The sequence below is a fragment of the Odocoileus virginianus genome, chromosome 3 (assembly GCF_023699985.2).
Source record: "Odocoileus virginianus isolate 20LAN1187 ecotype Illinois chromosome 3, Ovbor_1.2, whole genome shotgun sequence".
NCBI lineage: Eukaryota > Metazoa > Chordata > Mammalia > Artiodactyla > Cervidae > Odocoileus > Odocoileus virginianus.
In genome coordinates, this window is record NC_069676.1 from 26,318,374 (window position 1) to 26,462,552 (window position 144,179).

At 41.5% G+C, this 144,179-nt stretch overlaps 1 protein-coding gene and 1 long non-coding RNA gene across 7 annotated transcripts; one reads left to right on the top strand and one right to left on the bottom strand.

The window, feature by feature from the left end:
- Window positions 1-10,852: 10,852 nt before the first annotated feature.
- LOC139034352 (uncharacterized) lies at window positions 10,853-17,848 on the bottom strand. Its single transcript, XR_011486796.1, has 2 exons — window positions 17,761-17,848; window positions 10,853-12,736 (listed from the first exon to the last, which is right to left on the bottom strand). It is a non-coding gene; the product is annotated as an uncharacterized lncRNA (long non-coding RNA).
- ZNF608 (zinc finger protein 608) lies at window positions 15,522-120,297 on the top strand. Of its 6 annotated transcripts, none has more exons than XM_070465094.1 (10): window positions 15,522-15,797; window positions 19,180-20,288; window positions 62,171-62,426; window positions 109,774-109,861; window positions 110,366-112,808; window positions 114,450-114,867; window positions 115,438-115,610; window positions 116,975-117,128; window positions 118,938-119,019; window positions 119,595-120,297. In XM_070465094.1, the coding sequence occupies exons 2-10, from the start codon at window positions 19,371-19,373 to the stop codon at window positions 119,599-119,601; spliced, it is 4,539 nt and encodes a 1,512-aa protein (XP_070321195.1). In that variant the 5' UTR covers window positions 15,522-15,797; window positions 19,180-19,370; the 3' UTR covers window positions 119,602-120,297. The 6 variants fall into 6 exon arrangements, with proteins under 6 accessions (XP_070321195.1, XP_070321198.1, XP_070321194.1 ...); XM_070465093.1 differs by lacking the exon at window positions 15,522-15,797 and adding an exon at window positions 18,072-18,159; XM_070465097.1 differs by lacking the exon at window positions 19,180-20,288 and having other exon boundaries at window positions 15,525-15,797.
- Window positions 120,298-144,179: the final 23,882 nt, after the last annotated feature.

The window sequence follows — 144,179 nt, forward strand, 5'->3', positions numbered from 1 at the left end:
GTTGACAGAACTTCAAATGACCCATGTAAAGCAAATATTTGATGAGCTGCTTGCTTTCATGTTCAGCCATGGCCACTGTTACTTAGTTTTTTCTGTCTCATAATTTAAAAATCCTAAGCATAAAAGAGACAACTAAATGACTCTTTCTGGTTTAGCCTCCATTTTCCATATTTAATAGTGGTTTAAGAATATTTTCTGTAGGGATATAAAATGTTACTTGATACTCCTAACTTGTATAATAATAACTTTTTGAGGTGTTGATATCAAACCATAAGCTTTTTGATAACAACCTAAATATCCATTTAGTCTGCTCTGGCTGCTATAGCAAAATACCATAGGCTGGGCAGCTTTTAAACAAGAGAAATTTATATTCTATACTTCTGGAGACTAGTAGTACAAGATCAAGTGGTCGCCAGTGGTGAGAGTCCACTTCCTCAATGAAAGACTTCCTCGATGATGGCCATCTTCTTAATGTAATCTCACACAGTTGAAGGGGAGAGTTGACTCTTTGGGGTCTCTTTTATAAGGACACCAATCCCGTTCATGAGGGCTTCCTCCTCCTGACCTAAGCACCTCCAAAGGGTCCATCTCCAAATACCATCAACTAACAGCAGGATTTCAACATGTAAATTTGGGTTGGAGAGGACATAAATATTCAGTCCATGCAATTCATCAGTTGGAGAACCGACATAATAAATGGTAGTATTTCCGTCCTAAAGATACTATGCAGCCATAAAAAGAATGAGATCATTTATACGTACTGACCATAAAATTTGTTTATCATTCATTCTTTAAAAAAAAAAAAACAGCAAAACTTCTTATTTTGTATTGGGGTATAGCCAACCAACAGTGTTGTGATAGTTTCAGATGAACAGTGAAGGGACTCAGCCATACATTTACATGTATCCATTCTCATCCAAATTCCTCTCCTATCCAGGGTGCCACATAACATTGAGCAGAGTTTCATGTGCTATACAGTCAGTCCTTGTTTGTTAGTCATTGTAAATAAATATAACAGTGTGTACTTGTCCATCCCAAACTCTCTAACTAATCCTTCCCCCCCATTTTCCCTGCTGGCAACCATAAGTTGCAACCATAACCATTCTCTAAGTGTATGAGTCTCTTTCTGTTTTATAAGTAAATTCATTTTGTAACTTTGTTTCTTTTAGATTCCACACATAAGGGATGTCATACAGTATTTCCCCTTCTCTGTCAGGAGTAATATCATTAAGACATCCCTTATATGTAGAATCCATCATTTATTCTTAAGTGAAAAAGTAATTGCAGGAAAATTGTAATAGTGTAATTCCAGATTTAGTAAGAAAAAAACTGTGCATATCAGTAAAAAAGCTTCTGCCTTTTTCCTTTATATACATTTATAATTTATTCTTCTTTGTTTTTTGGGGTTTTTTTTTTTTTTTAGGTTTTTAAGATGTGCATGATTACTTTTATTTCTTTAGTTGAAAACTCAACAGAGATTATATCAAGATAATGGCTTAAACAAAGTATGTAACTCCCCTTACACCTTAAACTTCACTGAAATGATAGAAAATCAGGTCAGGCAGCTATCACCTCATTCACTCAGGCACATTCTTAGAGTCCTGAGGAGTCATGCAAGGAGTCTGACTACCAGGTAGGAATGGTCCTGTGTAGATGTATCGATTGACAGTTACTGCTGAACTCAGCCCTTCACCCAAGGTGCCAGAAACGTGAGGAAGCTGTCTTGGACCCTCTAGAACAGCCCATGCTCATCCAAGTATCACCAAGTGGCCTCTTTGTCACCATACAGAACAGAAAGATTCATCATCAAGGCCTGGCCTTAGTCAGTTCAGTTCAGTCACTCAGTCATGTCCAACTCTTTGCGACCCCATGAATCGCAGCATGCCAGCCCTCCCTGTCCATCATCAGCTCCCGGAGTTTACCCAAACTCACGTCCATCGAGTCGGAGATGCCATCCAGCCATCTCATCCTCTGTGGTCCCATTCTCCTCCTGCCCCCAATCCCTCCCAGCATCAGGGTCTTTTCCAATGAGTCAACTCTTCGCATGAGGTGGCCAAAGTATTGGAGTTTCAGCTTCAGCATCAGTCCTTCCAATGAACACCCAGGACTTATCTCCTTCAGAATGGACTGCTTGGATCTCCTTGCAGTCCAAGGGACTCTCAAGAGTCTTCTCCAACACCACAGTTCAAAAGCATCAATTCTTCGGCGCTCAGCTTTCTTCACAGTCCAACTCTCACATCCACACATGACCACTGGAAAAACTATAGCCTTGACTAGGTGGACCTTTGTTGGCAAAGTAATGTCTCTGCTTTTTAATATGCCATCTAGGTTGATCCTACCTTTCCCTCCAAAGAGTAAGCAATCACCATCTGCAGTGATTTTAGAGCCCCCCAAAATAAAGTCTGACACTGTTTCCACTGTCTCCCCATCTATTTCCCATGAAGTGATGGGACCAGATGCCATGATCTTAGGTTTTCTGAATGTTGAGCTTTAAGTCAACTTTTCCACTCTCCTCTTTCACTTTCATCAAGGGGCTTTTTAGTTCCTCTTCACTTTCTGCCATAAGGGTGGTGTCATCTGCATATCTGACATTGTTGATATTTCCCCAGCAATCTTGATTCCAGCTTGTGCTTCTTCCAGCCCAGTGTTTCTCATGATGTATTCTACTAACCCTCAAAATCATGAAGTATATAAAATTGGTTTTTATTTTAAGCCACTAAGTTTGGGGGTTGCTTGCTACATAGCTGTAGATAATTAGAACTGTGGCTGAAATTATCTGTAGATTCTCATGTCGCTTTAGTTCTGGCCTGGTGTTTGGTCTACCACAATTCAGCATTGCGATTTTTTTCTTTTTCCTTTCAAACTTATTATAGATTCTCTTCCTAAATCCAGTCATAGCTTTCTAGATATTAAATACAGTTATTGGTCTGTAGTAAGTGGATGTGAAAATAAACTCTCTTTTGATAAAGGAATGGTTATAAAGATTTTTTAGAAAGCAGATATTTGTGGCTCACAGTATATCTTTATATCACTCTGCATCTATTAAGGAGAGAAATCAAATAATAATTTGAGCAAGGGAAGTTTATTATAAATAATTATTAAGTATAACAGGGGACTGTAGTAATGAGGGACTAGCTAGCGAGAAATTCAGAGAACATAAAAAAATGTAAGAATAAAAGATATATAATATCAGAAATAATACTACAGAGTATAACCACTATCCCTAGTGCTGAGATAAAACACCTGAGGAAGAATTCTCTGCTCCGTCACACCTAGAACTGAAATCCAGACCTTTTGAAGACAACATGGCCGTGGCTCACTGGATGATGAAGTCTGTGTGGGGCCACGCTAGCAAAACTTGCAGGAAATCTGGGCCCTAGAGTACTGGAGAAAGCTGGACGCAGGGAGGTGACTCACAAGAGGCATTTAGCGATGGTAGCAGTCACTGGGCTGCCAAGGGAGGCTGCAGGGAACCATGTTCCGCAGGAGGAGCCGTCATGCTGCAGGAGTCTGGTAAGTGAATGTGCCTGAACTGGCATGCAGAACCCTCCCCTTCTGCGATGTCTCTCCAGCACCTTCTGCTCACAAAGTTTAACATTGTGCCTGCCGTCTAGGAAAACTATTTAAAAGGCTCAGATTCATTTTTACCAAGTGGACAAAATGGATGAATTCAGAGCTGAATGGCTCTAAAAAGATAACTGTGATAATTATTATGAAATATGTTGATACATTAAGATTTTACTTCATCATGTCTTGAACTTATTATCAAGTTCTAGAAAGGATTATCTAGATGTTTTTAAAATGTGCATATTTTAAATGGTGATGAAATATCACCATCTAAAATTAGATGAAATATCAAGTTCATTTTCCAATCACAACTTTTATGTGAATACCATTTTGTGGAGTACCAAAGCATTAAATGTTGTTTCCAAAATTATTATTAAAAACTTCATTAGTGATAGGCAGATGTTTCTTTTTAGGCTAATGGGGATATTCTAAAATTAGATGTGACGGATGGTTGCAGTTTTATAAATATACTAAAGTTCACTGACTTCTACACTTAAAATGGGTGAATCTCATAGTATATAAATTATATATCCATAAAATTATTTTTTAGAAGTCAGGCACTAATTATATGCTAAAGTTTTCAAATGGAAAAATAGACAATGTATATTTAAAGGTCTGAGAAGTGCTAGGTAACTGGTTTTTCTACTCTATTTCATTTAATAGTTTTAAGATTTATCAGATATCATATGCATATCTGATGCCTACATGTTTGCATTTTTATAATATTTTTTCAGAGCTCCACTATTTCATGACTTCCATAAATCTTTTCTGATTCCATTTTCAATTATTTTTTCCATTAGAACATCTGTGAATGTTTTAGGAAATATTTTTAGAATATTTTGCATAATCATTTTTAGTATACAGTTTGATTCTGTTGGCAGTAAAGTATTTATCATCCCAAGGACTTTCCTCTTTCTTAGTATTTATTCTATTGACGCAAATAAATTTTCTGAGATGTCTGCTGAGGTTGCAGATGTGAAATAGTCTTGTCTTGGAAGTTTTGTTTATGTTCTGGTGTTACCTGTGGTTTTGACAACCTTGCTACTAGAACTGGCCATCCTAGTACTGGTACTAACCTGTGCCTCGGCTAAGGGATGCAGGGAGTTCATTCATCAGTTTGTTTCTAGAGTGCAAAGGTTAATGACTCTGTAGAATTAGGTTCCTCCCTAAGTGACCAACCAACTTTTTGTGAAAAAATGAATATAAAAAATAGGTCCTTTTCAAGAATGAACCAATAAAGTTCTTTTTTGTGTCAAGTCTAGCACAGTGTCTGGAATACCGTTGGTGTTTGATAAGTGATATTTAAATAAATGAGTAAAATAATGATGCAAAATAAACCAGTGAGATTTTATTGAGGTCAGCTACATTTTATATTAAGGAAAGTACTTCAAATGTGGATTAATGACAAACCTTCACTTTGGTTTTACAAGTAGCTGTAAGTACAGAAACCTTTTGCCATAGACACGTGTGACCCAAAGGTACACAAAGCTGGAATGTAAAGAAGGTCTTAAAGTTCCTTCTTATTTTTTTCATCTAAACACTGTTAAGAAAGTGAGACACTAACTTAGAAAAAAATACTCATTAAATTTTTTATACTTTGACAAGATCAATCTGTTTATATCCCAAATTTATTTTCCCTTAACTCATAGGTGTCCCAGGAAATTACTGGATAAGAGTTCTAGGTGTCTAAATAAAAAATTCTAATTTGGGGATCTCTGTTCGTATGAGCTACTTCACTTCACGCCTGCTAAGACTGTTCTGGGTTCCACTGAGGTCCTTATGCTCCTGCTACATGAGGGCACTCTCCTCATTCAAGCAGCTCCCCGAGTCTCTACTACTCCCTCCACTTTGGGTTTTCTGTGCTAGAAATTTTTGTTCATGATGGAAAGTTCTTGCTGCAGATGCAGCTGAGTGGTCTCCTTCCCTGTCCCTCCTTTTTCAGCTCAGATCTGTGTTCACCAATTAACGTCTAACATTTTAACTTCTTTCTGTACCACTTCCTTTCTCTCAAAAGGGATGTTGAAGGCTGTTTCATATTAACAACAATAAAAGTCTCCAACCAGACTCTCTTCAAACTACTCTCCCTTATTCTCTTTTCACAGCAAGCTTCCCAAAAGTAGGCTTCATTTGATCTCTTGGTTTGCTGTCCTCTATTTCACTCCTGAACCAATTGGTTTTGCTACTATTTTACTTATATTGCTCTTTCTGCAATCACTAAGTCTTTCTCCCAAGTAATAGCCAATGGAGGCTTTTCAGTCTTACATTGACTAGATTTTCCTGATGTATTTTGAATTGTTGATCACTCTGTCCTTCTCAGAGGTATCTCTTCCCTGATGGTTTTTGTTTTTATTTTTAATTCTCTCTGCTCACTCATTCATGACTCAAGCAGTTATATTTCCTGCCCCAAATTTAAATGTTGACGTTCCCCAGGGGGACTATTTTTGACCCTATGTTCTATTTGTTGACATTAACTTTTGATTCAGTTGACATATTTTCACTCATAAAGACCTATTTTTCAACAGGTTTTCATTCATAAAGACCTCTCTTTGTTTTGGTTAGTTTATTTAATTTGGCTGTAGAATATTCTTGTAGGAATTATACTTTCTAAGTTGAGAGTTTCTAAGTTCAGAGTTGGTTTACTACATGTTTATTGTTATCATTTGTCCACTGAGTATACTTGTTGGCTTGAATATTATCTCAATACACCTTGAGCTGCTTATTAATCATTATGATTCCCTGCATTTGGGGGGAATCCTTTCTACTCTTCTCACTTTTAGAAGTTGGTATAGGTTCAATACTTTAACAAACAATTTTTTGAACGTTGTGATTTCTAAGATCTCTGCCAGAATGATTTAATTCATTTATTACCTTCTGAACCTAACTACCTTCTCTTTATAAATATATATATATATATATTTATAAAGGTCTGGCATGACCTTCCTTCCAGCTCCATCCTATTGGGACAACAATTTTACCTTCTTCTTTCCTAGAGTCTATACTGATTCTTTAGTTATATATATATATATACACATATATATATGTGTATATATATATATATATATACACATACACACATATACATATACATACACACACACACACACATATATAGTATGGTGACTTTTACAGAGTAAGTGCTATACAGGTGTTTGTTAAATAGAATGAAAGGTTGACAGGACATGAGTTTGGATCTGAGATGACTATTATTATTATAATTAATGATAATTTGTCCATCATTTATTAATAGATTCAGAAATACTCCTCTTTTATCACTAGACTTTTAGTAATATGGAACCACAGATAGAAGCATTGCTTTCTTTTTATATTCTATTCCTTTTTCTAATTACATATCATTTCTCTCACAGTGATAGTTAAATTTCATTATATTTAATGATTTATCCATTTTCTGCTGTAACAGTTTTATCAGTGACTCCTTGTGTTATAATCTCATTGTTTCACAAAATTATATCGTATTTGTTAAGAATAGTACCTGTTACCATGATTTCATCTTCTTCAATGCTCTTTTTAATCTCAATGTCATAGCTTTCTTTGTGCAAAGATTAAACACTTTTCTCTTCATTTAGTCTAATTCTGTTCAATGTTTCTTATATAGTGGCTTTCACTGTATGTTATTATTTTGTTTAAAGAATTTAATTCTGTGTCTGAACTGTTGATTTCATTTCTACAACTCTATTTCTTTGAATAAGACAGAAAACATGCACTGAAGAAATCTAAACACCAAATAATGTTTTTCATTCTCCCAGTATACCTGTATACTATCTCCTAGTATACCTGTAATGAAGTATTGAATCTTCATTTCTTAATTTCTATTGACTATATTTCTATGTGGGATTAATTTTTTTTCTTTCTTGATTGAAACATAGTTTATACAGAAAGTCAGTAAGTATTCACATAGCACATGTTGAAAATATAAATAGAACATTACAGATTTTTAGTATATATAGCCCAGCACATGAGTTTGACCTAAAACAAACAAAAACTCGAGTAAACAAATGGTAGGAAGCAAGTATAATCTATTGCTGCTTGTTTGTATACACAGCGTTGTCATTTGAGATAATTTTACCCTATTTAGGTTAATGCCAAAAATGTTCCATAGCCATGGAATAAATTGTGTTTCTGATAGCTCTTCCTTCTTGCAGATGTAGTAGCTTTTTTCTTTCACTTATTTGGAAACATAAAAATTTCCAAATATATAAATGTGTATTACATTGAGAATAATATTATGATCCCAATGTTGACATCTCCAGTCTCAAAAATGACCAGTCTTATGTCATTTTTAACCTCACTCTGCTACCCACTGTAATTTTTCTTTTTAATGTTTAGAACATTTCAACTGTGTAATAACAAGAAACTGATTTTCTTTCTTTAATCCTGAGTTTTAGGTGCCATGACTTCTGCTTGGCACAGTCTTGGAAAAATGACACAATGACTTTTCTTTGATACAAAAGCAGTTGAATCCATTATTCTTTCAGGAGGAGAAGTTGCCAGTCACCCGCTAATGTTTCTGTATTCAACAAGATGGGTGAACTGTTGTCTGGAACCATGTTTTGGTGGCAGCCAAGTGCAGTGGTTAAGCACTCAGATCCAGGCTAGGCTTCCTACATTAAATCTTGTTTCCACCAAGATTTAGCTTCAGTATTTGAAAAAGTTCCTTATCTTTTCTCTGTCTCAGTTTCCTCATCTGATGATTATGTCTCATGAGGCTGCTATGCAGATTAGATGAATCAATACATATAAAGATTTTAAGAAGAATTTCTGGAACATGGTAGGTCACATGTATATTTCCCCTTATTCAGTATCATGAATTACAAACCTGTTTTAAATTTGAAAAAGTTGTGCATCCTTAAGACATTGTGGGGCTTCCCTGGTGTCCAATGGCTAAGGCTCCGAGCTCCCAATGCAGGGGGCCTGGGTTCAACCCCTGGTCAGGGAACTAGATCCCATATGCCATAATTGAAGATCCTGCATGCCTCACCTAAGACTTGACACAGCCAAATGGATAAATAAATATTAAAAAAAAAAAGACATTGTGGGTTTGGAGGGATAATGAGGCAAAACTTTAAACCATTAAAAAATTATAGATAAGATGCCTTAATTATGAAGAAAAATACATTGTCTTTCTGCTCCTAAAAATATTTTTTGAAATAATGTGTTATTTATTTTATTTTATTTATTTACTTTTGTTTGTGCTGGGGCTTCATTGCTGCTCGGGCATTCCTCTAGCTGCAGGAAGCAAGGGCTACTCTTGAGTTGCGGTGCAGGCTTCTCATTGCCGAGTGAGGACTCCAAGCACCTGGCTTCAGTAGTTGCCACACATGGACTCAGTAGTCGTGGAGCAGGGGTTTAGTTGTTCCACGGCATGTGAGATCTTCCCAGATCAGGGATTGAACCTGGGTCTCCTGCATTGGCAGGCAGATTCTCTACCAATGAGCCACCAGGGAAGCCCCCTAAAAATGGTTTGATATGATTACTTTTCAGTATTTTAAAAGGTCTTAATTTCATGTTTTAAATTTTAAAAACCTTAGAGAAAAAAACTTTTAGTTGGGACAGATAATGTTTATGGTAAAAAAATTAAGGCATACATTAGAATGATTTGTTCATTTAACTTGTGTGGGAATTCCTCTAAAACCCAAGGAAACACCATGAGAATCCAAGTAAACAGAAAACATTAAAGTATGGTTGGAAGAAATGTCGCTGGCCATTAAATTCTATTCTTAGCAGATCCCCAGTATGATCATTATGTTTTAAAAGTGTTTAAAAAAATAAAAAGTTCTTCCCTGGATAATTGTAAGAATCTTGAAAAAGGACAGAAGGAAAGAAAAGAAAGGCGATTAAAATATTTTTGGAAGAACAGGGTCCACAGAGCAGGCTGGCATGCAGTGCACGTTGAGCTGAGGAAACCTTAACATACTGGCCCAGGAATCAGCCAATCAGGAGGCTGAGAACCATATTTCCATAATGATGATTGGCTGGTGGACTGGAGGCTCAGCTGAGCTGAGGATGGGACAGAAATGCTCTGCTGAGAAAATAGCAAAACAACTTTCTGGCTTTCTGTTGTTTATTGCATATTCTCCAAATGATTGTAGTGATTCATCCTTTAGGAAAGCTTGTTTTGAAAACAAAAGAGGCACAGTTGTTCACAACAAAAGTGATACTCGGCAGCCAAGGAGCTGAGTATAATCATACTCTTATTTTTCTTTAAAATAAACCCAAGGCTCCAGGTTTTTTTCTAAGCAAGTATTAAGACTTCCTAGGTGATTTATACGGGTTCAATTTAAATTATAAATTAGACAGGGGCTATAATTTCTGATAGGCATCATCCTTGCTTTATTAATCTGTCAGCTTTGTGAAATATGCACAAATACAATATAGTTTGTAAAGGGTGGAAAAATCCTTAAGTTCTAGCACCAAAAGGATATGAAACACTCTCACAATTAAGGGTATTCTGCTACTCTTCAAAAAGAAGCTATATTAGGCAATCTTTTTTTTGTAGTCATGTATATATGAAAGCAAGAGATATTATACCTTTATCAATGTATTTGGTATTACTCTCACAAATGTTTACACATATGTAAAAATCCACTGTCATTAAATTATAAAGATTTTTGAAACAACCAAAGTGGGGGTGGAGTGGGCGACAGAGAAAGGGAAGCTAGGAGGAAAGATGGAGTAGAACATGGCTGTATCCTGCTGCCTTTTGGCCCCCTCCTGCTCGGTGGGTTTGTATTTTGTTGTAGTTGTTTTAGATTCAAATAGAGCAGTGACATTTCACCTCCATGTTTTTAAACTTGATTTTACAATCATTTTTCCCACAAACCATCTTTCTGGAAATGAGAATAATTCTATAATGCAGATTAAGCAGAAGCATTTTTCAGTCTCTCCCAGTGACCATTCCTTGGCTAGCTAACAGACCAGCCATTCAGAAGCAATTTTCTTCAGGCTGAAATTATGTGCTGACCGGAGCAGATCACTTCCCATAATAACCCTTCCCCCACCCAACGCTAAATACAATCTGTCTCCTACTCACTGTAATAACGTGCAAATGACTGTAATTTTGCAGACAAGAAACAGCCCAAAGTGAAACGTGTCTAAACAGAGGTCGATTTGAAAAATCAGGGTTATTACCTAAATCTGTAAAATACATATTGTAATAAAACCAGCAACAGCAATCTCCAATAAGTAGTTTAAAGAATGTAGCTTGTGTTTTGATCTTCTTTATGCACCCAGTCTCCACTGGCATAAAAGAAAAATCCTTTTCCAGAAATGGTTTCATTACATGAGATGTAAATTGCCTTCCTTTGCTAACCGATCTGTAGACCTTACTTGGGCACCCGTTCAGATATAGTAGCACACACCACACCAGAAAGGCCAGCCAAACAGAGGTAAGATTTCAGATACTTAACACTGACCTACATCGCAGTTCTCTGAATGTGAGCAGTATACAAATGTTTTCCTTTAGAAGAATGTGCTGCTTTGCAATATTTTGCTGGTTCCCCAGGACTCTATGGCATTAAAGGGACACGATTTGCTGCTTAATTCTTTTCAGGTTGAGGATTGGGAGAAGGAATGGGGAAATACCTACCCATATAGAGAGAAATTCCTCCTTTAACTTGACATTTCTTTACTGTTAAAATTCACTGTAGTTGTGAATCAGAGCACGGAAATTTTCCTTTATATCATTTCAGTTTGTTTAAACAGAATCATGTTATAAAGATTTTAGAAGGTAGACATTATTCTCCTTCCCTTGGATGTAGAGTCCCTTTGTTTTATTCTAAAGAGTTTAAATTGAAGGTGAACTAATAGGACATGGAAATGACCTGAAAAGTTAACACAGCTGTGTTATACAGTGTGTGTAGATGTCTATATTCACCAAATGTCTATCAGTACATCCACGAGTCTCTCATAAGGAGTCTCCCATGGCAGTGTGAACATCATCCATGTCTTTCTTCCTTTCATACTCCCTCCCCCACCCCCCCATAGGGAAGGATGGGAAATGCTTCTGTGCCAGACCCTTTCTCTCCACTAGACATTTGCTACTTGGCACTTTCTCCTGGTCCTGTGGTGTTTCAAGATATTGCAAATACATTAAATGTTTGATCAAGAACAGTGCTCATCTCTTTTGGGGGACAGTTGTCTAGAGCTGGTTATTGTTGAAAATACAGAAACTTGAATTAGATTTAGGAAGCATGTGTGAAAAGACAGAGTTTTCTCTAAAAGATCTTTCCTAGGCCCCTGATAACTCAGTTGGTAAAGAATCCACATGCAATGCAGGACACCTGGGTTTGATCCCTGGGTTGGGAAGATCCCCTGGAGAAGGGAAAGGCTACTCACTCCAGTATTCTGGACTAGAGAATTCCATGGACTGGATAGGCCATGGGGTCGCAAAGAGTCGGACACGACTGAATGACTTTCACTTTCCCTTTCAGGTAGGAAATTAGGATGTCACCCATAGGTATAGTGAAGAATGCCTAGTGTCTGTGTGGGTGTCTCAATGAATCACATACTCCCTAGAAACCAGGTCGCCTCCCCACAGCCTTGAGGCAGGTCTGTTCATATCTAAGCCCAGACAGATAAGACTCTATCCCCATAATCTTCCTGGGCAGCCAGAGAGTTTCTCATTATGTCTAAATCAAGTTTCTTTTGTCATAATACAAGTCCATTTCCAGGTAATGTTTTTTTCTTTTTTCTTTTGAGTAGCTTTGCTTTCTATCTTCCCAGCTTGGTCTTGAGTACCTTTGTAGTGTCAAGGTTAGCATAGATTGAGAAAAGCTAGACTCATATTTAGATTCCCTTCTAAATAAATAAAATCTAAGGAATTATTTCTGATCCTTAGCGATATAGCATCAACCTGAGGAAACAGGCACCAAAGAAAGATCTCTGTGTTTTCTTGTGTTCTTGCTTGAAGCCCCTGGCCTCCTCAGCATTGAGCTCTCTGTTCTTAAAAAGGAGGAAGAGTCTTGTGCCAGGATCTTCTGATCACCGAGTAATGAAAGCAGTAACTTTGCAGGGGCAGAGTTGGTGATGGTGATTGCTGGAGATGGGATAGCACTCTTTAACTGCCCCTTTTACACCATCCTTCTGCTCTTCCCACGTCGTCATTTCTCCTGGACTCCTTTCCAGACAGCTCCTCCCCTCTACCAGGCAGACACTAAAATGTAAAATTACACAGTGTACATGTTACACAACAGTGTACTGGTATTATTCAGTGTGTGGCTATCAATATACAAACTAGTGTGTTCCCTGTTATCTTGATAAGAGATGAAGATAAAATTTTCTTTTCCAAAATATGGTAGAACTTCCCAATTTGTGAGAGGAGCAGCTCTTATTTTCTAAGTGGTAGTTAATTATCTTAGTTTCATTCATCAATTAGCTGATAGCCCTCTGATGTCTCTTGATTGGCCCCTTTGTCAAACAAAACAAAACAAACACACACAAAGCCAGCAGAACAACTCTGGTTGATTCAAGCCTCTTGGCAGAACTTAGAGGGCAGGAGGTGGGGGTGGGGTGTGAATGGAGTGTGGAAGTGTTGGAATGGAAGGAAAATGCGTGAGTTTATCAAAAATGGTTTGGGTTAAATATGTGATTGAATTTGGCATAAGCCTTTATCTTTAACCAAGTGGGGTTTATTAGAGAGCATTTAAGAATTAGAGTTAGGTATTGTTTGAAGTTAGGGTTAGATCAGATCATTTGAGTATTAGGAAGCCTAAACTTTGGTTTTAGTTACACTAAATCTACACTGCAGACCCTGTGATTTGCTTTTACCAACCGAGTGTGTTGGAGGAGTTCTTCTACCCTTTTTGAACTTTATCAGGTCTTATTTCTGTGCCTTTTTGAATCTTGTTGTTTTAAAAGTTAATTATTAATTTTTTCCAAGCTGATAAAATATACAGGGTAGCCATGGGCTTTTAAAGCTGAAATGTAGATGGTCCTTCAGAGACACAGGAAGTGCCTGAGTGATCTGGTCCTTTGAGGAACCACTCTCCTAAAAGAAGAAAAGTTCAAAATCAGTGTGTATGCTCTATTAGCACTGGGACACACACAAATTGTAAACCTGTTCATTCAAAAATATACAACAAATATCGAAGTTAAAATAGGGGGTAAGTGGGTATCACATTATCTCCTTTGCCTTATTTGTTAACGTAAAGCTTTGCTTTGAAAGTACATCTTTTTAGGCAGATCTAAGGACTATTATAGATTCATTCCTCTGGTTTATGTACCTCAGCAAAGGATGTAAACTGCTATTTATTACTATTTGCAGCTTTGAATTAAGTTCATCTTGGGTAGTGAAACAACTAATTGGCATTTAAAAAAAATGAACTAAAGATATTGAAAGTTCAAACACGAGTCATAGACATTACCTAAAACATGTGACATATTTTTATTGATCCACAAGGTCATCACTGAATATTTACATCATAAGCAATCTTCTGCTAGCTCTAATTCACTTTATATGTCCAGTTGAACTCAGTTAAGACACATTCTTAAACTGCAACTGTCAGGCAGAAATTACAAACCCAGTAAGTGCTGGATCTCTAAACTTAGGATCCTGATGCTTTTGATTAAATTTGAAAAGTCACCCTTGACTTTAAAGTTTCTGTATTACAGCTCCTAAAAGTGATAGAAAATAACAATGAAAAATTAAAACTAAAAGTGCTTTAAAAGCTTAATATATATAAATACATTCGCTTAAGTATATTCATTGTTACAGTACAATACTGAACTTGTTATTTCATATTAACCTCTTTTGTCCTGTGACCTCAGAGTTCCATTAACTTGGTTGTTGGCATTTGTCCTACAATACATTCTAAAATATTTTCGAATTCTCAGTGAATCGAAGGGTGTTGCCTTCTGAGAACTTTGACACTGGCTCTCCCCAAGAGGGGGTTAAATATTTGGAGTAAGGGGAACTCTGACAATCCCTCGGCTTAAAAATGGCACAGGGACTGCTTAAAGGGGTTAATCTTCCTAGTGTATTTATCTCCCACAAATCGATTTTTTTAAAAAAATGAGGCTGACCCGAGGTGTTAATATGGTTGGCTGGGACCTTATTTATTTTTAATTTTTTTGGAGCTGCCTAGGACCAGGTGGAAAAGCTTTGTTACTAATTCCAGGGAAGAACCATTCACGTAGTGGTGGTTAAATGGTTGCTAGCGTTCACACTTCATTGCTTGTGGACCAGAAGCCTGGGAACAAAAGGGTTACTTGTTTCCCCACCACCGCCTTCACCCCCAGATCGATTTTTCTTATTTAATCAGCGAGTAAAATGAGAGACACAGGGAAAGAAAAAAAAAAAAAATTGGAAGAAGGGCAAAGTGGTGGGGGAGGGTTGAAAGCCAGAAGCTGCAATACAGAAAATCAGTCTTGGGAGTTCGCGCTGCCGCGTCCTCGCAACACGGAAGGGAAGCCAGCAAAACGCTCGCAGTCATTTCCACACAGCCAGCCTCCTTTTTCTCCTCGCTAGGCGCTAGTGGCTCATTTGGCTTCCCTGTGCCACCGAGCGATCACATACATTATTTCCCCCAAGATAACACAATCAAACTTGTATTTACCGACATCCTTTCCTCGCAGCCTGTTTGAGATTTGTTTTAATAAATAAGTGTTTTATGTGAATGATGTAGTAATTGAAACGGGCGCACCATTTCTTTTTTTTTTTTTTTTTCATCTTACTGCAGGAGGTTCCTCAACCCCAATCTGGTTGGAAAATAAAACGCTTTGTCTCCACAACCACCCCCCACCGCACCCCCACCCGTTCCCTGTGTGTGTTTTATACGTGTGTATATCTCAACCCCCTACTGTAGCCAAGAGAAAGCAGCTAACCAATGAGAGAGCCCAGTTTCATAAAAGCTGCTCTCTGATTGGCCCGATGAGAAAGGGCAATGGGAACAAAGAAAAGTCCCTTTCAGGTATAGAGGCTGCGAGCTCCTCTCGCTCCACTCCCCCTGTGTGTGTGTTGTGTTTCAGTCCTGATTTCAGTGTTGCAGAACAAGCTTGTGTGTGTGCACCAGGGGGATTTTTCTTTTCCTTTTTTTTTTTCTTTTAATTTTTGCTTTTATATAAAAAAATACACAGGACAGTCTGTGACATTTGATGGTCCATCTTCTTTCATAATAAATTTGTTGAAGAGATTATAATTTCCAAAATAAAGCGGCTGCAACCAAACACATTCAATGCAGTTAGAAGGAAAAGGTCAACTCGATCCAATACAGACCGTAAGTACGGTTGCGTGGTGTGTCTCTCTATAGCACTTAGCGGGGACTTCATGCAGGGGAATGTGCGAGTTTTATGCATTGAAATGAGGAACTAGTTACAGGGTTTGGCTTTTGCATTGAGAACAACAACCCAAGAAGGGTGAATTTTTATTCAGTGGAGGGTGAAGCATTTGTAACTTCTTCACACAAATTAAGCTTGACTGGGCACTCGGGGTAACTTAAGAGTAAATTACCTTTGGGGCTCTCACCCAAGGAGAATAAAAGTGACACAGTTACAAATCCTGATGTGCAGTGTCCGTTCTCTAGCACACCTCACCTCTCCCTCTCCTGTCCTAGCTGGGCAGGACCCCCTTCAAAACCGAGCCAGGAAAATGGGGGCAAGGGCAGAACAAGCCGATTTCTGTCTCTTGTCACATCCAGTGCCCAATAATTTAATATTAAACAAGGGAATAGTCACCCACTACATGTAATGGTTATAATTACCATTTTCCACCTCCTTAAAAAAGCAAGCTGCAAAAACACCATTAAGGGGGAAAAAATGCCCCACCCAACCCAAACAAACCCACAAATAGTAACAATGGTGTGTTTATTACAGGACCTGGCTTGGAGCTAGTAAAATGTTTTTCTTTGTTTAAGACATGAGGAGGGGGGGTTCCTAAAATCCAAGTAGCGTGGAGGTGCCCTCCCCCCTCGACTAGTCTTCTCCATCCCTGGCCCCTTGGCAAAGCCGACAAATTGGAGATAAGTTGAGGAAAGGTTTATAAGGTGTTTCTTTAAAACATCTGCTTTGCTCTTGTGCTCATTACATTTCACTCCTTCCGAACTTCCGAGAGCCTAGATCTGCGAGAAATGTTTCACATTCATAACTTGTAGCTGCTCCCACTGCAAGGGCGGGGGTGGGGGGGAGGTGGCGGGGGGGGGGGGGTAGAGTGTGTGCAGGGGGAGGGGAGAGACCTTCAGGTTTTTTTTAAAGACCAGATCAGTATTTTCTTGATACGCTTGTCACCATTTTTGTTCTCACGACAACCAATTGAGCCCTTGATCCTCACGTGATGTGAAAGGCTTGCACTGTAACAAAATCGCTCCTTTTAGATGGTTGGTTGTTGCTAACTCGCCCATCCCCCTCTCCCAGCCCCGACATTTCCAGCAAAGCGACTCTCCACTTCCAATCCATCAACAATTCATTACTGCTTTTAGCTTCCAAACGCCAGCTAATTAAAAATACTAAGCCAAGCTCCGGGGCCATCTGACTAAACACAGGAGGTGGTGGGTGAGGGAGGAGGAGGAGAGAAAAATAAAAAGGAGACGCACCGTTTGCTGCGACTATAAATGGGAAAAACTGTCCTGAAAAAGGTCGCCTTAAAAAAAAATTTTTTTTTAAACTCTAATTATCGAATTACCACATGACTGATTGGCTTGAGCGACAGCGGATTTTTCCCCCCCGCTCGGGGACTATACTAGGAACTCGGTTCCTTTTTCTTAAAACAACATAAAACAGGAAAACATCACATCCTTTCAGGTTTCGAAGACTGAACCAATTTTAAATGCCGTTATTTTCCCCACCCCGCCGCCCGCCGCCCCCCGCCCCCCGCCCCGAGCGAATGCTGTTCTAACTGGTTTATCAGCTCACTGAATCATCTGCTCCCCTCCCCCTCCACACCTTTCTTTTTCTCCTCTCGTTCAGCTTCTCATCCCACCCTTTCCTCCTCTTCCTCCTTCCCCTCTGTCCCTCTCTCCCCCACCCCTTCCCCCCCTCCTTTCCTCTTAAGTTAGTTCAAGAAATCAAATCTGTCAGGACGGGCGGAAAAATGCCACTTCCCGACTAACAGGCGGAATCCAGCCCAGATTTTCAGTCCTTTCTTCTTATTCTTTCTTCCCTTTCACTAATTTATCCCGATGTTAGCACATTCTGTCTTGTTACTAGCGGACGCCTGTAGGTTTGGTACATGGGATCATTACTTACTGATCACGGTGACTCTGAAGTCTGGAACTGAAGGCGGAATGAGAAGTTGGGAAAACTTTTTTCTCTAAGCGCTCTCTTTTTTAAAACTATTATTCTCGATGCTTGTTAAGAGGAAAAAAAACCCTTTGGTGCTTCTGTTGTGAATGTGAAACATTATCTTCCAGCTGTACAGTGACACATTTTTTTAAGGAGAAAAGGACTGATCCGTTTGCCAAAAGGGGGGGTGGGGAAGTGGAATAATGTTATCGAGTGATTATTCTGGCTGAGATGTGTTATTTGGTTCGTTCCTTCTTGATCATTTGGTGTTTAAGTAAAATGAGGCACAGGCTTGTTTGCCGAGTGGAGTGGGAAAGGCATTTTGATTTGCTGGCCTAATTAAAAAATGATAAAGGATTAAAGGTAAGCAATGTCTGTGTGTGTGTGTATGTATATTTATTTTTTTTTTCCTTGACAATCAACTGTTAAAAAGGGGCTGATCCCTTTAAAAACCGTTTTAACTGATCTTTGTCAAACACACACTCATTTGCGGTCATTGAGGCCACCTTGGCGCAGATCACTTAAAGTGTATGTCTTAATCAGTTTCCCGTACAGTCAGTAGCACCATATTTAACAGATTGAGCCAGTCTGTGACCTAGGAATATGGTAGAATTGTTTAGATGTAATTTTTTTTCCCTCAAAAGGCAGATATTTAGCCTTTTATTTAGCACTGTCTTTTTTAAAATAGAGAAATGATCTTAAAGATGTGTGTGTATAAAATTGTATAAACTGTTGGGGAAGAGAGGATAGGAGATGGGGGCATGTGTATGGGGTGTGTGTTGGGGGGTTTATTGGTTGTTTTTTTCTGTTCCTTACTGGGAACAAAAAACAGATTGCCCAGACAATTTGTAAAAAGAAGTAATAAAATTAGAAATGAGGAAAATTTAGCAACATCATTCTGAAACTAGCCTCAGAGAACTTCCAGGGTCTGGTCTTTTAAATTGCGAGATCTAGGACATGTTTAAGGGTGTTTAAAACGTGTTTCTTCCTCTTGTCTGAGTGTTCAGCCTGTGTTTCTGGGATTGTTATCATGTGTATGTGCTAGGGAAAAAAAAAAAAGCTAAACTCTTTTTTTTTTTTCCCTTAAACCTTTCTGGACTTCACTCAGATCCTTAAGATATTTTAATGCCTTTTAAAAGTGATTATCTTTGTGTCGTTGATAAAGGGCTTTTCTTTTTTAGCTACTGTAAGATGCTTACTGTCATGGGTATGTTTTTTGGGTTTGGTTATTTTTCTTTAAACCTGATATTGGACTGTGGAGACCATACATGAGCCACCTTCCTCACCATCCTTCCCTGTACCCCTTCCTGACTCCCCAATATTAATCGTTTTTTATTCTGGTAACACCCAGACAAGAAATATTCGACTTTTCCCCCTTCACAGGAAAAGGTGGACCTGGACTGAAGGGTGTAAAATCCCTGGACCCATTCCTGGGGCAGGAAAAAGAAGAGGAAGATTAGAAGACATTTTTTTTTTTTTTTTTTAAAGAGAAAGCCCAGCGGAGCTAAACGAATGTCCCCTCATCTCCAAAGGAAAGTTCATCGGATTTTTATTCTAGAGATCTCATCTTCAGGATGTCAGTGAACATTTCTACGGCAGGAAAAGGTGTGGATCCAAATACGGTTGATACTTATGACAGTGGCGATGATTGGGAAATCGGGGTTGGAAATTTAATAATTGATTTGGACGCTGATTTGGAGAAGGACAGACAGAAATTTGAAATGAATAATTCCACCAACACTTCTAGCAGCAGCAACTCTAAGGATTGTGCAGGTCTGGCCTCCAGTGGGGCCGGTGCTACCGCAGCCTTAGCTGATGGCCTAAAATTTGCTTCTGTTCAGCCCTCTGCTCCCCAGGGGAATTCACACAAAGAGACCAGCAAATCAAAAGTGAAAAGGAGTAAAACTTCTAAGGATGCTAATAAATCTCTGCCTTCTGCTGCCTTGTATGGGATTCCCGAGATCAGCGGCACTGGCAAGAGGCAGGAAGTCCAAGGGCGCCCTGGAGAGGCAACTGGCATGAATTCAGCGCTGGGTCAAAGTGTGAGCGGCGGCGGCGGCGGCGGCGGCGGCGGCAACCCGAACAGCAATAGTGCCAGCACCGGCACCTCCGCTGCTACCGCGGGGCCGGCCTCCTGCGGGAAAAGCAAAGAGGAGAAGCCAGGTAAAAGCCAGAGCAGCCGAGGCGCCAAGCGGGATAAGGATGCGGGGAAATCCAGGAAGGACAAGCACGATCTGCTTCAGGGCCACCAGAATGGCAGTGGCAGCCAGGCCCCTTCCGGGGGGCACCTCTATGGCTTTGGGGCCAAGAGCAATGGAGGTGGCGCGAGCCCCTTCCACTGCGGGGGCACTGGGAGTGGCAGCGTCACGGCTGCCGGGGAAGTTAGCAAAAGTGCCCCGGATTCAGGGCTCATGGGAAACTCTATGTTGGTAAAGAAGGAAGAGGAGGAGGAGGAGAGCCACAGGCGAATCAAGAAACTGAAAACTGAGAAGGTAGGATAAAGTCGCCTTCTTAGATCTCCTACTTTTCTCTCTGTGTGCATTTGTGTGGGAATCGGGGGCGGGGGCGGGGGTGTGCCTCTCTGTGCCTTGCACCTCTTCGTGCTTTCTGGTTCGTTGTGAGATTTCTCTTCTGTGCATCTCTTCTGTGAACGTTTGGTCTGGGGTAGCTTACTTGGGCGCAGTGTTAGCTCTTGCTTTTGCTGCTACTGCTGCTTCTGCTGCTAGTGTTTGGGTCCCCAGGTGGGAGGGTCTTAGTGCTCTAAGCAAAAGCTTTACCCAAGGGCTGTTGGCCAGGCAGCCAGTTGCGATGTGCTTTTAATAGAAAACCGGCTCCTGGACCCATGTACCTCTTGACCTGGTTTCTGCCCTAAGGAGAACTAAGTGTCTTCTAAGTGTCTTCTGTTTTAATGTGCACGTTCTGGTATTTTTGGTAATGTGTCCTTAGGTGCAGGGTTCATGTTCCCTCCCTACAGAAGTATGTCTAGGATTCTAATTTACACTCCACCCTCCACACATTTATTTTCTCATGATGTTCTCCAGAATAATCCTGTTAAAGGATATCGTCCTGTTGTTCTTGAGTGAAACCTTGGTATCCTAGGGTCACTGGTTTCATAACTGTGCAGCAAGAGTGGAATGGTTTTCTTAGTGGCTGCCAGGGCGCTTTCCTTGTTCCCTTGCCCAGTTCTTAGCTAGAGATTTGAAGAGTGTTATCGCTTGGATTTCTGGCTTGACCAGAGAGCTGGAAGGTTGGTAAGAAAAGTGAAATAGACTTGGTGGATTGGCATTCTGAGATGTGAAAACAGAGCCAAAAGGTGCTCTAAATATGTGTTGCATCTGAGCAGTGGGGAGGGTTGATTTAGGTAATTTGGACCCTTCTGCCCATCTTTTGTCATTGAAAGTCTGGTGAGATGCTGCCTTTGCAAAATTGCCCCCAGTGTTGTGTGGCTTAGTGCTGGAGGCCTAGGACTTAAAGCTCTGTCAATGACTGCATTAAGTAATGTCCCAGAGCTGAAGGCACTCAGTCCACTGAGCAGGCTGAGAGTGAGCTGGGGAAGAAGTGCTGACTCTATAAAGTTAACTGTTAATACTGTAGATTGGGCCTTGCAGAAGCAGAATGCATATCATGTGGTTTGTGGCATGATTGTTTGGATATATATGCGTATTCAATTATTTAATTTTTGCTATTTCTCACATGATCAGAATTGTGAAATGTTTTATGGTGACAGTTTCTGTGTCCAATTACTCACCGTTGTCTAAATCTTTTTGTTTTCCTTTGTTCAAGATTTAAATGCTAGTACAGGAATGAAGTTTTGGTTTTATAATTTTAGAAGTTGATGAAGGTACATTAAGGTGTAGATGATGCCAAAATTAAAAAAACCTTCTGCATGCCTGCTTCTTTAATCCACAAGCCCTTGGTCAGACAGCATTTTGAACTGATGAACTTTAAATACATTTTTTAAAAAATCCAGGTTTTGATTCTTATGCTGAAATGTAGGGTTTCACACGATTTCTGCTAAAGGGCATTCTGAAGTCTTATTAGTACAGTAGTGCATTTACTTTTGTTGCCAATAGTCTTCAAATTGCAGTTCTAATCTGCTCTAACTATCTAGATGAATTGCCCTAATCCAGTGCTCACAATGGCTGTGGTTAAGGAGTCAGCCATTTGATTGGATTCACTGCGGCCTGGAATGTGGGAGGTGCTGCCCTTTTGCATTCCCCTTAGCCTTTTAATCTTCCAGCCAAATGTTCACATTCAACAATTTTGTTTAGCTGGCAATCGGGACATTTCAGTATCTCAAAGGCTGCTGTCATGGCAACTGAGATTGGAGCATGGTGTTGGTTCTCCAGTTTTTTGTGTTCTTTTCACTTTCCAGTCACAGAGGAGACTGGATGAAAAATGAAAGAATTAAATTATTCATATGCATGCAACTCATCTTCAGTCAGAGCAGTGTAAATGTGATAATATGAATGACCTAAATGAAGAGCATACAAGTCCTGACGGGTCTGGGGTGGAGGAGGGGGGCAAGCAGAGTGTGTTTCAGTTCGTACCGCCGCCAACCATAGCTGCTGGTGGGCACAGCGACCCTTCAGGGATGGTGTTCAGGGCCTCGAAGCCTGTAGTGTGGGCCCAGGATCTGGGAGCTTGCTCCTTCAGGCTTTCCTGTCTACGTGCACCCCACCCCAGGAGGACTCTCTTAAGAATGTTTCCTCCTTGGCACACAGGAATAGCACTGCCTTCTACAGATGCCTCCCAGGGAAGTAACTCCAGTTACTAACTCTTACTAACTCTTGGTTGTGTAAAATTCGACTTCAATTTAGAAAATAATTTCTAATGATGGGAGGAGACCTCTTGAGGAGGGAAAGATTTAGCAGGACAAGCTTTATCTGACAAGATAATTCAGACACCGAGGCATCCTTTGAGAAAGGTTTTTTTGATGTTTTTATACAATGTTTTAATTTCAAAGCCTTGTTTGATTATCTGGGCTGTGAAGAGTAAGTGTCTCAAAAGTGAAGATGATTAATTTTCAGCAGTCGGATGTGGCTCATGAAGGGGCCAAATGTGAAAACCAGAGTGGGGGGGAGGGGGGGTGTAATGTGGTGTATGTGCTTTTTTTTTTCCCCTCCCTGGTTGGATGGTTCACAGGAGATTCATAAGACTTGCTGTCACCGGTTAATTTTCACAGCGTGCTTAAATGTCTATTTTTGGTCTGTTTATTCTGTTTCTTCACTACAGAGAGTCATGTAAAACATGATAAATTGGACCTTATGAAACCTAATTAAATCAATGAGCGTTCTACTCCTTTATGTGGAAACCACAAGTATGTTGTAAAAGTCGCCACTCCCTTAATACGTGAACAAAATCAAAACATGCCATAATTCTAAGATGTTTGAGCTGTATTTCTATAGCCCATTTTGTGGTTAAGCCACCAGTGACGTGTCTGAATAAGTAGATTTGACAGGTTGGCTTTTGGTTGTTAAAACCTGCTTCTCCACCTGCCCCCTCCTTTTCTTTTGAGGCATAATAGCCTGCATTGAGGCTCTTCTGCGTGTGTTCTCCTTAACTGTCTTATAGTTTTGACTTATCAGACACAGGCAATCAGCCAGGCTAAAGTTCAGTACGGTATATGGGTTTATTTGATCACTGAGAAATTAAAAAATACATAGATGAATTCTTAAAAACAGTTGAGATTTCAGATACACATAAAAAGCACAGGGAATCTTATGTTTGGATCTGGAGTTCTAACTATTCAGTGCACATTTAGCAAAGAGAATGATTTCAATAATATTGTGCTGCTTTCATTAAACTGGTCTTTAACAACCTACATGTGGTATCTACAAATGGACCTGTCTATAAAGGATATCATTCATTTTATTCTCTTGTAGAAGGCTTTTTACACTTCACTAGGGAATTCTGGCATGTTGTCTAAGTGAGTGTGAGTAGTTGAAGAACATATTTTGATTAATGAGTTTTGTGAATGATAGGCTTCCCCCCAAATACAGTGCCCCCTACAAATTCTAGTTAGAGAGCACAGTTTATCTACTGTGAAATAAAAGGGCAGAAGGGTCACTTGCTATAATTAAAGAACAAAGTCCATTGTTGTTGGACAGCAAACTGTTTGGAAAGCTACATAAGGGACTTAGCTGTTAAAAAGGTTGGTAACTAAGGGCAGCTCCCAATCAGCATTGATTCAGCTCCTTTCTTTTCTATTGGCTTCCTTATAGGGTGACAGGCCTTTTGAGATGGGCTGCCCTTTCCCCAAGGAAGTTTTCTGTGAGAACCATGGCATATTTGCATGGCCAGGCACATCACTGGGTTCTGAGCATAGGATCTGAAATCTGCGGGGATTGCTGGAGAGATGTAAAAAAAAGAAAACTCAACAACTGATTGTGCTAAAAGAGATAAATAATGTTTACCAACTTTTAATAACTTTGCAAATAGTCTGTAAAAAGAAGGGGAGGGTGGGCGAGAGGGATTGATTGTCAAAATGTCATGAGGTTAAGAATGCTCTTCAAGTAAAATTGCTTGGCTGCAAGATGGTTTTAATTAGAGTGTTATAAAGACTTATTTTTCCTAAGCAGCATTTTATAGTTAGTAAATGAAATGTATGCCGAAAGTGCTAAGCAGAAATCTCCCTAACCACAGAGGTGTTCAATAACCAGATTCAAACAACATGGAAAGAACCATCTGTTCTTCATTTTCAGCATGAAAAACATGGGTTGAATGGCTGAGATTTGCTCCAATTTTGACTGTGTCTGTATGTGCCTGTTTTTTTTTTTTTTAATTTAAAAAAAGTTCACCTGGTACTTCATAGAAACTCAGAATTGCAGTAATATGAGCAACACTGTGAAAACACATGTTCCTACATTTATTTTAACCAGTTCCACTTTTATTTAAAAGATTTCCAGAAGCCCAACCATTGAACACTTTATAATGGTTATTCAGTTCCTGCAGGCAATCACAATGAGGGGTCAGTTCTTCAAAGATCTAACTATTTAGTCAGTATCTGAATTATTCTGTCAATTTTCCCCCTGGAGGTAAGAGGGGCAAAGGCTCTCCCCGGCTAGCTCTGGTCAGCGTTTATCGGTTAATCTAATTGTATGTGGTAGTGTCCTGAACTGGTATTTGCTCTCCATAGACCTTGCTCTGGTTCAGAGCTATTAGTCTAGGATTGTTGATCATGAGGAAAATATTCTTTTAACGATGATAACTTTGGAGTCCTTGACTTTTAGACCGCCAAGCTTCTGGGTTCTGGTTTTAGTAAGAGCCGTGGGTAAAGCATTATCCGGCCTTTGTTTGAGGTCTTTTATAGAAGCTAATGACTGGGCTTGTGCCTCCCTGAGATAAATGACATTATCTCTGAGTGGGCTGACAGGAAACAGACATGTTAATGGTGAAGCTGCAGGGAGGATGTGCCTGGGTTCTGACAAAAAAGTGGAGAAGGAACCCCTGGTTGTGGTCATTAACACATGCATTCCTGCTCTTCCTAAGAGGCTCTTGATAATTGGAAAGCTATTTGAGCCTCGAACACTTAAATCATAAATCTACCACTCCTAGTTCCCTTGCATTCTTCAAAGTAGCAAAGTAATGTGTTTTTTGATAACAAGTGTGTGATCTTGTTTTTAAGAATGGTGGCAGTGCTAGGTGGTGTGGAAGTGACATTTGGGAGAGCTGCACGTCCCATGCTTTCATCAGATGGGATCTCTCTTTGTCTTTTATCATGGCTCAGTCATCCCCCTACTTAAATGAAGGAAGAAGTGGGTCCAGAAACTAAAAAGAAATCATTTTTATTCTTGAAGAGGTCTTGTGGGAGAGGGATAAAATCTCGTTTTTTCTAAGCTGGGGAGATTTTGCTCAATGATTTGAATGTGATGAAACCTGCCTTTTGAAGTGTATGTTTAAAAAGTCATGGCTATAATTGAGTTTCAGTGCAGTTTAAACTCTCTGCTTCTTGAACAGAGATAATTGCCATGTTGAACACACTCTAGACGTGCAGAAGAGGTGGAATGATCATGTTATTCTATTCTTTAATATTAAGCACTGGAAGTTTTTCATAGTAATTACTGTAGCACAACATAGTTTTGATTGCCAGCACTCTGAACTTGCCGGTGATCTGAACATCAAGGGTTTTGCTTGAATACTAAACAGTTGATTCCTAAGTTCCTTGTATTGCATTCTTGTAGAACATAGAATCAAGAACTAAGGAAATACTGAGAGATCCTTAGCAACAGCAGAGTAGAAATAACCCCTCTTCACTAGTACTATTGTCAATAAATAATAATACCCTCTTAATCTGTACATTTAAGGTTACAGGGAAAGAGAACAGGTGAAATCTCTGTCTCAGGAATGACTTCGGTCATCATTACAGACTCTCAGAGGGATCAGATTGGTACCCTGTGACTGGTATTTATTCATAGACATATGTATAGAAATGTTATAATTTCATACACAGCTGTTGGATTGGGAGTGGATTGGGAGTTTCTAGTTACTGTGGGCTTTATTCTTTTTAAAAAAGTCACAGTTGATTTTTCTGTTCCACTCTGCTACAAAGTAATTGGCCCCTCTATATCCATCCATGTCTCTCTTTCAGATGATGTTTCTTTAGTGACTTCTTGCTCTCTGTTGCATGTTCTTTTTAATTCAACCTTAAAGGTTTTGCAGTGGGAACAAAGCCTTTGCTACTGAATGAAGGGTTGTTAAATAATTCATAGTAGATTAATCATCAGTTGGGCTGTTTGTAATGTTGTTTTGGGGTGGTATAAAGGATACTCAAGACAGGGAGATTGGCACCTTGTTCCTAGAATTGAGTTCTGCATACCTGCTAAATTTTGGTTAGACATAACCTTTGAAAAGGTATTGAAATAGATTATGGCTTTTGCCTGAAGAACCGAAGAGATTACAAAGCAAATACTTCTTATATTTTGATAGGTTAGTGACCCCTAAACCATGTGGATCTCATCTGGTACTCAGAAAGACCTCTCTCCCTCCACCCCCCACCCCATTCCATCCTGTGAAGCTAAATGAAAATTTAATAATACATATTTTGGTTGTAATAGAGAACTCAAAGGGAAGGGTGCTCAAACAAATGGGTTGGAAGTGATAAGTAGACACTGCTGTTGATTTTTCAAAGCTACTGTTTCTTCTTTCTCATCCCTACCTCCCAACCCAGTTTTTTTTTTATTATTCACTGTGACTGTTCTAGCTCAACCACTGGCTTTTTGCAACTCCTGGGAATCCTGATTCTCACTAGCACCTTAAGAAAAAAGTGCCTATGGGGACATCTAGGCATATTTCAATAATGCCGTAAAAGGCAGCTTTTACAGTTTAAAAATATATTGATTATATTTTGTGTTGTACATAATGATTTTAGAAAGCAGATATTTAGGTCGTGGAATTGGCTTATTATGTTAACCAGAGAACAGATGGCATGGTGCCCCAGACGTATAATTTTACTTAAAGGGACTTTTAAGGTTTTGATGTGTTTTCTTTTCCTCTTATTTCCCTGATGGCTTCTTTTTATTGAAGGGTAACTTAAGGAGACCTGGTAGCAATTTTACTGCCTTCCCCTGACAGTTTGAAATAATAGCTTGGTCTTTGGTTGCACTGATCTTCTACCAGTCAACTTGATTCTGGTTTTTGTCATGTGGCAGTGAATTTTTTTTTTAAAAAGTGTGTTTTAAGAAATGGACTCTTTTATATGCTTCAATTAGCAACAGACGACCAAATTCCAATTGGTCACACTTTCAGGAACTCCTAGAAGTCACTGTGTGTCCTTTTGATTAAGGAAAACTCCTGGTTTGGTTTCTCAGGAAAGCACATATGGTCCTCTGGCTGCTTTAGATCCACCCTTTTTGTCTTTTGCGTTAGTCACTGCAGGTTCAAAGGTCCTTAAGTCCTTCCCTGGTAGGTTACATGCTTTCCTCTTACTGAAAGGCTGTACTATTTTGGTTGCTATACCTACCATGTGTTTGAATTCAGTTGGCATAAAAGTACTATTTGTTTCCATGCCTGGATTTTATAGCTTTACCCATTCGCTGAGAACATCATCAGGATGAACTGGAAATAATCTCTTGTTGTTATTATTATTTTTTTTAACAAAGTGTGCCTAGCCAGACCAGATTACTTTTGGATTTCCTGTCACCTCCTCGGCTGATTTATGGATGGCTCATGTTAAAAGCAACAATAATGTTTGAATTGGAAGGGCTGAAGCCTCGGGTTTTCATTCTTCATGGAGAACTGTTTATTTGTGTGTGGTTCACCACAGTACATGGATAATGCTATCAAATCTGTGCTTTATTATAAGCTTATGACTAGCACAGCCGCACTTCAGTTATGTGTTTCTTCATTTTCCTTCTTTGCAAATTCTTTTGTGATGGAAATGAAATTAGAACCAAATCTTTGCAGCGAAGGGGAAAATAAGGCACCACAAGTAGAAATTGTCTCTTGAGCCAGTTCAGAAGTAAGTAAGCAAGCAGCGGTGATTTAAGAAACATTTTTCTCAAAGTGGAATCCATAGGGGAGAAAGGACTCCGATTTAACTTTTCCATGAAGATCAGTAGAAGACGAGCCGCCGCGCACTTTGACAAATGGAGGCTGTTCCAACAACGGGGCTTTATGCCTTTATATTGTTTCACATCTGAAGTAACTGGTTGAAGAGCGGTTCACATTCCCAAACCTTTCAACTGCTTTGAAAGTGGAATGTGAGTCCAGTCATATTGTTGGCTTCTGCTCCCCGAAGGGAACAACAAGATTTGAAGACAGAGCAATTGAGCTTTTCCGCATCAAACTCCATTTGGCCAATTGTCTCCATTTACATTCCTTGCCCAAATCCTTCACCAGCCTTTCCCATGATGCCGCAGCAGATGCCAGACACTGAAGTAGAAAGCGAGCAGCTGTTTCCATTACTCCATGGCTGTATTATCCTCCACAATCTGCTTGCTTTTTCGCTCCCCTCCCCCACTGGTTTAAAAAAAAAAAAAAACCACCACCTTCTCTCCCTCTGACGTTTGCTCTTCTTTCCTGAGTTTATCAGCCTGCAGGTTTTCTGTCTTATCAGGACCACGGATTTCTCAGGAAGGCCTGGTTTATTGTTTCTCTGGGGGAGCAGATGGAGGTCCCAGGGCCCTTGGGGGCGTGTCCGCGCTGCGCGCTCCCGATGGTGGGAGCGGTGGGGGCCGTGTCGGGGGCGCGCCGCCGGGCCGCGCCCTCCTTCCCAGCGTGGACCCGTTTATAGCCCTGAGCGCTGTAAATCTGTCAGCTCTTCACGACGCCTTCACCTCTTTCTTCATTTGCTTCTAGTTTGACAACGTTCCCCTGAGGCGGAATTCTAATCTGCTTCCAATTAGTTGCAAAATGTGACTGAAATTTCCACATTATGACTGCTGTTTTACTTGCACGCACACATCTAGAAACAAATTAATGCTCTTGAATATTTATTTTTTGAGCCCTTGGATTTACTTGAAGAGGCAGAGTTTCCAACTGTTGGGAATGACTTCCAGGATTTGCATTTTTTTCCCCTCGAAACCTTCTATACACAAGATTGGTTTTTTCTTTTTTTTTAAAGAAGCAGCACAATAACTACGGTGGGGTCCCTCCACCATCTCATAATAAGCTTTTCCCACCTTTTTGAAGATTTCTCCAAATGTACTGTGTATGTTTAAGTTAACACAAATCAATTTTGTATTTCTAAAATATAACAAGGATGTTTGCCCAGGTTTTAATGAAGGGTACCTCCTGATGCAATGTTTTAACAGAACACAAATACACACAAATTTGATTATAAGTATATCATGTCTATAATGTAATATGTGGTAAAAACACAAAAGATTTGTTACACACTTTAAAATTCTTTAATTTGATACTCAAAAAATCACATGAACTCGGCGATTAATTGGGCTTAACACATACAAGGGCAGGGTTAAAGACATCACTATGGACACTAACATTCTCCCCCCAGTTTGTGCCCAGATCCTGAGCACACCTTCTGGAAGCTGTTGGACCTGGTGGGCTGCGGTGGGTGTGGTAGTACCCCTTATCCTACATAATCCACTGCAAGGAAGTGTTTCGAACTCTGGGTTTGGGTGTGGTTCTACGCTGAGGGAAGTCACTCCAAACTCTTTCCTCCGTTTTAGTGTGTTTTTTTTAAAAACAAAGATACTGATCCATCCATTATATTACATATAATATGTAAATATTAGAATTGTTTACATCTTGGTTGCTGAGAAGTTCAAATTTAGCTTTATTACTTGCCTAAAAGACTACTTTCTCTTGTACTGTGAATCTTAGTAGCACGGCAGTGGGATCTCAGGTTTAGTATTTGCAGAAAGGTGGTAGTCTTAAAGAGTGTAAACAGCCACATTTACTGGTGTATTTTATAGTAGTGTTCAGTCTTCAGCATCTTGGCAGATTGATATCAGCAGTAATAATGATTTTAAAGAGGTGTGAAGAATTTTATTGATGGTAAAGTGGTTATGTTGATCACATTACTCTATTAGTTTCTAAATAACACCTTCACATGTAAATAGATCAATTTTTTTCCACTACATTGTCACATGTAATTATAAAAGCCCTATATTGATTGATTTATAATGTCCTTTTTTAAAATGTGTTATTTTCAATCTCTCTAACCAGGAGGTAGAGCATTTATTTCACTGTTTAAAAGTAAACTTAAATTATTTATTGTATGTAGAATATGAATTATTCAAGTTATTTTATTGAAAAACTTCGAGCTATGCTGGAATTCCACAAAAGAAGTAGGAACGCTATTTTGCTTCCTTTCTTTTTACTCTAAGATTGGTAGTAGAAAAAAGAGCCAGATTAAATCCGTAAAAATTTAAAATGTGGTTCTTTCAGATTGTAGAGACCTCCTGGGTTAAAAAAAAAGAAAAAGAGAAAAGAGTGGCCCCGTGGTGAAATGCTTACAATGGGCACGATTGTGCTAGCCCCTCAAGTCCCGGGGTTCACTAATTACCCTTTAATGAGGTTGGTCTGCCCCAGCCTTTTCCCTACCTTGGGAGGAAACGCATACAAGACCATTGGAGTTCAAGTGGATCTTGCTGTATTTGCAACTTAGCATAACTGCTTTGAAGGCCCCCAGGGCGCTTAATTGAGGCTGGGCATTTTTGTTTTGGGGGAGACTACACACAGTTCCCCATTGTGTGTGTAGAAGCCACTGTGCGTCTTGGAAACATTACGTGTTTTTGTTGACGGTGCATAGTTTTATAAACTCCAAATGAGCTTATTGCCTTTTAACCATTGGGATCACTAAATAATGGAAGAACCTAGAAGTCTCTGGGTTGGGTAGCAGCCAAGCAGTTTAAAAAAAAAAAAAAAAGAAAGAAAGAATGAATGGTTTAATTGTAGAGCAAAGCATTTGTTTACAGATTAAGATTTATTCAGTCACCGAATCCTATGGACCAGGAGGTAAAAGAAGGAGGCTGTAAGATATAGGAATTGAGTGCCCAGTGTTCTGCTTTGTGATCATGCTTAGCTGTTTTTACCCTTGTTTTTCACAAAAGAATGAATCAGTGAATGGTGAGAACTGCTCAGCCAAGTGTACTTTTTAAGATATAAAGAGAGAGAGGAGGAAGGCCAAGGCAGGCTGTCACTTTTTTGCTGCCTGATCAGGAAACTAAAAGCTTAAAGTTCTTTCAACTGGGAGGGGTACACTGGCTGTTGCTGAATTTCCTGTTCAGATGAGGTGGACTGGTGATAGCGGTGGTAGAGGTAGGGAGTAAAAAGTGGGAAGAAGGTGGGTGGGGAAGGTGGTGGTTGGTGGAGAGCCTTTGTTAAAATGGCCATCAGCAATGCATCCTCTTGAATAATGGGGACTCTCCAGAAATTTCCTGTCTCATTAGTTAGTGACCAGGGTACTGAACGCTTCCTTGCTGGCTCAGATGGTAAAGAATCCGCCTGCAATGCGGGAGACCTGGTTTCTGTCCCTGGGTTGGGAAGATCCCCTGGAAGAGGGCATGGCAACCCACTCCAGTATTCTTGCCTGGAAAATCCTCATGCACAGAGGAGCCTGGCGGCCTACAGTCTGTGGGGTCCCAAAGAGTCGGGTATGACTGAGCGACTAGGCACAGCACAGCACATGGTACTGAACAGAGAGAAACTTTCCAGCCAGGGCAGTGAAGTGGTGTAGCAGAGGGGTTGCCTGGCAACCAGAATTGGAGGTTGTCGTTTCCATTTTTTCTGTATTTTTAAATTTTTTTCAGGGCTAGATATTTTTGTCTGGGAAATCCTATGGACTGAGGAGTCTGGCAGGCTACAGTCCTTGGGGTTGCAAAAACTTAGCACTGAACAGCGAACACCAACAACAGATTATATTGAACAGTAAAGACCAGAAATCATGGCATTTATCCCATTGTAGTTGTATTCCTTCGAATCCATTTGTGGACAATGGGCTTAAGGAAATCACTGGTAAAGTGCTATTTTCTAGAAGTATCATTTTGAACACTCCCCAGTTCACTGTTTCTCATTTTAACATTAATCTTGGAAGTGAAACTCTTTATCTCAAAGTGTTCTTTTGTGTATAAACTGTCACCCTAATGATAACTCTGGTTACTTACAAGTATTGTTTCTACATGATATCTTTGTATGCTGTCTGGCCATGAAAAAGCTCATTCCTTCTGTAACATTAAAATTACTTGTTATTTGATGCACATTTGATAAAGTCTCAAGTATGTTAAATTGGCTTACCATGATCTTGTTTTGTTTTTATCCTTTCTAAATTATAGTACCTTTATTTTGGTATGATCCTTTTGAAATGGCTTGATTTTTGAGTCTAAATCATAGATGATAGCTTCATTTTACAAATTTTCCTTTGAGGGGGTTGGTGAGCAGCAGGAGGGTTATAGGAATGGGGAAGCAGGGAGGGTATAAAGATTTAGGTGTAAATATTTTCATCCTTGTCAAGCTAGTGACTTTTAATATGCTGTTGTTCATTCCTGATGTTTTTCTAGTAACATTTTCTATGTTAGTGACGAAGGAGACTGGATTTTATTTCTCTGAGCATCCAACATAATTTTTCAAACTTTTAAAATAATTTATTTTATTCAAATATAGTTTATTTATAGTGTTAATTTCTGCTGTATAGCCAAGTGGCTCAGTTATGCAAACACACACACACACACACACACACACACTTTTCCATAACCTTTTTCATTATGGTTTATCTTGGGGGTGTTGAATATAGTTCCCTGTGCTGTAAGACTTCAAATTTTTAAATCTTATAAAATTTAACACTGTCATAGTCACGAAGTAGACTAAGCTTGTGTAAATTTTAAAAAAAATCATGCCCCAGAAAGTCATGTTTTACTGAAGAGGTGGTAAATCCCTGCACATGCCCACCTAAATTTGATTTCTTTGGGTGTCATTTGATTGATATTTGTGCTCAACCTAGGTTTACTTAGGAAAACAAAACAAAAGCGCAAAGATAAAAAAGCATAGCTCGTGTTAATATTTATCACCACTTAGAGGCTTTGCAAGATTGAAATCTCTTTGCTGGTTTAATCCCCTCTGGAAGGAAAGCCTCCCCCACCCTTCCCCTACCCTGGATTGTTGGTGCCTCCACAATGTGAATGTTCCTGAGGATTTTAGAAAGCACTTAATCTGAACATACCATGTATTTCGATGAGTTTAGTTTGTGTTCACATGTACATACAGAACAGGGAAGTGGTGCTGAGCTTCCTGCCATATTAACAAGGGTTCCGCTTGTGTCTGGTTCCTTCTCTCTAACTTGTTCTGCATACTGTTTTAATTGGATGCTTTTTGTTGCCCATATAAAATGTGAAAGGAAACACGCTAACCTTTTTAAGATGCTCTGGAAATGATTTTTATAAACCTGCTTACACAAAAGTCTAGTACTTTCTATTATAGCTCACATTAAAGGCTTAATGTTGCCTTTGAAAGGCTAGCATATGAATCCATAAGCCGCCTATAAATTCATGTACCTTATTTCCTTGTAAAAACCAGTGTTTTCTACTTACCTGGCCTCAGCACAGCTGTAGATATTCCTGTTTAGCTTTAGGCGGATGAAGTTCTGTACCATCTACCCGTCCTTTACCCGTGACAGGCTGATGACATGAAAATCACTTGCCATTGTTGCATTTCAGCTGAAAACTTAAACACACATTTTCCTTTCTGACACAGATAGTGAAATCTGAAGAGATTGTAGACTTTCATACTTGAAAAAATCTAGAAAATGTCCAGTGTTTTCAAATCACATTTTCACTGGTGTTCGACACATAGATACAGGTCTCCTCAAATCGCCTCTGAGTTTGGTGAAAAGCTTGTCAACACATACTAGTCGTAGCAGGAAGTTAAATGGTGGAGTAAAAATACACCTATTTATCTTTTGTCTGTAAAATAAATTCTGCAGGATTTTTGAAGAATTTCATTTTGGCTTGTTTGTAAAACTCAGGAATCTGAAGCGTAACACTCACTGTACAAATATTCTCTGCAACAAGCCCTAGTTGTCTCCGTGTTATCTGAGCCTGGATGTGCGTGCATAATTGGAGAGATTATTGGAGAGAGAGTGTTTTGCTGTGGTAGATGTGGTTTAAATCCTAGCACTGAGCATAGCATTTACTTTCTCAGCTTACCCACAAAATCTGTGACTAATTTAGTGAATGTGAAGATTTTAGTCCAGATGGTTAGGTTTAATTGTAAAAACTGGAAAGATTTCAAAGTACCCTTTGGGGGAGTGCGGGAAACAACAACTAAGCGACAAAAGAGAAGGAGAAGTAAGCCACTATATATAGCGTATTTGTATATTACACATTTATAAACACACACGCACGTATATACACGTATATGTCTGTATATACAGTCAAGGGGAAATTTGAAGAAGTTTTTGTACCAGTCAGCAAGAACAGTTGGGATCAAGAAGAGAAGTAATTTTTAATGTTTAGTGATTTAGTATGTTATCTCTCAAGTGTTTCCTACTGTGTGTGTGTTTGGCCTTTCCTGGGCTCAAAATAGGTTTCTTCTCAAGTGTGTTAAGAAGATACCACTTTCCTGTCATCCTCTGTTGGTTAAAGAGTGTTGCCAATGACCTCATCAAGCATTCGGGAAATAACAATCTGGCTCAGACCTTGGCGGGGGCTCCCTCACTTACTGTGGTGCTCTCTGAGGCCTGGGCCAGCCTGTTCTTCTATCCCTGAAGCTGTGAAGCTCAAAAGAGGGAGTAAGCTTGCAGAAACGGATGGTTAGGTAATGATTAGTGCTATCGAAGGACCGCCTCTTTTTCAGCATCATTTATTCTAAAGGGCTCTTGCTCCGACATGAGCACAGTCATCTCAGCAGATGCTTTCAGAGCTGCTCAGGATCATCTTCTGGCTGCTTCCTCTGTAGATCAGAGCTTAAAGGATAGAAGGATAGAGAGGTCCCCTTCTTTTGTTGTAGTTGGGACACCACTGAGCTGAAGTCTTGGTCCAGTAAATTAGCTTTGAAATTTGTAGGCTAGTAGGGCTTTAGAGTGGACTTGATCTGTATTACCCAGAATTGTAAGAAGAGATAGAGCGAAGAAGAGAAAAGTATCATGGGACAGGGGAAGGTTAGACCATGGGGCTGTTGCTAAGATCTGCTTGGTTCAAGTAGAATGGCTGGGGTTTGCGAAAAAGTGATCTACTAGGCAAGGAAGGGCAAACATGCCCAAATATACATGCATGTGTGTGTGTGTGTGTGTGTGTGTGTGTGTGTGTATAAACAGATTTCATAATATTCAGAAAATGTAGAGAGATGAGTTAAATATGTATGTGTCACATTCACCATGTGTCTGGTGCTTTAGTATTTGATTATTGAGCCCTCAGCATTTAAGAATGGTACGAAGAACAAGCTTGAGCTTGTCTTTTATGGTCAGGAAGATAAGCAGAAAGCCAGCTGTGTGGGCTAGTGCTTTTCAGATCATGGAAAAACCTGTGTAATACAGGCCAAAAGAAGGCACTTCCTGAGGAGATGTTAAGCGTAGATCTTTGAGACTACTATCAGTAGCATGGGAGAGCAAGATAAACAGAAGGCCAGCTACCCCAAAGCAGAGATGGTCTTTGCTTTGATTCCTTTGCCTATGTTCATTTTAAATATATCTTTCTTTTACCTTCTGATATCTCCCCATCTGCTTAGAGCCTAATTTTCCTCCTTTTATCAAGAGCTTTGCCCTACAGCAACCTACTGAAAAAAGAGATGAAGGTGATTTTAAGATGGTCACCACTGTGAGTAGACTTTTAAAGGCCCAAAAATGGAGCTCAGGTGTGGGGACTTTCTGGTAGGAGGAGAGGCTGGGGGCTTTCAAAGCTGACTTTTTTGTGAAGTTGGTTTTGGAGGGAACCTCTCCTGTAGGTGTTTCTTAACATCTGAGGCTGACAACAAGGTGTGTAAGTGATGAGTCTGAAGTAGAATCGGACATGGCTTTTTCCCCCCTTGTCTTGATTTCATAGTGGATATTGTAAGGGACTTTTCTAACGAATGTAAGGAGTGAGCTTCCAGTTGGAACCTGATAAGGATTGACACTGCCATTAGGTTATGGGGTGAGTCAGACTTGATAGTAGTATAAATGTCATACTTTTCTATTTCTCATTTGTGTTAATATATTTTTATATATGTGTTCATTTATATAGGTTGTGTTTTCTTGGCACATTTCTACTCTACCTGATGAATTTGATTTGAAAAATAAAAATAATAGAAATAATCTGTGTTACTGAAAAAGATCAATGAAGGCAGCTGCACAAGGTCAAGACTACTAGAATTCTAAGGACACAAGTCAGAAAGATGATGGGTAATAAACTCACCAGTTGTACCTGTCAACTCACAACTGGCCAGAGTTCCCAGAGTTTCTGCAAGCAGTGTTAGTCGCTCAGTCATGTCCGACTCTTTGTGACCCCTTGGACTGTAGCCCACCGGGCTCCTCTGTCCTTGGAATTCTCAGGCAAGAATACTGGAGTGAGTTGCCACTTCTTCTCCAGGGAATCTTCTCTGACCCAGGGATCAAACCTGGGTCTCCTGAATTGCAGGCAGATTCTTTACTGTCTGGGCCACCAGAGAAGCCCTGTGCAAGCAGGTTTGTCTTTAATTTCCTCTAAAGGCGTGACTTAGGAAAAGCAGATGGTTTTAGGACTGACAAAGCCCACGGTTATGTATTTTTTCTGTTGGAACCCTGGCATATCTTAGGACACAGTGGAGAAGAGATTCACTGAAAAAAAAGTAGATTTGCCTACGTGTTGAAGGACCTCTTCTCTTGACATTTCCTTAAGACTTTGACACGAGGAACTGGGTGTAAGAGATGAATGTGAAGTGCAGTGTCTGATGTAGGTATGATTTTGAAGCCCAGTTACAGGGTAGGGAGCTGTGTCAAGTATGAACCTGAGACGGGAGAGAGAGAATTGGGCTAACTGGAGGGATATCAAAGCCTGTTTCCTGATTGATTGGGTATTTGCACTTTTTTTTCTGGATGTGTTTCCTAGTCTCTTGGTTGACTATACGTGCTGAAGTCCACCCAGATAGTACACGTGAACTATATTCTGGGCAGACCGTGTCATACTGGGTTGGGAGTTAGGCACAGGTCAGATCATGGAAGGCCTTGTAGGACATTGTGAGAGGATGAGAATTAAGGGTAACAACTAGTATTTTGGGGTGGGAGCAGTCAGGATTTGGGACCTTTGATATACCCCATAGCTGCCAAGGGATGATGCTCAAATTGGATGGCAAGTGGTAGAGGCCTTGATTGGAACCAGTGGAAGTAAGTGCAGGTGGACTTTAGAGTCATGGGACTGAAGTAGGTCACCTAGGAAGTATAGTTGGAGAATTTGGGGGCCCAGGCTGAGCCACGGAACACTGAAGGGAGCCAGCACTGCCGTCCATTGAGGAGGAAGACGACCAAGCCAGTCTCATGTTTCTGAAAAGCAAGTGAAGAAATTTTAGCAAGAAGAGTGTATAGTCGTGATGCAACAAGATATGTTAAATGAGGCCAAGAAGTCAGATTAAGATGAGACTCAGAATTGACTCCTGTCCCTGGAAGGATGGTGGCTATTGGTGATCAATCTTGAGACAAGTAGTCCTGGGTGAGGGATGGGAATGAGAAGAGTAACAGTCTGGAGTCCTTGGATTTCGTGAGAGAAAAACAGAAGCTGATGAGTTTAGCTTTTATATAAGGGGCATCTGAGATCAGGGAATGTGTGTCTGTCAGTTTTTGAAGTTGGACACTTGTTTGTATGCTGATGGGACTGATACAGGAGAAAGAGAAAAGCTGATCATTTCCGAGAGAGGGGTTAAGGTGTCTTGGAGTAGGCACGGGGTTGAGGTGGGGAAGATCTGTTGCATGTGTGCATCTGTGGGCCTCTGGAGTGGGACAAGTCCTCCATAGTAAAAGAAGGAAAGTCAGAAAATGAGAACAGGTGTTGGAGGGAGGGTGGTTGGTATGTTTTGTGATGGAAAAATGAAAGCAAGTTTTCATTTTTTGTCATGTGTGCAGGGTATTATTGCTCTGTCAAGGGATTCTTTTTGATACAGATGCTGTGGATAGCCATTCTCTGCCTCCTCCTACAGTTTAGAGAGTTTTGACTGTTTTGTGTTCTGACAGTAGAAATGTGTCCCCATAGGTCTCAGTTTATTCCTTCATTCATCCCTTTATTCATTCCTTCATGCAGCACAATAGTTTCTGAACACAGATTACATGCCAGACACAGTCTGAGTCCCGGAGATACAATCGGCTGCAAAGTCTCTGCTCTCATGATGCTGGTATTCTAAGTTTCTTTGGGACAAATAAAGGTATTTTGCTTGGTGTTAGGTGCTGTAAGTGAACATCAAGCAAGAGGTGGTAGAGGGATGTGGGGAAAGGAGAGTTAGCATTTGTTTACATTTGAGTAGGGACCTGCCAGCCAGTGGGGAGGAGCCATTTGACTCCCTGGGGAGAGAACTTAGGAGGCCACAGCGGGACAGCCGGCCTACAAGCCCCGGAGGAGAGGCTGTGTTTTGTGTGTTGTTGGAGCTGAGTGAGGGAAAGGGGAGAGGGCAAGGAGGTGACATTCAAGTGGAAGGGTCAGGCCAGGCTCCAGGGAGCCATGAAGAATTCAAGTAAGATTCAGAGATGGGGAGGGGATTAGAAGCTTGAACAGGGGCGGGCCAGGCTCTGACTTAGGCTGCAGAAGGGTCTCCGTGTCTGGGACCTACCCTAAGCTTAGCTTCCTTCTCTAGTCCTCAAGTAGTTTTTGTTTTTTTTTTTTTTTTTAGTTCATTGTAGTTTCTGAGTGGTTAAGGGAGATGGAGGGGGTTATTTTGTGTGATTTTTATCAGTTGATTTCAGGTGCAAGAGCATAAAAACTTTTTTGCCAGAGAGTGAACAAAATGGTACTTTCCTCAAACCATATTAAAAAGGGTAGATATTTAATGGATGTCTCTAGTTGTGTGTGTGTATGCACGCGCACACACACGCATGCATGCATGTACCCTATTGTATTAAGTAGTTTGTTCTGCAGTCACCAAGTCATGTCCGACTCTCCTCCACCCCATGGACTGCAGCACGCCAGGTTTCCCTGTCCCTCACCATCTCCAAGAGTTTGCCTAAGCTCATGTCTACTGAACTGGTGATTAAGTAGTTTATCATTACTCAAATTACAACAGAAATTTTAAGTGGTCATAGTATAAATAGAAATTCTAATTTTTCCCCCTTGCATCCCATTGGCCTTCTTGTATGCTGCCTGGGTGCTTAACTGTCCTGCTACTCTGGAGACTGATCTAGGACCCTGGCAAACTAGTTGAATTCATTAAAATACTTTTAAAATGTGACTTAAAATTTGAAAAGCAGTATATAAATTGTTAAGCTGTATGCAAATATTATATAATGGAAAGTAAGTTTTACTTCCCCCTTAGACCTACTCCCCAGAGTCAACTACTTGGAACAGTTTTGTATGTCTTTCTTGAAATAGTCTCCGTATGTTCAAGCATGTATATTTATATATCTCATCTCCTTATAAGATCAGAGCATAGTAAAGAAACAGATCTGTACCTTGCTCTTTTCACATCACTGTATGTGTTAGGAATCATATGTTCCCTTGCTCCCTTAGATTCCATAATTTATTTAACTGATCCTCTGCTAATAGCATTGGTGTTTTCTAATCTTTTTTCTGTTACAAAAGGCTCTTGTGAATCTTACTTTGAATGTGTTTCAAAATTGTCCCCCAAATTGATTTCATCAGATACATTCCCACCAACAGTGGAACATGAAATACATATATTTCTACAGTTTAATGTTCTGAATTTTAATTCTTTGGCTCTGATCTATGATAATCAGAGAGAAGGCCTTTTTAAGGGTAGATTGTATCTCCTACATGTTAGCAGTTTATAACCTCCGACTAACTTTCAAGTATTTCAGTGTTTATTAGTTAAATACACTTCGTGTTTTACAAATATTTTTTCATGTGCTTATAATTTTTCCCTCATTTCTTCATTTGTCTTTTGATCCTGTTTATCCTTTTTTTTTTAACTTCCTGTGTAAATGTCTTAAATTGTGTAGTTAGGTTTATATTTAAATTCATTTCCTTTTGTGGACTCTGGGTTTTGTACTGGTGTAGAAAAATATTTCTCCAAGATTATTAAAAATTTTTTTCTTATACCATTTTGATGGTAGTTGGCAGTGTTTATAGTTTCCGACTCAAAGGTGAACATGATTTTCATCTTACTGGCTTTTGGGTTTACATTTGAATATAAATAATATTTGATCCACTATCCAAAATTCCTAAATCCTGTAACCAAAAGCATTGTTTCTTAATCAGAGCTTTACATCTGAATCACCTGAAGAGTACTTAATTTTATTCCTTTCCAGGATACCCTGTCCCAGATCCCCTACCCACAGAGGGAGACTGCTTGGTGTGCATTTAGGAAAAGCTTCAGATAGCTTATTTGAAAGTGTCTTTCTTTATCTCTCTCTTTCTCTCAAAGGCAAACATTAGGAATGGTTATTAAAATTTTCTGTTTAAAAAAAAAAATTCTGTTTTTGCTTACTGTTTTGAGGTTTTTTATAGAAAAATCACCACAATATTGCCTTAAATAAGGCTTCATGAAGTGTTTTACATTATAGGTGGTTAAATACTATACTTGGTCACATGGCAGGTGGAACAGGAAGGACTCATGGTTTGCAGCTCCAGCCCTCGTAATATTTAGAGCCTGGTAAACACCCCTACTGTGTTTCTTAGAATCCCGGAGCAAAGGCATACCCGCACAGTCTCTGCCTAAGTAGTGAAGATGGCCACGGCTTTCCTTAGATAACCATTTGGTTTAGCAACATGTAGGAGGAGACTGCCTCATAGGTTTTGAGGAGTGTCTGAAGCGTGCAGTCTGAGTCTTACTGCCATGGGACTGATCTGTGGAGGTCGTCTCTCCTGGTCAGCTGGTCTTCAGAAAATTGCCAGTTTGCTATCGTGCCCTCTTCACGATAGCAGAACATAGCCACTGAGTCCTGCTGATGTTGGCCCCATGCCTTCAGGTAGACTGTTCCCTGTGGCAGGCCCTCGATCCTGATTCCTGCCTGGGTTGTGATCCGGGGAGAAGCTTAGGAACGGGGATTGAGAGACTGGGTCCCACTCGATGCTTTGACACTAACTTCTTTTATGACCCTGGGTATAGTTTCTTCTGGGACCGCTGTGTCTTATTAATGGTTTCTTCTTGGACTGTATTTTCTGAGTGTCCTTTTAGATTCAAAAGAGGTGTAATTCCCCCCACTCCTAGCTGCTGCATTGAGACACGTGTATTTGACTTGCACCTCTTCTGTTTCTCCTGAGCACGAGGCCTTGAAGAGCATGGATGCCACCCAGCACCTGGCACTGTGCCTGATTCTAGGAAATGCTCAGTAACTACATGCTGAGCTAGCTTCTCTCTTAGTAGAGTTGCAGAGAGAGGAGGGCCTTGAGCCAGCTCCATGGAGACTCCACATCTTCTGTCTTTCTTCCATGCAGAGATCACAGGCAAAAGTGTTGCTCGGAATTATCTGAATTTTGATGTATCTTGTATTTATGCAGCATTTTTAATTTTCTAAAGCACCATCAACTGTATGTAATCGGCTCTATTGCACCTGCTTGCCTGGGTCTGCTAGAGCGTGTCTGTTGAATTTTAAAGAACAAAGATAAAGATGCTTTACCCAGAAGGGTTATGCTGTGTCAGAATAACAGATTGCAATGGCATCCTGTTTGCTGGCAGATTTTTGTCTGATGATTTCTTTGTCACCCACAAAACCCTCAGGGGTAAAATAGAAGACTACTCCTAAAAAAAAAAGTCATTATTCAAGTGAGAGAGTGTCTATTATAACTTACAGCTTAGGTGTGACCTTGGGAAAATTATTTAAACCAAGTTAATCTAATTTTGGGGGGAAAAAAGCCAGTTCAGGAGTTTGAAGTGTAATAAGACCTTAGAATTTCAGGGCTAAATTTGACCCCTTTATCTTTGATGAAGTTTGTCTAAGAACTTGGAGCACAGCCCATTCTGACAGCTTTGCTGGATAATCATTGACTATAATCATATGTCATTCATAGTCATAACTTGTTAAATAGAACAGTGGTTTGGTTTTTTACCTTGAAGTTGCCCATTAAACTCAACGTATTATTAAAATATGTTTTTTAAAAAAAAGAGATACTTACAAATATACATTTAATAGATTGAAACTCTCTTGTGTTTCTTGTGAAAGACCTTTTCTTCTCTTCTTGCTGTGTTGAGTGGCCAGGGCACAGTTGTGGTTCTTCTAGAGTTTCTGCTAAGTTACTACTAATTCTAGTTTCTGATGAGAGCTTTGACTGGAAAAGTGGTAGAGAAAAGAAATCTCATAATTACATGTTAAAGGAAAGATGATGATGATGATGCCCATAACTGAAACTGAAACATCTTTTATAGTAAGTTTCTAATATAGCATCAGCAAAGCCAGGGAACAGTTGTGTTTTTTTTTTTTTTTTCTTTCTTCTGAGGCCCCCTGCCTGCCTCTACCCTTCCCGGGCCCCAGTAAGTTTCCTAGGGCCCCAGAAGTTCCTACTGTTTACTCAGAAGGCTATTTCCTTTCTAATATCAAAAATGCAATCAATAATTATTAGTTTTTGTACGAAGCCTAGCAACCGGCTGCCCAAGGAATGTTTCATTCATTAACACTTTCAGTTGTGTTTAAGTACTTCTGAAGTACTGTAGGTTTTTGTGATAGCCTTCAAAGGTCATCAGAGAATGTGTTGCTGTTACTGTTTTGGTTTTATAGGTGAAGACATCAAGGTTTAGAACTCATGCCATGCCTTTACTCGCGCAAACGTGTATTGAGGATGCATTGTAATGAAAAAGAAGCATGGCCCTTGCCCTGGACTTTACCACTTGGTTCTTGCTTCTTAAGTCTATTCTGGGTCATGATTGTATTGAACATCTATGGACTCTCTCCCCAGGAAAAAGAGAAGAAGGAGAAAGTGCACCTATGTGCTAACATGAACCTTTGCTTCTGTAATTACAGGGTTTCCCAGACTCCATCAAGTCTTTGAACCCAAGGTAGAGAATCTTTGCTGTAACAATTGCTTGTCAGCAAGCCTTTGAGTTCAGTAACTTACTTGGGGGCCAGACAGCTTGACTGCTGACAAGTGATAGGAACCCCATGCTGCTTTTTTCTCCCTTGATGATTTTTCCTACCACCCTATGCTGAGTTTGAAATGATGAGCAGCAAAAGAAATATTAGGAACACTCTCTGTAAATATAGAGTGTTTTATAAATAAAAATGCAAACAGATCGCTCAGTAGCAGGGGAAACCCAGGCCATGTATTCTGTAGTGTGGCTTGTGTTGCAAAACCCCACTAAACCCTTAGTTAACAGCTGTTTGGTTTAACCTGATCATTTGCAAGAAAATAGCAGTCCTCACTGGTGCGTATGTTAACAACAATATAAGTGAAAAATATGCTGTGCCTGTGGCATATATTTTGGCAAATGCTTTCTATGTGTGGGTTGTGAGAGCTGGCTTAATTCTAACTGTGGAAATATCAGTGGGGTTTGTATCTGTCTTCCTGAGATAGTTGGAAAGAAGGAATTTAAGTACTTAAGAGACCACACATTTTTAAATTTTTGACCTACTTTGGAAAGAACCATGTTGATTTGAAGAAACTTATTAATGTGCAGAGTAGTTACTAGTCGTTACTCAATTAAATTCTGTTGACTGGTGGAAGTCAAAGAATGATGCGAGGTTTTACAAAATTTCTGATAGTTTGGGTAGAGTCAAAGTCGATGGTTACTTCTCCATGCATATTAATTTAAAAGTAATTCACTAATTCCATAATGACCCTGTTTGTTTTATACCAGTATTTAAAAAAGGAACATGAAGTCTTGCCTGTCTTTCTTCACCAAATAGCAGTTTTGCAGACCCTTACAAGTTCCCATATGTTAGTGAAAAACATTTCCCAAGAAATTGGCAGCATTGCACCTTGTAGCTGATGCCAGCTACTTCTTGGGCCAATTCAACAGAGAGGAGAAGGGAAAAAAAATCCCTTGTTTTAGTGGCTGAATTACTCTGACAAGCTTTCACATTGCCCCTCCTCTTATTAATATTCTTTTTGATGTGAGCTTGTAAAACAGAGGATTGGCTGTTAATCTCCAAGATCTCAAGGGCTTTTGGCCGTGGCCCATAATTGATGTGTTCACATGGCTGTTGTCTGACTACTAATGATTAGACAGCAGTGTTATCTACCAGCTACATCAGTGTTGCTTATAAATCACACTTGATAAACTGCAGTTTCATTTCTTCAAAGAGTCCCATCGTGTCTCCATACTTTGATAGAACTGCCAGAGGCATCTCACAATTCTGTGACAGCTTAGATTAGGTTTATTTTTCATTTCTGTTTGACAAAATATTAGACTTCCTAACGCACTTGAAAGAGCACGTGTTTGTTCCTCTAACCAGGCACTTGGAGAACGATAGGCAGAGAAGGATTACCTGCTCTCGGCGGGAAGAGGTACAGGTTGGGGGTCCCAGGTTGTGTTTTTGCCTTGGATACTCAACGCATAGGTGCATGGATTGGGGCCACGCCACTCGGAGCACTCTGAAAGACGGGAAGGGGTGCTGGGGAGGAAGTCTTCAGCATATGGGCCTGTCTCAAACTGTGACATGGCTGGGGTTGGCTCTCTAGAACTGCAAGGCTTCAGTGTCACTATGTGTGTTAACCCCATGCCTTGCAGTATGACTCCGCTCTGCACAAGGGCACAAGAAAGCAAGAAGGTTTACGAGAGGAAGAGGCAACAGCCACAGGAGTCCCATCTGTTGTCCTTCACTGCCTGTATGGAGACATTCACTGGCCACATACACTCCCAAAGCCCCCTTTCTGGACTCTGCTGAGATGAAACCGGGTTGCACGTTGCACATACATGGTGCTTAGATTGGGAACCTCTGCTGAGACTTGGACCCTTATTTTGCTATAAACTCCTATGTCCTTGAGCTAACTTTGCTCACCTGTGAAACTAAAAAAAAAGAGAGAGAGAGAGAGAAAGACTAATTTCTACCGTTGTTTTGCATATCCTTGGGGGGCTGAGTTATTCCAGAGCCCCTTAAAGTCTTTTTGCTAAAACATTAGTTAATTAATCTTCACTTAAGTTTTGAGAGCAATTATTAGATTTGAAAGGAGTATTTATAATTGTGATTTTAAGAACTGGATTTTTAAAAACTGGTTTTAAAAACCACATTGCTTTTGAGAGACATTTATATCGGTTATGGTGTGTCAGGAGGCTAGATATTTTTTCAAATTATCCCATTTGTATTCAGAATAAAATTATGTGGCAAAAACTGGGAGTAGAGGTTTTGTTAATAAATTGCTAGAGTTTAAAGAGTTACCAGAATTCTAGCATATAAGAAGGCTGAAGAACACACAGTACCAGGCCTACCCAAAACAGATTCCCCCAACGCCATCCCATTAGAACAAAACAGAACAGAAGTCACATAAGATATCAGAGTGCTTCAGAGTTATTATTCAAAAGATACTTAAAGTTGTTGGTTAAAGCAACTGCTTGATAGATGTGTCTTTTACATACTATTTGATATTTTTATATACATAAAACTTTTCTCTAGTTTCTCACTTGAGTCCTCACTTTTGTCAGCAGTCAAGAATCTGCCTTCCTCACAGGAGACTCGGGTTCCATCCCTGGGTTGGGAAGGTCCCCTGGAGAAGAGTGTGGCAACCCACTCCAGTATTCTTGCCTGGAGAATCCCATGGACAGAGGAGCCTGGCAGGCTACAGTCCATGGGGTCGCAGAGAGTCAGACATGACTGAAGTGACTTAGCACATTGGCTGGCACAGCATTGAGGAACAAAGGTACTTAAAAAGAGCTGAGGCTGCTTATCTTAAAACGATTTGTGGTTGAAGGAAATATCCTTTTTCTTTTTTAAATTTTGTATTGAAATATAGTTGATTTACTATGTTGTGTTTCAGGTATACAGCAAAGTGATTCTGTTATACATTTATCTATTCTTTTTCAGATTCTTTTCATGTATAGGTTATTACAGAGTATTGAATAGAATTTCCTGTGCCCTACAGCAGGTTTTTGTTGACTGTTTTACGGAAAGTGCCCTTTTAAAAAAGTTAAACAAAGCAATTTAAGTTGTTTTAGTTATGATTAAGAGATTTTCTAATTCTTTTTTTTGGAGGGGGGGGTGCATTTTGCATGGCATACAGGATCTTAGTTCCCTCATCAGGGAGCAAACCTGTGCCCCCTGCAGTGGAAGTGGAGAGTCCTAACAACTGGGCTGCTAGAGAATTCCCTATGATTATTAAATCTTAATGCACTATGGGAAAAAATTCATGATTAACTTAGAAAAGATAGTTGTTCAGTGATGTAAACGGATGCTTCCATTTAGTTTTGATGTGTAAAGGAATAGTATTAGAGTTTCTAATGTAGCTGTAAAATGTGAAAAAGCTATTAAGAGGTACTGAGCATATAAAATATGTATGCATATGTAGGAGCTGGATAGTAATATTAAAAATTAAAATAATTAGAATATTTTAAAAGATTTTTAAATATATTTAAATAACTTAAAAAAAGTAGCATATGTATGTTATCTCTGAGTTTTATGATGCTTGTTGTTTACCATTATGGCAAAAATAAGTATGCATTTTTTAATTTTAAAAAGATACCAGTTCTTCTTGACTGATGATTTAAATCATAATTCAAATCAACTAGATTTAAATTTAGCTTAGTCTGATGCTAACTCTCTTTGCAGGTGTTTAGCAACTGACTGAAATTTACTGTACTATGAAGGGATAGCATACTAGAAATATACATTTTAATATAAATATGGAAAGCTCCATCGCCCACAGAGTGCTTATAGTTTGATACTTGTGTTATAGTACATGTTCTCCATCATTTGTTTGGGGATACATCATACAAGAATTTCTTATTCACTGGCTTCATATCCACTAAAAATGTGCCTTTTTTTTTTTTTTGAAACTGATTCCTTACAGTTCTGTGTGAACAAGATTTAAAGCAGGTATTATTTGATAGGTATGAGATTGAGTGAATTGCCTCTGAAAATTAGTCTTAGTAGTTTCCTGTAGTCATCTGAAATCTATCCTGAAGTAAAACACATGTGCCCAGTTGCTTCAGTCGTGTCTGACTCTTTGTGACCTATGGACTATAGCCCTCCAGGCTCCTCTGTCCATGGGATTCTCCAGGCAAGAAGACTGGAGTTGGTTTCCATGCCCTCCTCCAGGGGATCTTCCCAACCCAGGAATTGAACCCGTATCTCTGGGGTCTCCTGCGTTGTAGGCAGTTACTTTACCCACTGAGCCGCCTGGGAAGCCCATTAGCACAACAAGATCCCCTAAACCTTATTCTCATTAGCTCATGGTGTCAGAATGTGGAAAAGCAAACCTACAGATCTGTCTCCCGACTGCCTTCATGAGGCATGTAACTGGTCTCTTACCAACCGCACTCAGGCTTCCTGAACGCCTGGTTTCTCCAGTCCCGCAGAGCCCCTTAAACTGCTGCTGTATGTGACAGGTGCAGTAAGCAAGGGCACCGTTGTAAAGGCAGATGCTAGTTGAATGGTGTCGGAGCAGCATTTCACACACTCCCATCAAGCACGGGATACGCAGTAAGTGAAGAACAGAACCGGGAGAAATCGTGTCCTGGAGCGGGGCTGGTGGCGCCTGCAAGTGGGCTGTGCGTGAGTGTCCTGGGGACTCGCAGGAGGCGGAGATGCACTACGTGCCGTGTTTCTCCAAGAAGTGGGAAGAACGGGGTCTGACAGGAAAAAACAAAACACATAGTAAAATTAAATATTCTGAAAATGCGGATGGTGGATGCTCAGATGATGTGACCCTATCTCTCATGACCCACTAGCCTTCATTCCCTTTTTGATGCTAGAGAGTAACTAAACTAGATTAGTGAGTATACATAGATGACCATACTTATTTAAATGTGTGCTTTCTTTTGAGATCATTTTCAGTTTATTTTGATTCTTGAAGTCCCTCTGTGAAATAGCTAAAGCAAGCATTCTTAATGCCATTTTGTGAATACTGATCCTGATTTCATTATTAGACTTAAGATTCCTCCCAGGACACCAGTTTCTGGAAGAGGAAAAATCGTTGTTCCTCCCCAATAAAATCAAATCATATACCTGATTCTAAGTAACGATAAATGTTCAACTATAGATTTATCTCCAGATGTTTTGAAGTTTTTCATTTTATTTGAAAGACCATCCTTTGGTTTCCAGAAACCATAGGAGCAGGTTTTTAATGTGTTGGTTGAGGCATGTGACACATTGAACAAGTCCTGAAAACATTGCTTTTGAGGTTTTGATGGAAACTGTGTGTGAGGATGACAGGGACCACTCACTCTGTGTGTGGGCTTACTACAAGATGGGGATGATAAGGGCTTGATTTGGGTGACCTCATTTCATGTGTCCGTTATATTAAATACAAGTTGATAACATTATATACTATGACTCCTACTTTACAGGTAAGGAAACTGAGGCTTAGCAGAGTTCAGTGAAATTGTAAGACGATGCTACTAGTTTGTAAATGATCTGAGAGTTAAACACAGAGACGTATCTGTAATATGCAAATTCTTACCGAGTTCAAGAGTGTTAGTGGGATGCTTGGCATGAGATATTGACCTGTCTGTTGTGATACTCTGTGAGAAGTAGCTTCTGGAGCCGACAGTCTTAGTTGAACCATTCATTACTTAGGCTTCTGCATAGAGAACTCAGATTTCTGGGATTGCTGGATTCATTTCTAGCTCCCAACCACGTGTATTTGATAATGATAATTTCATTTATTCATTCATTTAAGAGGAAGTTAAGCTTTAAGATTAAAAATGTGACCAAAAACATGTTACAGTTATGTGGGATTTTTAACATTCCTCCACTCTTATAGGAATAGAGAGGTGTAATTTATCAACAATGTTGTTATTTCAAAAAAACTTGACTTGTGTGTAAGCTCTGTCTAGGTAGGAATCTTAGCTGTCTTGGTTATCCTTATAGTGCCAAGCTGTCATAATAGAGAGATACTCAATAAATATTTATTGAATTTTTAAAGTCATGACTGCTTAAGTTAGAATTGAAGTATACCTCCTGTCTCTTTTGTGGGGCTGTGATTCCTGATTTTTGGTGGGAGAACTAAGTGTAGTAGTGCATTAAAATTTTTTTTTTCCTTTTTGCCTCATTCATAAATGAATCTGTGTGCTTACTTCATCGTATTCCTATACTTTTCCCAGCTTCTTTTTTTCTCTTCCTTCCTGCTCTTTTTCAACACCCCCCACCCCCCATCCCATCCTCTCTTCCTCTCCCTGGTAACATTCATTAGAGTCCACTGGTGAACCTAAATGAGCTACTTAAAGGATCAGCATTTCCCATTAAACTGGAGCAGGGACCAGCAAACTTTTTCTGTAGAGAGTCCGTAGTACATATTTTAACTTTGTGGAACCAGATGCAGTATCATGGGTAGGATCTAGGTCCTGATATGACCAGGGAGAGTAAACAGTCTCTACAGATTTTTTTCAGTTGATAAAAATTAAAATCTAATGATAGTAACTGAGTGTACTTTGTTTTAATACAGGTCTACTAATTAGAAGAATGGAATTCTCTTTTTATGGGGGGTGGTGATAACATTTCACTTACTGTGGGTTCAGAGTTGGTGGGTGCTATCATTAAACTGATTGTAAAATATCATTTGTAAAAAAATGTGCTTAGCTTGTGGGGGTGTACAAGATAGTGGCAGTTGGGCCAGATTTGGCCCTCTGGTCTTTGTTTGCTGACCCTTGAACTAGACTGGACCAAAGCCATCCTAAGCAGGGTAAACTGCTGATGTTCTTCCCTTTGTAGAGGCTAATTCCCTGGAGACTGAAAAGGCAAGGCATTCACATGGGAGGATGGGGGTGGGGGGGGCGGGGGGGAATTGGGATTGCAGGCAGGGAACAGGAACGTAGACAATGAGGGGGACATGATTTTAGGGTACTAGTGTAGGAAGATAGAAAGGAATATGAGTGAGTTTATCTCTATTTAGGGTCCAGCACTGATTCTTAAGGGAATGAACCTTGGACCATGTAGGACATCACTCTGGGTAGGGTAGCATCGGGTGGAGGCAGTCTGAAAAAGCATATTCAAGATGACTACTGGTTTTGTGATCGTCTCCTGAAGTGCAGGCCTCATTACCTTGGCTGCTGGTGACACATAAGGGCTGCAGGAACTGGCATTTGGAGGGGGGATTCTGGGTTCTCACGGATCAAGTCATCTGATGGAGGGAAAGTGGCTGCAGCCATGGTGTTGAGTCATTATTTCTTCACTTGGATTGAAACAGAAGGTTCTGGAGGGTGTAGGGGCCACTCTCTGGGGCTGCCAGTAGCTGTCAGGGTGAAATTCAGGGCTTGCCTTTAAAAAGCTAGCAGTCTTGCTCTTGTGTTGGGAAGCGGGAAGGGAGGGACCCTCTCAACCAGCTCCCCAAAGATCCGCAGTCCATCTTCCCTTGACTGCCCTGTGGCGGTCAGCCACCAGACCTCCCAGACCACGGCGACCTCGGAGCCTCTCTCCCTTTGGCTGTGGTCACTCGGCTCTCTCCTGGTTTGCTGCAGCCTCAGCAGCCACGCCGCCTCCTCTCTTACTCCACATTGATGTCAGGGAGAAATGTTGTTGCCCCTTCTCTTCGCACTTCTCACAGATTCCCTGAGCCGTTTTGTCCACTCTGCTGGCTTCACCGCTTTCTCTCTGCTGGTGACCCCTCTCTAGTCTAGATAATTCTCTTGAGCTCTACACCATTCTGTCCCTCCGCATGATCGACATCACCCCACCACCCTCCACCCATCCTCTCCATCCCAGGGAACGATGCCTCGCCCGCTCACACAGAAACCTGGGGCTGGCATTTGAGTCTCCTCTCTTCCCCCACCCCCACCACATCTGCCGCCCCTTCCGTGAAGGACTCCAGTGGCTTCAGCCGCCCTCCTTCCTTCCTCCAGTTTCAACCCGCTCACATCTGTTCTCCCACAGCTTCGGTTTTGCCAGAGAAACTATCCATCCTCGATGCCCCCACTTCAATATCCTCAGCACGCTCTTCTACCTTTGCAGTCATCCCCCAACGTTCTTAGTCTGTCCTGCGCTCTTCATGAGCCCTCTGTTTCTCCAGCCTTGATGTCTGTCTTCCTCCTGACCCACCCCCTAAGCTCCTTAACTCACGGTACTGTCCAGCGTGGCTCATCTCTGCCCATGTCTCCACCCTTGCCCAACCTTACGCCGCAGTCCCTTCAGATCCACCTTGCACCCTCCCTACGCACCCCTTGGTGGCCGCCACGATGTCCTGAGCCTGGCTGACTCCAGGCTGCTCTGTGGCCACTGCTGGTCTCTCCCCCGCAGCCTCAGGGGCCCTCCAGGATCATGCAAATGGTAGCACCTGGCAAAAACTTTTTGGATGAGGAAACAGCTTCCCCAATGGTGAGGGGGCTTCAGTCAGCAGCCCTTGTAAAGCGGAGGGCACAGGGTCAATACACCACCTCCCTGCACACGGAGTTGGTCCCAGCACCACCTTGGCTTGTTAATTTCAGGACCTCTGCACAAGGAGTTGAAATCATAGTCTCAACCATGGGCCCTCTCTCTCCTGCGTTAGCATTTGTTTCCTTCCATTCTGAATGGAATGGCTTAGCATCTTTTTATTAAAATTTTTTTTTAATTGTGAAAATAGTACATGTTCATGCTAAGATTCATGCAAACACAGAGGCTATAAAATGAAAACTGATTCTTGCCCATCACCCTGCATTTTTTTATATGGATTAAATTTCTAGAAGGATGCATACGTAGGAAACTGTTAGAAGAGAGGCTATCCCTGGAGAATGACCTGTTGGGCTTTTAAAGTCTGCTCTGTTCTCAGGAGGGAAAACAGAGTTCTGGGCCTGTGGGAAACTCCTTTGTGAGGGTGGGGAAGGTTCTGTGAGAAGAGAACTTTGAAAGTTTGAGTTACGGTACAGAGCTTGTCCCCTCACTGGGACAGCCTGTGGCCTCGTTTGGCTCCTGACCTTGCTGGGTGCTGTTGCGTTCCGTTGGGTCTGAATCTTTGTGGCCCCCATGGACTGTGGCCCGCCAGACTTCTCTGCCCATGGAATTTTCCTGGCAAGAATACTGGAGCAGGTTGCCATTTCCTCCTTCAGGGCATCTTCCCGACCCAGGGATCAAACCCATATCTCCTGCACTGATGGGCAAATTCTTTACCGCTGAGCCACTTACCTCTTAAGAATTTGGTTTCTTTAGTCTACAGAATCAGATGAGAAAGGCCACTCTTGCCTTTCCATAGAGCCAAGATAAGAATGGATGTTAAAAAAAAAATGTCTGCAAGGTGTCCTTAAAGATGGGTATGAAGATGGCTGGGGAGCGGCATGATTTCTTTTTGTCTGTAACTGTCCATCTCTGTGATGAGCTATGGAGAGCTTTACTGAGTTTGATCTGATACGAAATTAAAATTTTAAAGCTTGCGTTAAGAGAGTGATCGCTCCTTTGAATCAGTGTTTGGGAGTTATGAAAGGAAGGATGGGAGATAAGAGGTTGATGCTGAGTGTCCTAGACCTGAATTTATGTGAGTAGTCTTTAGTTTTTTCAGGGAGGGAATGGAACCAAAACAGTATGTGGGGCAAGAAGTGACAACTGGCCCACCCTGCTGTGGAAAGGGGGTTTGACTCTTTCCATGAAGCATCTTAGTTCTCATAAGGTTTGACTGCTTGCCGTTGAACTTGTTATGACCAGCATGTATTGTGTTTATAGTTTAAATGTCCAAAATATTCCTTGAAAAGACTATGTTTCGGTGGTTGCAGGTGAGATTTTCTACTATAAAGGAGTGCTGTTGGTTAGAGGATTAGGAATAAGGTGATTATCGCCACCCCCCTACCCCCAACAGGCTTTTCTTTCTTTCAATTCCCCTCCTTTCTCCCTTCATTGAATCATGTCTGTGTCCTGAGATAGTTGAGGATTAGAGACCTTGAACCTTTTACTAATTTCAAGGAGAAATTGGGGTCATGTGAAGACAGGCAATGCTTTAATGGCCAGTTATCTGTGGAGATACTCAATAATCAGGGGTTTTGAAATTGATTTGCTCGCTGATGCAGGTGCACCCACGTGAAGCAAAATCCAGAGTTTTACCTCTGGGCTTCTTTTTTAAAAATTCCACTCTTCAGGACCAAGGGCCTGATCTAATTGCAAGAAATGGGATTGATGTGGAACTTTACAGGGGTTTCAGTTCAGTTCAGTTGCTGAGTCATGTCCGACTCTTTGTGACCCCATGGACTGCAGCATGCCAGGCTTCCTTGTCCATCACCAACCCCCGAAGCTTACACAAACTTGTGTCCATTGAGTCGGTGATGCCATCCAACCATCTCATCCTCTGTCATCCCCTTCTCCTGCCTTCAGTCTTTCCCAGCATCAGGGTCTTTTCAAATGAGTCAGTTCTTCTCGTCAGGTGGCCAGAGTGTTGGAGTTTCAGCTTCAGCATCAGTCCTTCCAATGAATATTCAGGACCGATTTCCTTTAGGATTGACTGGTTGGGTCTCCTTGCAGTGCAAGGGACTCTCAAGAGTCTTCTCCAACACCACAGTTCAAAAGCATCAATTCTTTGGCGCTCAGCTTTCTTTATAGTCCAGTACTCACATCCATACATGACTACTGGCAAAACTATACCTTTAACTAGATGAACTCTTGTTGGCAAAGTAATGTCTCTGCTTTTTAATATGCTGTCTAGGTTGCTCATAACTTTTCTTCCAAGGAGCAAGCATCTTTTAATTTCATATCTGCAGTGATTTCTGGAGCCCCCCCAAAATAAAGTCAGCCACTATTTCCACTGTTTCCCCATTTATTTGCCATGAAGTGATGGGACCGGATGCTATGATCTTCGGTTTCTGAATGTTGAGTTTTAAGCCAACTTTTTCACTCTCCTCTTTCACTTTCTTCAGGAGGCTCTTTAGTTCTTCGCTTTCTGCCATAAGGGTGGTGTCATCTGCATATCTGAGGTATACACAGGGGTTTAGTTTTGTACAAAATAAAGGGAAAAGGATTAATCCAAGAAGACTTTTTTTTTTTTTAAAGTACTTTTATCACTACCTCCTTTCTTTGTGTGGCTTAATTTTGTTTTTTAAGGTGCCCTTGGAAGTAGGCAGGATGAGAGGAAATCAGAGAAGCCTTATGCACAAGATAGAAAAACACTGGTCATTTACTGCTATTTAAAACGTGCTTAGGTTGCTGAGTAGTGTCACCGACACTTTTAAAACAGATGAAGAATCTGTGGCTCAGGAATAAGACAGGATTGGTTCTCTCCCCTCCCCCGACAAAGAACACAGATGAGGCTGAGTGTGTAACAACTGTTGTGGTTGGTGGCACGTCCCCACGGCTGAGTCCCTATGTCTCTTTTTCTACCTCCACCGGCTTCATTTTCGCAGGGAAACTGGCACAGCTGGGGGAGGGCCTTCTAGGGGAGATTTTGGTTTGGCTTCAAAACAACCAGAAAGCTTAAGACACCAGGTCCAGGGTAGTTTAATTCTACGCTGTCTTTCCATACTCAGTGCCTTGTCTTTTGCTTTGAAAAATTGTCACGGCTAGAGCATGAAGTTAAAAGTCATCACTGTTGTTTAAAGTATAGTTTACGCCTGTGGCTGGCCTGTCTGTGCCCCTGCTTTGTGACCCACACATGGAGTTGCTCCTTGAATAATACACTTAACAGTCAGTGACCTTCCCTTGACCTCCATCCCCACGCAGCGTCACAGAGACCCTGGGCTGGCATTCTGTGACTTCAGCAGGGCTGGAGTCCTGGTTGGAGACGGAAGCATCCATCTTGACCCCACTGGCCTTGGAACTGGAGCCCTGGTCCATCCTGAGGCTGAGCCCTACCTACCTGTTCAGCTAGAACTTTGGCTTTCGATTTGGTCTCTGGTCTTTATGCCTAGGAATGAGAAAGTGAAAATAATAGGGCGATTCCCAGTCATTGAACATAGCTCTTGCTTTTGGAGTCAGATGATTTAAAACAATAACAACGCAAAACAAAACCTGAGCTATGGTCTCTGCAAGGTTTTGTGGTTGAGGCTTCTGAAGGAATTGCGCTATTTGCTCAGGCACACCAAGATGCGCCATCCTGAACTAGGAGTTGAGAAAATAATCAGATGCATGGCTTCTAACATGCAGAAAAGGGTCAGAAATTACCCGGGGAGGTAGGTCTCTTTCTACCTCTTGCTCTCTTTTACGTTGAGAAGAGTTTCTTTTGCTGTTTGATCAATGTGAGTTCAGATTCTGGCTCAGCCACTGACCTTAAGTGACCTTTTCAGTTTAAAGTTCCTTATTCCTCATCTGTTAAGCACTCTCAGTCACAACCTTGTGAAGACTGAATGAGGGAATACACAGTATTAGCCCTCCTGTGTAATAAGTGTTAAACAGGGGTGACTGATATTGTTCCTAGTTTTACAAGAAAGCCCACAGACTTTGAAGTCAGAGAGGTTTGGCTTTGAATTTCAGCTCTCTGGGTAAGAAGCTCATTCGCTGAGATCTTCAGTTTCTGTTTCTATAAAATGGGGATGTTATGAGTGTCAGAGGAGATAGAAAACATCTGGGGCCTGGTGTACAGTAGGCCCTTAGATGGAGTTTGCCCCTGTTGTTTGGCGGCAAGCTGTAGAGCTTACTTTGCCCTGATCACGGTTTCTGGAAGGAAAAGCCTGCACTACATGTAGGAAAGACAGAATTAGGAATACTGAAATGCAGTTGTTCCAATTTTGTCCTACAAGGATGAAAATTCACCCTTGACGAATCGTTTTGGGGAAAAGATCGGTGCTTAAGGAAACCATTTTTTAAGCTTCCCTTGCTTTACTAATGAAGCAACGATGTCTGGCAGAAAGGGTAGTTAAAATGCAAAGTGATGGACTGCGCCAGTGGTCACCTTTAAAGAGCTGTGATTTCCCTTACATGGAGTGCCGTCTCTGTCTAATGCTTTTTAAATTAAAGAGGTGACTGTGGGCAATCTCATAAAACAGCCAAATACCAGGATATGGAGAAAACGTGAGCATTAAGTAAGTGTGCCCCGGTGTGCTCACAGAATGTAAAAATATTGACTCTGAACAAAATAAAACACCATTCCCACTCTGGTTGTTGGCGACCCGAGAATCCCAGGATCGAGGGGTTAAGAGCAAGATGAGCATGGAGATTTGTGGCAACAGATGGAAGAAACCCAGGCAAGTTCCCCAGTGAAGGTTCAGACCTGCCCCGGGGCGAGGGAAGGAATCTTTCCTTGAGGCTTGCCTGTTTCCTGGTGGTGAACTTCCCATCTGCCTGGCGGTGCTCACCATCCCCGCAGTAGAGCCAACCTGACCGTCCCTTTGTCGGCTCAGCCCTGCCCAGGCGGCCTCTGCTCACTTGTCAGTTTCCAGCTGCTGGAAACCATCAGCAGTGGCCACAGTTCGTGCCCGAGTGGTGAAGAGCTGCTGCCCGCCACGCCCCAGCATTGGAGCCTTCCTTGCTCGTCAGCACTCACGAAGCTCTTGAAATAAGGTGAACAGAGAAAATATTGCCAGGATCTCTCTGCAGACTCTTTCCCCCCCCTGGTCCTCTGATTACTCACCCTAAGTGCCGCTATCTGTGTAAATAACCTTTTCTTCCCCGCCTCTCTCTCCCCTCTCTACTCCCCCACTCCCATGCACTGAGGCTCTCTCGAGTAATAAATAGCCAGGCTACTGCTCAATGTGCACCAACACCTGGGAATAATCATGCAAAAATAACAGTGAGAGACTGCCGCGCGTCTGTTCTTGACATTAACTTTCCTCAGTTTGACAGGCTGCCACCACCAGCTGTTAGACTTATGGGTCTTTTTTTTTCTTCCAGTGGAGATGGCTGCTTTCCTCTTTCAGGCTCTAGTAGATTACATCAGTGTCCCGTCAGTATTCCGTCAGGATAACAGAAAAGAGCTTTGACAAAGGAACCATTGCTAAAACCGGCCAGTTCTCCCTCCTCCTCTTTTATTCCATTGGTATCGTTTGACTAATAATTCCCTATCAATTTTTAAATGGAAGATGGTAGGAATACTCTTTTAGGGTATGTCCCTCCCGAAAGGTATATATAACTGCTACTCTGAGTAGCAAATCCTAGCATTTGACTTTTAAAGGGCTGAACCACCTAGCATTTTCTTTTCAGTTCAGGTCTCAGGTATGTTTGTGATAATAATAATAATCATATTGATGATGGCAGTGGCATTTATTTATTGAGGGCTATTCCGTATCGCATGCCCTGGGCTAATGTCGTTATGTGTGATCTTGGGTGCTAGTCACCTTAGTACTCAGGTGGTGTTTCCATTTTACAGATGAAACTACTGAGTCCCAGAAAGATCAGGCCACTTGCCCAGGGTTCTGTTGCTAAAGGTTGACATGGACTCCAGCTACAGAGGCTGATCTCTGCCCCGCACTGTCTTCTACATGCTGGTTTGCACACTCAGGTCACCCTGGATAGCCCCTTATGCGAAGTGCCGCAGCGACACTTGCAATTTTGCTGGATTTGTATGACCATTCGATTGTTGCTGCAGTCTTGCCCACTCTTTTGCTAGTGGCACCTGGCACATAGCAGGTGCGTTAGTGATTATTTATTGGGTGGACATGTGATCAATTTGAGGTGAATAAAAGGAAACTTTGAGGGGAGCATAGCACACACAAAAAAAGAGGTCCAGCAAGAGATGAGTGGAAGGAGATTCTGCAGAAGTGGAGGACTCATCAGGGCCTGCTGTAAAACGGGGCTGGATTAAGCCGGTGGACGACTGCCAGATGCCAGTGCGTGAAAGGAGCAGTATTTCCTCAGGCTGAGCTTCTCAGGGTTAAGCCCTTTTTCTTATACTTTTAACACACTTTAACCACACTTAACCATGCATTTGGAGAGGATTATAGATTTATGTTAAACATAGTAGGATATAAAAAGGAGCTTTGTAAGAGTGCATGCAGGGTTAGAGAACTGTAATATCAGACCAGGGACTTTTTTTTTCTTTTCCTAAGCCGTTGTTTACTGAGCTAAGCGCCATGCCAAGCTTTCACTGGGCATGAGTTATCTCATTGAGTCTTCACTGCGACCCTGTGTGGATAATCATTATTCGTACTCCCATTTCTTAGATCCGGACACTGAACCCTAGAATAGCAAGGTCATTTGCTCAGAATCCCACACAAGCAAGTACCTCCAGGATCAGAATGTGAACCCAGAACAGCCTGAGGTTTGTCATTACCCAAGTCCAAGTGTACATTGCCTCCTTTCCAGACACTCTCGTAGGAACTGTTGCTGCTCTTAAAGAGCCTCACTGGGTGAAGAAATTGTGTTTCAGTGTAGGAGTGAATGACCTGAGAAGTCAGGGGACAGTGAAAGTTGACCTTTTGTATAAGGCAAAAACAACTTTCAAAACCCTGCCTGTGTGTAGCCTCACATGGCTGTGTATTAGACACCATGAAATACACAAGAACCAATTCCTTTTTTGGGAGAACACGTCCCACTGGGGGTGTTCACTAGTGCAAAGAAATGACCAAACTCTAAATTATTTCCCCCATGCCTCTTTCACCTCCCGGTGTATGTTGAACCTCCTTTATAAAGGTCCTGCTTAGAGGATGCTGCTCGTCTATGGTCACCTGGGCTGCCACTAGAGATAAATTATTGCCCTTGCACAGATACGGGCCCTGGTTTTCTCTAGAATGAGTACGCTGGCTTAGATGACCTCCTAGCTAGAACATTCTGTGGTTGTCTCAAAAAGCTGGAAATGCAAACTCAGCGGCTTATGCCTGGGCAGGTCACTGCAGGCTGAGAGAAGCTCAGCCCTGATGCCACGAGCAATGCGGGCCCAGCATAGTGCATGGTCCAATTATTACGTACAAGAGAGTGGAAATTCAGACCTTTCCCTAATTTTTTGTGTTGGCCAAAAAAAAAAAAAAAAGAAAGAAAATGTTTTTAAAACTGGCATACCTGCCAACTAAAACTCCTCTGAGAGTGGCTGTAATTCCCTACCCCCTTTACAGCTGGTAAGCTCTGGGAGAACAGGGCCCTCAGTATGCCTCATGGATGGCCTTTGTTTTCCACTCCAGATCCTGAACTCTCAAGGGAGAAAAGTTTGCTTTTCTACTCTCATAATGATAATCGAGACCTAAGGGAATGGGGGTTTTGAGCTGCATTGAGAAAGCGAGTTCAGTGGGAAAACTAAGAGAAATTCACTTGTGTAAGTCAAAGAGCTTAACCTATAAAACCATATAACCTGTTGAGTTTTCCTGTCAAGTTTAAGAGTTTTAGACTGTTATTACATTGGGGGACTTTTATGATTATGTTCATATTTATAGTCAAATGTCTCTGAATCTTAGTTTTCTCATTTTAAAACAAGTGTGCACAGGGCTCCAAGGTATCATCAGCTGAACTCTTTTCATTGCTTTTGAATTGTGTTAATGGAAATAAACACAGTTAACTTGCCAGTAGGCCTAGGATACCGTGGCCTCTCCCATCAAGCCATCTAGATTCTTTAGATGCTTCATCTTTGGAATTACATAAATACCCTAAAGAGTATGTGAGTATGTATGTATCTCCATGCAAATATATTCATAAGCAGAGTTATATTGAAGTAGAGACTTAATCTAGAAATTGTGTTGTGATAGGATTCATCATCATTATTAGAAGGCAAGAAAATACATTTTCCAGTTGAAGAACATGGGCCTCAGTGAGGTTAAATGGCCTTAAAGTCACAGGCTTACTTAGCGTGGGAGTGGGGCCAAAGTCTTGTTGCCCACTCACCCAATCCCTACAACTTCTTTTGTACATGTTTTTCCGCGCATCCTAAGCTTCAAAATTAGAGAGTTGGTACTGTCCGAGACACCTCACCTCTTATTTTATTCAACCTTGTTTATCTAACTGAAGCTGTATTTGTCCTTTTAGAATTAATGTATGCTGTCGATCAAGGATAGGAAGACTATTTTGAGGATGTTGTTCCATTTTGTTTTTTCAGTTTATATGTGTCGCACCAAATTACAGTCAATTTACAACTAGCTATACAAATTAAGAGTTTGTTGGGAATCACACAAAAAAATGTGCAGTAACTGGTTAATAATTTTCTTTGGTCTTTTTTTTTTTTCCTTCTTTTAAATTCTAGAAAGTGACTTCAGTCTCATGCAATCCTTTAGTTGTAATAAAGACTACAAGGTTGCACTGGCTTCCCCCACCCCCCTTAAATTTTCTTCCTCTGAACCCCTTTCTTCATTTGTCAGCTCAGTTTTAAAATAGAAACTATCAGTGCGAACTTTGATCCACATTAAGCTGCATTTACACGAAAGCATAAATCACCAGATCTGGGGCTTGGGGCTGTTAAATGCTTTCCTTTCTCGGGCTCTGTGATCAAGAATGAAGAACAATAAAAAGCATGGAGCAAAAGGAGTTTTATGGCAGCTTGGAGAGCAGGAAATTAACTTTCCTTAGCGTGCAGTTGGATGAAGGGCTGTTCTGTCGCATCTTGGATCACTCAGGCAAGTGAACGTCGCTGTATCATTTTAGTGAAATGCAAACTGTAGAAATGGTTCCTCCAGTCATGTGAACAAGAAGCCCACACAGATGACTGCTTCAGCTGTTGAAGGAGCACACTTCCTCATATGACTTCTCTTGAAAAACACTCTGTGTGTGTGTGTGTTTTTAAAAAAGAACAAAGACTATGCACTATTATGTCTGTATAAAATGTTGATTTCTTACAAATGTTAACTGAGAATCTATGAACAGACTAAGATGGGATTTTACCAGAAGAGCTTTCTCTGTATCCTTTTTACACATCTCTCGTGTCAGTCCAACTGATAAGACATATAATCATCTCTTGTCTGTCAGTGGCGTCTCTATGCGGCCTGAGGACACAGGTGATCTGGAATCCTGTGCAGAGATGTTGTGCGTTTGGCTCTTTCACGTGTGACAACCTGTCAGCAGGGCCAGAGCTTTTCTGTGGCAGTCACAACAGTTGTTACAATGGGTGGAAGGAATGGATGAGTCTGTTGGCGACCTACCTACCTAGTACACATGTAGCTTTTGGTTTCATTAGTGGCCTGACTCCTACATTTTTTATGGTGAAGAACACCTTTGCCATTGTCCTCAGGATTGGGGTGCAAGGGAGCAGTTGCACCACAGGGTCTCGTTTTGGCTGACATTTCTCTTTCCTGAACATAGAGTTGCTAAGTCCTGATCAAAATCATCAGGGATCTTTACAGGTTGAAGCACTAAAGGACTTGTGCATGGAGGAGCTCAGATTCTGTTGAGCACATGCATTTATGGGTATTTCTCCATTTCTATGAACGCTGTCAAACTTTGCCGTAGAACACTTAGTTAAAAGTTGATGCCTAATACATGCTAATAATATCCAGTTTCTGTGTTTCTGTGTGTGTAATCAAGTTTATGATTTTATATGTTTGGCAGAGTAAGTTAATCTGTTTTAGTAGTGATTGAATTCATTATGGTTTATAAAGTACTTAGAAAACAATTTAAATCTATCTCTTATGCCTAAATGTCCAGTGATGCCTATATGGATATTTATTGGAGTTTCTCCTTTGGAAAATGTTGTTATGTTGAAAATACAGTTTCATGACAAGTGGGAAATAGTCTTCATTTTGCAAAGCGTATTTCCTTCATATCTCTTGAGGCTAAAGCTTGTCAATTGGTGAATTTGTAAGGACCCCAAAGGCCTGTCTGTGACCCAAGAAGCTAGAGCTCCAATGTTTACTGTGTCATGAACAACGAAAATGCTTATTTCTCTTCTACTTTGTATGTTGGCACCATGAAAAGCACACTCAAAGCATATTATAATTGCAAATAGAATTTGGAATGGTGATGTATTCTGGAAGTGATGTAAACAGATTGCATTGAAAAGAGCTCCAAGCACGTAGCGCCGCTGCAGTAAGCCTGTCTGTCTTTCAGGTTGACCCCCTGTTTACAGTGCCAGCACCTCCGCCGCCGATTGCCAGCAGTCTCACGCCTCAGCTTCTGCCCTCCTACTTTCCCCCATCTTCATCCAATATTGCAGCACCGGTTGAACAGCTTTTGGTTCGGACTCGTTCCGTGGGTGTCAATACGTGTGAAGTTGGCGTAGTGACAGAGCCAGAGTGTCTCGGGCCCTGTGAACCCGGAACCAGTGTGAATTTGGAAGGGATCGTGTGGCATGAAACGGAAGAAGGTAAATACAATTTATTCTTATCTATTCCCTCATGTCCTCTTCCCGGTGATGTCTCTGTGTCTACCTGTAATGGGGATTTGCTTTGTGGTATTCAGAGAGGAAAGAAAAGTGGTTTTGATGCGCTCTTGATTTTTGTTGAAATAAGAGCCGTGTTTCTGTTTTTGTTCGTGGCTGCTTTTCCTTTCATTCAGGAGCAGTCTGGTGTCTATCTAAGTGGTTCTCCACTTTAAGTGCTTTAACTTGGAAGGACTCTGAGAAGCAGGGTGAAGGTTACCTTTTCTCCTAGGAGCTATCATGGATATTAGAACGGGCAACAGATCTCAAATTCATTTTGTTCTTGGTTTGCCAACTGAGCTGTCTTGAGGTGGTTGTTTTTGTGCTGTTGAGGCTTATATTTACCTTCTGAATCGAGCCAGTGTTCCTACATTTAGCAAGGGCCATTGCTGTGATTTGACGGTGGCCACTTGTTGCTTACAGTTAATGAAGCCAAGGTCCAAGGTGCAAGCTGCAGTTGAGTCAGTCAGTTCTTTTCTGTGGCTGGAGACATAGCACCTTCCTGGTCCCCCAGTTCAGAAGCAGGCCCTCTGGCAGGTGCTGTCCATTAGCCATGAGACCCAAGATGCAAGAGAAATAGATTGGGTGAATCTCTCATTCCTGCTGGAAGTACACATCAGATATGAGTCATACTGACAGTGGATCCAGACATGGTTGGCCACATCTCACAGTACATGGTCATCAAGTACAGCATGTTTCATATGGCCAGTGCCCTTGACAGAGGCCAGTAGATAATTAATACAAACTAAATATGAAGGAGAGAGCTCCACTGCTCCATTGCGGAGTGCTTCTTGCCGTGGGGAAGAAGCATGCCCCAGGGTACACCAGGGGACCAATGGAAAGTAAAAAACATAGGGGAACGTTTTTCCTCTGAGCTAGATTGGTCAAGAGTGAGGAGATGACCCTTATCAGTATCACTGTCTTTTAGGAGAGGAGTTCAGAGCAAGGATAAAGGTAACAAGAAGGACCTGAGATGTAAAATCATTGGATTCCTCTGTATCAAGGGGGAGAACTGGGGGCTGAAACTCAAAGGAGAAGAAATAAAATACATGCCGAAGAGGCTGAGTGGATGGGAAAGGACAATATATTGGGGGTAGTTGTTGGGAAAGAAATGGTTGGGAGAAAATAGTTAAGAATGGTGACAAACTAGGGAATGAGAGTAAAAATGACTGAAAATAAGCATAACTGTGAGAAGGCAAAAAAATAGCTCAGGCTGTTTCAAAACGGCAAAACCAAGCTTCTAAGGAAAATAATTGGATTCTACATATTACATTGAATTTACTCTTCTTGTAGGATGGATTTCATCATTAGACAGAAAATTTGGTAGTAGATAGCATCAGTATGGAAAAATCAAGATTGAATTCTATAGGAAGCAGCCATGAGAGGGCATGAACGCAGCAGATCCGGAGAGCTCTCTTATTTGCTCAAAAAGAACAGACAGTTAAAATTTACTCTTGGTTTTAGAAACGTGGGAGGTTTTGCGTCTTCTCCCTCTTTGTACCTTAAACTGGAAAGCCACTTAAATCAGTACTGCACAACCACATTGTGAGGAATCGGTGTCAGAGGAGCTGGAATTAAACCTCTGTCATTTGCTTGTCTGTTCAGACCCCGCCCAGTGCAGGGGGTCCACGTGGGGAGCTGGCTTCTCCTTCCTTGCCTCTGGGTTGTGCACGGTTGATCTTCCCTTAGATTTTTCTTTTTTTTTCCTAGAGCAGAAGTGATGGATAAGGGCTGCAGACTGGCATCTCCATGAGAAAACATAGAAAAGACTTCAAGACGTTATTAAGATTAATTAGTGGAGGTGCTGATTTCCAGGTATAAAACAGATTTGAAAAGAGTAAGGATTAATTTACATCAAGTTGAAAGTCAGATTGTCTTGTAGTTGGATAACTGACTCCTTAGGATGAAGCACTGTCTTCCACTTTCCTAGTTGTGACTTAGCGCCTGTCAGTTTATAGTGCGTCAAGATTTTATTTATTTCAGTGTGGGATAGGACAGGTTCCTGCAGTGTGACCTTCCTGCATGGTAGATGCTGTAAAATTAAATTAAAAATCCAGAAGGTTTTTGTGGTTCTGAAACAGCTCTAAGTTTAGGTGGTTTGTTTGTTTTTTTTCACTTTGTTTAGGAGTCTGCTGATTTTTTACTTTTAACCTTGGCGTTTAGTAAAAGATGGGCTTCCCTGGTTGTTCAGAGGGTAAAGCGTCTGCCTGCAATGCGGGAGACCTGGGTTTGATCCCTGAGTCAGGAAGATCCCCTGGAGAAGGAAATGGCAACCCCCTCCGGTGCCTCTGGTTCTCTTGCCTGGAAAATCCCATGGACGGAGAAGCCTGGAAGGCTTCAGTCCATGGGGTCGCAAAAAGTCGGACACGACTGAGTGACTTCAGTTTCACTTTAGTAAAAGATGGGATTATTTAGAAAAAAAGAAAATCTGTGTTTGAAAACAATAGCAGTATATATGTTGATTGGAAATTCTGATGCTCTGGGCTTTTATCATCATTAGTGTTTAGAACTGATATGCATAAAGCCTCCCCAGTTCCTTGCCGTTCTCTGAAAATCCGTCTCCTGAGTCCACTGTGCCTTCTCTGATCCTCTGTGATCCCTGAATCCCTGTGGGTGACTTCCTTCAGATGGCAGATAAGACAGTTTTAGAAGCTTCTCAGGCAGAGTAGTGGAGTCTTCCACAGCTCCAGCCTCCTCTGAATTGCCTCACATTCTCCAGGATTTGGAATGTGTGGATGTTTACTGTGGTGACAAGGAGATGGAGCTGTTAATAGAGTTATTCTTGCTGAATAAACTAAACTTCTGACCTCCATAGAACTTAAGAACTTGCCTTGGTAGAGACCTGGGTCATAAGATGTGTGTTTAATGTGTAACCATTTTCAAGAGCATTCCATTTGCACTTTTTTTTGGTTTTTTTGGTACAGTGTGTTTAAAACTCTTGTACCAATTTAAAAATTAAACCCACTTAACCATTAATTTTTCCCTTTTGGGAAAAACAAAGAGAGAAGCGGAACAAACACATTTGGAGCCAGTTATTTGACAGAGCTAAAAGAGATGGATTTGGGGAGAAGTGAAGGGAAAGTGAGCCTCTTTTTTTCTAGTACTCGGTTTCACTAACAAAGAGTTTCAGATCAAGCACTTGTAAAACTGTCAGTTGCCTTTGACTAATGTTATAGATTGAGTTGAATAAAATCTCTTCCTTGGTATTTTCAATTTGAAGATATTGTATCTCTGGTAGTGTTTTTCACAAACCCAATTTATGTGCATTCACCCATGTGTGAAGTTTGTATGCGCTTGTTTCAAGATCCTAGAAATTTTAAAAGGCCCCATTTGCAGTCTTTGGGGGAGTATCAAGTGTTCTAGTGATTTCATTGGAAGATGGTAGGAGCAGCATAACTGAAATGTGACATCCCCACTAGGTATTTTATGGTTTCTTATGCTTGGAATTCTTCATTTGAGGAGGGTTCTTTTAATCATAGACTTTCCCGCTTGTGTTACTGCCAGAAACTGCACTCAGGAATAAAGTGTTAGGAGAGAGGTTCCCTCTGGAAATAATTAGTGGGTTTCAGATCATGCTTAATAGGAGAGAAAAATTATTACTGCATTTGGATGTATAGTTACTCCACTCTGATCTTTCTTCTTTAAGGTGAATGCATAGGAGCAATGACGTATTGTACAAAATCACTCGCAGATGTTAGAAAGAATTTCCTTAGCATTTCATTCCTGACATTTGGGATACACATGCCAATGTATAGTTATTTGTTTGAAAATTTGCTCTTTTGGGGGGGAAAGCAAAGAAAACATGGTGTGTACCGCATTTTCTATAAATACATGTGTGTTGAGCTTGGTTGTTTTTTTTTTTTTAGCTTTCGAGCCTGTATTTTCCTTTTGATTCTTATTGAATCCTGTTTCTTATTGTTTTTTTTTTCCCTCCCCGAGAACATACTTTTCAGCTGGGTCCACTGTTCATTGTTATGACTGTCGTTTACCATGGTTCTGCCATTCTGTCCTGAAGAAAAGGAAGTGAGAGAAAGCAAACTGGTTATTTGTCAGTGAAGGCCTTTTAAACATCTGTAGGTTATATATCAATGGTTCTCAACTTTGTGCCTGTGAATCACCTGGAGAGCTTTTCAACCACACTGATACCCAGGCATCCCCTTAGTCTGGGCTGGCAATTTGGTGACCTGCCACTGGTATTTTTTTCCAACTCTCCCCAGGGGTTTCTAATGTATAAACATTTATGAGAACTATTGTCTCAAGGGAAAGAGGGGATGTCCTGGCCCTTTGCACGCTGCTTGGCTTTTTCCCTTTAAGTAAGTCACATGTATCATTGCCTCATTTTCTCAGGTATGAAATGGACAGAAACACCTGCCCTGTGTACCTCACAGGGTGGATAATGTCTATCAAGATGCCGTAGTGTGACTGGTGAGCATAGCTGTTTAATGACTGTGCTAATGAGAAAGAGGGCCCAGCTTTCATCCTGAACATGAACCCCACAGAGGTTTTGAGGGGCTTAATGAACAATTAGTTGGTGTATCACTCATCCTAAGTTATTAATATAGTGAGGCAGACCTTAGTTTCTTTCTCCAGTAAGCCAGATACTGTGACTTCATTTCTGTGTGGCCTGCTGAGTTATTTTTGAAATAGTTCAGAAACCCAAAGTATTAAGGAAAGTTGATAAAAGTAGCAAATGAAAGATTGTACTCAAAAATTGGGAGTTTTCAGAGGGGATAACAAGAATAAAAATTATGACTTACGAGAAAAGAGACTTCCCTGGTAGCTCAGATGGTAAAGTGTCTGCGGGAGACCCAGGTTCAACCCCTGAGTCGGGAAGATCTCCTGAGGTAGGAAATGGCAACCCACTCCAGTACTTTTGCCTGGAAAATTCCATGGACAGAGGAGTCTGGTAGGCTACAGTCCAGGGGGTCACAAAGAGTCGGACATAACTGAGCGACTTCACTTTCTTTTCTTCTATGAGAAAACACCTAGTGCGAGAGGAAGAATGCTTGTTTATATCAGGTCCTTCACCTGATGTTCGGTGTGTTTTCTGAAGAAAGAAAGGTGATCTTGGGAATTAATGTTTTAATTAGAGAAGTTAATGATTCTCTTTTAAACCAACAGAGATGTTCTTAAATTCTTCTGCTTTTTCTGCATCTCCTAAGTCACAAAAAAGGTAGTGTTTTTATGTGCAGGGGAGGGGGCCTCAAGCTAATTTATTAAAAAGCAGATGATCTCACACAATTGACGATAGAGCTAATGTTTGGTATTGCTATTTGTATTCTGTAGTGTTTACTTACCAACGTTTTTGAAAAGAGAACGTTTCTTTTTAAATTTTGACTTACGAGATTAAGTATTAATCCAAGTTTACTTTGTATTTTTAGTAATTGAACACAGAGTTAGTCTAGTACTTTAATGATTGAAACATTACTATTTCTTGAGATAGTTACCAGTGATTTTATAAATTCAGCTTTGACTCACAAGCGGAGTAAGATGCCCACTTTCACTTCTGCATTTCATTACCTGCCATATCAGTTGATGATTATAGCTGTGCAGTGAGGGGGATCTTTAAGATGGCTGATGGCCATGTTCCCTGTCAGTACCGTACTCAGTGGAGATACTCAGCCCCCAGGGTATGAGTTTGGTAGGTGAACATAGTTGTTTAATCACTAAACGAGAAAAAGGGTCCAAATGTGATCCTCGCATAAACTTCTCAGAGGGCTCGAGGGGCTGAAAAACCTACTAGTTACTTCCGCTCACACCCTCACCTTCCCGGGCCATCTCACTGTGGGGGTTGCCAATGAAAGTGTGGATTGTTTCTTAAGATACATCACCGTTGGTGGTAGAGCAGCTCAAAGGATGCACTTTCCAAAATGTACAAGTGCTGCTCATTTTCACATGCAAAAGGCAACCCAAATAGAAAATCAGGTCCATATATTTGCTTTATCGTGATGGTGGCGCTTTAGTTGCTAAGTCATGTCCGACTCTTTGCTATGCCATGGACTGTAGCCTGCCAGGTTATGACCATGGCATTTCCCAGGCAAGAATACTGGAGTGGGTTGCCATTTCCTTCTCCAGGGGATTTTCCCAACCCAGGGATCAAACCTGCATCTCCTGCTTGGCATGCAGACTCTGTCGCTGAGCCACCTGGGGAAACCCTTACTGAACCATACACCATCTTTATTTTCTCTGATTATTCTGGTTATAGTGGCGAAAAAATTTTTAATAAAATGAAATTGTTCGATGGGGTATATTATAAACAACTACAAAGCTCATATCACTTTTTTTTTTAAAGTTTACTAAAACTAATATTTTCAGAAAAATACAGAAGGTAAAGATGGAGACGAGGTCTTCACATAGTAGGTGCTCAGTAAAGACGTGTTGACAGAAGGAGGGAGTAAGGATAGGAGCAGGAAAGCCTTGTCTGGGCCATTTTCCTGGGTTTTTTGCTTTATGCTTTTTTTGATCTGTTTTATACCTTCCTGATGACATAATGAGAAAATTTGGATATGATGAATGATTGTGTGTTTCTGGAAAGCCGTAACACAGTCAGTTCATCTCTTGTCAATGTGAAAAATAGCGGCTATGAGGTAAGATTTAGCATCAAGTCTTTGGACCAAACATTTGTTCTTTTATGTTATTTTAATAGGTATTTTGGTGGTGACATTAGGTGTTAAGTAATGAAATGGTAAGTTTCAAACTCACTGTTCTGAAGGCATTTTGTTTCCCCTTTTGATTGGTTGATATTGTATCTAAATTTAGTCTTGTATGTGAATACAGAATGTAAAATATTTTAAACTGAACTTTTCTTAGGACTGAGGCATATACAGTAAAAGATTTAAGAAGTTGTCTTTCAAGAGTTGTGTGTGTGGTATTATCCATTATGCTTGTATATCTTTTCCCTGTGAAGGATTTGGTCTGAAAACGTGAGCCTTAACATTATAGTGACTTGGAACTGAAGATATTATCTTCTAATTACAAAGTTCACTCAGTCTCATGGGTTGCAAAGAATAGCTGTTGGCCCATCTGGGCATATGTATTAAAAGGTTCCATTGAGTTTTAAAGAATACATGTAAAAAAGCAGTTTCATTGAGATATAAGTCACGTAATGTACAATCCATCCATTTAAAGTGTACAGGTTAGTGGTTTTTTTAGTGTATGCAGTGTTGTGCAGCTATCACCACAATTAATTCTAGAATGTTTTCATTACTTTCCAAGAAACCCCATGCCCATTAGCAGTCACTCCCACTTAACCCCAGTCTCTCATTTCACTGACTTTTACTTCTTTGTCTTAACCTGATTTTTTGTTTTCTTTAATGTGTAAATATGTCTGTTTCATGGAGAAGAGGAAGGCTTTTTTCTTGAACATTTTTTCTGTGCCAAATATCATCCTGGGTATGCTTTCCCAGTGATTTCCTTCAGTGCTTAGGACAAAATCCAAAGTGACCTCACTCATTATATTTTAAAATAGGAGACTTAGAAAGGGATTCACCTGGCGAGGGAATTTGAACCCACAGCGGTTGGACTTTGAGCCCTTGCCTCTTCAAACCTCCTCCTAGGTGTTCTGGATTTCTGTCACTGCCCAAAAGTTCCAGTGTATCTTACAGAGTGCTCTCTGGAGAGAAGGATTAAATTTGATAATAATAGCTGGAGTTTTTATTTTTAAGCATGGAGTGATAGGAGATTCTCTGTAGGTCTAGCAGCTCTTTTTGGCAGAAGTCATTGAATCAGCCTTAGCTGGGTTTGCTGTATACAAACCATCCCTTTCAGCCCCACTATGCCATAAGCTTCCTTCGTGCACAAACCCCATCTGTTTTGTTCACTGTTGGATCCCCAGCGCCTGGCACGGAGTGATACACTATACATATTTGTTGAATGTTGAATAAATTCACAGAACAAAGTGATCTGGTCTTGATACCTGTTTAAGTTTGAATAGTGTCGCTTTCTACTCAGGAATATGTTACTTTTAAATTAAGTTTGGCCTACAAAATCTGAAAAATAAAGTTCTAGAAATCTACTTTATTACTGACTTTTTTAAGCCGTTATAAAATCTGACAATATTTTATTATATTTCAGCTTCCAGCTTTGCTATTATTAGACTAATCACCACAAAAAAGGAGAAACAAACTATTTGGCGTGCTTCTTCCCTTCAGTCATTTATATCTTCAATATGGTTTTTATTTTTTTTTATTATTTTAAAAGAAATACATTTTAAGACATTTGGGGGAGAAAAAATACAGACGAAAAAGTTATCTATGATCTCATTGTTCAGACAAGACTTCAGTTTGTTGATTTCTTTCTTAGCTTTTTTTAATAAACATTTTTATTAAATGTTAAAATGTTAAATGTCAAAATGGAGGTCATTCGGTAGCACACTCTTGAATAGTCCTTTCTCTTCTTTTAATCTTAACATTACAAGATAAACATTTCTGATGTTATTAAAATACTTTCTAAAATGCATTTTTCACTGCTATAAAATTATGTGGAATGGACACGAAATATCTAAATTTCTTTCATGGTAACTATTTACACTGCCTTCAACTCCTTAGATAACTGTCATCTTTGTGCATGAAGTTTTTGTATTGTTTTATGGATGTGCAGTTATTAGGCTAGCAGCAGTTTTCAAGGAGAATTGCTGAGTCAAAGCATGCAGGCATTTTTAATACACTAGCAGATAGTAACTGCTTAACCACTTTCCCAACAGGTGGACTGGTTCCCAGCCCAGTGGAGCCCCTCCTTCGTTACCTGTCCCAACTTTGGGCTCAGTGACATTTTGATGACAAAAGGCATGCGATTTTAAGTAAAATGCGTAGCTTGCAGTGTCAATATCCAGGGTCCTGTCCTAGACAGAAAAGGGAATAGGACCTTCCTCATGTAGTAAATATCGAAATGGTCCAGCCTGAGAAGGCAGGTGTGCAAGTGAAGTGGTGTTCCCAAAGAGCTTGTGGCTGAGGCCTTGCCTGGTGGCGGGCTTTGCTCTGGAGGTAGCGAGCTTTAGATTTCACTCCTGCTTATGTCTAGCATGACGTTTTACAGCTTTTTTTTTCCCCCCAGTGAAAGAAGTTAAAGAGACTTTTAGATCTGAGGAATTCAAACACCCAGGGGAGAAAATTAGTCTGTCAAACATCCATTCTGAACTGGGAGGAATTGAAATCACTCGTGTTTCTGTCTCTGCAAACATCTTTCTTTTCGGTTCTGCTCCTTCAGAATAAAGATCGACAAAGCATAGGGTCTTTATAGAGAAAGCTTTGCACTGCATGGTTTGTTGGTAACATGTCATTAGTAATATGTTGTATCCCAGCAGTTTGTGGATTTCTCTGTGGCACACCCCGACTCTGCCCTGCCCTCTGTCTCCAGGCATCTATTTCCTCCCATGGCCTCTTCCCTTGGCCACCTCTGTGTATAGAAACTGCAGGAGGAAGAACTGCAGTTCTTTTAGTTTTTAAAAGTAGTATCTACCGAAGTATTCCCATATGTACCCAGGCCTTCTGTTCTCAAATAAGTTTGGTTAATATTTCCCAGGCAAAAGCAAAAGAAGCTGTGGGGAGAAGGAATAGCGTAGGTTGCAAAAAAGAAGCCTTTCTCAGCAGAGTTGGGGGAAAATTAAGCTCATAGGCACAATTGCAGAGTCTCCAGCAAAGTCTTGATATAACAGTGGGGAGACCCAGGGCGAGGGTGGATAGAAAGTGACGCGAGGTAGGCAAGACCCTTATTGCTCATAACTGGGTTGTAAATCGAGCAATTACATACTCACCACACCTATATATATATATTCATTTCCTAGTGATGCCTTCTGACTCAAATATATTTTTGAGACACTTTCATAGTGTTGCAGTCCTCAGGTGTAAGAAGTATCGCTGTTTCCTCTACATGACACATGACATGTTTGGCAAGCCTGAACAATTAAACATTTTTGCCCAGGGAACTTTACATTGCTCTGCCAACATGTAATTAGCATCTCATTTATGTGGAAAACTCCTATAATTAGTCCTATTATACTTCTAGAGAACCTGGGGTCCAGTCTAAATAAAGTGACTCTAGGTTCTTTCTGGATTTTCAGAGAGTCTTACCTAAAATGATCAGCCTTGCCTAGTTTTATGTCTGTGTTTGTTGATGTGTGTCTGTATGAATATAACCAATTATTTTAAAAATATGCTAGAAGGAAAATAAACATTTGCTTGTCAGTTTGAGGTTTTGACTGAAATGTGGGAACTCAGTTCGGCTTATAGTGGGAAATGTTTTTAAAGAATTTAATATTCACCAAATATTTTTACAAAAATACCCCCAAATGTCATTTTCAACTCCATATTTCTTAACAAGAAAAAAAAAAAAGTCCCAGCACTTGCGGTGCGTCAGAGGCGGTACCACATGTTCTTCTGGCTCAGTGGGCAGCCTATTCCTGCCAGCCTTTCAGGGGCTCCCTTGTACATCTGCACCGTTTGTATGTTGTCATGTCGATGTCTTCTTGATATCCACGTTGACAGGCAACTTTTGAAGGAAGTCACAGGCCAACAGCGAAGAACACTGAATGTGTCTTCTTTCTCCTGAGTAGCAGCAGAGACCGACTTGTTTGAACAGAGCCAAGGAAGACTGCTTCCCACCACTTTCTGCAGCTTCAGGAGAAGACCCAGGCGTTCTTTAGAATATGAAAAGCTTTCTAGTTAAGATAAACCTGTACAGGGTGGATCCTGGAAGAGCAGATGAACCAGCATTGAGATCAGTGGCATCGACTGGACTCTCTCTGAATCTGGACCTGGGGTGCCTGCGATAAACAAGCATACAGAAGGTGCTTTGAGTTCAAGAAGTCTTTGAATACTCAGGGGCAGACAGGTTGGGAGGCCATAAGCCAGAGCTGTGACAGTCTTCTTTGCAAAAGCACTAGCGCCATGTTCTCATTTCTTCGCTGAGACCTCTGGTTGGTAGGGTGACTAAAAGGCATCATACATTCAGTGAGAGTTCTAAAAAATGTTAAGTTTTGAGTTGGTAGTGGAACAAATGACCCAATTAGGGGATTAGAGGAATGGCATTGGCTGGGGCGGGGCGATTAGTTTTCAAAGAAGCAAAATGCAGTGAGCCAGTTAAAATTATATTGACTGCACATTTATCTTCAGTGATTCAGAAGGAGACTGTTAACCTCAGACCCTCAGCCAGTTACTGGAGAATCTCTGAAGTGTATACCCTTTAGGACATCTTTCTTTATATATCAGTCAATTCAGTCACTCAGTTGTGTTCGACTCTGTGACCCCATGGACTGCAGCATGCCAGGCTTCCCTGTCCATCACCAACTCCTGGAGCCTGTTCAAACTCATGTCCATCAAATCAGTGATGCCATCCAACCATCTTATCCTCTGTCGTTCCCTTTTCCTCCTGCCTTCAATCTTTCCCAGTATCTGGGTCTTTTCCAAGGAGTCAGTTCTTTGCATCAGGTGGCCAAAGTATTGGAGTTTCATTTTCAGCATCAGTCCTTTCAATGAATATTAAGGACTGATTTCTGTTAGGATTGACTGATTTGATCTCCTTGCAGTCCAAGGGACTCCTAAGAGTCTTCTCCAACTTTATATATGGCTTTTGAATTAAGTACTTTCTTAACTATCATGCAGCCTGCCTTGCATTTTTCTTGTAGTAGCACATTTCCAAGGATGGAATTTCAACAAAGCATGACATATAGTGAATATGACCATTAAGTATTTGAAGCTATGGTTAGCATCATTATCCTCGTATTCTCAAAGTGAGGAAAATGGGGTCTGCGAAGTTACGACTGTGGTGGAAATCAAGGCAGGGTCAAAAGGAGAATAAAGGGCCAAAGTTCCAGTAGCTTCAGTGATGGCGTGGAAGGAATGTAAGGTTACAGAAGGATGTGGACTGGACCATATGGGTTCCTCTTTCTAGGGAGTCAGTTAGCTTACCCAAAATCTTGGGGTCTGGGTTCTGGCTCATTGATAAGCCCTTCTTTCTTCATATTTGACTCCCACCCTGACCGCTTGTGATCAGGCTTTTTCACCCAAGGTAGCCAGCTTCATCTTGGGCATATTTACTCAGTGTAAACCTTTGTGTATTTGGAAAGTAGAACGAAAAGTCTGGTGTTTAAAAAGGAGTATCAGGGAGCTGAATTTTGTGTTGTTCATTCCCTCTGCAAATTATGGCGGCTTTAACTTGTTATGGTTCCGTGTTTGATGTCATTGCCCTGTTTATTTCATTCTGATTATGAATGAAAAGTGACAAGGAATAGCAGAAGTGCCAGGCCTATAGGTAAGCATAATATGATTAGAATCCAAAAGAGGGTCAGTTTTCAGAGAAGGCAGCCAAAGCCTTTCTTCTGTTGCACATGAACTTCTTTTTGTGTTTTGGTTACTTGAATAGTGAAAAGTATTTTGAGTGACAGTACCTGACTGAAAAAATGCATGTTGAGATGCTGTGTGCCTTTTTAATCTCCCAAGATAACTAAACAGAAGGAATATTTTATACTTCATACAAAATACTGTGCTTATTAAGATTTTCTGGAAGGGCTCAGTTGCCTAAATCAAGAAACATTTTAATATTTTTATTAAAAATTCTCCTTTATTTTCTTAGCGGCAATGGTTCTAATACGTGTTTAACAGATTCTTAAAAATGTATTGTTGCAGAGCGCTCGAGAGTTTTTGCAGTTGCCCTCCACAGTAATTTTGGGTTAGGTCAGTAGCCAGGGTTAATGTTATCATGGCTATGTATATGTTAATCAGAACACAGCCATGTACTGTGATTCTGTCTCTTTCCTTATCCAGTTTTCTCCCTGGGGTAATAACTATCTTATTTTTTTTTTGTTTGCTTAATGGTCTATGTGCCCTTTACTAATTCATCACAAACTATCATGCCAGAATTATAAACTTCTTCTCTGTTTGTTGACGTACAGCAAGCGTTTCTAGACGTTTTATCTTTTGGAGTAGCCTCTCTATAGAGTCTTCTGCTGTGCTCCAATCTGGATTGATAACTCACACCTTATGCAGAGGTATGATAGTCAGAGCTTTCTCTTGTACATCCTGCAGATTCATTCCATTTTGGAGAAGCACATCTCCCAATAGCTTCCTAAGAGAGGGTTCATGGGAAGGAAAGCTTTTGCAATCTTGATGTTTGAGCATGCTTTCCTTCTCTCTCCCCTGATTGATATAGTGGTTCAATGAAGAATTGATTAAAATAATTTTCCCTCAAGACTGTTAAGATGTGGTTCCATCACTTTGAGTGTTGTCTTTGACATGTTCCACGCCATCCTTATTTGAGACCTTCTGCGTGACAGCTGTTTGTTCTCCCATATTCCAAGCCTTCATCTTCTCTTTGTCCCCAGCATTCTGACATTTCTCGGTGATACCCTTCTTTAATGTGTTGTGCTGGGCTTGATCCTGTCATTGGAAACTCAGGCCCTGTAGGGTTGAAAGTTTTGTAGATGTATTTCTTGGGAGAGATTGTAAAATCTATTTCTATGCTATTTCTGGAGCTCCTTTTATTTAAAGTTTGAACCTCCTATGTCAATCTTCTACTTTTCTGATCTTTTCTGTCCTTTTTCAGATCTCTGGCTTAATAGGTTTTTATATGTTTTCTGATTTGGGGAGATTTTATCAACTTTATCTTTCAATTTTTTCATTGGAGAAGAAATCCATTCTCATATAATTTTCATTTCTAAAAGCTCTTTTTGTTACTGGAATTGTTTATTTAAAAGCCTCTTATTCTAGTTTCATGAATGCAGTGTCTGCTCATTTTCCTTAAAGATAGTAATTACCCTTTCCCTCTCTTTTTTTTTCTCTTAGCGTTGTTTCTAATTTAATTTCCATTTTTTGTTTGTGTTTGTTTTGGCCTCCTTCTTTGGTGTTGGAGATTTTTCCGGGTGCCTGATGTTCCTTGGCTGACAGCATCTGAATGATACTTTGAGAAGCTGGTTTGAAGTTTCACGTGCTCAGGGGTACCTTTTTGATGGTGTAGGGAGACCTGGGTGTATTGTTTCTCTAGGGAACTGCCCAGTTGCCTTTTCTCTTGATTTGATCAGTTTCCCCAAAAAAGTCTTCTCTGATTTTTTGTCTACCAGCTTTTGGGGTGCCCAGTTCAGGGGAAAATGGGTGATGGTTTCACTCATTGTATAAAAAAAAAAATCTCATCTTCCTGTTTTTTTTTTTTTTTTTTTAGTAACTCAACACTAGCTCCATTATACAGATGAGAAAACTCTTAAACAGCCTTAAGTTCCTTTATTGAATTTCTTGGAAGCTACCATTTATTTTGTGGTCTGAAACTGAGATAATTTCAGTTGATTTATATTGTGCCATCATAATGATCACTTCTATAGATAGAGCACGTCATTTAATTTGTTATTGTCATGGTTTACTTGGCCTATTTCCCCCCCACTCCCAAACTGGGCTTTAATTATGCTTGGTTTTCAGATAAATTCGAAGTTGGGAAGCCTAAAACAGTGGCATATAAATGAAACAACAAACTTTTTTGTTTTGCTGTTTGTTATCTAAACAAAAGAAATTCAGTAGCTTTTGGGATGGACAGATTCTCCCCTAACCCCAGCTCTTTCCGTCTCCCTATGGGTCCTGGCTGGTTCATTATTTTGGGCTTGAACTCTGTTCTTTTTATCTATATTTAGCAACAGGGATTGTTCACCAAGCTGGTTTTTCAGAAATTCCTTTCATGTGTTTGTAGCAAAACTCTTATCCCCCTGGTTTTGACTCACCTTTTAACATCTGCACCTCTAAGACTCTGAAGTTGAGACAGGCCTCATAAGCATGTCCTTCTACAAACAACAGCTGTGTTGAAGACACCCATGAAAACCAAAGTCCAGTGGCCATGTCCTGTGGTAGAACCAGGCCCCAAGGGTCTCTGGAAGCACTCTGCTCACTTGACTAACCACATGTAATTACTTGGATTTTCAAGTTTCTCTTCTTAGCCTAGAAAGGCTGCTTTCCCTTTAGTCCACCTACTTTTGTATAATGCAGGATACTTATCTTCCTTACCAAGTACAGAAACTGTAAAAGTTGATTGTAAATATTACATCAGGATTTTATTGTGAGGAGGTTTTCGGTCTGTCTGGTTTGTGCATGTGTCCCTAGTTCCCAGCACATGGGCAAGCAACCAGTAAATATAAGTGTTATCTGAATGAATGCAGTGAAAAGAAAGGAGGTCAAGTCAGTCTATGACTTTATTTTTATTTTTTAAAATGTATTTATAATTTTTATTAGAGTATAGTCGATTTATGACAATGTGTTAGTTTCAAGTGTACAGCAAAGTGTCTAAGTTATACATGTCTATATATCTACTCTTTTTTAGATCCTTTTCCTGTATAGGCCATTACCGAGTATTGAGTTTAGCCCGTGTCTTTAAAACCACCCCTTGTCCCCCGTCCCCTTCTCCCTGTGGCTCAAGCCCATGTTGAGTCTCAGAGAAATCTTGTATGGGTTTTTGCACGACTCTGCTGGTCTAGTCAATAAGGTGACAGGAGGTAAGCTGCAGGACACATTTTTATATCCTTAAAAGGGTTATCTTGGAGGAGCATAGTTTGTAATACTGGAGTGAAAAGAAGCCTCCTTTCAGAGGGTCAGCTTGATGCAGACAAAGCTGCGAATTTGTTTTCAGCTTCAAGATTGAGTGCCTCGGCCTCCATGCAGCAGCTCACGGTGGAATTGTTTTCCTGCTCCTTCATCTAAGTCTCCTGCTCGGCCGTAGGAAAGGCTGGATGTTTACAGAGCTGGCAGCACCAGATTCTTCTTTTGCAGACAGTCATGGAGATTTGTTGCCTGGGACTTTTCTGAGTTAATGGTGTGCTCTTGGGAAAACACACCAATCCGTTTTCATATCTGAGGGCAACCACAGAACCTCCCGTGGGAAGGCCAGCTGGCGTCCGGTCACTTACCTGCTGGGAAGGGAACCATCAGAGCGAAAGTTGTTGCCCGCTGTCCCGGGTAGAGCTGTTGTCAGCCCCGCCTGAGGTAGACAGCGTCCCAGAACACCCACATCAGGCAACCACCGTGCAACATCAGCAAACGGAGTCAGATTCAAACTTGACCATGTTGCACCGTGGTGTTGTCCCCTAGTTGGAAATATGAGAATGAGAACTGACGTGACAGCCCATTGTGGTCGGGGTGGCACTTTCAGGATGCCCTTCCTGGCCCCTGGTTAAGCCTTCAGCCTCTCTAGGCCTTTACAGGAACACACCTCTGGTACTTCGTAGGAGACCATAGAAAAAGAAACTCCAGTGGGTGGTTATGTTTGTACACTCTTGGTCAGAACTTTCGTTATTATGTGGATTTCTGTAGTTAATTTGATTAATTTTAGTCTTTCACAGTTCGCTGAGATTTTTGTCCCAAAGTGGAGGCATTCGGGTACTGAGAGTTGACGTTTTTAACATTTCCTGGTAACACTGGGATCAACATTCTAGGAATTGCTTCATTGCCAGCTTTCCTTTTTTGGCAATGGAAAATGCGTGAATAATGCCTTCTTTGAAGCTCTGAGGCACACAATGAGCTAAGAACTCTCTAATTGAACTTTACAAGCTGAGGGGGCCGCGTTGGACTTATGGGCTGCATTTGAACAAACTTCTAGTCACCGTAATTTAGTAAGGGTTAGCTGCCAAAAGCCATGTGGGGCTTTATTTGATCCATTTATGAATTAAGAGGCTGCAGTAAATTAATTACCCTATATTGGGGCTAATAAAATCTGCAGGATGAGAAGGCCTTTGGGTTCTTGTGTGGAGGAGAATCAGGACAGAGCTGCTTCCTGGTGTGGGCGCCTTGTCTGGCCCCAGGCCTTCCACGATGCTGGGGAGGGATGGTGTTCAGACTCCGTGTCCAGTGAAGAGGCATTGGAGCCGGTTTTGGCTCCGGGACTGCGGGAAGGCTGTGCTTTATTGATCATAATAAGCTGTTCTGTCTTATTAAACTTGCATCATAGAGTCTGGTTTTTAGGAGCCCTATTGAGAATTAGTTGCAGAAGAAGCGATTTGCTTGTATTTTCCGACAGTTAACAGGCCAAGCAGATGGGCGAGCAGACCTGAAATAGTAGGGTTGGCTGCCTGCCACCAGCCTGTGAATTTTGATTTGCATGGATATGTAATAGTTTGATTTTTCCCTTTTTTGGAAGTTCTTGCCTCTGAGCCTCAGGGAAATTAATCCTTGGTTTCCTGTTGAAGGCCCCCTTGGTAGCGCTTGTCGCCGAGATGGACCACACAGCCTCTGCGCCAGGTTGGGGTAGATCAGGATACCGGCCCTGTGTTGTCAGGGGGGACCAGCCCCAGGGTCCCACAGCTTTTCAGGGAAAACTGCTTCCACTCACTGTTTGCCTTGGGTTTTCAGGTGTTTTCCTTTCCTTCAGGCTATATTCATCAACACATTGAATAACTCAAGAAAGGATATTAAACTTAACGCTTCCAACAAGGCGTGTATACACAAATGTGAAATAAGCCAGAGCTACATTTGGGCAAAGATGATCTGAGTCCTTGCTCAGTCAGTTTTAAAAACTTGTTTTGTTAAATATATAGGAAATACTGTTTTAAATATGTATGTAAGGTATAAAGAACAGCATGAAAGCATATGTCCTGCCCCTGAGATGAAGACATGGAACGCAGTTTTGTTGTTAAGTCGCTGAGATGTATCTGACTCTTTGCAACCCCATGGACTGCAGCACACCAGCCTTCCCTGTCCTTCAGTATCTCCCGAAATTTGCTCGAACTCCTGTCCATTGAGTCAGTGATGCCATCCAACCATGTCATTCTCTGTCGCTCCCTTTCCCTTCTGCCCTCAGTCTTTCCCAGCATCAGGGTCTCATGATTTTTGAAAACCGCTGGTGGCCCTTCCTTTGTCCCACTCAGCTGCTGCTTCTCTCTACAAAACCACTTTTCTGAATATTTTGTTTTTTATGCCTACATCTTCCTTCCTCCCTCTGAATTTCTAGCTAATACATTGTTCTTCATGTTTTTGAACTTCATGTAAGGGGGATCATGTACAGTACATTTTTTCAGCTTACTGTTTTCATTCAATGTTAAGATCTAGTTCATTTTCACTACTGTATCAGGTTTGAATATACCATTATTATTTATCCATTCTTGTGCCCATGGACTCTTGGATTGTGGCCCGTTCTTTGCTATTTCAAATGTTCTCCATGTGAACATTCTTGTACATGTCTCCTAGTATCTTAAGCCAGTTTTAAAACAAACCAATCTACTTTATACACTGTGCTGTTGTTTTTTTTTTTTAAGATTTGTTTTGCTAAGAGGGTATGCCACAAAATATTCCAGGTATTATAGACTATAAAATGACCATTTATTACACACTTCAAAGAAAGACCTATATTTACACAACAGTATGAAAGAACAGTAGCTTTATTTCCATGCTCTTAAAAGTGGTCCAGATAAAAGTCCTTGTTGCTACAAAAGGCCTTTCATTAATGTTTGTTAAAAATGCAGCTTGAAGAGTCAAATGGAATTTTAAGATCAGAAAGACAAATGTTAAGAAAACCAACAAGAAATACCTGCTTCGTCTGTGGGTGCTACCTTCACCTCCCTTTGCTGGATTCATGGGGCATTTATTGTTAGCACTTGTGACTAGGTGTTCTGGTTCTAAGTCTCTAGTGACCTCACTAAAGGCCTCTGATGGCATCTCTTCAACTTCGCATAAAATTGAGAACATACTAGGTCCTCTGTAAATGTGCACCGCTCTTCAAGTATGTATTCCCAGAGATGCTGTGTTGAATAGAAGGAGCTCTGGGTGTCTTCTGTAGCCTCATCTTGCTGCCCAGGGGCCTTGCTTCCCTTTGCTCTCTGCCCAGAGCCATCCTCTCCCAGGTCTTATGCATGGCCAGCTCTCAGTACCCTTCTGGTTTTGGCTCAGATTTCACTTCCCTAGAAGAACATTCCTTGACTCCCATCCCTAAACTTAACTTCTCCGAGGTCACTTCTTAAACCCTTGAACTGCATTATTTCTTCGGGGACTTCGTACCTAAAGTTGTAGCTGCTTGTTTGGTTATTCTGCATTTTGTCCCACTTGGTATGTGGACGGAGTCTGTCTTGCCCACTGCTGTATTCCAAGCACCCAGTACTGCCCAGCACATGTAAGGGGCATCATATTGGGTTGAGTAAATGAATTTTCCTTAAATAACAGGTCGACTAAGGATATTTGTGAGTAAAGCATGGCTATAGTCTCATGTAGTATATTCTAGTAGAGATGAGAGGCTTCTAAGCAAGTCAGCAAGCTCGTTAGGACTTATTTTTCTCATCTATAAAATGGGGTTATAGATGTAGCAAGTATAAAAACATTAATAGATATAAAATTGCTTTTTTAAAAATGGAAAAGATGTGTTATTATTGTATGTATTGCTGACATTATATAAACTTCCACAGTCACATTCGCCCTTAAGGTTGTTGAAGGGAACTTCAACTGGGAATGTTTTTAGAGTTTTCCTGTAGAAAAACGCTCTTTAAAGACAAAAGGACCAGTCGAATTGAAAGGCACCATAAGACTTGTTTATCTCAAATGCATAACTCCAAATCAGCCTTAGTAATTCTCATCAAGAGTCTGCCTGCTTTTAAATGGTATGGGCACCTAGCTGACATGACCTGACACTTCCAAAAAACATTTTTATTTCCCTCTTCCAACAGTTTTATATATTCAGAGTTTTAGAAATGCTACCCTTACTGATAGTTCATAATATTCTCTTGTTTGTTCATTTAGTGTATTATTTATCTGACCAGCTGTTGTGCTCTCCTTCAAAAGAGAGACTGTTTTCTTTGGAATTTGTTGTCCTCTTGGACAAACATAGTCATGTGCTTGGCAGAGAAAAGGTGTTTGGATACATACAAGCTTTTATTAAGTTATTAAAAAAATTTTTTTATTAACTGTAGAATCTACTAGACCCATTTTTCTCAGCCTAGACTGCACATTAAAATCACCTTAGGAATTTTGGGAAAATGCCATGGCTCACGTCTCCTGTCCAGAGATTCTGACTCGGTTGGTTTAAGATGGTCTAGGTGTTGTTTTTTTGTTAATTTGTAGCTTTCCACAGATTTTTCTGATCAGTGCTGGCTGCTGAGAAGCAGTAAACTAGAATAGATTATTAGTTCACAGAAACGGCTATCCACTGGAGTCACCTGGGGAAATTCGAATATGCTTGCGCTTGAAGCCCACTCCTGGAGGTTCTTATTTAAATTGGGGTGGGCTTTTGGGGTGGTCGTTTAAAAGACCACTCAGGTGGTTCTAATGTGCAGCATTTTGGAACCTTCAGCATTGAACTGTGGGCTGCTTAAACACAGCATGGGACCCAGAACGATCTATGCAACTTTGCCTGATAATAAGATATACCTGGATTTCGTAAGAAAATACAGACCCCTCCACCCAGAATCTCCAGAGGAATGGTTGGGAACCCCAAGCTCCCCAGATGGTGTTATGATCAGGCAAGTTTGGAAAACATGGCCTATTACCATATTATAGTTCTGAGTAGATTTGCTTATAATCGATTTGCTTTGCTTCTCAAATAAAACCTGCTTTGTAGGCCCTCACTATCTTATGAAGAATGAAAGCAAAGTTTGTAAGATTTAGGAAAATGTATATAAGCAGGAAGAACTGTCAATTTTGTAATTTAATTGAACAGTTGGTCTCCTTTTTTAGTTAAATAACCAGAAACTAGATGCTCAATAAGTCTGAAATAAAAAAACCTATTCAGAGACGAATGTTTGATCATAGGAATATGGCAGATTCTTAAGTGTTGATTATAATGAGTAGGGATGTCATGGATAAATAAAGCCAAAGCCAAGGAAAAAATCTGGTTGTGGGTGATGACATTCTCCTCCCCCCTCTTCTCTGCTCTGCCCCACCCTATCTTTTTAAAGTTTGGTACTGTTGACTGGTTTGTGTTTTGTCCATTTCTCTTATATGATTTGGTCTTTTGGAGATAAGGGCCTCCCTGGCGGCTCAGACAGTAAAGAATCCACCTGCAATTCAGGAGACCTGGGTTCGATCCCTGGGTCGGGAAGATCCCCTGGGGGAGGGCATAACAACCCACTCCAGTATTCGTGCCTGGAGAATCCCATGGACCGAAGAGCCTGGCAGGCTACAGTCCATGGAGTCACAAAGAGTCAGACACGACTAGTGACTGAACACAAATATACTATTATATTAAAAACAAATAAACAAGCAAAGGTGAAAAGCCAAGAATCTTCAATAGCATAGCCCCAAAATCTGTTACCTGCCTAGCATTGTGTGAACCACTGGAAATGAAAAGAACATCTCTTGTGGTTGGAGGATAAATATGAATGTTTTGCAATGTCTGAATAATGTGCAGCCTGTTTTATCTACCAACTGGTTAATCAATTGCACGATAATTAAGAGTAAGAAATGTATACAATACATCATACTGCCTGGTATTTCTAGTCATTTGTAAGAGATATGCAATCATTTGTAGAAAAAGATGTCCCTCCCTGTGTAAATTAAGAGACAGAATTTGATAATGACAAGTATTCTCAACTTTGTGCAGAATCCATTTGAAAGATGCCCAGGTGGGCTCACTCACATTGATGGTGGGGTGCGAGATGACGTGTAGATATAGATACTACAGTTAGTTCCCCTTTGTTGGATATTGGGGCTCCAGAAATTTATTAGCTGCTTATGCCTAGCCTCTCTTGTTAAAATTTTTTCTGCCATTTTAGAAGCCAGTCCATTGTACTTCCCCTTCCTTTTTTTCCTTCTTAAAGTCACCTTAATTTAGTAGGACTTTACTTCTGTCACCATATAACTGAGTACGAGCCTATGATAAATGAGTTGGGTTCTCGCTTTTTTCTGATGAAAGAACTTCTAGGAGATATATTTAGTTTTGGGGGGATTCCTCTGAACAATGTTAAGATCTGAAATTTTTTGCCATTTAGTGTTCAAGATGCTAACATCAAAAGGCTGTTCCTTCAAAGAGCTTCATGTTGCTATTTAAATGGTAATTACTTTTCTTCTGGTTTAGCTCTGGGCTTGATAAATTCAACAGACTTGGTATTTTTATTTTATATTGTTAGTACAGAGAGATGTTTGAATCAAAAACATTAAATTCTGATTAGGAAGACAACTGAACTTGATTAAAGATCTGCTCCAGTGTTAACTTAGGAAAAATCTTAAACTATGTTCCAATGAAAATAAGTGAATGATCCTTTTGCTTTTCACGGTTATTTATTTTGTATGCATTTTTCCTTTCGTACTGAAAACAGTTTTCCCATTTTACAAGTCATTCTAGCCTACTGATGTTACTGAGGGCATTGTTTGATTTATTCCTTTAAGATTGAATGTTTTCATATAAGGAAGGATACCAGAATCATGTTTGGTTGTTTTTTTTTTTTTTTCATTAATTAATTAGGCTGGGCCTTAGTAGCAGCCTGCAACATCTTTAGTTTTGGCACGTGAACGCTTAGTTGCAGCACGTGGGATCTAGTTCTCTGACCAAGGATTGAACCCTGGGTCCCCTGAATTAGGATTGCGGAATCTTAGTCACTGGACTACCAGGGAAGTCCTTAGAATTGTGTTTTTTAAAAAGTGCTAGTCCTGGAACACAGATAAACTGAATCACGATATTTTGGGGTCAGAGCACAGTATGGTTATTATAAAAACTTTCCCCCCATAGTTCTAATGGGAACAACTGATACAAGCCAATCAAGTTTATCTAACAAGGTGCTAATTATTAATATTTTATGTTGTATTTCTCTATAGAGTATTTAGGGAAAAGGTATTTTCCTGTTTTTTAAAATAATTTTCCTGGGTAATTTCTGGAATCATTATTGGATCCTTTCTTTCTCTGTAGAATTGAGCGTTCAGGAGCTCCGTTATCTTTTTTGTGTGCTCCATGATAAAGAAGCCCAATGTGTCTGTTTGCTTAATCACAAAAATAAAACCCAATTTCTGTTTTCTTCTGAAATACTTTTGGTTAAGGGCAAAGAGGCAAATTTGACTCTTGAGGTACCATGTGAGTTGAGGCATTTAGAAGAGAAGGTTGGGAATTGGATCCATTGTACTAACTACAGGCTAAAGTCATTCTCAGAGACTTAATGTGGAGTGGGATTTGTTTCTGTGGTTTCAAATGACCTTTGGTTATGGCAAGTTGTTTGAAAACCCCAGGTGGTCAGGTGAGTCTTGGCGCATCACCAATTCTAAGAATTGAGTGGGAGACATACAGGCAGAAAAAAGACTTTTTGGGGTTTCTCACTATGTTGTGTGTCTCCATTTCCTGACTATTTAGTTAGAGCTTCCTTTGAATATTTTATTATCTCCTTGGTTTATAATCAGGACCACCCACCTGATTTTAGCCTGCTGACTTTTTTCCCCTGCCTTTTTATTCCCTCAAGCTCACAATGCATGTGTATTCATGTTTTTGCTTTCCATTCACGGAGATCTCCAGCTGGGAAAATATAGTGTGTACAATACTCTCTGCCTTCAACTGACATTGCTCATAAATTGCAACAGAAACACTGCTATCAGCAGCTTAATAGCAGGTAGAATACAGCTCTACATATCAAGTCTCAGCAGGATACAGAAACTATGGTTACCAAATTTCCAAAGGAGAAGAGGAGGGGGGAGAAAGTTTTCTGAGAATAACTGAAACAACATTGAAAATTGATTCACTGAAAGCAGCCTTTTGAAAAGGACTTATAAGGGTTGCCTCAGTGGTTGCTCCGCTGTCACTTTTTGCTGAATTGTTATTTTTGAAGACCTCACAAGAGGTTTTTGTGGTGGAGCAGTATAGAAAGGCAAGCTTGTTTGCTGCTTTTCTCTTTTTTCATCCCCCCCCCCCCCCCCCGCCTTTTTTTCTTTCTTTTCTACTCTATTCTCTTTTCTTTCCTCCCTCCCTCCCTCCCTCTCTCTCATCCTTTTCAAAAAAAAGGGCTTTGATATACTTAATGAAAAGGGTACTGCTTAACTCTAATTCTGAGGTTGGGTGAATAGGTGGGAGTTAGAAGCTGCACTCAGCCAAACCTTCCTCAGGTAAGCCTGTATATCATCTGGGTTTGATCCCTGGGTTGGGAAGATCCCCTGGAGAAGGGAATGGCTACCCACTTACCTGGAGAATCCCATGGAAGGAGGATACTGGCAGGCTACAGTCCATGGGATTGCAAAGAGTCAGACACGACTGAGTGACTAACACTGTATCTCTGGCAGAAGCATCCTGCCTATAACAGTGCTATCGGCATTGCCTCTGAACTGCACTTTATTTTTGATCTGCACAGTACCTGTCCACTTATTTGACCTCTGATTAAAGAGCATACAATATGTAGCATTAGCATATCATGATGCTAATATTTGAGGCTAAGATGTGAAAATGGATACCCTTAATTATAGATTGTTTTTATGGAGAAAAGAAAAAAAAAATAGCTGCTCCACTGTGAGAATTTCCAGTACTTTTAACACATCGTTTTATCTTAATAAGTGAGCTTATATTAATATTTTGAAAAGCCCCAAATTCCCCTCCGTGAAGAAAGGATTGCTGGGCTCCATCATCCTTTGTGAGTAGCCATAGCAGAATTCTGCCTCTTGCCAGAAGAGATTAGTGTGGATGGTGAAATAATTCTTGCTTTAAACCGAGTTAAGCTGTTGTATTAATACTCCTGTCAAAGGGCTCAGGCAGATACAGAGTTCTCAGCCTCATTCCAAGCTCCTTGGCGACTTTTCCCAAAGGAATAACATAACACCTCCTACCTCAGAATGTCAGAAAGTAATTAATCAAAATCATTATGCCCCATTTCTTTCCTAGTAAAACTCAACATGGTTTATGTATGTCTTTTTTTTTGTTTGATGAACATTTTTCTTTAAAGTCTGTTAGCCTAGTTTCTCTGGTAAGAATCGCCTCACATGCTTAGAGCATGAGTAGTGGTAAGAATCAGTATTTTTAATAAGCACTCAAGGGGATTTGTATTATCCTTGGAGTCTAGAGAAAAAAAAAAATAGAATGTGATTAGCCTGGGTTTGAAACCCATATCTATCATCTTGGTGTGTGTGTGTGTGTGTGTGTGTGTGTGTGAAGAGATTGACGGATTTCTCTGTAGTCCAATCAGAAACCTGCCCTATATTTCCTCCAAAATTGGAATCTTGATTCCTTTTTTTTTTAAAAAAATAAAAACAACAAAACCTGAAGTGTAGTTGATTTACAATATTACATTAGTTTCAGGTATACAGCATAGTGATTCAGTGTTTTTATAGATTATACTCCATTAAAAGTTATTACAAAAAGATAATGGCTATAATTCCCTGTGTTATACAACATATCTTTGTTGCCTGTGTATTTTATATGTAGTAGTTGGTGTCTCTTAATCCCATACCCTGACTTTACCCCCCTCCTCTTTGGTAACCACTAGTTCTCGTGAGTCTGTTTCTGTTTTGCATATATAATATACTCATTTAAGTGATATCATACAATAATTTGTCTGCCTGATTTCACTAAGCATAATATTCTTTAGGTCCATCCACGTTGCTGCAGATGGCAGAATTTTCTTTTTTTATGGCTGACTGATCAGGGGCACTTCAGTTGCTTCTGTATCCTGGCTCTTGTGGAATAGTGCTGCTCTATGGAGTTTACTGTAGCTAACACCCTGTTTGGTTTAGGTGTCGTGTGTTGCCCACCCATTCTTGCTGGACGTCTTGGCCACATACCATCGAGGTGTAGTGACTGATGGCCAGCCATCCTGAGAACACCTCCTTCTCTAGAGCAAAGACAGCAAATGCTTGGGATGCAGCCCCAGGCTCCCAGCCTTCATTGGCTGCTTTTGAACCCTGTGATAAAATAAAGCAAGTAGAACAAAAGGTTCTTAGTACAAGTTTAGATAAACTCTACTTTGCGGTGTTATTTTTGACATCATTCACTCAGCAGGTAGCACGTGTGCGTGTTTGTTTAGGCTTCCTTAAATGAGAAGGGGAGTCTCTTGTTCCCGCAAGACTTTCGTTATTGCTCATGCTCCAGGTTTTTCTTTGCCCAATCTTCAGAGTCCTTTTCTTGATCGTCCCGCTCCTCCAAAGCAATTTCTGATCTCTTGGATGAGTGTTAGTCCCACTGGAGCAAAATCCTGCAGTGGCTCTTGGCTGGTGGGTCACTCAGCTGTGTGATGGGCCTTGAAGGGACCCTTTGCTCACTGGAGAAGCGCTGAGAGCCTGTTGACTGGCATCCTGTTGCTGCTCACCTTGAGTACCTGTGTGTGGATGCATGCAGAGGATTACTGGAAGGGGAGGATGTTGGAGACTCAGTTACAATTTTGGCTCTGTTCCCCTTTGTCCTGGAAGCTGGGACCAGACATGTAATGTCCCTGGAGTCTCAGTTTCCTTCTCCGTACAGAGAGCAAGTTTGGGATAAGTGATCTTCAAGATTCTTTTGTGCTTGAAAATTGCATGGCTTTTTGATTTGCTTATGTTATGAGAATTCAGGATATGATATCATGAAACTTATTGTATAAAATAAATAAGTGAAGTGACAGTATCAGTTGCGCAGTCATGTCCAACCCTTTGCAACTCTATGAGCGATAGCCCACCAGGCTTCTCTGTCCATGGGATTCTCCAGGCAAGAATACTGGAGTGGGTTACCATTCCCTTCTTCAGGGGACCTTCCCAACCCAGGTATTGAACCTGGGTCTCCTGCCTTGCATTTGAACCAGCCGGGAAGCCCAAAAGAAGCTAGAGCAAAAGGTAAACCCCTTGACTCGAGGGTCGGTGTTCATCCTCTGCCCCAGTGTATGTGGGGACATTGGGTCATTGTCACAAACTGAGCCAGACCCCCTGAGTTCCAGTTCTCAGTTCCACAGCCTACTGCCTGTGTGACCGTGGGCAGTAACTCACTGCCTGCTTTATGCCCCCGTCTGTCCTTTGTCAAGTGGAGATGAATATACTGTGCCTCTTCCCCTTGTGCCCTCCCCCACAACATATTGTGTTTTATAGGGGGATTAAATGACTAAGGATCCATAAGACAGTTTCCTTTTTTATTGTAGTATAATTGCTTTACAATGTTGTGTTACTTTCTGCTGTACAGCACATTGAATCGGCTGTGAGTGTATATACACTGGCCCTCTCTCTTGAACCCCGTCCCCGATTCCACCCCTCTAGGTTATCACAGAGCGCTGAGCTGAGCTCCCCCTGGTATAAAGCGGCTTCCCACTAGCTATCTGTTTAACATGTTGTAGTGTATATATGTCCGTGCTACCCTTTCCATTTGTCTACCCCGCCTCCCCCTGTGTCCCCAAGTCCATTCTCTACCTCTGCACCTCTATTTCTGCCCTGCAAATAGGTTCATCTGTACCATTTTTCTAGATTGCATATATATGCATCAATATACTGTATGTATTTCCTTTTGACTTACTTCACTCTGTATGACAGACTCTGGGTCCAGCCATATCTCTACAAATGACTCAGTTTTGTTCCTTTTAGTGGCCAAGTACTGTTCCATTGTACATGTACATCACGTCTTCTTTATCCATTCATCTGTTGATTGATGTAGGTGGATTCCGTGTCCTGGCTATTATAGATAGTGCTGCAGTGAACATGGGGGTACATGTGTCTTTTTGAATTAGGATTTTCTCAAGGGCGTATGCCCACTAGTGGGATTGCTGAGTCCTACAGTTCTGTAAGACATTTTGAATAGTGCCTGAAATATATTCATCACAAAATGCACTTGTTAAATGTACAGGCAAACAAAAATACAGTCCCGAGTGTTATAATATTTGTTACAGGCAAAGACAGTAGTGTTCTTCATTAGCCTGCCAGCGCATTCTCTAAAATGTGGGATCCTACCTAGAAGATAGGAAGACCCTCATTCCTATGGGTTCTCTTACAGTTACTAAGAGCACTGTTACTGTTATCAGTGTCCTTTCTGACGCTTGCATCAGGCTAGCAGGTATCTTGACAGCAAGACCTTGCGGCATGCTTGGCTGACCATGAGCAGAGAGAGATGCCGTGGTCAGGGAATGCATGCTCTTGGGATCTGCCATGAATGAACACTTGTTCCCGGGAGGCCACCTTGAGTGCTTGTCAGACAGCTTTCCTGTGGGTTGTGTGCAGTGTAACCTACAGGAAGAGGTGTAGAACTGGTGTCATTGGGAACAGTGCTTCATGGGTAAATATTTATTGCCCCCTTTCCAGCCCCCAAACTCACGTCAGTAAATTTCTTTTTTTAGTTTCTGAGGGGATTGTGAGTGGACCCTAAGTAAAAATGATCTTGAAGGATTGATTATAAATAACATGCATTCTTAGATGAATTGCTGATTCATACTAAAGTAAATAAAAGTTTACGTGTCTATCGTCCTCTCTCCTCATGACACTCTCTGCATGCCTTGACCGTATTTACTCATGTGTCGATTACTGGCATTTGTATTATTGCTGTTATGTCCATTTTTTAGAATAGCAGTTTTTATAATTTGTTTTGGTTGTTCTGCTTTGTAGAATATTTGCCTGCATACCATGATTTACGTATACTTACAAGATTTCTATTAAAAATATGCCTTCACATAAAATCAGGCTACTTTAATTAACTAATTAACTAGAATTCAGTATTAAATGCCACAATCTGATAAGGCCATTAAAACACAGAGTGCAAACCCAGTTTATATGTTGATCATTTGAGTTGAGAGACTAGTCAAAGTGAGTTACCAATCTTCTGGGGTGGAGGGAACTGCCTTTATTATATTGTGAAGAATATGGAAGAGGTTGGTATCCATCTGCCTTGTATGAAGAACCAGACGCATCTCCCAAACTGCCTAAAGACATAACATTTTAAAAGAAACTATTTGTGTTATTAGGGGAACCAGGGATATGTTCACTGGGAAAGAAAACCATCATTTTGTGTTTCAGTTGGCACCAGGCAAGTCCCTATTAGAAGTCATAGGCTCCTTGTTAAGGACAAATGATGCTTGTACCACTTCCAGTAATGCTAACCAAGGGGCAGGTGATGTCATCTGTGCCAACAAGGATCACACCTGGAAAAACATCACTCAAAACATTACCTGAGTCTTCCACCGGTTATAATCATGAATATGTGACCCTGGATTTGCATTGCTGAGCAGTAAGTTAAATAATTGTATATTTCCTTGAAATCAGTTTCTAGTGATCACACATGCAGATTGAAAACCACAGCCTTAAGATTTACATTCAGCAAATAAAATTTATGTTCCCTGAAAGGCAAAGAAGGCTGTCATTTCATGCTTCCTAAGCTTCATTGTCTGTTTCCCTTTGGTACACACAAGCCGCCTAGAACGCACCAACGTGCGTCCCATTATAGAGACAGAGCTTTCTGCTCTGTCAACTTTGTTTTATAAAAGCTCTGTTTTCTTTATTACTTTATCTGTTACATCTGTAAAATTTATTTAAGCAATGACAAATCTCTCTTTGGGGCCCAGAGTCTTGGAGAAGAACCAGTGGCAGGCTACTGGGAGGAAATTTGCTGGATCTGACTGTTCATTAAATTGAAGAAGTGAGGGGAGAGGTTAGCAGATCTGGATCTGCCAGGACTGGGCGGGTTATGGTCCGTGTTGAGAGTGTCTGCATCATGTGAGCAACAAATGTACCTCATCAATTGCTTTTGTAATAGTTCATTAGAAGTGAATGGCTTTTGAAATCACAGAGGAAATTCCTGGTTTAACTTACAAGAATACTTAGTTCACAAATTTTTCTAATAAAAAATAAATAAAGCCAAATTGTTTACATCTATATTATCATCAAGTTATTTTTAAAATGGAAAGAATCAACTGAGATGGGCTCCCTTAATTAGTAATTATCAGAATCAGGTGATGAATACTCAGTTTCATGGTTTTTCACTTTTATATTTTGATTTGTGTATATAGTTATAATGTAGTGGTTGCTTAATGCTTTTTTCATTGTTTTTGTTGAAGTGCAGTTGATTTACAATGTGTTAATTTCTGCTGTACAACAAAATGATTCAGTTATACATATATATGTATATACATACATTCTTTTTCATATTCTTTTTTGTTATGGTCTATCATAGTATATTGAATATAGTTCCCCGCACTATATAGTAGGACCTTGTGGTTTATCCATTCCATATATAACAGCCTATATCTGCTAATCTCAACCTCCCACTCATCCTTCCCCCAGCCCCCTCCCCCTGGACAACCTTTAATCTGTTCTCTATGTACATGATTCTGTTTCTGTTTCATAAATGGGTTTATTTGTGTCATATTTTAGATTGCACATGTAAGTAGTATCATATGGTATTTGTCTTTCTGACTTCACTTAGTAGGATAATCTCTAGTTGCATACATGTTGCTACAAATGGCACCATTTCATTCTTTTTAATGGCTGAGTAGTTGTGCATTGTGTATTTGTGCCGCATCTTCTTTATCTGTTCATCTGTCAATGGACATTAAGATTGTTATGTCTTGGCTATTTTGAATAATGCTGCTATGAATATAGGGCTTGCATATATCTTTTTAAATTAGAGTTTTGTCCAGATACATGCCTAGGAGTGGAATTGCTGGATCATTTGGCAACTGTATTTTAGTTTTTTAGGGAACTTCCATAGTGGCTGCACAAACTTACATTCCCACCTACAGTGTGGAGGATTCTTCTGTGCTTTTATTCATTTTGTTGTTTCACTTGCCTTAAAACAAAAACTCACTTAATTGAGTCCCTATTCTTTGCCAGACTCACTTAATTGAGTACCTATTCTTTGCCAGGCACTTTGAAAGAGCTCGTGCTTGGCCTTGCTGAGAGGTTGGCAGGTAAAAATCAGGCATCTGAAATGTGACAGTAAGTTCTGTGATAGAAGTATCCTCAGATGCAGTCAGGCAGCCTCAGGGCTTCCTTGAGTTGAGGCACCTGAACTTGGACTCCGAAGATTAAGGCAAGTCCAGGTTCCCTAGGCAAAAGATAAGAACAAAGCATGAAGTGACCTACTATTGTATGCCAGGGACGTTTAAATGCCCTCTGTGGTGTGAGGCAGGGGGGAGGTAAGTGGTGAGTGGGGCGGGGTGGGGGCGGTAGCCAAGGCCTGCCTGGACTGTGGTATGGATGAAAGGGACGGAATGGAGTTGGAGATTGGTTAGGAGTCAAAGTAGGCGTGACTTGATGACTGATGAGATATGAGTGCTTAAATAGACTAAAAGTCTGGAGGTGTGAATTGCGATTCCTTTTAAACATGTCTAAAATCCTAAGAAGTTAGAAATGTAGTCTATAGTGAGTTCTAGAATCATCCCTTGGTTTTATACTGCTGCTGCGGCTGCTGCTAAGTTGCTTCAGTCGTGTCCGACTCTGTGCGACCCCACAGACGGCAGCCCACCAGGCTCCCCCGTCCCTGGGATTCTCCAGGCAAGGACACTGGAGTGGGTTGCCATTTCTTTCTCCAATGCATGCAAAAAGTGAAAGTGAAGTCGCTCAGTCGTGTCTGACTCTTAGCGACCCCATGGACTGCAGCCCACTAGGCCCCTCCGTCCATGGGATTTTCCAGGCAAGAGGACTGGAGTGGGGTGCCATATGGATAGATAATACCATCTGAGCTGTTAAACATAGGTTGAATATAGAAGCGTTTCCAGATTTTGTGCTTTTCCCAGACCAGTGTTTTCTCTGACAAGGTACTTTATAAGAGAGATGTGTAATTTAACAAACTAAGCATCTAAGCATTGGTGTGCTGATAAGTCGGACTTCCCTATAGCTTAGACAGTAAAGAATCTGCCTGCAATTCTGGAGACCTGGGTTCTGTACCTGGAAGATCCCCTAGAGAAGGAAATGACAGCCCACTCCATTATTGCTGCCTGGAGGATCCCATGGACAGAGGAACCTGGTAGGCTGCAGTCCATGGGGTCGCTGAGTCGGACCCGACTGAGTGACAAACGGGGAGGTGCTGATAAATAGTTAACTACTGGGGTGGGAGTTGGGGGCTGGGAGGAAGAGAACACCCATGTGTATTCTTTGCTGTTTTCTGTGGTATATATTCTCACCATGGTCACTTTCAAGCTTCCAAGACTGGCGTCTCCTGTAGAGCTGGGAAAAGCTGCATGCGCTGGCCTGCAAGCCCGCTGCTGATCGTCACTTACATGTGACCTTGTGGGTTCTCGTCCATGCGTGCGTAGTTCCTTCATGAAATTGTGTTCTTCATAAACTTATGTTTGTTTAAACTTAAACAATGCATTTAGAAGCATGGTATCAAAAGTCAGCCTGCCTGTCTTCACATCTCTGACTGGGGGCAAGTCAGGCAATTAAACTTTCTTATTAATTTGTTCATCAGTAAAATAGTGATAATAAAAGAACCTGGCATGTAGACGCTGAGAAAAAAATGAGATAATCTATGTAAAAAACATTTCTTCCTGTGACCTACATGTAATAAAGCACTCAATCAATGTTCTTATATTTATGTTCTCTCTTTACCCCCTGGGGACAGTAACACAAATGTTAACTGCCTGTTGTGTAAAGTAATGCTGCTTTTAATAGTTTTGGATTGCCATCTTTGCAGCTTCAGAGGAGACCCCAAATGCGACTATCCCAAGATTCAGTGAACAAATCTCGAATTCATCTTAGTGATCAATTTGGCCTCTTTGCAGCTTTAATATTATTGACTCTAAGACAGAGTATGTTTTTATATATAGCAGCTACTTGAATATTTAGTTGATTTCTCTCAGAATCTTTTTTCTTTATTTCTGGGCATTGAGACATAGAAAGACCTTTTATATAAGAACAGGGTACACAGGCAGTTTTGTCTTGAGTACATTACAAAATAAAATGTTTGGCCCTGGTACCCCCTGATACTTCCGAGTATCATTTGATTCTTGAATTCTTTGACCATGCATTCTCGGTTGAATTAGAAAATTCTCTTTTCCTTTAATATTAAACTTGAGTTGAATGGCATCAGAAAATGTAATCCGCAGCACCAAGAAACTTTGTTCTCTTAACTAGCATCCCTTGGGAAACCTTATCAAATCTAGTATTACATTCACATACCTTGGAGTTAGTACACTATCAAACACACAATGAAAAATGGCTTTCTGTTCACTCATTTGGAGAAACACACTAATTTCTGTTACTAATTCATATACTGGGATATACGAAATAAAGTAGCATAATGGGTCTCGTGGCTAAATGTTGTTGGACTTCATGACCCAAAACCTCTAAATCAAAAGCTTAGTAAAACACTAAGCCGTTGGGATTTTCTGCCCTTTTTTTTTCTGTATCCAAGAAGGTTGATTTCTGCAGTGTCAACATGTAATTTTCTCCCTGGCACCAGTCAGACTCAGGCTGTTGGTCAACAGTTTGAGCAGGTCTGGGGGGACTTTGCCGTGTGACTAGCCTGGCCTGGGCACCCATTGCACTTGAGGGACAGTCCCGGGTCCCCTGGTGCTTACCTTTTACCGGGCCCCTCTTCTCTGGGAGGCCTATTTTGATCTGCCTGGTTTTTCTTTTCAGAGAAAACTGAGAAAGCCTTTGGACCAGTAATTCTGCAACTGCTTTAGAGTGCAACATTCCTCAAACAGAACCTGAGTGGAATTCTGTACCTTCACCCTCATCCAATCAGTTGCTAGCTGCTAACAAATCTAACTTCCCATTTTAGCTGGAAAAGATCTTTATTTTAAGCAAAGGACATCAGGAGGAAATAATATGTTTCCACCTCATTTCTCCATCAAGCATTTTCCTGCCCTGTGTACTAATCCCCACAGATACTTGCTGTGAAAGAAGAAAAAAAAAAATGTTCCATATGCCAACTCCCAAGTGTTAGCATTGTCTCACCAAACATTCTATGTTTGCGTCAGCTATTAGAGATTCAGGATATGAGGTGGGTACAAATCAGATTTTGGTGGAGAGGGGGAGGGAGGGAGAGACACAAAGAGAGTGTGTTTTCACTCAGAAGAATTACAAGGAAACCTGGAAAGATGTTGAAATGTTGAGTCAGATCTTCTTTCCGTGGAAGGAGGTGTATGAAACACACCCTGATGATGAACAGCAATTAGCAGTGCATTACTTTCTGGAAAAGACTTCAAACTGGCTGCCCTGCAGGTCAGAGTCAATAAAGACGGAGTTACTAACAATAGCCTGTCTCTCTGCTGAAGCCTTGGACTTAACCCTAACTTCATCAGACCAGAGAAGAGGAGAATAATGCGAACAATGGGAGTCTTGGAGGTTGACTTGGGCTTAATGCTCGGAGGCCGTAAAGGCTGTCAGAGCATTTGATGGATTGGCTCTCACGCCTTAGTCCCCAGTGCAAAGCAGGAACGTTCCTGCCTCTTCTGAGAGGCTTGATGTGCCACCTGGGGTCAGAACTTATCAGCCTGCGGGGCTAATGTTTCAGATGGGGCCAAAGTGCAGTCAATAATTTATACGGAAATTTGTGCTCAGAGTCACAAGGAAAGCACGTTTTGACACAAATTCTTATTGGTTCTAAAAAGAAGTCCAGGTCAACGTCAGGTCTTCCTGCTGACATCATTGCTTGTGTATGAATAATACTTAATGGCAAACTTAACCAAAGAAGAGAATTCAGATCTTCATGGGATATTTCTTTAGTGTTTACCGTGTGAGGCTAAATTTCAGAATCTATAGGTGGATTGGGGAAGGAAACACTGGCAATTTGGAATTTATTAAAAAAGCAAAAGAAAACCACCTCTAGGCTATGATCATAGGACTTTGGAAATCAGCACAGTGTCCATGGGATGTTGGTTTACAGCCTATGAAGTTGAGGTCTGTGGTACTGACTGCTTGGAGAGAAAATGTTAAGGAGTATCACGGGCTGGAAGGGATACAGGAATTAGGTTACAGTTAGATGCCTTGAATCTTTCATCAGGTTTGCAGAAGATACGTCACCCAAAGTTAGCTGAGATGGCTGCGTGTGACTCTGCATGAGTGTGTGTATAGAGCATCTGCCTCCACATAAACACATGTATTTATACACACGGTACATAGACACATACAGCCAAGGAGTGACACCAGCGAGGCTGGTCAATCAATAACCAGCTAAGTTTTGTTCTGCTCCAGCAAAACGATGACTTGCTCCAGTAAGTGCTAACAAAGGCGCTTTTCCGTGCTCTGCTCTCCGAGAGCACTATTAGTCACGCTTCATTAGGCTTGTTTACAGAAAAGAGCTGGTCTCTAAGCACGTTATTGAAATACTTGTAACTCTGTGGGGCTGTTTTCTTCCCTGAGAGATAAGAACTTTGGAATGTGGGGTGGGGGAGGGTGGGAAGACAGCCTCTGACCATTATCATGAAAACTGGTCTTTTCCGCTGGGGTCGGAACGATGAGTTTGCATTTAACCTCTCTCTGCATCCCCAAGAGTCTTGCTGCTGGGCCTGGTTTCTGTTGTCAGGTGGTGGGGACCTTGGATTTTTAGTTTTGATAATTTAGACAGATGTCAGGGGTTCAGTTCACTGTTCTTGAAAACTTGATATGAGATTTCCTTACCCCCAGTCCAGAGATGAGGCTTCAGTGATTTAGATTGCATTTCGTAGTGGCATTATAGCTGGGTGGTGAAATGAGGAAATGTTCACTTTAAATAATGGATATGGTTGGAATGATGACTTTTGATTGGTTGAAACTGGTGGTAGGTCTAGAAATAATAAAACTTAAAAAAAAATGAAGTGTAGTTGATTTACAATGCTGTGTTAATTTCTGCTACATAGCAAAGTGATTGGTTTACATATATATATAATTCTTTTTTTAAAAAAATTCTTTTCCATTATGATTTATCATAGGATATTGTGCCATACTGTAGGACCTTGTTGTGGATCAAAAATAATACAAGTCTTTAATTTGGAATTTGCAGCCCCTAAGATTCTAAGAGACAGATACAGCACATGTACAATAAACCTGGTCACTAGGAATACAGGATAATTAGTGCAGGTGCCCCTGTCTGACAGTGCTTTCTCTGGAAGAGACTCAGGAGGCCTTGCTTGATGCTGGCTGTATTTCCGGAAAGGACATTCTTAGTATGTTCACATCTCCCTCCACCCGGATTACAGGAGAGTCCAGAGGCGAGGAAGCCAGAGTTCATTTGCCGTGTGGCTGTTTTGTGTCAGTGCGCATGTTAATTGCTTTCCATAAATTAAGCGTTCTTTGATACTCATATTATTCCTACTCTGTGGATGGGGAAATGGAGGCTCTGAGAGTTGTAGTTCAAGGTGAAGCAGCTTTGAGCCTGGTGAGTCTGTCTCCAGAGCCATCTCTTCAGAAGTTCAGGCTATTCTATTCTATCCCGCGTGACCCTTATCCTTTCTTTTTTCCCTTGTCCAGTCCTTGCAGTAAAACTGATTGCATTCTGAGCTTGATTAGACTTTATTCCTTCAGTTTCTTTCTTTTATTTTTTAAATTACATTCTGAACCGGAGCCATAATTATGTGGCTTTACTTAGCAGAGGCTGTGGATTACCTCCAACGCTGGCTGCTGGGCATGGCCACGTCCAGGTGAGAACACGGAGGGTCACTGGGAATCCTCCCTCACCCCTTGCCTTTGATTGTGAGGGTGTGGATTTTGCCTTCTCTGACGTCTGCATTCCTTGTTTCCTTTTTATTTGTGCAAAGATGGTGAATTTTAGGTAATACGCAAACTACACCCCCTTGTGTGCCATACACATTAATCAGAGCCTTCCTATTTGCTTACACACACAGAGCCTTCCCGTTTACTTACACGCACGCACACACACAGCCTTCCTGTTTACTTACACACACACAGTTGAGAGAGGCAGTTCCCTGTTTTTCAGCTGCTGTTGTAAATTGCTATTTTAAATTTCAGCAAGTGGAATAGTAGCAGAGTGATCATTTCCAGTCAATGCTGTTGGCCTTTGTAAAGAATGGCTTGTTCAGGGGTTTTGTGATTTACGGGGACACAGCTGGTGGCCAGCAGAGCTGCAGGAACGTGTGCTCTCCTGGGCCCGGTAGAGCTGCAGATGAAAGGGCCCAGAGCTGGCACAAAAGCAAATAAGCGCTCTGGCTTTAAATAAAGCATCATAATTTATATGAAGCCTGGCTCTTCAGTCCCAGGGAGATGCATGCATCAGTAGCAGCTTTTTGATGTGAGTGTAATTGTCGATTGGTTCCCACCGTCTCCTTGTATCTCAAGGACTGGGGGTAGATGGTAAGAAAGTATTTTAAAACGCAGTCCCCAAATCTGCAGTTGTGTTACACAGATTCTGCCAAGCAGTCCACTAGCATTTAAATCTGCTCATCACCCAGATTGATCTGCAAGACGTTTGGGAGGTAGACAGATGATGAAAGGTTTGGGAGAACTGATGCCTCCATAACCCTTTCCTGAGCCAGCCTACCCCCTTTGCCAAATATGTCAGGGTTTTCAGTCTTAGATTTTATTTCCTTTGCATCTTTCTGTTTCATTCATCTCAATGATTACTTTGCCTCCCCTCTTGCTCCTTCTTCTCCTGCTCCTGCCTCAGGGGATCATTGGATGAGACAGACCGCAGTCTGCATCAGGAGCCAGGGGACAGGGCTGGTGTCTGTTGAATTCCTGGCTTCTTGCACCTTTCTTCCCCTTTAACCCCAGAGACCCCTCTTTTAGGGGCAGTGGTGTTGAGGGGAATGTTCTGCCTTCAGGATAGTCTGTCTTTGGTCTGGTTTTGCTGGTCTATTTCCCTGCTTTTCAAGTTGCAGAAACAGCATTTTGGAGATCCTGGCTGTAGAAGTTGTTAGCTGAAAAGATCCTGTAATTAATATTAAGTACAGGAAACTGGGCCTGATGATTTGAAAGGCCTGCATTCTTTCAGTTGCTTATCTTCAGTGGCCCGAGAGGCTGCAAGTGGGAGTGTGTAGAGGCTATTTCCTTCTCCTCCTGGGGGGAAGCTGGCCCTGTGCTGTCTGCGCAGGGCCCCTCCTGCACAGTCTCCGAAAATAACCCTCTTAAAGGAATCATGTGTTAAGAGGTAATAAAATAACAACCATATCCTTATCATGGCTCATTGTAGGCCTCCTTCAGTAAATACTTATCAAATACCTTCCTCAAACTTTGAAGTGCTTTTATTTAAATGAAGAAAATAAATTATTTCCCAACGAGCTAATAATTGAGGCTTGTGAGACTGGATTGGGGGAGGGGAGGCTACTCTGTTACTGTTGGCATTGAACCCTCCTCTTCCCAGGGAGAAAGAGAGGGAGCGGGGAGGCCTGGGGAGAGATGAGACATCATTCTCCTATTCTAATGAGGGAAATTGTGCCTCAGAAAAGGAGAGGCTGCGAGAAACCTGCTGGCACTTGAAGTCATTCATTTAAACCAATACCAGCCTACAGAGGAGGAGGAGAAGTTCAAGTTAAGAACTTTGCCCCAGAAACTCAGAGTGGTGCTATTGCTTACATCCATGTTATCAAGCCTCAAGGGATACCTTACTGAAACATTCCATCAAAGACAAGAAATGAAATCTGTTTGTACGAATGTGTACATATGTGTGTATGTGTGTACATATACTCTGCACATGTACCTGTTCAGTTAATGCATTTAAACTGCTCTAAATGTCTGTCTCAGAGACTGGTTTTTCTGTTCCGTCTCTTCTTTCTCCCTTCTGCCTCTCCCCCTCCTTCATCTTTTATCTTTTTACCTGTTGTGTTTTGGCTGAGCCTTAATGGATCACAGTCTGAAAAGCGTCTTCTTGGGACCTGAAGGGTGGTTTTTGATGCAGCCTACCTAAGTGTTTGTGACTTGCTGCTCATGTTGAAGCAAACTAAGGGGTCTGTCCTCTCCCCACCCCCACAATCCCAACAGTGTCATCACAACCTGTCCTGTCGTCTGTCCCCAAGCTGGGACTTTGCACAGAAACTAGTAGAGAAACTGCCTAAGGAGCACAGGCTGCATGTTTTGGTGTTAATGGCTTCTGTATTTGATCTAAGTGTGTGTGTGTGTGTGTGTGTGTGTATACATATTTAACACTAGTCTCAAGCCATCAAGCACAATGTTGCTTTAGGATGTGTGTGTCTGCCTAACTTAAAAGCAATTCTTTCTGTAGTTGTTACTGATCATATTTAAAGTGACACCTATAAACTATGAAACTTGCTAAAACATAAGCACTAATTATTAAAAGAAGTAAAGCACCTCTTGAGTAAATATTATTTGAACTCCAATGATCTACTGATCTCGAGTGTTTTGATTTTTTTTTTAATTACATTTTGGGCTCTCAAAATTTTTGTGAGTGCTGAAACTTGCGTAATTCTCCGTAGTGAAAATACCGTCATCATCCGTAGGCAGTGCAAGCTTCCATGCAAATATGTGGGGTGGTATTTCTGTGTTCCCCAGGGGTGCCGCACAAAAGCCTTATTCCTGCTCCCTCTTTGTACCCACAAGACTTATTCACAGGCCATTGTGTTTTCTAGAAGTAGAGAAGGATAATGTTTCTAGGCAAGCGAGAAAAGAAAAGCAGTGAGAGCTTCTTTGCGCTGACCAGTCAACTGGATATCGACCACCTGTCTTCACGGGAAAGAAATAGATGGCAGTGAATAAGCGAGAGTCTAGTTTTCCAAGAAGCTCAATGATTTTCCCAAATCAATACAGCTCATCAGGCCTCAGAACAAAGGCTGCAGGGGAGGCGACAGTGATGGAAGTGGCTCTGTGTTCTTTTGTGTATTAAACCATAAGACCCATGGGGAAACAAGGTTTCTTTAGCCAGTGTTTTTGGTTTTTTTTTTTCTTCTTCTTTTTAGAGCTTATTCTATGTATTTTGGGTGGCGGGGGGAACCCTTTCAGGTGTGTTTTTTTTTTTTTTTTAAGATTTCCATAGATTGTATCCTGATGATCAAATGGACTTTTTAAAGAGATAAGCTAGTCCAGCAAGAAAGATACCGTCTTTTAAAATGTAGATTAGAAGCAGCATTTTGCAATTGCTTCTTGGTATTGGTTTAGCATATTTATTTGGATTAAGGTCTTAGATTTTTTTCTTGTTATTTATGGATGGGCTTTAGATGAACCAAAAAGAACTGTCTCAGTATTCAGATTAACCTGTGGCAAATAAAGAATCATAAGTCTCCTCCCGTAAATGAACCTTGTTCCTAATGTCCTGAAAATAACACCAAACCTTGCTAGGAATGCTGAACTGTCATCAGAGAGGTTATAATTAACATAGATAGAGTGGTGCCAACATTTTCCAGTCGTGGACAGAGAACAACTATCCAAACCAGCAGTTTTTAGCCCTTCAGCCCTTTAATCTTTAAGCTCACTGTGCTTTCATAAAGCTGGACATTAACCCCAGGGTGGTGTATCTCTGGGGTTTATGACGGGGGTGTCGCACACTAGGGTATAAAGGGCTTCATTGTGCTTCCCCTTGTTAGTGCTGCCCCGTCTCCCAGCTCCATTGCCTCCACTATTTGTTCAGATAAAGCCCAGTGTTCAGGGTGACTAATTGCAGCACTGTGTTCCAGATGGTTTGATTACAGGATGTGGTTAAAGTGACTCTTCAAACATTCAACCCAGCAGTAGAGCTCTTTAAAAAAAAAAAAAAAAAATTTGAATTTTCTGGCCACGTGACACCTACTTTCCTGGTCCTGATGCTCTGTATATCCTTAGCAGAGGTAATACGAAAACGTCCCTCTGCTCTTTCTCAGGTGCCTTGTTGGCAATCCAATTGTGAATTTAAAATCCACCCCCAAAGTCTGCTTTCCTGTGTAGCTCAGTTGGTAAAGCATCTGCCTGCAATGCGGGAGACCTGGATTCAATGCCAGGGGTCGGGAAGTTCCCCTGGAAGAAGGAAATGGCAACCCACTCCAGTATTCTCGCCTGGAGAATCCCATGGATAGAGGAGCCTGGTGGGCTACAGTTGATGGGATCACAAGAGTCGGACATGACTTAGTGCTATCTTTCTTTCTTTCCAAGAATGATAAATTCCACCTTGACCTTTGAAGAAGACCTACCTATAAGACTGGAAGCTCTGAAGCCGGAAAAATGAACAAGTGTACTAGACAAGACTTGGCTTTTTAAATAGTACCAGTGTTGGACCCAACAAAATCAGCACGACAAAATATGAGAGGGAGGGGATTCAGTACAGAGGAGAGGTGATAATTGTTACCTTGTATAGGAGTCACATTGTCTGCAAAGAGTAATGTGATATCCTGAATGTATGAACTTTATCCTGGACTTAGGAAACAGCAGATTGTGGCAGTTTTATTGTCACTCATGTTTTCTCCTAGGGGAGAAAAAAACATTATATATATATATATACATACACACACACATACATTCACACACAGAAGCAAAGAAATGTATAAACTTAAAAAGATGGTGCCATAAATGGTTCTATGTTGGTGTTATTGCAGTGACGTTCCTGTTTTCCGCACAAGTGCACGCTCTGGTCGTCCAGATGTGGCAGTCTGAATAAGAGGGCCAAGAAACGATGTCAGAGACCAAATTTGGCATCTGCACTGCTTGGCAAAGACTTCTGTCCCAGGGATGAGGCACTTTAAAGACTGCGAGAGTCTTTAAATTGTAATATAAACAGAGTTTGGCTGATCCACTGGGAAATCAGGCATTTGCCCAGTTATTGAGGAAGCATCTTCACAAATACCAGAAACAGTAATTCATAAACCACATTTATAACATCTTCAGAGCAAAATCTCTCCACAGAGAATTCCCATGATCTTTAAACTAGTGGGAGACGATACTTATTGAAAAAGTATGGGAATCGTGAAAAGAAGACACTAGGTAGCATTCAGATCTAGATTTTCTTCAGTCATCACCTGGTAGTCTCTGGGGGTTGAATGCACTCCCTCCGCGGGCTGGGCACTGCTCCTGTTTTCAAGGAATGGAGTCTGGTTGGAAGAGACAGGCCTCTTGTGTATATGAGTGGAGTAAGTTGTTAAAGGGACCGTGTAGTTTAAGTTAAAACAGTCTGAGCAGTATTCAAACAGTAAGAGTTTATTTGCCACTCATCTAGTGTGGACTGAATTCAGTGTTCCTATAGGACGGGGGTTCTCCTTGTCATAAGTTCCTAGCTAAAGGAGACTCTCCCATCCTCTTGTGACCTTCAGAGTCACCGTGGTCTCTGTCCCAGCCAGCCAGGAAGGTGAAGAAATCAGAAGAATGTGCGTGGGAGATTCTTCTGGTCTAGTCCTAGCAGTGGTGCCTATCAGTTCATTTGCCTTTTATAGAACTGAGGGACAGGGCCCTAATCTAACCCATAGGGAGGCTGAAAAAGCTGCTGGCACTGGACACAGAGGGCAACCATGGATTCTGGGGGGCATCCACTGGGGAGAGCATTTGGATGGAATGTAGTGGGGACCCAGGAGGAAGTGGCCATTTTTGAATGGTGTACAAGGTCTTTGTGTCTGGAGAGAATTCGTGGAAGAGCCAACGTTAGACTTGGTCTCTCTGTGTTAAATCACTTCAGTAGTGTCTGACTCTCTGCGACCCTGTGAATTGTAGCAGGCTCGTCTGTCCATGGGATTCACCTGGAGTGGATTGCCATGCCCTCCTCCAGGAGACCTTCCCCACGTAAGGATCTAACCTGTGCCTCTTATGACTTTTGCATTGGCATGTGGGTTCTTTACCACTAGCCCTACCTGGGAAGCCCAGTCTCTGGTTCTAATTTATTAGAAGCCTTAACTTGCCTTGAGAATGTGGATGAGTCCATTGTTAAAGATTCCCCACCCCCCCCCCCCCCCGCACCCCGCCCCAGGGCAGTTAAAAATGTGGTATCAAGAATGATTGAAGACACTCGCTTATGCTGGAGGGGAAACAAAGAGGACAACCGGAGGGGAAGGGAGTGTTGACATGGTCGTTGTCCTTGCGTGGCTGAAAGGCTGTCAAGGGGACTGTCTGGAGGGTATCAGAAGGCACAGCCAGGACCTAGGTGTTCAAAGACAGATTTTAGTTCAGAGCCAGGAGCATCTTTCTAACAAGATGACTAAAAACTAATGGGACCGCCCTGGATACCAGTGGGAGCTTCTCCGGCCCCTCTCCCCTGCCCATTTAGAGTTGAAGCAGGAGGGAAAGGGACACAGATATGAGGGCCTTGTGCCACCCATTGGCCTTTCACCCTCAGTACCTTGTGACCTATAGGTTTCCACTCTTATTATCAACTTCGCTTTCCACATCACTAGTCAGATTCCCAAAGCAAGTCCTTGTTTAGTCATCCTCTGCTTCAGTTACCTAGAGCAGTCAGATGAGGCCACGGTTAGGATTACTGGTCTAGGAGCCTAGTTGCCTAAGACTTCCCTCTGAACAGGAACTTCAGGCAGAGCAGTTACTGTGAAAGTCTCGTGCTGGGTCTAGTTGAAGAAGATGGGGTAAGGGACCTACTTTTAGTTTGGGTAATATGCTAACTATACTTCCACTTCTGGACTAGCAGGTATGCTTATGTGCTGTTTGCAGACTTTTAAAAGTATAAAGTCTGGATGCAGTTACAGGCAACCTATGGCTGATTCCATAGCCCTAAATAGATTCCTAGTGTTGTATATACCCTGTAGATGTACAATAAATGCTTAATGGGCCTGACCATCTCTCTGGGATCACTTAACTGCTAAGTATTGACAAGAGGAGATAATAGAATGCCGTGAATGTGGAATCCTTAGGGGATCTCGGGGCTCTTTTGGCTTGTAGAGGTAGGGAAGGGGTTCATGTTATAGAACGCAGATCACCTTCTTATTAAAGTGTCTTGTAGTGGTAATGCTTTGTGGGGGTGGCAGCTCAGATTGTGCATTAGGGTCTAAGACATACCCTTTAATACAAGGAAGAAAACTCTATGTGGGAAGCTCACCCAAACCACCCATTGCTCTTTTCAGCTTTGTTTTTACTTCATTGGTAGTAATCTTAAGATATTTCTCAAATGTAAAGTATTACAGGGCAGGCATTATTAGCATTTTGAGAAAAACCATGCCCAGTCTGTGGGTGGGAAAAATGAAAGTAAAAGTGTTAGCTTGCTCAGTTGTGTCCAACTCTTTGGGACCCCATGGACTGTAGCCCACCAGGTTCCTCTATCTATGGGATTCTCCAGGCAAGAATACTGGAGTTGTAGCCATTCTCTTCTCCAGGGGAATCATCCCAACCCAGGGATTGAACCCAGGTCTCCTGCATTGCAGGCAGATTGTTTACATCTGAGCCACCAGGGAAGCCCTATGTGGGTAGGAAGGGAAGCTGATAAATCTGGTGGGATACTTGAGAAGATAAAGATGAAAAGGACTTGTACAGAGTGTCCCCAGCACCTGACAAATTAGCAAGATGTTTGAAAGAATAAATGTGCAGTAAAATGAACTCTTTTGCAATAAGTGTACCTTTATTTTTAGTTTATGTGAGAAAAATAACCATGCCCAGATTTATAAAATTTGAACTTTTAAAGGACTCATTTTCACAAAAGTATAGTCTGTTTTGTATCACCACGGGTTAGAAAGTGTTCAAGATGTCCTGACTTCGAAAAGATAAGTCCTTTATATGTTTTTTTAGAGCTCAACACTACCTTTGTACTTGGCCCCTCACAATAGGATGTTGTCTGAACATAGACTTCCTGACAAACAGTACGCTTTGTAGTTTATATGAGAAGCGTTCCTTAAGCCCTCATTCCCATACAGAGCAGATTGGGCTGCATAAACATGTGCATGCTTGTATTCCGCACGTGAATTCTAGGCTGACATAAATATTCCATGACATTGTGAAGTGGATTGTGCATATAACGGAAAAAATAGACCAAACACCTGTATTTAATTAGAGAAACTATTCAGATCTTCCCGGGATTAGAGCATTTATTTTGAGCATCTTTTAAAATATGGAGGGATTCTAGGAAAATTAGCCTAACTTATTGAGGCCCTTTTAGGTGGAAAATTGACATTTTTAAAAAGAATTTTATTCCCACCAAGTGCTAATAATGGTGATTGTTACTTGTACTTAGACACGTGTGGCGTCTAGAAATAGTATCAGGCGATGGGAACAGTTTTGCAGTGTGGAAGTTGTTTCGCCTGTGATAGCTTCACTCGATAACCCCACACACTCAGTGATTAGCTTCTGCATATTGGGGTTCCGTCCTTCTCTCCGGCTCCCGCGTTTCCCTTTGTCCTGTTCCAAGACCAGGAATTCGATGCTGAGGGTGGTGTGCAGGCTGCTGTGCTTCGTGGAGCAACTCTGCGTGGGTCGTGGTGGGAAACTCAGCACGGCCACGTGGACAGTAGCCTTTCATCACACGGACCAGCCCGCATTGATTTACGGAGCTCGGCAGCCCTCTGTCCCCAAGAGAACCCCGGCTTGGGGAGCGTGCCCCCGCCTTGCGGACGGTCCACCGCTGCGGCAGCCTGGGCGCCTCCTCTTCGCCCGGCGGTACTCCTGTATCCCCAGCCTTTGCTCCGGGCGGCCGCCCTCGGCTCAGCCAATGAGACGCTGGCGTTCCCCGCAGGCGCCGGCCAATCCACGGCCAGCATTTGCTGGAAACGCGAAACCCTTTGGGGAAAAGCAATAACAAAAGCCTTTCACTGCAGACAAATGTTAAGTGTCTGTGCAGACTTTTCCTGTTTTTAATTTTATTACTGTAAGAAAGGAGGGTTTGTTGTTTCTTTCATGTTTCCTTTCAAGCAATTTTAATTATACATTTGCGCTACATCAGGGACTCAGGAACGCAGTGATTCAGCCTATTGCATCTAAAGCTAAAATGCAGTAACCTTCTGGCAATACAGATATATTCCTGCACTGTAAATATAGCTGACATGCTAAAGAATTTTAAGCAGCTGCAAAGGTCTTTGACACCACACACAGTGCCCCAGAGAGCAGATGATGAGAAAACCAGCTCCGTCTTCCCCTTCGCCTTGTCTCCACCCCCTCCCTTTTCCTGAAGGGTTGTGCTCATAAAGAATCCTTTCCTCCAATTGTTCTGTCTTGTGCACATTTTTACCAAATGCCTAATTACCGTTGACTCTCATCTCAATAAGCATTTTTATACTCAATGACTTGAGTGTTTTTTTTTTTTTCCTGTGAAGGAATTAGAATGGAATCAACTATGATTTGAGGAAATGCTTTATTTTCCTTCATGTAACTCCCCCTCCCACCACCACCACCACCATTTATATAGTGAGTAAATTCAGCTGTCACAAGACCATATGGGAAATAATTTTTAAATCTCTTTTTTGGGCTTTTGAAAGAAATCCTTTCTTCCCCACTACTTGAGTCCCAACTATCCAAATATTTTACCTGCTATTAAAGACATGCCCAAGGAAATGAGTCTTACCTTGTGAGGTGTCCCTTACCACAAAGGAGTTCAATGAAAGTTCTCTGCAGAATTCAAATGGCAGTGAGCAAGTGTGTAAACCAGCTAGAAATAGACTTTGAATATTGTCCCTTGGTGTTTCCAAGGAAAAAGGGAGATTAGTGGTTTATAGAAAATAAGACACACTTACTTTATTTCTCTACCCAAATAGTTTATATATGTCTCAAAAGCAAAATCTACCTCCTTTTAATGTGTGCTTTTAAAGAAATGAGTTTTTTGTTTTTTTTTTTAAGGCACTTGTCCTCTGGAGAAATAAAGAGGATGTCATATTTTGTTTCCCTATGACATTTGGTATACCAAGTGCATTTAAGTTTAGTAATTCACAGATGCAGTGCTAAGTTAAATTGTCTGTCTGCAAAGCAGTTGGGAACAGCAGAATGGCTTGCAGGAAACAAGTGTGTTGGTTTTGAGGGTTGTTTTTTTTTTTTCCTTATCCTCTGTGGCAAATGCTTACTAAAGTTGATTCTAAAGATAACCCCAAGAGCAAACCTATTGTGTACATATATTTTCCTAAGAGGGCTATTTTAGGAGTCCTTAATATGAAACAAGACCAAACAGTGAAATAGATACCATACTAAGGCTAATTCTTGTCTCAGAAAGCCAGAGAGGAGAGGATTAGGAAAAAGAAATCATAGCTGATTGTCTCCTATCTGAACTCGCAAGCTCCCTCTTTCCCTGCCTCTAGACCTCTTTTTGTGCACGCACAGCATTTTTTCCCCTAAATAAAAATCACCATTATTTTATATTGTTGAATTGGAAACAAAACCGATTCCTTTCAGCCACTTTCTGTTTTAAGCACTGGTAACTGGCGCTTAGTTTTTGTTGGCTGCTTGCCAAACGAAAGCAATTATGTGTAATAATAGAAAAATTAAGAGGTGAGTGTTGCTGTTTTACAGCAGGACATGGCAAAAACCATTTCCTTCTGTCAGCAGTATCTTGATTACCCTCTCACACACAGCCTAACCCTTTTGTACCACACAAGTATACTCATGAACACACACACACACACGATTTCCTGTGGGTTTTTGCTTGAGGTCACTGAAACCAGAAAGAGGAAGAATGCAAACCACAGCTTTTGAAAGCAAATGAGAATAGAGCTTTGCTGGTAAAAAGAATAGTAATAATAAATGAACTGGAAATAGGGTAATTTGTGCTAACCTTGGTCCTTCTTCACTCCCCACTCCTGCAGGTGTCTTAGTGGTCAATGTCACGTGGAGGAACAAGACTTACGTAGGGACCTTACTGGACTGCACCAAACACGACTGGGCCCCGCCCAGGTAGGCACGGGGCCTTTGATTTCAGCCTCTGTCCTTCTCGCCTCCTTCCTCTTCTTCCCCTCCTTCTCTTTGCAAGGAAACTGCAGAGAGATATGAATAATACTTGAAAGTCAATTTTGAATTGAAACCAAGCCAAAGAGCAATGAGCAGTTCAGGATTGAACACAATAAAATGCAGGTGCCACATTGCTTGTTATTAGGGTGATCACTACTTCCTGCCCCTGCTCTATCTCCTCTGTTTTCTTTTTGTCCTCACGGGAATTGGAACTGCATTGGAAACTTAGCTACCTGAGCTGGTTTTCTGGGGAAGAACATAAGCCATGGGTAGCCTGGTCTGTCATAGGTATTGAAACTGTCCGTGGAAGAATTGGGTGTCTTTTCCTCACCCGGGCCCCGCCCTCAAGCTGCTGGGGTGTTGACTGCTCTTTACTGCATTGCATGCCTTGTGATTTCACCTGGCTCCTTTGGAAATGCTCGTTTTGATGGCTGTTACTTGCTTCCCTAGGTTCTGCGAGTCACCAACCAGCGACCTGGAGATGAGAGGGGGCCGCGGCCGAGGGAAAAGAGCCAGGTCTACCGCAGCGGCCCCAGGCTCGGAGGCCAGCTTTGCGGAGTCCAGAGGACTGCAGAACAAGAACAGAGGGGGTGCCAATGGGAAGGGGAGGCGGGGCAGCCTCAACGCCAGCGGGCGGAGGACACCCCCGAATTGTGCTGCTGAGGACATCAAAGCCAGCCCCTCCTCCACCAACAAAAGGAAAAACAAGCCTCCAATGGAGCTAGACCTGAACTCCAGCTCTGAGGACAGTAAGCCTGGGAAGCGTGTCCGCACGAATTCCAGAAGCACTCCCACCACCCCTCAAGGGAAACCAGAGGCGACTTTTTTGGACCAGGGCTGTTCTTCTCCCGTGTTGATTGATTGTCCCCACCCAAACTGCAACAAAAAGTACAAGCACATCAACGGCCTCAGGTACCACCAGGCTCATGCCCACTTAGACCCAGAGAACAAGCTGGAGTTCGAGCCAGATAGTGAGGACAAGATCTCAGACTGCGAGGAGGCCTTGAGCAATGTGGCGCTGGAATGCAGCGAGCCAAGCACAAGTGTATCAGCTTATGAGCAGGTGAAGGCGCCGGTGTCCCCTGGCTCAGGGAACCCCCCCGGCACCCCCAAGGGAAAGAGAGAGCTCCTGAGCAACGGCCCAGGTTCTGTTATTGGATCGAAGGCTGGGAAGAATTCTGGCAAAAAGAAGGGTCTTAACAATGACCTCAACAATCTTCCAGTCATCTCCAACATGACAGCCACCTTAGACAGCTGCTCAGCAGTGGACGGCAGTTTGACTGTGGAAATGCCGAAACTGGAAGCAGAAGGATTAATTGACAAGAAAACCTTGGGAGAGAAAGAAAAGGGCAAAAAAGCCAGCAATTGCAAAATGGACAAAAACCTCTCTAAACTTAAAACTGCCCGGCCCATTGCCCCTGCCCCGGCTCCCACACCCCCACAGCTAATCGCTATTCCCACTGCAGCCTTTCCAAGCACCACTACGGGGACCATACCCGGACTGACCACAGTTGTTCAGGCCACACCAAAGAGTCCTCCGTTAAAACCCATTCAGCCAAAGCCCACAATTATGGGGGAGCCCATCACCGTGAACCCAGCCCTCGTGTCGCTCAAGGACAAAAAGAAAAAGGAGAAGCGAAAGCTGAAGGACAAAGAAGGGAAAGACACGGGGAGCCCGAAAATGGATGCGAAGCTGGGCAAACTAGAGGATGCCAAGGGCACTGGGAAAGATTTATCTGGACATTTTTTAAAGGACCATCTCAGCAAGAATGAAGGGCTGGCAAATGGACTATCCGAGTCTCAAGAGAGTCGGATGGCTAGTATCAAAGCCGAGGCTGATAAGGTTTACACTTTTACAGACAACGCTCCCAGCCCTTCCATCGGGAGTGCCTCAAGGATGGAGTGCAGCACTTTGGTGAACGGACAGGCACCCATGGCCCCGCTGCATGTGCTGACCCAGAATGGGGCCGAGAGTTCCGCGGCCAAGACAAGCAGCCCCGCCTACTCAGACATCTCCGATGCTGCTGATGACGGTGGTTCTGACAGCAGGTCAGAGGGCGTGAGGTCAAAGACCAGTTCCCCATCAGATATACTCTCTAGTAAGGACGGCGCTGTGAAAGGGCATTCTTCAACGACAGCACAATCATCTCAAATGAAAGAGCCCCACTCCCCCTATTACCATGGCTACGATCCTTATTATTCCCCCAGCTACATGCACCCTGGGCAAGTGGGCGCCCCTGTAGGTGGGAACGGCGGGAGCACACAGGGCATGAAGATCAAGAAGGAGTCCGAGGAAGAGGCGGACAAGAAAGACAAGGCAGAGCAGCTCGAGGCTAAGAAAGTGGACCATAATCCTGCATCCTTACAGCCTCAGCACCAGTCGGTAATCACCCAGAGACACCCGGCCCTGGCTCAGTCACTGTATTACGGCCAGTATGCCTACGGGCTCTATATGGACCAGAAGTCTCTCATGGCCACCAGCCCTGCCTATAGACAGCACTATGAGAAGTACTATGAGGACCAGAGGCTGGCAGAGCAGAAACTGGCCCAAACTGGGAGAGGAGACTGTGAAAGGAAAAACGAGCTCCCTTTGAAAGAGCTGGGCAAGGAGGACAGTAAACAGAAAAACATGCCATCGGCCACAGTCTCAAAAGCTCCCTCTACTCCGGAGCCTAACAAAAACCATTCTAAACTAGGGCCGTCAGTGCCTAATAAAACTGAGGAGACAGGTAAATCGCAGCTTCTCTCCAGTCACCAGCAGCAGCTTCAGGCCGACAGCTTCAAAGCTAAGCAGATGGAAAACCACCAGCTTATTAAGGAGGCTGTAGAAATGAAATCTGTCATGGACTCTATGAAGCAGACAGGTGTAGACCCAACCTCGAGATTTAAACAAGTAAGATTGGGGAGCGTGGCCCCCACAGGGAGAGTGCAGCCTGCGACTTGTACATGGCTGGTCTCAATCTGGTTAAGAGTTCTTCACAGGAAATCAACCAAGGGTTCCTTAGGCTGGATTTCTCTTCTCTTGAAAAGTGTTTTAAGTGATTCTCTCAGGATTTCTTGTGTACCTCTGAAATGTACATTGCTCACTATTTCCTTGTCATGTTGTGTAGTAAAAAGAACCTTGGCCGTGTGCTTTGCAGATTCATGTTCCCTACCACTGACTGACTCTGATGAAGTCCCTTATTGTCTTACTGAGTCCAGAGTGGGGGAATTCTACCCTGTGGTGGCTGAGGTCCCTTCTAACTCTAAGATTCTGAGTCTGAGAACTCAAATAATTTGTTATTTTACATTTCCAAATTTATTTTGGCGGCATCTGGGAATATTAAGACACAGGGTCCTTAAATTCACATTTCCTACTTATCTTTTTAATGAAACTCGGAGTGTCTTGAGCTGTCTAGACTTCTGTTTCATGCTCTATGTTAAGGGCCTCAAAGCAGGACTCAGTGCCTCTTGCTTGTGAGGAGAGTGAGGAGATAGGGGGATGGGCCTCAGGCAGTCATCCCAGAGCCCCGCGGTCGGCCAGCCTGAGGTTAAATGTGCCGACACCTGAAAATCGGTCACCGTGAAACCACACGCGCTAGCATTTTCTGTCACAATTCAGACATCCTGACTCAACTGTAGTCCCAGAAGTATTAATTCTGGTATTTCCCAGCACCCCAGCCCTCACTTAGAGGCAGCATATAGAGGTCCCCGGTGAATCAGAGCAACAGAATCCTTTCTTCATACTTATTTCTGCCCCAAAGTTGGCCCTTAACCCTAAGCACCCAGTGGGTTTGTAGCATGAATGGGATGGGTTACAGGGGAGCCACAAAGACCATTTTAAAGACCCTCAGTTTCTCCACTTCTGGAGTCGAATCAGGCTGTGACATCACAGGGCTGCATTAGATCTGTACAATTGGGGGAGGGGGCATGTTATGGATGCTTTTGTTTCCTAGTAGTAAAGCCATGATGTGTGGTGTTAATTTTTAATTTTGTTTTGATTAATGAAACGATCTGGTTTCTAGTCAGCCTTGGCTGCAGTAGATGAAGAAAGTATATTAGGAAACCAACCCCTCTAAATGATGTTAATTGATATAATTACTTAAACTATATTAAAACTTAAACAGTAGGTAAAACTTCAGCTTGAGTTTTTTATATTCTTTTTACCTATGTAAGATAGTAAGGGAAAAATGAGAGTTAGATTGAGTATGTGTGGGGGTGTTATTTAATGTTAAGAATTGACATTAACACCCCAGCTCTGAATTCCAGCCAAGCTAAGTTTTGAAGCCCAGCTCCACAAACTGGGCAGCAGTGTGACCATGATGCTACTTGAGTTTTAAGAGCTTTGCTTTTGTCTTCTGTAAAAGAGATTATTAATCATGCCAGCCTTAGACATCATTCCTTCATAAGAGGAGGCAGTAAAGCTCACAGTGTAAGCATATAAGTAAATGTTACCTCTGTATTAGAGGTAATAGTAATAATGCTGTCATGGTGATGAATGAATTTTTCTTAAAAATGTTAATTTAATTTTAATAAGTCTTTTTTCCAAAACCAGGATCCAGATACAAGGACATGGCATCATTATGTGTACCAACCCAAATACCTGGATCCACAAAAGTCAGAAGAACTTGATAGAGAAAAGAAATTAAAAGAGGATAGTCCCAGAAAAACCCCCAACAAAGAGAGTGGTGTGTCTAGCCTTCCTGTATCGTTAACAAGCATCAAAGAGGAGCCCAAAGAGGTCAAACGTCCTGATTCTCAGTCCTTGGATGAAGGCAAACTGAAAAATGATGATCGGAAGACTCCCGTGAACTGGAAGGACTCTCGGGGAACCAGAGTGGCTGTCTCCTCGCCCATGAGTCAGCATCAGTCCTACATACAGTACTTGCATGCTTATCCTTACCCGCAGATGTATGACCCCAGCCACCCTGCATACCGGGCTGTTTCTCCCGTCCTAATGCACAGTTACCCTGGTACGTGTCATGGGTTCTCACTGTATTGGAGGGAAGAGGCTGTGTTCAAGTACTAGCTGTTTTAAAATTCTGGATAAATTAGAGGCTTCAAGAGTGACATTGTTTGGCTTGTTTTTAATGCTATTTAAAGATGTCCCTAAGCTAAAACGGAATCAATGGAAGATTTATTTTTTTAGATGAAATGTCAAACTAGCTGTAGTTTCCATAGGATCTGATGGTCTGCTGTAGCTATGAGACTGACAGAGACTTTATTGCCTAGGAATATATTCTGCACACTTACTGTCATAATCATTACAGTTACTGTTCTTTTGACTTAATTGACGTAAACAGATGAAATGGCTGTAAGCTCGTTCTCTTTTAGAACCTCTGATCATCAGGATGGGTTAACGGGGAGAAGAGAATCGGAGAACCTCGATACAGTTTAAAGACGATATAGCCCATTCTTAATGGAATAGTCCCTGTTTTAAGATCTCCGACTCTTATCCCAAATTCATATAATCCAAATGGTTTGTTGTTTCTGTTTAAAGATGTCGTTTGTAACTTGATGTGGCATTTGTTGTGTGTCTGCAGGGGCCTATCTCTCTCCAGGATTTCATTATCCTGTTTATGGGAAGATGTCAGGGAGAGAAGAGGCAGAGAAAGTCAATACCAGCCCTAGCATCAACACGAAAACAGCCACTGAATCGAAAGCACTGGATTTGCTCCAGCAGCATGCCAACCAATACCGCAGCAAGTCTCCTGCTGTAAGCTTCCTTTTGTTGTCACTTAAAAGCACTATGTTTTAGGGGGAAGAGGGGACAAGCTAGAGAACAGTCTTGAAATACAAGGCTTTGGAACCCAGCTGTGATTTAAGAATGCTGTTTTGTTTTGTTTTGTTTTTCTAATAAGGAAAGAATGGCATGTTTAAAATAAGATGCTTTCACACACGAGGGGAAAAAACGTTAAAGCATGTATGGTAGTAGCAGCCTCTTCTGTTGGAAAATCTGTTACCTTGCTTACCCAGGAGGATGCTAGTTAAGCCAGACATTTAAATTCATAGGAACCAACCTTCAGTGCAAAATACTTCCGATGCACTCGTGTGCTGCTGAGTCACTTGGCTAAAGAGTGGTGACTGCATCCGTTCTGCTTCAACATTGACCCCTCCACACATCCCTGTAATTCTGCTGAAGTGATTCAGACATATATCTTTGTGAAAGATGGCTCTGCTTCCCCACCCCTTGCAAGGAAAGTCCCAGAGACTATTGGGAAGGGAGAAAATACAAAGGATGTGGTAGTTCTGGTCTAGAAAAAAGAAGGTTGGAAAAATTAAACATAGGCTTTGTGATGTGTATCTGAGTGTTTCTACGTGAAACTCTAAAGCTTTAAAAAAAAAAAGTGATTTATGCATCTTTAACTGTGAACCCTCCTTCTAGTATAAAGTATTTTTTCAAAAAGTAAGAAAAAGAGCTTTAGTGAAAGGCCGATTAAGTTCAGATGGGTAAAAAATTGTCTCAGAAACACAGGATCCTCAATCAAATTATGATTTTAGAGGACTGGGGCTTCTCTGAGTGTTCAAAGATGGAAAGATTTTGGAATTCTTCCAGAGGCACAGGGCAACGGTTTCATGTGCTTGATATTGATGTAATATATAATATTAGGATGTGTGTTCTCAACGGAGCCCAATATAAAGATAGGTTTAAAATTGTGAGATATATTCTCCTCACAAAATGTAGTTTAAATAGAAGAGTCATCAGAAAACTTGACCTTACAGAAGTCTCTGCAACACTTTCTCCTTAATCCCTATGTGAAACTTGTTTTTAGGAAGAAATTGGGTCAATTCTAAACCTGCAATTATGAATGGGAATAGAGAGGTCCTCTTATTTCAGTCATTTGAGGAAAACATTGATATTGCTGTGGTGCAGAACAGGACTATAGTGTTGGCTTAATTCCAGTTGAAATGCCTGTCTTTTGAAATGATTCACCATTAATAAAGAATTTCTAAGAGTCTGTGTATTTACTTTTTTAATATTAGCAGCGCCCACTGCTGAAGGGACCAAGGCGGTTTACTATACCCCTCCAATTTGTTGCTCAAAGGATTAAGGGGGGGACTCTGTCCTTTCTTTTGCAGCCTGTGGAAAAGGCCTCAGCTGAGCGGGAGCGGGAAGCTGAGAGGGAGAGGGACCGCCATTCCCCCTTTGGCCAGCGGCACCTGCATACTCACCACCACACCCACGTGGGCATGGGGTACCCACTCATCCCTGGGCAGTATGACCCTTTCCAAGGTCAGCAGATCCATTCTCCTTGTGTCTTTGTTCATCCTGCTTTGAAAAATGTTGCCAAAACTGTTTCTTGTCTTCAGATGAAAAGGTTGCGCTTCTAGTTAATTAGCTCCGGGGTGGGATTTTAACATTTCTTTGCTGGTATATCCTTGGGACACATCTAATGAGACATGAAGTGGCTACCACTAAATAATTGTCGCTTATTGATGTTATTGGTCGTGGCCAGTGTCTGGGGCACTGAATATAACAATCAGAAGATCAGATAGCTGCTTCAGGAAAACTGTGGAAGACAGGGAGGATGGTGGGAGGCTTTGGTGAAATGACTTTCCTTGATCTCTTCAGGCCTCCAAGTTGCTCTTTTTCCCAAGGAAGTAATGGGAGTCATGTGGTCAGGGTCAACACTTTTTATAACCTAATCCTGAGACTCTTCCAGCCCTTTGTTACTGAAACTTGCAGTAAAGAGGAGAAACATTTTTCAAAGCCACAGCACTGACATGGGGAACCACGAGCAGCTTGTGGTGGTTTAGTAGATTTTTTGTCCTAGCTTTGTCAGCTCATGGCCTGGGCAGGGAGTGGCAATATCTTTACCAGTGGAGCACTTGCTCGGACCTTGCTGTCTTAGCTTTGACTGCAGTAACAAAATACCATAGTCTTTATGGCTTTAAACAACAGAAATGTATTTCCTCATAGTTCCGGAAGCTGACAGTCTGATACCAGGGTGCCAGCACGGTTGATTTCTGGTGAGAGAGCGCTCCTCTTCGCTTGTAGATGGTCACCATCTTGCTTATGTGTTCCTGTGACTTCTTGGGGCACCAGGAGGTGGGGGGAGGAGAGTTACTATTTCTTCTTAGGGACACTAATCCTACAAGGTCAGGGCCATACCCCTAGGGCCTCATTTAACCTTAATTACCCCAAATACAGTCACTTTGGGGGTTGAAGCTTACCACGTAGGAATTTTGGAAGGACACAATTCAATCTGTGTCCTTCCAAAGGACAAGTACCTGCTTGCCAGGTTCCTTCTTACTCTGCTGTCTGAATACGAGCTAATACGTTTGAAGGTATTTCCAAAAGTAGGAAGTGCCGTCCAGGTGTGAAACGGTCATTTTAATTTATTAATTCCGTGTTACTTGGTGTCAAATAGTGGTGTTAAAGAAACCATAGAGAACATAGAAGCAGTCGTTTCCCCAGGGTTTACTTTTGTTTCCTCTACCTTTTTTCCATGATTGTTTTCTATAGAATTTAAAAGAATTTCCTGTTAGGCAACTCATGCCATTTGGATCTATTATATTCTTTTACTGCTCCCCTGCTCTCTAGGGTGAAAGTTAAGACTGTTTCTAAGTTCAATTCAGTGATTCCATGTACCTTATGGGATGCACTGTGTTCAGTCACTAGGGAAAACGTTAAAGTGATAAAAGTCATTATGAAAGTATTGTATTCTAAGCAAATAGCGTGTCGCTCCTATCATTCACTGTGACTTTGGATTCCTGTTGTTACCTGGTACCTATTATTTCTCCTGGGCTTCCTATTCAGGAATGCGTGCAAACCATTTAACACCATGCCGAGCCAGAGAGATGGAATGCTATAGTCTCTTTGAATAGCTATTAAGAAAACCACAGAGTATTCAATGAAGAGATGGATTCTGGTTAGACCGGGCAGTTTGTAGTCTGTCCTTGCTACATGAAACATTTCATGTGTGTGTGTGTTTGCAAAGGCCAGATGGCTGCTCGCTGGTCTGCAGCCTTTCACCATTGGACCTGCATCTACTCTTAACCTTTCTGAAAGTCACAGAAACCCTGCGTTTCCCCCCATTAGGCCTGACGTCTGCTGCCCTCGTTGCCTCTCAGCAGGTGGCTGCGCAGGCATCTGCATCAGGAATGTTTCCTGCACAAAGAAGGTAAATAGCGTCATGTTTTGAATCAGTTTTCTAGATAGAGACTTCGTAATGGGTGGGAGGAAACAAGTGTAGGCTTTTTAGACCAAACACTTAGCTCCTAAGGGTTTGATATTGTTATAGTGAATGTGCTTATTACGTCACCGTGTTTTCAGATGCAGCTTCTATACCGTGAACCTCATTTTTATAGCTGTAATGTACATTAGTAATTAACTGATCTGTTTCTTAAATGGTTGAAACTTTCTTAAGTTGTCTTCAATGCTTTGTTAAAACAATTCACTATAACTCCCTTTGTTTTATTTTGTTTATAAATGAAGTTGCAACTGAAGGAATTTACTCTCATAGTGCAAAAGCAATGTTTGTTCTTTGATGTTTTCAGTTACTGCTCAAGTCATTTTAAAAAGGAAAATAATTTATTTTTCATGTTTATATCATTACCCTTGTGTTCATTCACTTTCTCTGGGATTGAATTCCTTGAATTGAACAGAATTAAAATAAGTCTGTTGGTCTTACAGTTTTCTTATTTTCAGTGTCAAATGTGGATGGAACATTTGCTAAGGTTTTCTTTTCTTTTGCAGAGAATAACAAGATTGGAAATGTACGTTGTCATGTGACTGGATCACATGGGGAAGCGCTTTATACAGACATCAGTTCCATGGTGTTAATTTGAAATGCCTTAATGGCAGGCAAAAACCAGTCATTTCATTTTTGTAAATTACAGATTTTATCACAGAGTAACAAATGTTGCTGTAATTAAACTTCTGTTTTATATATATATACGTATACATATATGTATATATACATATATATATATATATATATTCTTTACTTTTTGTATCAGTAACCAGGCTCGCACACACAGGGTCTGCTGCCAAGTCGCAAACCACTCAGTAAAGGAGATAAAAAATGTATTTGTCAAGTTGGAAAGTGTTAGCCTCAGAAGGCTGCTTACTTTCTTTTCTTTTTTTTTTTTTTGCTTTTCAAAATTGTAAATAAATAATGTTATGTATCAGTGTGCCTGAACCTTGCATATCCTTCATATACTTCCCATAAACCCCTCAGAAAGGCTAACTGTGATGATGACACTTTGGTACAATTTAGATGTCTATATGGTGGCTCCTGTTAAGACGCATCAGTGTAAAATGTTCCTGTAGTCACTGTTTGTACTTGTGTATTGTGGAAAAAATACTTTTGGAAGGCATGGGGTTGCCAGTACCACAAAAACTGTGTTGTATATAATGTAAAGATTAAAGTGGGGAAATAATGAGCATCTGTGAATAATGAGGTGTCATTTTTGATAATCTTGAATGGCAAATAACCCAATAGCCTGCATACCAGAGACATCTGTGATTGTTCTATTACTTGAATAGTCCTGCAGTTTTTTTTTTTTTTTTTAATGTTTACAATTATCCAGTTTTAGAAGAGAGAGACTTTAACGCCATTGCCTGGTTACTTGTTTTATGCTGTAATCTAGTTTATTTTATGTAAAATGTATATTGAATGCTTTCCTTTTTTATACCTGCCTTAAATAATTTGGCAATCAGAATTAAAAAGGTTTTTTTTTATATATATAATGGCTTCTTGTCTGTCTCGTATTATTTCTAGCTGGCTGATAATAATTCTTATTTTCAAAGAACAGTTCCTTAATATCTATGAAGGTCCACTGTGTTAAGATATAGTACAGAGATATTAACTTTTCTTATATGATACCCAAGTTTAACAACCAAATAGTGGATTTAATTCAGTGCATATATGTATCTTTATTGGGTATTTACTCTAAACATGAAATGTAGTATCACTGCAAATTTCAGGTTTCTGTGGTATGGAATGATAATTCCAAAGATGTTAGTTTTGTGGACATATGGATAGTAGGTAAAATGTATGAAAACTTAGTCAGCTAGCCATTTGATTGACTTATCAGTAAATTGTTTTACTGGCATATATTATGCTGAATATACAGAATTAAGTGCTTCCTCACTTTTTTCTTTTCTTTGCGTCCCTCCTTCCCTTTCTCTCTCCCTTATTCTCAGCAAATACTGTCTGAGCACCTACCTTAAGCCAGGCACTGTACAGGTGCTGGGTTACAGCCTTGAACAAAGCAGACAAAAATTCCTGTTTGCATTTTCTAGTAGGTCCAGGTGAGCATGATAAAGTATGTAAGTGATATGTGGAGTATGTGAGATGGTTGATAAATGCTCTGGAGGAAAACAAAGTCTGGGAGTGAGCGTGAGGGATTTGTGGGTGTTTACAAATAGAGTGATCAGGAAAATCTCTCTCAAGGAGATGAGGAAGCAGCCATATGCATCTCCGGGGGAGAGCGCTTCAGTGAGATGCAAAAGCGAACCAAAGCCCTAAAAGTGGGGATGTGCGTCGTGTTTTTGGACTGGTTGATGCTTCATCCCAGCTGTAAGTTCTAATGCTTTTATTGTAATTGCTAATGATGGTTCTATCCCTTGGTTTCCTGAGCTGACAGATTTTGTCTTGGTATATTTCGGTTAGTTCTACCGAGGGGCCTTTGCTTCAATCAAAAATACTTGCTCTATTTTTGGAAGTCATCTGAAAACGGCTTTTGTTATGAATCTCATCCAACATTTTTTGTGGTGTTTATCCCTATGTTTCAGAGGTTTCCACCTATTTTTCCTCATTCTTTAAAGTTATCAATTTTTTTCAGTTCTTAGACCACATCTTGAAGTATCCTTGAAGATCTAATGTAATTTGTCTTATTCCAGTTAAACGATGGTGTTTTCTCTGTTCAGAATATCATCTGAAGTGTGACTTTTGGTTGCCTACATGTTGCCTCAGTTCTCAAATTGACTGAACAATTCACTGTTGGCACAGAACCAGAACTAAGGGCAGCTTGCATCTTCGCCAGCTGCATGGTGATGTTCCTGGTGGTGGTGGCTGGGGAATACTGTGGATTCCTGGTGATTTTCCTGCCTTTAGTAATAATAAAAATCATATGGAAGCTCATCTCACCTGAGCTGTAGAGGAGTAGATATATGCTTATTACATATAGACTTTTAATTATACTTCTAGTTAGGTGCCTAAATAGATAGGATATAAACGCGGACATCAGACCATGCTTAACTCTTCTACTGCAATAAACAAGAGTGCTGAGGAGTCTTGATAAATACAAAGAGGTACATGACCAAAGGCACTTTGAACCTTGAATAGACTCTCCCCACAGTCTCTTACTGGGACATTATTCATGACTGGTTTCCATGAATCACTGAATGAAGTTTTGTTTCTTCCCCTTACTGTTACAGTGTTGTCCCTGCTGATGACAACATGAATCGCCAAAGGCCAGAGCTTGTTTGTATTATGTGTACCATGTCTCTGGCTGAGTACATAGTCAGTACTGAATGGTAAATTAAAGATTCCCAAAAGACAAGCCTACTTGGCGCTATTATATTACTATGATGAATCTGCCATTAATACTCTTCTAATTGTTTTACTTCTATAGACATAAAATCATTTCCCTTAGTGACTAATAATAGGGTTTATTGATTTTACTAAACATTATTCATTCCAGGCCTGCTCATATCAACTTGTCCTGAACATATGCAAAAAGCCTGCAGTGCTAACACAGTGCAAATTAACTTCATGGAGAAATGAGACTGAAGAGTTGTTTACAGCTGTGGTCCCGCGAATACAGAATATTAAAAACAAGGTAACAGGCTCCAAATAGAACCATGTGTTCCTAGATCAGGATCTCAGACAGCTTTTTCATGGAAACTGGCCATTGATGTTCAGCCCAGGCCATTAGCACTTACTGAGTAAGAAGGCTGGCCTTATGTACTCACCCTGACTGTGACCCTGATTTAGTGTGGTTTCAGCCCAAGGGTCTGAGAGTAACCAGAATGAATAGCTCTGATTGATACAGGATAAAACAGCAGTTTAAATGATAATTACTGGTCATTTCATTCCCTCCCTGACTCTGAAACAGACAAGACAGGCAAAGCCATTTATTACTGTTTTTGTCACTAACCACAGTCATCCATTCCCTGCTTCCTGCAGAAGCTTGAGTCATAAATGTTGTTTGCTTTTCAGTTAACTTTAGGAGAGAAAACAGAGTGAAACCCACTATTTGCAGTGCCTCCGTCATAGTTTCTTTTTTATTTTCCTTAACGGAATCACTCTCTAAAGCAGGGGTTCCCAACCTTGGCACTATGGACATTTTGGAGAGTTAGGGAACATGTTCTTTGTTAGGGGCTGAGGGTAGGGGCTGAGGGTAGGGGCTGAACTGCGTACATTGTAGGGTGTTGAGCTAGGCTCTACCCACCCGAAGCCAGTAGCAACTTCTAACCACCCGACCCCAGGCTGTGAGCCAGCTGGTCATGTGCAATTCAGATCTCCTGCCCACCTCCCTTCCCACAGATACACAACTGTGCCTCCTTGTTTTCTGTTTCTTTAGAAGATATAAAAGCCAGCTGTGATGCCTGGTAATTTCATGAAAGTGCAGTGGGGGTGCTCATTTGACCAACATGGGCCCGATCTTCTAAAAACAGAGTTGGATGACCTAGATTTTAACCTAATAATTAGTAGATTTTATAGATTAAAAATGAATTCAATCTAAAACCCATGTCTGAGGGCTGAATTTGACTCACAGCACCTCACATTGGAAAATGCACTTTATGTATGTTGTTAAAAATCCTCACACTAGCTCTCTAAAATGCATATTATTTTTCCCTGGAGTGAAGACATTCCAGTTAGAAAACCTGGAGAAAGGAGTCATTCTTACGTGGTTGCTGGGCTTGAACTCAAATTTCCTTCCCACAAGGAGTGTCATTTGATTCATGTACAGAAATAAACTTAGGGAGCTTTCCAGATGCACTGTACATTTTGGAGAAGATTTTTTTTTTTTTTAACTTAGACATTTGAAAATAAAATGAAAGGAAACATGACAGACCTGGAAATTGAGAGGAAATAAAGCTCTCCAGGGCCATCATGAACACAAGACACAGACGCCCACGAATGTGGTCCAGTTCACAGTCCAAGTGTATGGTCAGGTATTTGGTGGCCTGACCCACCTGTGGTCGTTCTCATGGAACAATGAATAGCTGGTGCACGTGGGGCCAGACTCCTTACCTGGGTCCATAGCAGAAATGACTAATCATTCCAACTCCCCAGCTTCACATGGGTGAGATCCCATCGAGCTCTCAGGCCAGCTCTCCAGGCAGCTGCTAAAAATGGATCAAAATAAAGTAAGTTTGGCATCCCTCTGAGAAACTGACATCTTGAGTGATGGAATCATGACCTTGTATCTTTCAAGGGTGTCAGAAACCCCTCATTTTCAAGCCAGGAGACTTAACATGGAACTGTGCTTCCCATTATTAGAAAATTTAGAAGTCATTTTATTTACCTTCAGTGTTTTAAAGCAACCATTACTCCTTTAGTCAGAAAAGTTGAGAAGCCAGAATCATCATTTATTGACTCATCTTTCTTTTGATTTATGGAGGGGTTTTTTGTGTGTGTTTTTCTTTTTCAATTTTGTGTCATCACAGCTTTGCTTCCTCTCCTGCCTGCCTCTTATAAGGATCCCTGATTAAATTGGGTCCCCCCAGATAATCCAGGATAATCTCCTCATTTCAAGGTCAGTGGATTAGCAACCTTAATTCCATTTGCAGTCTTAGTTTTCCCTTTGCTGCAGCTCAACATAGTCACAGGTTCTAAGGATTAGGAAGTGGACTTCTCTGGGAGGTCACTGTTCTTCCTGCCATCCACCCAACTGTTTCCTTTACGCCTGGGTAGAAATTGTAACACAGTGAAAAATCGCAGCTAGCATTTATGTAGGATTTAGTATGCATTAGACACTGTTCCTAAACACATCACATAAACAATTCACTTAATGCTCATGACAACCAATTACTATCCCCATTTAGAGTTGAGGAAACTTAGGCACAGACATAAAACTTGTGATAGAAATCACTGTGTAAGTGATGGTCTGACTTTGTGACCACTATGTTGTGCTGCTTCAGAAAAGGATCCTAAAGTCCCTAGGTAATTAACAAAAGCTATGAAAAGTCGCTCAGTCGTGTCCGACTCTTTCGACCCCGTGGACTGTACAGTCCGTGGAATTCTCCTGGCCAGAATTCTGGAGTGGGTAGCCTGTCCCTTCTACAGGGGATCTTCCCAACCCAGGGGTTGAACCCAGGTCTCCCACATTGCAGGCAGATTCTCTACTATCTGAGAAGAGAAGCCCAAGAATACTGGAGTGGGTAGCCTATCCCTTCTCCAGAGGATCTTTCTGACCCAGGAATTGAACTGGGGTCTTCTGCATTACAGGTGGATTCTCTACCAACTGAGCTATCAGGGAAGCCCTTAGCAAAAGCTAGCCTATGTATTACTTTCAGAGGGGCCAGTGAGAGAAGCATGGCTTTTGTCTCTAGTTTGCTATGAGACAAATGCCTGTGGAGTCTTCTGGAGCCAGGGGGGCCACCCAGACCCAGATCCTGGAAGCCTGGAGGGTCCTCAGCACACAGATGACAGAAGTTGTCAAAAATCTTACCTCTTTTCTGGCTGTCATGATGGCCCTTGCCACCTTGAATCCTTTACCGCCTACATCTGATAACTAGAAGCTCAGAATGAAAGAGTTGGACTTGGCGGGAATGGGTGCTTGGCTGACTGGTTGCCGGGGAAAGTGGATGATTTTGTGATTCTCGAAGAGATCATCATAGAGTTTCACAAAGGATCTCCAATTCAGACCTTTAATCAGCTCCAGATGATGTGCTTACTGTCCCAGAGGGCTTCTGAAAAGATTAGAAAAGGAAGACCTTAAAACCACAACTTTAAACTCACTTCCCATAACCAGATCCTTTTCTAGTATATTTTATTAGGGAGTGGGGATATGTGAAACATATTTACATTTGCAGAATGTAAACATTTAACTATAATTTCTGTAATCCTTTATTGGAATTACTTTATTTTAATGTTGTAGAAGCCTTAAAAAAAAATTGCTTAGAATTTTTCTTGGCCTCAGCAGGCCTTTGTTCCAAATGGTATGTGCTAGGGGTTGGTCATGCTGTTTGATTCGAAAATTCTTCCTAATAATGGTAGCAGGGGTCAGGGACCCAAGGGCATCCTGAGCACCACGCAGTCGTTGAAAGGCTACAGAGTGGAAACAGAAGGTGGTCCCATCTCCCCATCAGTCTCCAGAGAAGGTAGTCCAACCACCCACCCCCTGCTTCTAAATCAGATCTCAAATTTTGCAGGATATATTTTAGACTGGTTATTAGCTAGTGGAAGAGGGGTACAGTCCCTAGCCTAGCAGGGGTGACCTCTTAGCACAGTCATGGAGAGGACGGCATCTCTAGCAGGATGGTTGTGAAGTTGGATATTTTCAGCTTCGTGTGATAGAAACCATGGCTCAGATTGCCTTTAAGCCATAAGGAAAAGTGCTTTTTTCCATAACGTGAAGCGGAGAGTGGGGTGAGCTCCAAGCAGAGCCCTCCATACTGCTGGTTCTGTTTCTCTGCACCACTCTGCTTTGTCCTGTTTTTTCCCCCCTCTGATGGCCATGAGAGTTCACGGAGCCCCATCCAGAGGCATCGATGTCAGGGGACAGGACTGAGTCTGTGTCTCTCTCAGGAGGGAAGAAACCTTTCTAGGATGCCTCTGACAGACATCCCCCCATGGCTCCTTGGCCAGAACTAGGTCACATCTCCTAAATCATCATGGACAAGAAGATGAGATTGTCAAGACCTTCTGAGGCCAAGAAGGGTGAGAATGGGCCCTGGGATCATGCATGGGCACGGTGGGCTGGCATGCTTTAGAACCGGAGTTCCGTGAGGGGAAAGAAGAAGGAGGTAAATGTTGTGTTGTCAGAATGAACTTTCCTGAGGCCCCATGGCACTTGATACATTCTCCTGGCATCCTCTCTGGCTCTTCCAAGGTGTAGGTCTGCATACAGGATGGGTGTGAGTGGGCAGGATGAGGCAGGTGGTTGCACTTAAGCAGAACTCAGAGGCACCCTTGGGAGTAACTGAATCTCCCCTAAAGAGTCTGGTGACTGGGCAGAATTGAGGAACTCGGGTTATGGGCTGCACTAAACATCCCAAACGAGAAAAAGGACTTAGAAACCTGCCAAGTAGGGCTCTACTTGTGGCAAAAATAGGTGCCTATCTTCACTGCCACCCCTAACACACACACACACACACACACACACACACACACACACACACCTGGAGTTATGTTGTCCTTTTCCCCTGCCCACGTTCCTTGGAATTTATAGCTTGTAAGGACTGAGAGGGACCTACCTTGTCCCCAGGCAAGCTGACTGCACTCCAGAGAGAAATGAGGAGCTCAGGACTGTTCTTACTGGAACAGAGATGCAGTGGGGGTGGGGAGAGAGATAGTAAGGGGACTGGAGGGTTAGGAAGGGCCTGCCCCAGGCACTGATGTTCCACGGGAAAGCTCATTAGCCCCCTGACACTGGGTGACTCTTACCCTTCCAAGAAAAAGGAAGGTTCTTTGAGAAAGAGAAATCAGGCCGACGCTTGGAGTCTTTGACTTAGGGTTACTGAAGAATTTAGGTTGAGAAGGAGCCTTGTCTGCTTCTGAAGAGAGTCCTGTGCTTGCTGGAAGGGCAGGCGTAGGTGGTAACTCCTAGGTGGTCCAGTGGTCCTAGGTGGTCCAGTACTGCATGAGGTGTGATCCTCTTTGCCTCCGTGCACCTCTCCTCGCAGAGAGTAGAATGCTTGGTGAGGAAGAAGACAAAGGAATGGCCCCAGTGTTCTGACCCGCCACCAACCCTCCCTGGGCTCCAATGTGCACAAGCTAACCTGCTTCCCCTTGGAGGATGGACACCCTGACTTGATGGGGGATGGGCTAGCGCTGCACTTGCAGATCTAGTGACTAACTTCCTTCTAGAGAAGGAATTTTGAAAGTGGATGAACAGGATAGGAGGCAGAATTCATTTGGGAAACATCTTCTGAGCTCCTCCTAAGGGCCCGGTGTTTCCCAGGCAGGTGAAAGCTCAGACGCTGGCTCACAGCCCTTCAGCAGTGTGGCATGGCCCTTCCTTCTATGCATCTGCCAGGAGTCTACAGAGCTGGGCACAGAGGGGCCTACGGACCTTTGGCCAACTGCGAAGATCTGGTGCACAGATGAGCGTTTGCTTTGGGGACTCTGTGACCAAAGCTCGTAAACCTTGCAGCGTGTTGTGCTCGGCCTCAGAAGTCCCCAGGTACCTGTGTGTCTGCCTTCCACCCCCAAGCCCCCACTCTACCTCGGTGATGAGATACAGGGACAAACAGTCAAGGATGGCAGCAGCTGGGGGACCAGACTGTCTCCTGGTCCGTGCTGCCCTCAGGCTGGGGCTGAAGCAGGATGAGAGTCCCAGCCAGGAGCTCCAGGAGGCCCTCTGACCACACAGCCAGATGTGCCCAGAGGTGGGGTGTTGGGGCGACTCATTTCTGCCCCTCGCCTGGAGTCTTGGTTGTCCAGTCATTGAGCGGCAGGGTCAGAGGCGGAAAGTGCCATGCAGCGCAAGAGAGCCCCGCTACCTATAATGGTTACTATGTCGGGGGGCCTCACGCTCTGGCAGAGCAACTTCTAAAATCCCTGTGTGATAGTCTCCGGGCCCAGCAGTGTTCCTGTGGCTGACTCTGGCCGGTGAGGCAGCCTCAAGTCATGCAGGCGACCAAGCAGCATCCCCAGGGTCAGCTGAAGGGACTTCCCCCTCGTTGTCTAGTGATGGAAGCCGATGAACTTGTGCTGAATATAAACGTGACGTTCTCCCAGAAGGCCACATATCTCTGTCCCACTCCTTATGAGGGCTCCTAGGGCCTGAGGCTCCCTCCATTCTTGCCAGGCTCACCTGTGTACCTCTGCCTGCTAATGCCTCCTTGCCTTAGTGGAGGATTTGTAAGCTGCAAGTAGCACAAACCTGTTAAGCTAACTTAAGCAAAACAGGCAAATGTAATGTAGGGCATAGAGATCTTATGGGAGGAAGGGTGGAAGGTGCATACAAGTGTCACGGGGCTGGCGCTGGGGCCTGGGCCATCTTCAGGCACCTGGGCAACTTCTCCCTTTCTCTCCCTCCCCACTGTCGCTTCCCCTCCCCACACCCCCCCCCCACCCCTGTCCCCCCCCCCCCCCGCCCCCCGGTGTCTCTGTCTCTCATCACGATTCTCGCTCTGCTCTTTTTCCCTCTGTCTCAGTCTTTCTCCTGCTGCCCACTGGCTATCTGTGATGCTCCAAACACATGGCTTGCCTTGCTGGCAGTCCTGTCCGGCATCTCCGTTCTAAGTCCAGCTTCCCAGGAGAGAGGATCAATGTGGCCCGACTTGAGTAGGGTCAGGAAGGTACTGCAGTGAGGATAACTTGCCCTGCTAATGGGACGGGAATGGGAACAGATGGCTAAGCTGGCTCCTAGGTTTGGCTTCTCTGGGCCAGCCCTACACCTGTGCCATCTTCACCCTGTGGCCAAGGAACATTTGTGGCCAAGAACCATTCAAACCAGCTTAGTTACAAAGAGGGTTTATTGAAAGCTGACAACTCTCATAATGCCCACGGATAGGAAGGGAATTGGCAGGTCATAGTGATGATGTCTAGAAAACCCCTAGATCTCTCTCCAGTGTCACATAATCTCTTCCCCCGGCTTCTCTGGGCACAGCTGTCCTCTTCTCCTGCCTCCGTTGACAGACTGACTGTTTCCACCTCCTTGCGGCTTCCCTGCTCCTGTTGCTGAATGTGACTTGTGACTAGTGGGGACCTCAAGTGGCCCACTTTTCACCATCATTTAATGAATTCAGCCTTTCAGTTTCCACTCCAGACTCCTATGCCAGGTGCAATGGATTTCTGTTCCTTTCACAGCCTAATGTGGCTGGCCAGGCTTGGGAGAGGGAGGGCAGAGTCATACTGAACCCAGGACTGTCCTTCCCATGGATAAAGCACATTCTCAAGGAAGGAGATGAGGTGATGGCATCTCTACTCTATCCTGACATGACATCCACTCCCCCATGTGCCTGTTTTAGCCTAAAAACTGTTCTGGATGCTGGAGCTAGAACAGTAGGGAAAAAAGAGTAAATCCTGCCCTCATGGAGTTTACATTCTAGTGGGAGGACACGACCATGTACAAATACACAAATGAATATATCCCACATGTTGGGTGCTAGTTAATGATAAATAGGGCAAGGAGAACAGGGAGTACCTAGGAAGAAGAAGATATTTCTAATTTTGTGGAATAAGAAAAACAGACGTTTTTGGTTTTGCCCGGGTTCCTGGCACAGAGCTCCTAAATCCCTTGGAATTAATTTCCTGTGCTAGGAGGATGTTTTGTTATTCATAAAGAGCCCATTTTGACTACACCTGTATTTACATTAATGAAGTGACTCTTGGCAGGTCCTGAGTTAGCTTTGGCATTGGGGCTGGTCAGCAGAGGACCCAACTGCATGGTTAGAGGGTTGGAACCTTTAGAGGGAAGGACCAGAGATTGCGTTCAATCACAGTGGCCAGTGATTTGATAGGACTTGGTAAGTCATGAAAATGTAATAAACTTAGGGCTTCCCAGGCGGCTCAGGCAGTAAAGAATCTTCCTGCAATGCAGGAGACGTGGGTTCAGTCTCTGGGTTGGGAAGATCCCCTGAAGAAGGGAATAGCAACCCATTTCAGTATTCTTGCGTGGAGAATCCCATGGACAGAGAAGCTTGGTGGGCTATAGTTCATGGGGTCACAAAGAGTCGGACACAACTGAGCGACTAATACTTTCATGTAATAAATAGAAACTCTTCAACACGGGGTCCAGGGATCTCCCTGGTTGGTTAACACATGTCTGTCCGAGGAGGTGGCGTGCCTGGAGAAAGATGGGCACTCTGGACCATCTGTCGTCCCCCGTATCTTTTTCTGTGCATCTCTCCCATTTGACTGTTCCTTCTATCCTTTATGATAAAACTGTAATCATAAGTATAATGCTTTCCCAAGTTCTGTGAGTCATTCCAGCAAATCATTGAACCTGCTTGTTGGGGAGAAATTTCATGGGAACTCCCAAATTCATAGTTGACTGGGCAGAAATGCAGGTAGCTTAGGGACCCAATGTATAGCTGGCATCTGATGTGGGGGCAGTTTTGTGGGACTGAACCCTTAACCTGTTGTGTTTGCCCTAACTCCAGGTCATGTCAAAATCAAATTGTAGGACCCAGTTGGTGTTGGTGAATTGTTGCCAGAAAATTATGTGATTTTATATAGGAGTTTCAGGGAAGAGACACGTAAAGGAAATGAGGGACCTAGTCATGTTGTCTGTAGAATAGTGTTTCAGGCAGTGGGAAGAGCGCATGCAATGGTCCTGGGGTCCAAATGTGCTTGGGATATTTAAGGGAAAGGAAGGAGAACAGTGTGGCTAGTGCTCAAATGAGGAGCACAGTGGTCAGCCACACTGTATGGATACAGCTTCGCAATGGTAGCCCCCTAGTACACAGGCAGGCAAGCGATCCCCTAGCTTTCTGTTGAAAGCTAACAGATTTAAGATACACAAATCACAGAGTTTATGGGAGCAATTTAAACCAAAGCATATGGTAAGTAGAAGAAAATGGAGTGGGTTGATACACAGGCTGGGGTACAGGCAGAGGAAGGGCCACATCTCCTGAATCCCATGTTATACAATGTTTCTTGGTCCTGTTTCTGTACAACATCCATCTCCCCCACTGTGCTATTATGAGGACCACAGGTGAGGGTGAGGAAGAGGATGCCTGGCACAGCTTGCTCTGTTGGAGATCCTGGCTGAGATCCGTAGCGTTAGCCTGAGGAGCACTTAGGGCCTTTGTCTGCATGTCCAGGACAGAAGGCAGGCAAGGGCTTTGCACAGACATCGCCAACAAGTGGCCAAAGTCAGACCTCACAGATATTGAGTGCCTTATGTCCTCATGTGTATAGGATACCATGAATATTCCTGTGCCTTAGGTATATTTAGGATGTCGTGAATCTTTATTATTTACTTGGTTCTTATATTCCTTTCTATCTAGGTTCACACATATATGCTCCACTTGCTTCATCTAACATATCTCCCAGGTATGTTAGATAATAATTTAATTATCTATGCTTAACACTCCTAATGATTTGCATCCACCTCATTTGTTTTCTTGTCTTCTACCACAGAACTGAATATTCTCAATAAGGCAAATGCTCATCCCATTAAGTCCAAGAGGTGGCTGTGTGTGTATTTGGATGGGGAGGAGGTTTACTGTAACAGTCTTATAAACTATTGTAGGCACTTGGTTTTTACTCTGGACTAGAAGGAGCTGCCTGTTTACATGTGCTTACAGCTTCATCATATGCATGGAAGATTTTAAGAAAGGAAGGAAATAGGAAATATTATAGAAGCAGGGGCCATCAGATTCTTTGTATATGTGTATAGTATGAAAATGCCGAGAACGGGGTTATTGGGTGAGGTGGATCATAGATATTAATTTCACTTGTTCGTCTACCAGCTATTTCCATCTCGTCCTGGTGACAAGGGGGACAAGAACATGCAGGGTGAGACAGCCACCCCAGGATGCAGAGGGAGGTGCTGGGCACAGAACAGACAAGAATCCTCTTAGAGGACAGATACAGTCTAGCTCCAGTTGGTGGTTGAATGGGAAAAGTTTGCAAGGTAGGAGGAGATAAAGTAGTACCTTTAGGATTGTTTAGCGGCATTGCTGCTTTTGACTCATCATTTAGTCTTTGCCATAAGCTTGACTTAACTCCCAAAGATGTCCTAGTCAATCATTCTTCATGTATTTCCTTCTGCCTGTTTGAATGAATTTTGGGTGGGATGATGTAATGCACTTTAATTGCATCATTTCTGTGATCTGGATTAGAGCTGGGCAGAATACTCGAATATTTACCACTTGGATGAAAAGACTGCAGTGTTTCTTAGTAAGGCAAAAAGAGTACAGCAGTTTCAACTGGTATATAACCTTAAAATGGCAATTTTAGCTCTGCTGAAAAAGTCATTTAAAAACGTTTTTGTGGAGTATTATGTAAGGAATCTCTTGCTGAAAAGAATTTGGAGGTTATTTCTTTCTCATGTTTCTGTAACACAAAATGTACAATGGATGTTGTTTATTTGTAAATTGCAGTTTCTTAAAGAAACATATTATAAAACATGAAATTAGTATACTATTAATATTTTTAAAAGTAAGATTAATACATGAAAACATACAAGTAATTTCATCTTTATTTGTAGTCAAACATTGTTTGACCAGCAAACGTTCTATGTTACTGCCTTAAATATACCTCAAAATAACAGGTTGGCGGTATAGAAAAATAGCCAGAAATCCAATATAACTTTTTATAACAAAATAAATTCTGGAAGGATCAAACATTTAGTGAAACCATCACAGTACTAAAAGAAAACATGGATAATTTATTTATATTTTTGGAGTGGGAGTGGTGCTTCTGTATATAACATCAAATTCAAAAGCCATAAAGGGAAAGATTGATAATTTGGTTACATTAAAAATTTTAAGTTCCATTTGAGGAATAACATCATAAATAAAGTCAAATAACAAAAAAGAGACTGGGGAAATATTTGCAATATATACCTCAGGCAAAGGGCCAATTTTTTATGGTCCTATAGCACTTGTCTTGATTTAATTTTTTAATTCAGTTTTTATTTTATATTGGAGTACAGTTGGTTTACAATATTACGTTAGTTTCAGGTGTGTAACAAAGTGATTCAGTTGCACATCTATATATATCCATTCTTTTCAGATTCTTCCCCATATTACAGAATATTGAGTTCCCTGTACTGTATAGTAAGTCCTTGTTGATTATCTGTTTTATACATAAGAGAGTCAATTTTTTTTACTCAGTGTATTTTTAAAAGCATTCAGCCAACAACCTCATAGAAAAGATGGACAAAAGATATAAGCAACCAGTTGACAGAAAAGGAACAAAATAACTAATAGAAATATCGAAAGATGGTCATATAGCAAATTACAGGGATGACTAATTATTTTTTACAATTGATACAGCAAAGGTTAAACGTTGGTGAGTGTATGGGTCAGAGTTCCTTCACTGGTAGTGAGAAATATCTGGGGCCAGTTTGGCACTGTTTGTCAAAATTGAAAATGCACAGAATAACTTCCTTTGGGAGAATTTAGCCTATAGCCATCCTCACTCAGTTGCACAAAGACACTGTATGAATGTATTCACTGTATTGTTTTAAACAACCAAGAACTATTTAAACATCCATCACTGTGGTCTAGTAATGGTAGAACCACAACATGGTAGCTTGAAAAGAATGCGGTCTGTGTGTATCCACATGCTATGATGTCCACAGCATGTTGTTAAATTAATTTGCTGAATGTTATATATAGAATTGTAGGAGTATAAGCTCTTTCGTAAATAAGCAAGTAGATGTTTCTATACATGTGTGTTGTGTATTTGTGCGTGTGTATGTGTGCATATTCGTGCAGTGTATTTGTATTTGGATAGAACATCTGGAAAGCAGGGCTCTCACATTGTTAACAGTGGTCATTTGTGATGAACGGGAAGTGGGGAGAAGTGGCCTAGAGGAGGAAGGGACTGTATTTTTAATTAATATAATTGTGAATCATGACTTTTTTAAAGTGATGGACATGAATCACTTTAAAAATAAGCTGTCATTTCTCGCACCAAGAATTTGTGGCGTGGTATCTATTTCTACTTCTCTCGCCTTTGCTTCACTATCTCTACTTGATTCATCTCTAGTTAATTTAATATATAGAACATTAAGGGAGAATGTTTATTAGCTAGTTATAGAGTATTTACGGTGATGTTAACTGCTTTCAAATTTATTATACGACGTTTGTCCTATTTGTGTCTACTATTTTATTTTAGCATAACATCATGTGCATCTTCTTACATATTTAATGAGGAAAATGCTCAAATGGAGTAGGAGACAAACAAATGTCTTTATTAATGATAGGCCAAGTACCCTCCCATGGTGCTTCATATTTCTGAGTTAAAAATAGAATGTATCAATTGTGATCGAAAGCCCTTTCAATAGAGGTTTTATCTCATTTTTCAATCACAGTTTCATCATTTTAGGAAACTCGGTTTCGATGGGCTCGTGGGAGGAAGCAATGGGCTCATCTGCGTTATGGCTGCCATTGGGGAAAAGTAGCTCAGAACCCTCAGAGACAGAGACGCACAGTGACTTACATATTTAGCAAGAAATGAATTTAATGAGAAGTTAAGTTTAGTGAATGCCCAGAGTAATAGAAAGGCTTTTTTTTTTTTTCCTGCTTAGCATCTAGGGACAGGCAGTAACTGGTAGATCCAGAAACTACAAGCAGATTTAGAATAGTTCTTTTTTTTGAAATTATATTCCATAAGCAGTTTCCTTTTATTTATTTTTGGCTGTGCTGGGTCTTCGTTGCTGTGTGCTGGCTTTCCCTAGTTTTGGCAAGCTGGGGCTACTCTTCCTTGCCATGGGCAGGCTTCTCATTGCGGTGGCTTCTCTTGTTGCGGAAAACGGGCTCTAGGGTGCATGGGCTTCAGTAGTCATGGCGCACGGGCTTCGGAGTTGCAGCTTGTGGACTCGAGAGCCTGGGCTTAGTTGCTTTGCAGTGTGTGGAATCTCCCAGACCAGGGATCGAACCTGTGTCCCCTGCATCAGCAGGTAGATTCTTATCCATTATGCATTGTACTACCAGGGAAGTCCTAGAATAGCTCTTAGAGTAAACAATCTTGTCATAGTTCCATCTCGTATACTAGTACATATTTCTATCTCAGTAGAGATAAACTTGCATTTTTTAAAATTTTGCATTTGCTTGGAAAATCTTTCTTTTTTCTTTGCTCAAAGTGTCTTTTTTTTCTTCCTCTAATGTGAAGTTACCTAATTTTTTAAACTGTGAGAATTATTTTAGTTTAAATATTCAAATTCACATTTCTGAGGTGAACTTTATGAATTATTTTGTTTTGAGCGGTCTCTTTAATGTTTAGACAACTTCTCTCTCTAATCATAACCATGAAAAAAGTTGCCTGATTATGTATAATGTTTCCTCCTTAGTAGTCACATATAGTCCTGCATGATAAAAGAAGATGAAAGAACATTTTTATTTTTGGCAGTCCATGTCTTCATGCTGAGTCCTTAAATTAGACTCCCTACACAGCCTTAGCTTGGAACACTCATTTTCTTGTGCCAAATTAAGAAGGGCTGCCGTCACTCTTGTGGCCACTGTGTGCGTCATCTGACTGAAAGCTTGGTCCTTGACAATCTATCATCTGGACAAAATAGTCATTTGGCACAGTTTGGATTTTCAGAGTTTATCCACAACAAAGATAACGAATAGCTGCATAAGGGGAATTCTGCACAAACAGAATTGCTTGGAAAGAAAAAAACAACAACAGACTTGGAAGGGAAAAGAAAGCCTTAAATGGCACTAATCTATGAGATGCATCTACTTCTGGAAGTGCAGGTTAAGCTCAGAAAGATGTTCTCATTTCCATGCTATCAGCTAAGCTCTAGGGGTGCATGAACCCTCCTGAAGTAGCAGGCAACGTTTTGCTTAACATGATCACGTTAGACCTTTTTCTGAAGGAAAAGACCTTTAGTTTTAAGTAAATCCCAAAGATATAAATGAATGTTTAAGATGTATTAGTAGAAACACTCATAGTTCACAATCACTTTGTTTCTTGAGTCATTTGTTGTTTCTGCCTGGCATCCATTTCCCCTGCTTTGGGCCCTTTACCTCAGTTTCCCTTTGGGGGAACCTCACTCTGTAGGTGGAGCCCGGGGCTCAGGTGTGGCTAATCAGCTTATTCTGCCCTCTTGGCCAGAGCGTGTGTGTGTGTGTGTGTGTGTGTGTGTGTGTGTGTGAGAGAGAGAGAGTCAGTTGTCTCCGACTCTTGGTGACGCCCTGGACTGTAGCCCACCAGGCCGGAGTCATTGGTTCAGGAGTGAGCAGGTGACTCAACAATGGGCCAGTGAAATTTAGGTCTGAGAATATGCTGGAACTACTGGGTAAGAAGCCCTTTCTTTTCGGTAGTTGCTGAATAGATAGAATATAGATCTGAGTCTGACAGGGTCTTCCATGTGGTGAGGGCTCTCCTGGAAGTGCAGTTAACAGGAAATAAAGTTGAGCCTTGGGATGGTAAGCAGTCAGGATACCTTTTTGAGCTCCTGAATCTAGCAGCATCTCAAGCAGCCTTCTGTGCGTCCTCATTTATCTGAAACAATAAACACCCCTCCCCCACTCTGTTTGTTTCCATAAATCTGTTTAAGTTGGGATTTTGTCACCCGGGTGACAGAGTCCTGGTGGACATCTCTGCTTTATGGATATATATGGCTTTTGAGTATGTGTGGGGATGGACTTTGTACAATTTTGTGTGCACGCGTGTGTGTTTGCTCAGTCGTGTCCCACTCTTTTCGACCCCCATGGACTGTAGCCCACCAGGCTCCTCTGTCCCTGGGATTTCCAAGGCGAGAATTCTGGAGTAGGTTGCCATTTCCTCCTCCAGGGGATCTTCCTGACCGAATCTCCTGCATTGGCAGGCAGATTCTTTACTACTGAGCTGCCTGGGAAGCCCACAATTTGGCATGTATAGCAATAAACAGTGTTATTTAAGAAGTGGAAGGGACTGTTTTGCGTGTTTAAGTCTGGGTGACATAAAATATTTTTAAAGGCTAAAAAATATTTGTTTTTCTAACAGGTATTATAGTTTCTACTTTGTTCTTGGCCTACCAAGTTTTGCTCTGGAAAAAAAAGAAGGAAAAAATTGCCTTCCTGCCCAAAATGACTCTCATGTCATTGAGTTTTTTCTGATATTTGCACAGGGCATTGGAGATGCCCTTTTGGTACCCTGGGACCTGAAGAGAAGAGTAGAAGAAACAAGATAACCTGGGGGGGGCCCCAAGCTATGGCTTGGGTTTTTCTTATTTCTTCCATTTGGCAATGAGTAAGAAAAAATGCTGGTTCTTTCTAACTTAGTGAAGTGAGGAGAGAGAACAAAGACGCAGTTTGAAAAATCTGCTCATAGTTTGAACAAAGTGGGTTCTCTTATCTAAGGTTCAGACACAACAAAGATTAAAAAAATTCTTTCATATGCTCAAGTACTTTTTCAGGGTTTGAAAAAATCAATACCGTATTCACATTAATGTTTGCTTGTATAAAATATTGACTGCAGAGCCTTGCCTTTTAGTCCTTATGTAAAAATGCCCATCTTTATCGTCAGAGGGGTTCTAATTGTTTTCCCTCCCCTCTCACGGAAAGAGAAAGGAGAGGACAGCTAAAAGCAGAACTATATAGTTATTTTATAACTGGCACTAACAAATTTCGCCAATTACAGAGTCCATTCTGTAAGCAATGAATGTGAGGCTCCCAATTAATCTAGTGCACCTCCAGGCAAGGTCTAAATCAGCTGGATACAGCGAAAGCAATTTGCACACAGCTAAAAGCAAATTGGAAAATAAGTGTTCCACGCTGCTGCCTATCTTTCCAAGCCAAAGACACAATCAGTATTCTGGCAGCAGCCCTCTGTCATGTTATTTGCAGCTATCAATTTTAATTATAACCATTATTGATTAGTTAGGAAAGTGAATAATCTGAAGCTCAAATAAATGACTCTGTTGCTCATGGTCTCCTCCCTGCCCCTCACGAGGAGGTGCTGTGCCGAGTCCTCCTTAGAGATCCCACCTGGATGTCTGGTTAGTTCCCTCATTATTTCTCTCTCTGCTCCCCACCACGCGAACAGCCTGAGTTTTGCAATTTGGCTTAAAGACTGCTCTGACCTGAAATAATGCTAGGTCAGCATCTTATTTCTAATCAGAGAATTTAGAGACAATTACAGAAAAGATAGCTCAGTATTGAAGATTTTGAATTCATTCAACTGTTTTTTGTTCAGTTGGGTGAAGAAGTGAGAAAAGAAATTCTGTAAGAAGGAAAATAGAACCACAAGAAAGAAAAATGATCATTGTATTGTTAGACTGAGCAAATAAGACAGTACGGTTTAGTGGGGGGACAAAAAGTGGAATTTGGGATTTAAAGGACATACAAGAAGCTTTCTTTTAAGATTATCACCACACCTGTTAACTTTGTGATCTTGTGAAAATCAAGTAGCATCTCAAAGCCATTGTTTCCTAATCTGTAAGATAGGGATGAGAATGGCACAGTGAGAATAGTACCTTCTTAATTAGGTAGTTTAATTTTTCAGATGGGAAGGGTTAGGAATGGGGCAGCAACTCAGTGATTCAGTCTTTCTGGAAAGTTCTTCGAGATGGTTATAAATGTTATGTTGAGCTCGCCCCTGCAAGTTCTGTCATATTCGTTGAATTAACCAGGTTCTTCTCTACTCAGTTTGCTCCTGTCAGATTCTACTTGAAGGAAGCCCCAGAGAGGTGAGCAGATATAGAGATGATAGATATGAACATTAAATAAATTTCATATCTCAGTTTACGAAGTAGGTGCATGCTGGTAAATTTGGCTATAAAGTGAATCCTGCAAAGCAAATTCCATTTCCTTATTGATGTCTGTTATAAAATCAAATGTATGTCCATGGAAAAGAATTTCTCAAGATATTAAGTCAAAAAATATCACAGGACAGCAGTAGTTACTCTGAAGCATGTTCAGAATTTTGAAGTGTTTGTCATGGTTTTCCCAACTCTGGGATTCATCTGGAACCTATCTGTGCAGAAAAGGTTGGTTAATAACTGAAAGAAATGAACAGCTTTAGGAACTAAGCTCCCCTCCTCCTCTGGTCTAGATGTTTATATAAGCCCATGGACCCGGCTTATTATAATATGTGTTGCTAATAGGTGGTGTAATTTAGCATGCAAAGCAGTACACTTCCTTAACTTTCGGAGGAGGTAATGACAGGTCAAAAGTTTTATCACTTTCTTAATCTAAAAACTCAGCATATTGAGCTTATTTATAAAAGGCTAGATAGAGCTGGACACCACCAGTGTGCTCCATAGAGGTGGTCCGGTCTGAATGCCACAACCACAGTCTGAGGCACTGATGGTCTGTGAGGTTCCAGAGTAGGACATGATCCAAGAACTAAAGGAAGGGCAGGGCCTTGTTATTCTTAGCAGTTCCTACAGAGGAGCCATTAAAACCTCACATAACTCATAATTAGCTCTTTTTGCAGGAAGACTCATACAATTAGAGAAGCATGCTTGTGGGTCTCAAACCTCATGGGGAAAAATAGCCAAATAGTTTCATGATGTTCAGTTTTTTCTTTTTCTATAGATTTCTTATAAATAGTTCCAAATTAGGTAGGAATAAACATCTACTTTTATTCTTCTCTTACTCTAAGGAAAAAGTAAGAGTGGGCCTACTTAGTTTGCTCTGAATCAGAGAATACAATTTTTTTAAAATATATGATCATATAATTGCTACAAGTCTATCACCATATTTCATGGGAATCTATTTTACTTTCATAAACATTTAAACACCAGAGTAAAAAAAGATCTGCTGTGGTGACATGAATAGGAATTCTAACTATTGTAGAGTTTATGTTTTTTTTAAGGATCCTATTTGAATATGTAAGATTAATCCTACTGGTCATATTTTAGAGTATCAAATTCTTTTAAAAAAAACCCCATTGTATTTTTGCTTTTAAATCTGCTTTAGCATATATTATAAAACAAACAGTACTATATTTCAATATTTGGTATTTAAAATGCTTTAAGAATTTATGACATTTTAATCAGTTGAAATTCTTTCTATGAATAGAATGGGCATAAAAATTTCCTTATTTGATAAAAGATTGTTTACTAAGGGGTAGAATGTCCTTGTGTTATAGAGCTCATGACTTTTACTACTGAAAGTGAATGACTTGGTGGAATCAATCAAGAAGTGTCGATATTTGACTCAGAGTATGAGATAGGCAGGACTACTATGTAGCTCAATCAGTAAAGAATCTGCCTGCAATGGAGGACACCCCGGTTCGATCCCTGGGTCGGGAAGATTCCCCTGGAGAAGGAAATGGCAACCCACTCCAGTATTCTTGCTTGGAGAATCCCATGGACAGAGGAGCCTGGCAGGCTACAGTCCGTGGGTTCACAAGCATTAGACATGACTTAGCAACTAAACCACCACCACCACCATGAGATAGGCTATAGGCATAGTAAAAGGAGCATGAGATTTGCTATCAGAAACACTCTGGTTAGACCCTGAATCTGTTGCATTTGATTTTATGTCCCTGGGCAAGTTATTTAACCTCAAAGAGTATCAATTCTCTTATATATAAGGTGGGGATAACAAAAAAAATGAGTGTGTATTAAAGAGAATTACATAAGATGATGAATTGCAAAGTGCCTAATAGTTACCCACTAATCATTATTTTTCTTTCCCATTCCCTTTCTTATCCCAAAATAACATCAAGAGGTATATGATGTAGCCAAGATTCCTCAGATGCTAAATGAAATATATTTACAAACTTTCTGACTTCTCTGTACTCATAATCCTTCAAAAAATAAATTTAAAAATTGAGCTGGAATAATTTCATTATTTAAAAAATGGAAATCTTTGTTGAAGGAGAGTATCTAATCAAACACCCTTGAAATTCTAAGCTTCAGACAACATACTCTCAGCAGTGTTTTATAGACTCACAGAATCTTGATATTAGAAGAGTTTTTAAAGCCTCATCTGGTCTGATTGTCCACCTAGTATTCTAATCCCCTTTATCTTATGACTTGGTTCTGTCTGAACTTACACAGAGAACAGAACGCTAGCAGGGATCGGGGGTAGGGTGTCACCAGATTGGAGTTTCATCTGTGGAGCACCATGGTGGCTTACCACCCAGGTGACCTTAAGTATGTTTCTTCTGAATGGGGCTGAGCTACAAGTTTTTGGGGGTCCCTTGGTAAGTTAAGGAAGCTTTCCCCAACTTGTCCCATGTAGTTATTATCCTATGCCTGCTCCAGGAGGCCAGGCTGGCGACCCAGGCTCCTCCATCTAGAGATGCTTCTTCCCAGGCCTGCGCTTCCCACTGGCCTAGCTGTCTAGACCGTTTGCCTTTCTGTCCTTCATTGTTCTAGACAGGCGGACAGATTTGATACAATCCATTTATAAAGTGTTAGTGATTATCTCCTCTCAGGATTATTTTCAACCTAAAGGTGACTTGTAAAGCTGCAATGGCCCTGTCAGCAGAATGAAATGGGAGGATCTGGGCCTTCAGCAACCACATGGTGGATGTATCATGGGTCAGCGAGGCATTGGGAGGCCCCCCTTCGAATCATACAAGGCATTTGCCTGCCACCTGTAAGATTATTGTGGACAAGTGTTCATGTTCAACAGAAATGGAGAAAGTCTCTCCACTCATATGGTTACTCAATGCAGTTGAAATGCTTTGACCTAAGATTGAAATAACCCAGTAAAGACCGATTCCTATCATGTTAAATTCTAAATGCCTCAGCTGTTCAAGGCTTCTAGAAAGAAAAAGCCAATCCAACTGCTTCATGTTTCAATCTGGCACCTTTTTAAGAGGCTGTGAACAGGTAGGGAAGGCCTGCAGGGGAACCCCTCTGACGGGGGGCTGGGAATTGTCATTCCTGTCATCACAAGGCTTTGCTTTTGAGAAGCAAATTCTCAAATAATGTGATGGGGCGTCAGAAATACCAACCATCACTATAGAAAATCTGTGTGCTGAAGGATTCAGGCTGGTGCTGTGATCATTATAGAGGGAAGAACTGTTTAGAAAAGTGGATTCCCAAAAAGACTATGCCTTACCTATGCCAAGACCCTGACACGGGCCTTGAGGCTGTCTGTTGTTCCCAGTCATGACTTGAGAGCATGAAGAGAAACTCAAATTGTTAATTCAGTCTTTTCTTGGTTCTGCCAGATTGTCTGTGGACTTCTCAGGTGGCGCTAAGGGGTTAGGAACCCACCTGCCAGTGCAGGAGACTTAAGAGATAGGGGTTTGATCCCTGGGTCTGAAAGATTCCTTGGAGAAGGGAATGGCAACCCACTCCAGTTTTCTTGCCTGGAGAATCCCCTGGACAGAGGAGACTGGTGGGCTGACTGAAGTGACTTAGCATGGCACAGCATGATTGTCTGTGTAATGTTTCTCCGGGTTGAAAAAAAATTAACCAAAAATGTTTTGTAGTATCAATTTCTTTCCGTGGTAAGTCCTCATTTTCATTTTTCATTTTCCTCCTCTCTTCACCCTCTCTCTTTCCTCACTGAAAAAAAAAGTTCATTTTCCTTTTTGCCAAATTTGTCCTTTATTGCTCTCTTGCTCTTCTCTCTCCTGCCTCCTTGGGGACCTTCCCCTCAGGTTTATATTGCCAGTTTTATTGTCTTTAATGCAACCATCCTTTTTCCCATAAACACCATAAGCTAAAAAAATCTCAACCACTCAACCATCTTATGCCCTAAGACAATGCTTCTCCCTCCTGTTCTGTTCAGACTTCTTGAGCTTCCTACTGCCCTTGCCCCTTCTTCCTCACCAGATACACAGTCCTTCACATTTTGAAACCTGGTGTAGAAATGCCAGTTGCAGCCCTCACCTTTCCCCTGAGAGTGCTTCCTTGAGAGGAGCCTGGTGATTGACAGGTTAAATGGCATTTCTCTGAAGCATCTGTCCTTGACAGTCTCCTATGTCCCCGGCTTTCTCCTCCCTTGAAGTCTAAGACCTGTCGCCTTACAATTCTTATCCTTGTTCTTTGAATTCCTCTATCTCCTGTGTGGCTTTTCTCCTCCTTTTGCCTGAAAACTTAGATTTATTCCCTGCTCAGGTCACTCTTCTATCTTTCAGGTTCATTCCATCCTCAGGAGTTTAACTGCTACTGTCTACATTACCACTTCCAAACCTGTACTTTTACTAATGACCCCTCGCCTATATTTCTACCTTCTAATGACCTTCACATAATGACCTGGATGTCTTTGTCTGTCCTAACTTTAAGAAATCAGAAACCTAAATCCCTTTCCTCCCATTACACCAGCTTGCTTTTCAGACTCCCCTGTGTCTTTTTCAAGTGCTGCCTAACCACCCACACTGAAACTTTGGAGTCTTGTTAACTGCTTCTAAATGTTTAGGAATTTGTTACTTCCACTCTGCAGTTTCTCTGCTATACACCTCTCACTTTTGCCATCACGGTTGTTCAAATTCTCATTCCTTCTTGTTTTTACTAAAATAACTTCCTGAATCATGTGTCTGCTTCCTCCTTCTCTCCTCCAGAGCACTTTATATACTATAGAGCACACATGCTAAGTCACTTCAGTCATGTCTGACTCTTTGTCACCCCACGGACTATA

Excerpts from the sequence above, each read along its gene's own strand:
- ZNF608 (XM_070465094.1), top strand. The coding sequence starts at position 19,371 with ATGTCAGTGAACATTTCTACGGCAGGAAAAGGTGTGGATCCAAATACG. Across the intron at positions 114,868-115,437 it reads CCTAATGCACAGTTACCCTG|GGGCCTATCTCTCTCCAGGA; the intron begins GTACGTGTCATG and ends GTGTGTCTGCAG. Across the intron at positions 115,611-116,974 it reads ACCGCAGCAAGTCTCCTGCT|CCTGTGGAAAAGGCCTCAGC; the intron begins GTAAGCTTCCTT and ends TTTCTTTTGCAG.